Source organism: Carassius auratus, chromosome 50, assembly GCF_003368295.1.
Source record: "Carassius auratus strain Wakin chromosome 50, ASM336829v1, whole genome shotgun sequence".
Lineage (NCBI taxonomy): Eukaryota > Metazoa > Chordata > Actinopteri > Cypriniformes > Cyprinidae > Carassius > Carassius auratus.
In genome coordinates this window covers 19130311-19272859 of record NC_039292.1, presented here as the reverse complement: position 1 = coordinate 19272859, position 142549 = coordinate 19130311, and the positions used below count along the sequence as shown (strand labels likewise).

Sequence of the window (142549 nt, the reverse complement as noted above, 5' to 3'; positions counted from 1 at the left end):
TAATAATATAAAAGGTGTCAGCTCCCCTTGTGGTGACACTGAGAATGCAAACGCATATTTGCGCTTAAGCTGTTTTAAAGGGTTAGTTCACCCAAAAATGAAAATTAGGCTGCGTTTTACTCACCCCCGAAGCATTGTAGGATTATATGACTTTCTTCTTCCAGACAAATCCAGTCGGAGTTATATATATTTTTTTTTTTTTTGATCTTTCAAGCTCTATTATTTCAGTCAGCGGGTGTTGCATTCCTTCAGTCCAAAAGAAGTAAAATAAAAAGCGCCCTTCCATAAAAATAAAAAAAAGTGTCTCACACGGCTCCGGGGGGTGAACAAAGGCCTTCTGCCTTGGGGGTGAGTAAAATGCAACTAACCCTTAAACACATGAACACTATGGTTTCACATACTCGTGTAGACTGTTTTAGGCAGACTTAAGACAGTGCAGTTTGCAATGTCAGTGTAGTGTCACTGTCAACATACAAAATATAAAAAAACTGGTATTATACTGATTTTGTCTTTTAAACTGTTTATACATATCTGATGGGAGGTATCTTATATTTTACAGTTTCTAGCATGTGATTAATATGACTTCAGGCATGAACAAAAAGAAAAGTAATTCTGTGATTAAAAACCCTGAGCTTAACATGGGAATAGTAAATTTTTATTCATAATCTATGAGATTTAGCAATCCATTTGCATATCTAAGTGATTTGCATATGGTACAGAGACCCTCTAGTCATAAATAATTTAATATCACAACATTTCCTGAAGGAGTAGCTCATCAGGGCCATATTTAACTTTAATTACTCTTTTAAAACCACAGTTATGATTCAATAACTCGCTCGCAAAACGTAATGTACCTCAACAGATTACTGAGATGGAAATAATAGCGGTGGAAAAAAACAGACAGAGGAATGGGTGAGGGAGAAAGAGAGAAGGATGGATAGAACAGAAACCAATAAAGGAATGCCACATATGTGGATGAGGTTATGTTTTATAAATGTCAACAAAATTATATATATATATATATATATATATATATATATATATATATATATATATATATATATATATAAGAAGACTTCCTGGAATGAATCATAACTATTTGGAAAATGAAATACTTTAAGCTTCAAAAATTCTACCGTTATGAGCGTCACATAACAACAAAAAGACACCCCAAAAGCATCTGAGAGCAATAATCAGGTCCCATAAATGCAATGTGATTCATCTTATACTAATTAAAAACCTTGCACAGCAACATTAACATATTAATTGAGGTTCAAGCATAGGGCTGTTATGATGAGGAAATTCAAATGAGTCTTTTAGGAATAGAATAGAAATTGTGGTAACAGAGGGGTGAAGATAACACACACACACACATACACACACAAAACGCTGCTCTTGTACGAATGGCCTGATCTCCAACAGAAGCTCATATGTGTGTGATCTGACACATCACCCACTTCCATTATCAGACGGCATTTAGAAATGAAAAACCCATTTACTCCTATTTACATCCCGTCTGGCTGTGGGAGAAAGATCTCATGCCCCACAATGTTCCCCGGCATTGTCAAAGTGTCAGGATGGACGCAAGGTCACCTTTCACTGTGCTTGTTCGAAGAGGCAAGCAACAACGGCTTACTGGCTAGTCGTTTAAGAAGAGCCATTTTCTCATTTGGTAATGTGTTATCTCTAACATATATCCATACACTGATGTTTTGGTTAAGAGTACAGGACTTGACTCCACCTGACACCAACAGTTTCATGGAGTCGTAGGTATAAGCCATTTATCTGGAATTTCTTTCTACCAAGAGTGGCAGTGAGGTTAGGCTCAGATAAGCGTAAAATCACAGGATAAAGGAAGAATATCTGTTGTTACTACCATGGCTGCCATAATATTTTCTTTCAGCAGGATGTTAGTGTGAATGTCAAGTTGTTTTCCTTTATAAAGCCTTCTATATGCCGTATAATTTTTGGAATCCTTTCAATACAATACCATGACTGATTGTGCGATGTGATCTTAAAGAGACTGACGAGGCCAATTATGCAGCCATGTACAGTGATTTTAACAGACTGTATGATAACTTGTAGCTAATATCTAGCCATTCCAGGGATTCATTGTTGACAAAGTCAGCCGAACACCAGACGTTGACATTCTGTATTTGCGTTCTCAAGTAAAAAATTTTACTTTAATAATGAACAACTTGTTGTTATTAATGAGCTTGCAAACATAAAAAAAAAATCACCATCTTTGTTATATTTTGTATTGATATAATGTATTACTGAAAATGCACAATATGCAATCTTCCAGCCTTGAATGTTTATTACAAAGATTTGGGACAACTCTTCGCCAGAGGCTAAGATTGTTGACTTAGGCCATCAAAGACTCATCCCAGAAATGTGTCTCAGATGGCAAAATTATACAGTGTTCACCAGGCTTAAGGCATCTGTGGAAGGTTAAAGGTAATGAGATTGTTAGGATGGTATAGTTGCTTTGGAACTTAATGAATCTTTTCCATTCTAATAATGTAATTTCGAAGATTTCTGTATGATTTCAATATTGTGTCAGGCAAACAATGTATAATGTTGATACATTACATACATATCATTAACATATCATTAAAGAATAAAAGGTATTTTCAAGGGTAACATAGGTTATGCCATAAATGCTCTTAAAAATAGCTAAACTTAAATTGATCTCTGACCACTCAGTGAGCGTGTTGAAGTAGGTAACAAACAAACCATGCTTAAACCTGCAACCAGCTGTGTATGTCAACCCAAATCAAGAGGTTCAAAAATGTGCTAAGATCTGACACAGAAGGGCAGGCCAGGCTGACCTCATCAGCGGGTGACCATCCTCACACTACAGTTAAAACATTCACTGAGCCAGGACAAGCAGCGTTGACAGGATTGGGCTAATATGGTCATACTTCCTGGTTCTAGTAAGAACTCTTGCTGCTGCATTTTGGACTAGCTGTAGTTTGTTTAAGCGTGGAGAATAACCACCCAATAAAGCATTACAATAGTCTAACCTTGAGGTCATAAATGCATGGATTAACATTTTGCATTTGACATTGAGAGCATAGGCCGTAATTTAGATATATTTTTGAGATGGAAAAATGCAGTTTTACAAATGCTAGAAACGTGGCTTTCTAAGGAAAGATTGCTATCAAATAGCACACCTAGGTTCCTATCTGATGACGAAGAATTGACAGAGCAACTAGTCTTAGACAGTGTTCTAGGTTATTACAAGCAGAGTTTTTAGGTCCAATAATTAACACCTCTGTTTTTTCAGAATTTAGCAGTAAGAAATTACTTGTCATCCAGTTTTTTATATTGACTATGCATTCCGTTAGTTTTTCAAATTTGTGTGTTTCACCGGGCCGCGAAGAAATATAGAGCTGAGTATCATCAGTACAGCAGTGAAAGCTAACACCATGTTTCCTGATGATATCTCCCAAGGGTAACATATAAAGCGTGAAGAGTAGCGGCCCTAGTACTGAGCCTTGAGGTACTCCATACTGCACTTGTGATCGATATGATACATCTTCATTTACTGCTACGAACTGATGGCAGTCATATAAGTATGATTTAAACCATGCTAATGCACTTCCACTGATGCCAACAAAGTGTTCAAGTCTATGCAAAAGAATGTTGTGGTCAATTGTGTCAAAAGCAGCACTAAGATCCAATAAAACTAATAGAGAGATACACACACAATCAGATGATATGAGCAGATCAATTGTAACTCTAAGGAGAGCAATGTCAGTACTATTATATGGTCTAAATCCTGACTGGAAATCCTCACATATGCCATTTTTCTCTAAGAAGGAATATAATTGTGAGGATACCACCTTTTCTAGTATCTTGGACAGAAAAGGGAGATTCAAGATTGGTCTATAGTTAACTAGTTCTTTGGGGTCAAGTTGTGGTTTTTTGATTAGAGGCTTAATAACAGCCAGTTTTAAGGTTTTGGGGAGATATCTTAATGACAATGAGGAATTAATAATAGTCAGAAGAGGATCCATGACTTCTGGAAGCACCTCTTTTAGGAGCTTAGATGGTATAGGGTCTAACATACATGTTGTTGGTTTAGATGGTTTAACAAGTTTATACAATTCTTCCTCTCCTATAGTAGAGAATGAGTGGAACTGTTCCTCAGGGGGTGTATAGTGCACTGTCTGATGTGATACTGTAGCTGATGGCTGAATGGTTGCAATTTTATCTCTAATAGTATTGATTTTAGAAGTAAAGTAGTTCATAAAGTCATTACTGATGTGGTGTTGGGAAATGTCAACACTTGTTGGGGCTTTATTTTTCGTTAATTTAGCCACTGTATTGAATAAATACCTGGTGTTTTGTTTGTTTTCTTCTAAAAGAGAAGAAAAGTAATCGGAAATAGCAGTTTTTAATGCTTTTCTGTAGGATATGTTACTTTCCCGCCAAGCAATACGAAATACCTCTAGTTTTGTTTTCCTCCAGCTGCGCTCCATTTTTCGGGCTGCTCTCTTTAGGGTGCGAGTATGCTCATTATACCATGGTGTCAATCTGTTTTCCTTAACCTTCCTTAAGCATAACTGAACAACTTTATTTAAAGTGCTAAAAAAGAGAGAGAGTCCATAGTTTCTGTTACATCATCAAGGTTTTGGATATGCTAAGGAATTTGGATACATCAGGAAGATAACTTAAAAAGCAGTCTTTTGTGGTAGAAGTGATGGTTCTTCGATACTTGTAACAATAAGTAGAATTTACAAATTTGGCTATATGAAGTTTGCACAGAACTAAATAATGATCTGAGATATCATCACTTGGCTGAATAATTTCAACACTATCAACATCAATTCCATGTGACAGTATTAAATCTAGAGTATGATTTCAACAATGAGTAGGTCCTGAAACGTGTTGTCTAACACCAATAGAGTTCAGAATGTCTATAAATGCTGATCCCAATGCATCTTTTTCATTATCAACATGGATATTAAACTCACCAACTATTAAACTTTATCTGCAGCCAGAACTAACTCGGATGTAAAATCACCAAACTCTTTAATAAAGTCTGTATGGTGCCCTGGTGGCCTGTAAACAGTAGCCAGTACAAACATAACAGGGGATTTATCATTAACATTTGTTTCTCTGGATAATGTTAAATGTAGACCCCAAAATTCAGAGTCTTCCTAATCAATGCAACAATTCTCACAACTTTTACCATAAGGCTCAATACACTGCTATATACTATAATAGAAAAAGTAAAGCAATTACAATGGTTGGTTTTTCATGCAAATTAGTTTGAATGTTGTTCACCATTGCTGAAGTTGTAGGAGACGCTGTGTCCAGGCAGAGGTTTCTTTAGAGACAGTGGGGTCTCGACTGATGGCAGGCCCAGGAAAGAGTACTCCACAAACAGTCGGATTCACGGATTGAGTTTGTGGTAAACAGAACATGAACACGAGTAGAGCAGCTGATGATACTGAACTGCAGCACATGCCGGTTTGAGCCATTCTCATTTTCGAGTCAAGAATTGGTTGTCATCAGTAAACTGAACCGAAAACCGTTTCTTTCAGAGGCGTAAGATTCGAGAACCAAGGAGCTGATGATACTGTGCATGCATGATTCAGCGTGAAGCCGACTGACTCACAGCGCGTCTGAACCGAACAGATTCTTTTGGTGATTGATTCTGAACTGATTCTGTGCTAATGTTATGAGCGTGGGTAAACCGAGGGCTTGAATGAAGGGCAATCTGATGAAACGTAAGTTCATTTAATAACAAATACATCGCAATGGATTATGTACAGTAAGTGGATCTGATGACACCTAATTTACTTTATATCTTCAAGACTAAAATCCTTGTATGCACATTATTGCAGTTACTGTATTTGGGTGTGTTGTTGCAGAACTTAATTGTAAACTTTTCATGATTATGAGGTTTTTAACTGACTGAAATTATGATTAGTGACTTTATATATTTGAATGTTTGATCGACATCGCCAATGCCAGTCATTACGTCGAGCGTAAAAGAACCAGTGAACCGTTTTTTTCAACCGGTTTATTGAATCAAACCGTCCGAAAGAACCGGTTCTACGAAAAAGAATCGAACTTCCCATCACTAATCCACATTGATATCCAGTGAGTGATGCGTGTGTTTCGTCTGCAAGCATGAGATGATGCTACTGCTGCCTGCCGGTGTATCGCAGTAAAATGACATAAGGGGAGACATTCATTAATTTATCATCTCAATTTTATGCTGGTTTTATTGTTACACACGCGGACTCGACTGTACTCTGAATATTTTCAGAGTCCAAAATGTTCAAGTACGAGTTCATTCAAAATTGGACTCGAGTCCGGACACGAGTCCGAGTCCAAGTTCGAGTACCCCAACTCTAAGTAGAAGTCAGCAGGTTAGCAGCTCATTCCTCCAAACAGAGAGGGTGAAGGGGTAACACTTTAGAATAAGGTTCCATTAGTTAATGCTAGTTAACTACTTTCGTTAAAATGAACTAAGCAAGAACAATCCTTCAACAGCATTTATAAGTCTTAGTTAATGTTAATTTCAACATTTACTAATGCATTATTTAAATCAAAAGTTGTGCTTGTTAACATTAGTTAATGCACTGTGAATTACCATGAACTAACAATGAATAACTGTATTTTCATTAACTAACATTAACGAAGATGAATAAATACAGTAATAAATGTATTATTCATTGTTTGTTCATGTTACTCAATACATTAACTAACATTAACTAATGGAACCTTATTCTAAAGTGTTACCGGTGAAGGTTCTGGAAAGCGACTTCCTGCCTCATGAGAAGTAACAACAAGACGCTTGTAATTTTTACATTTTATGATTTATTTTGATCTCTTCTCTGATGATGACCACAACGATGATCCAAATAATCCCAGATGGACAAAATCAAGCCCTGTCCTATTTTTCTACTTTGAGAAGCCATTTCACTTGGATATATATATATATATATATATATATATATATATATATATATATATATATATATATGTAGTGAGTTCGTGTGGGCAAGGAAGAGGACAAGGGGTCGGCTGGACTGCTGACGTATCTTTATTTAATAACAAAACAACTCAAAAGTCTAGCACTAGACGGTGACTTTTATTCTGCCACGTTCACGCGCTATTTCCGTTTTCCTTTTTCCGGTTTCCGGTTTCCGGTTTCGGTTCTCGTCAGCAGTCCGACTCTCTCTGACTTGCTTCCGTCTCTCCTGCCGTTTTATACCCTCTCCACGCCAATTACTAGAACAAGAAACAGGTGATAATAATTTCTGCCCAAACCTCTCACTTACCGCTCGTCTCCCGATCCTCTCTCCCGCTGCAGACTTCGCTAAACCACGCCCCCCCTGCCACATACCCCCACCGCCCGACTCAGGCCGGGGAGCCGTCCGGCCTGCAGCCCCCCCCCCATTCCTGGAGAGGAAGTCGGCCACAGCCATCTGAAAACCCGGCCTGTGGACCACCTTGAATTTAAAAGGCTGAAGAGCTAGATACCAACGAGTGATCCGCGCGTTGGTATCCTTCATGCGGTGGAGCCACTGCAGCGGAGCGTGGTCCGAACAGAGGGTGAACTCCCGTCCCAGGAGATAGTAGCGGAGGGTGAGGACGGCCCACCTGATGGCCAGGCATTCTTTCTCAATGGTGCTGTACCTAGCCTCTCTCTTTGAGAGCTTGCGGCTAATGTACAGCACCGGCCGTTCCTCCCCCTCTATGTCCTGGGACAGAACCGCCCCCAGCCCCCTGTCCGACGCGTCTGTCTGCAACAGAAAAGGGAGAGAAAATCAGGAGAGTGTAATAACGGCCCGCCACATAGAGCAGCCTTGACCTGGGTAAAAGCCTGCTGACACGGCTCCGTCCACTGGACCGTATCTGGCACCTCCTTTTTAGTAAGGTCAGTCAAGGGGCTGGTAAGGTCCGAATAATAAGGAATAAAACGCCTATAATATCCCGCCAGCCCCAAGAACTGCCTCACCTCCTTTTTGGTCTTGGGACGTGGGCAGGTCGCAATAGCGGCTGTCTTATCAATTTGGGGACGCACCTGTCCATGCCCCAAGTGGAAGCCCAGATACCTTACCTCCACACGCCCAATCGCACACTTCTTTGGGTTGGCCGTGAGCCCCGCTCCCCTCAGCGACCTCAGAACAGCCCTCAGATGCTGCATATGCCGCTGCCAATCATTACTGAATATAATGATATCATCCAGGTAGGCAGCCGCATATGCAGCATGGGGCCACAGAATTCTATCCATGAGGCGCTGAAAGGTCGCAGGTGCCCCGAACAAGCCAAACGGAAGGGTAACAAATTGGTGTAAACCAAACGGCGTTGTGAAAGCTGTTTTTTTCTCGGGATAATGGAGACAAGGGGATCTGCCAATAACCCTTCGTTAAGTCCAATGTCGAATAAAAGCGAGCCGTGCCTAACCGATCAAGCAACTCGTCAACCCGCGGCATTGGATACGCGTCGAATTTCGACACAGCATTCACCTTACGATAATCCACACAGAACCGGACTGAGCCATCCGTTTTCGGAACTAAAACTATCGGGCTCGCCCAGTTACTGTTGGATTCTTCTATTACCCCCATGTCAAGCATAGCGCCTAATTCAGCCTGAACTACTTTTTTCTTGTGCTCAGGTAAGCGGTACGGCCGGCTGCGAACTACCACGCCCGGCTCAGTCTCGATATGGTGCTGAATTAGGTTAGTACGGCCCGGTAGGGGTGAAAAGACGTCGGCGAACTCTGCCTGTAACTTCGTTAAATCAGTGAGTTGGCACGGCGAGAGGTGATCTCCACCTGGAGCCAGGGCGAGGGATTGTGGTTTGACGTTCGCCTCTGGACCGAGATCATCCTCCCCCCCAATCACCGTTGCCAACATCACTGATTCCGCCTCATTCCATTTTTTGAGGAGATTGAGGTGGTAAACCTGACGAGCCCCGTTCCTATCAGACCGTATTACCTCATAATCGAGATCCCCGACTTGGCGTGCAACCTCAAACGGCCCCTGCCACTTAGCCAATAATTTTGAGCTCGACGTTGGGAGTAATACAAGTACTTTCTCTCCCGGTGCAAATTTGCGTAACCTAGTTCCCCTGTCATACAGCCGGCTCTGGCGGTCCTGGGCTTGTAACAAATTCTCCATTGATAGCCGCCCCAATGTGTGGAGTTTTGTTCTCAAGTCCAGTACGTATTGAATTTCGTTTTTGCCCTGAGATGGTCCCTCCTCCCAAGTTTCTCTCAGAATGTCAAGCACCCCCCGGGGCTGGCGTCCATAGAGAAGCTCGAAGGGGGAAAACCCTGTGGATGCTTGTGGGACCTCTCGCACGGCGAATAACAAGGGCTCTAGCCACCTATCCCAATTTTTGGCGTCTTCCTGAAAGAACTTCCGGATCATGGATTTAAGAGTGCGATTAAATCGTTCGACCAGGCCGTCAGTTTGTGGGTGATAGACGCTAGTTCGAATCGATTTAATGCCCAACAATCTGTATAGTTCGCGTAACGTACGTGACATAAACGCCGTGCCCTGATCAGTAAGGATTTCTTTCGGAACCCCCACCCGGGAGATAAGACGAAACAGGGCATCCGCAACACTTTTGGCGGAAATGTTGCGGAGGGCCACTGCTTCAGGATATCGTGTTGCATAATCAACTATGACTAGTGCAAAGCGATGTCCTCGTGCCGATCGCTCTAATGGCCCGATGAGGTCCATTCCAATTCTTTCGAAGGGGGCCTGCATTAATGGGAGAGGGCGCAAAGGCGCTTTTGGGGCGGCCGGTGGGTTCACCAACTGAGATTCCGGACAAGACGCGCACCACCTGCGCACGTTGTCATGAATGCCCGGCCAGAAGAATCGGGTCATGAGGCGATTTAGTGTCGCTGCCTGTCCCAAATGGCCCGCCATAGGATTAGAATGAGCCGCATGGAAAAGCATTTCCCTGCGGCTCTTTGGAATTAACAACTGGGTTGTATTTACTTTTGTCTGAGCGCCTTGGGTCACTCGATACAACCGGTCTTTTAAAATGGCAAAATATGGATAGGAGAGCGGGAGGGCAGGCTGGAGAGACTGGCCATCGATGGTGCGGACCTGTTGGAACTCATGTTTGAGTGCATGTTTGAACGCTTTGAGTGCCTAGAAAAGCGCTATATAAATGTAAGGAATTATTATTATGTTTTAGCGTCTCATCCTGAGACTGCTCCAGAGGAAAGTCATCGTGCTCCGAGAGAATTAGTCTCCCGATTCCACTCGGTTCCCCTGAGGCAGACCTCAGCGGTCCTGGCTCAGTTTCCCCCACTTGAACCCGCGCGGTCTCCTTCCGTGCCTTATTTCCCCAAGAGGCATCCGCACATAACGACCCCAATAAAACCGTAAACGCGGGCCAATTCGTCCCCAAAATTATTGGATGCCGGAGGCGGGGACTAACCGCCACCTCCACACTATGCTTTTGTCCCCGAAATTGAATCAAAATTGGGACGACCGGATATTCCACCACATCCCCGTGTACGCACCGCACCTTAACCACGCGGCTTGTATCCAATGCCCCCGGTTGAACCAGGCTTTGATGGAATGAGGTCTGGTTGCATCCTGAATCCACCAAGGCCGGATATGTACCCCCCTTGATACTCACGGGAATTTAGTACTCGCCAGCCTGACCGGGGGTAGCCTGTGGGTCGTCCGGGACCCGGATCATCATCTCCACCTCCATCACTGGACACCTGTCCACAAAATGGTCCGGGTCCCCGCAACGCCAACAGGCCAGCCCAGACCTACCCGCCGCCCCAATGGCAGGGAGTGGAGAGGGGAATTGGCGTGGAGAGAGCGGAGAGGCGGAAGCACTGTCCCCTCCGGCAGCCCCAAGCCCCGCCCCCCTGGGCGGGGCCCTTGAACTCGCGAAGCGGCCTTGGTCAGTCCCGCTCCACCCCCGGGGCGGGACACAAGGAGGGCCAGGTGGACGGGTTCTAGGGAGAGGGACAGGGCGAGAGAGAGAAGGGGGAGAGAGAGAAGGGGAGAGAGAGTTAGTAGGCGGGGGTGTGCCGACCCCTGGGCACGCCACCATGTGGTCCTCCGCCAGGTGGATGGCCGAGTCCAGCGATTGCACTAACTTTATTACTATGCTGCTAATTTTTAAGGGTTTTTAGTGTGTGGAGAGACTGTACCCATATATTAACATGGGCTTGTATTATTTGTTATTGTATCTATTGTATTTATTGATGAGTGAGTAGTTAGTTATTTATTATGAATGGTTTTAACCGGGCCTCAGTGTCTAATTTCGTTCCAGCTCATGTACATGTTTTGGAATGACAATAAAATCCTTTAAAATCCTTTACCTTTATTTCCGTTTTCCTTTTTCCGGTTTCCGGTTTCCGGTTTCAGTTCTCGTCAGCAGTCCGACTCTCTCTTACTTGCTTCCGTCTCTCCTGGCGTTTTATACCCTCTCCACGCCAATTACCAGAACAAGAAACAGGTGATAATAATTTCTGCCCAAACCACTCACTTACTGCTCGTCTCCCGATCCTCTCTCCCGCTGCAGACTTCGCTAAACCACGCCCCCCCTGCCACAATATATACGTCATTATAAAGAAGAAAACGACACTTTCAACTATAAGCTCACATTCTTTTTTGAGTACAATGAAGAATTCAAGATGGAGATGCCGAGTTCGGACGCCGTCCAGGACGGTCCACTTAAATTGTGTTTTTATTTACTTTTTTACTTACTTATGCTCTGTCTTTTAACACACATACAATCTGCACTAATCATTTACGACAAATGAACACTTTTGGACACTGGACACTTCTTCACTAACCTGTTTCAGGACACATTGTACTCCAACCCACTGTGGCCATCTGAGATTCTCCGGAATGCAGAGATGAAAAATCTCCACTTGAATGTCCACTACTGGCTTTTGGCAAATCCATGCTGCCATTTTTCTCATACCGGAATATAAACAAAGGCTCATTCAAGAACCCCCGGTGCAGAGAGTAGTGGCGCGCTGGTCCCCCCACTCATAAGCTATGCAACAGGCGGTTCTTGATGATGTAGACTGGGACATGTTCTGGGCAAGTTCATCTGATGTCAACTAGTTCACATTTGTAGAATTAAGCTTTGTAAACATGCTAGCCGAGCAAGCAACTGAAACAAAAACTATAAGGACCTTCTATAATCAGAAACCGTGGGAGAACAGAACAATCCATGCTAAGGTAAATAAATGCTGTGGCTGCATACAACACTGCATACAGCTGAATGACTCCAGACACATGTGGCAGGGACTAAGGACCATCTGTGCCTTTGGAAATAAATCATCTGCAGAGGTGAGAGTAGATCCATTGCTGGCTTACAAGTTAAACTCTTTCAAAGTAGCAGTCAAAGAAGCGATAATCATGTAATCACCCGTGTCAGAGGAGAGGTTCAGAGGACTCTAAAGTGAGTGAATGTCAGCAAAAGCAGCCGGACCAGATAGGATTTCTGGCCGTGTTCTGACGTCCTTTGCTGATCAAGTCATTGATTTGTTTACATCCATCTTTAATGAGTCCCTTGCTACCTCGGTGGTTCCCAACTCCTTTAACAACTCTGTCATCATCCCTGTACCTAAGAACAATAAACCTTCTTGTCTGAATGACTATCGCCCAGTTGCCCTCACATCAATAGTCATGAAAGTCAGGGACTGGTAAAGAACAACATTTGCTCTAATTTGGACCCTCTTCAGTTTGCCTATCGCCCCAATAGATCCACTGACCCAATAGATCCACTGATCCATCTCTCACGTCCCTATCTCTCGATGAGATAGAGAAACTTACATCATGGTGCCAGGACAATTGTCTCTCTCTGAATGTGTACAAAACTTGTCACGTACGGGAACACAGGAGACGGAAGATCCAAGTGCAGTGCTAGATTTATTGGGGTAATCCAAATCAGAGTCAAAAACAAGCCGGGGTCGTAACAGAACATCAATCCAAACCGAAACAAACAAACAAACAAACAAGATCAAGAACAGGAACTCAAAGACTAGGAAACGTGAGGAAACAAGGTGATGGAAAGTAAGGACTCCATACTGACAAATGAAAACAGACCGGATTATATAGGCAGGGTAATGACTATCAAGTGGAGACACCTGAGTGCAATTAACAGGAGTGCAATTACTGTGATGAAGGGACAAGGCTTGCGGGAATAGTAGTGCCACCACTTCCGTGCGGTCGAGACAGAATTCCACCAGGGCGGCACAGAAGACCACCACATCCGTGCGGTCGAGACAGAAGCCCACCAGGGTGGCGCAGAAGACCACAACAGCAGTGCGGTCAAGACAGAAGCCCATCAGGGCGGCGCAGAAGACCACCACAGCCATGCGGTCGAGACAGGAGCCCACTAGGGCAGTGCAGAAGACCACCACTATGCACGTTGGCGCTGGGCTAGCAGCCATCTTGCACCGTGGTGCTGGGCTGGTAACCACCTTGTGCTGTGGCGTTGGGCTGGTGGTCATATTGTGCAGTGGTGCCAGGGTGGCAGTCCTACTGTCTGTAGACCCCGGTCTAGAGTCCGGGATCTACAGGGAAACAGGTAAACAGAGACCAGACAGTTTGACAAAACTAAAGAGCTGATTGTGGACTTCAGGAAGAGACAGCAGCAGCCCTATACTCCTTTTAAGATCAATGGGACCCACGTGGAGATGGTGAGCTTTGGTGTAAACATCTCTGAGGACCTGACTTGGACTTCACATATTCAAACACAGGTTAATAAAGTCAGGCAAAAACTGTACCATCTGTGACAGCTGAGGAAATTCATCATTGAATTCAGTGATGTCATCTCTGTTTATTTTAAATAGTGTCTGTGCATTCATTTGCAATCAAGTCAAAGATATCGCTGTAGATGAAGTGACCCTAACTAAGCAAGCCAGAGGCGTCAGGGGCAAGGAACCGAAACTCCTCGGAATAAGAGAGAAACAGACTAATATTAGCGTAGATGCTATTCTTCTAATGATGTAGCAAGTACATTGGGTGTTATGGGAAGTGTTCCCAGTTCTGGTTTACCTAATTAATACAGCCTAAAAATCCTTTAAAGGATTTGGATATTAAAAGCAAATTAGTATGTTATGTGTAAGCAAGGTTAAAGAGATGGGTCTTTAATCTAGATTTAAACTGCAAGAGTGTGTCTGCATCCCGAACAATGTTAGGTAGGTTATTCCAGAGTTTAGGGCACCAAATAGGAAAACGATCTGCCGCCCGCAGCTGATTTTGATATTCTAGGTATTATCAAATTGCCTGAGTTTTGAGAACGTAGCAGACGTGGAGGATTATAATGTAACAGGAGCTCATTCAAATACTGAGGTGCTAAACCATTCAGGGCTTTATAAGTAATTAGAAATATAAAAAAATATATACAATGTTTGATAGGGAGCCAGTGCAGTGTTAACAGGACCGAGATAAAATGGTCATACTTCCTGGTTCTAGTAAGAACTCTTGCTGCTGCATTTTGGACTAGATGTAGTTTGTTTACTAAGCATGCAGAACAAACACCCAATAAAGCATTACAATAATCTAACCTTGAGGTCATAATTGCATGGATTAACTTTTCTGCATTTCACATTGGCCGTAATTTAGATATATTTTTGAGATGGAAAAATGCAGTTTTACAAATAATAGAGATGTGGCTTTCTAAGGAAAGATTGCTATCAAATAGCACACCTAAGTTCCTAACTGATGACGAAGAATTGACAGAGCAGCCATCAATTTTTAGACAGTGTTCTATGTTAATACATGCAGAGTTTTTAGGTCCTATAATTAACACCTCTGTTTTTTTCAGAATTTAGCAGTAAGAAATTACTTGTAATCCAGTTTTTATATCGACTATGCATTCCATTAGTTTTTCAAATTGGTGTGTTTCGCCGGGCCGCAAAGAAATATAGAGCTGAATATCATCAGCATAACAGTGAAAGCTAACACCATGTTTCCTGATGATATCTCCAAGGGGTAACATATAAAGCGTGAAGAGTAGTGGCCCTAGTACTGAGCCTTGAGGTACTCCATACTGCACTTGTGATAGATATGATAGCTTTTCATTCACTGCTATTAATTGATGGCGGTCATTTAAGTATGATTTAAACCATGCTAATGCACTTACATTAATGCCAACAAAGTGTTCAATTCTATGCAAAAGTATGTTGTGATCAATAGTGTCAAACAAAGCACTAAGATCCAATAACACTAATGGAGCGATACAACCATGATCAGATGAAAAGACCAGGTCACATGTAACTCTAAGGAGAACAGTCTAAGTACTATGATACATTCTAAATCCTGACTGGAAATCCTCACAGATACCATTTTTCTCTAAGAAGGAATATAATTGTGAGGATATTACCTTTTCTAGTATCTTGGACAGAAAAGGGAGATTCGAATTCGAAATTAACTAGTTCTTTGGGGTCAAGTTGTGGTTTTTTGATGAGAGTCTTAATAACAGCCAGTTTGAAGGTTTTGAATTAATAATAGTCAGAAGAGGATCTATGACTTCTGGAAGCACCTCTTTTAGGAGCTTGAGATGGAATAGGGTCTAACATACATGTTGTTGGTTTATATGAGTTAACAAGTTTATACAATTCTTTCTCTCCTATAGCAGAGAATGAATGGAACTGTTCCTCATGGGGTCTATTGTGCACTGTCTGATGCGATACTGTACCTGATGGCTGAATGGTTACAATTTTATCTCTAATAGTATCCATTTTAGAAGTAAAGTAAGTCATTACTGATGTGGTGTTGGGAAATGTCAGCACTTGTTGAGGCTTTATTTTTCATTAATTTAGCCACTGTATTGAATAAATACCTGGGGTTATGTTTGTTTTCTTCTAAAAGAAAAGAAAATTAATCGGATCTAGGAGTTTTTAATGCTTTTCTGTAGGATAGGTTACTTTCCCGCAAAGCAATACAAAATACCTCTAGTTTTGTTTTCCACCAGCTGCACTCCATTTTTTGGGCTGCTCTCTTTAGGGTGCGAGTATGCTCATTATACCATGGTGTCAGACTGGTTTCCTTAACCTTCATGAAGCGTAAAGGAGCAACTCTATTTAAAATGCTAGAAAAGAGAGAGTCCATAGTTTTTGTTACATCATCAAGTTGTTCTGAGGTTTTGGATATGCTAAGGAATTCAGATACACCAGGAAGATAACTTACAAAACAATCTTTTGTGGTAGTAGTGATGGTTCTACCATACTTTTAACAAAAAGTAGAATTTACAATTTTGGCTATAGGCCCATGAAGTTTGCACAAAACTAAATAATGATCTGAGATATCATCACTTGGCTGCATAATTTCAACACTATCAACATCAATTCCATGTGACAGTATTAAATCTAGAGTATGATTTTGACAATGAGTAGGTCCTGAAACATGTTGTCTAACCCCAATAGAGTTCTATAAATGCTGATCCCAATGCATCTTTTTCATTATCAACATGGATATTAAAATCACCAACTATTAAAACTTTATCTGCAGCCAAAACTAACTCAGATATAAAACCAGAAATATCTTTAATAAAGTCTGTATGGTGCCCTGGTGGCCTGTATACAGTAGCCAGTACAAATATCGCAGGGGATTTATCATTAACATTGGTTTCTCTGGATAATGTTATATGAAGCACCATTACTTCAAACGAGTTATACTTGAAGCCTGCCCTCTGAGAAATCCTGAAAACATTGTTATAAATTGAAGCACCACCTCCCCATTTGCCTTTTGGATGCGGCTCATGTTTATAACAGTAATCTTGGGGGGTGGACTCGTTTAAAGTAATGTAATCATCAGGTTTTAGGTTTTTGAACCTCAATTAAATTGTTACTCTTAACTTGGTTTGAACGGTTTTTTGTATTTTCTAGTTCGGGGAACAGACACAGTCTCTATAGTGTGATATCTAGGTGAAAGATTCTCTATGTGCTGAGAATTCCTGACCTGGGCCCCAGTTAGTCAAGTATAAACTCTAAGACTATGTGCCATATTTCTAGAGAGAAGAGTGGCGCCACCCCAGGAGGGATGAAGACCATCTCTTTTCAACAGGCCAGGTCTGCTCCAAAAGCTGGAGGGGACCAGAGCATATTACAGTGTCTGACATTTTGCTTGCAAGTTCACACACCTCTTTAATCTTATTTTTAGTGATATACGACTGGAGAAGTTGAACATCATTAGCGCCGGCATGAATAACAATCTTACTGTATTTACGTTTAGCATTAGCCAGCACTTTTAAATTTTCCAAGATGTCAGGCGCTCTGGCTCCTGGTAAACATTTGACTATGGTGGCTGGTGTCTCTATATTCACGTTCCGTACAATAGAATCACCAATAACTAGAGCACTTTCATCAGGTTTCTCAGTGCATCACTGAGTGGGGAGAACCTGTTTAATGTTTTGATCAGAACAGAAGAGCGGTGTTTTGACCCACGACTACGCTGCCTCACTGTCACCCAATTGCCCTGCAGCAGGGGCTCTGGTGCCAGAACCAAACAATGTACAGGAATCCCTGAGCTAGACGCACCCAAAGCCGTATCTAGAGCCCTAACATTCTTACTATCCTCAATTAAAGTTTGGATGCATGTCTCTAATTTTGAAATCTTCTCTGTCAGCCTAACTATTTCCCTGCATTTATCACATGTGAATCCATCATCAGCGACAGAGCTACGATCAGCTGCAGCAAGGCCAGCAGGCCAGCAGGAAGCCAAAACTTTCTATTCAGGGACCATAGAAAGTTTATTGACTCAGTGTATCTCAGTGTGGTGTGAGAACAGCTCCAGTCAAGACTGCAAAGCCCTGCAGAGAGTTGTGCGCTTAGCTGAGCGCATCTCAGGGTCTGTACTTCCCTCGCTGCAGGACATCTTCCTCAAACGCTGCAAAAGCAGAGCTGTTAAATCATCAATGACTCCAACCACCTTAGTAACTGTCTTTTCACTTTGTTGCCATCTGGGAAGCACTTCTGATGGCAAAAACTGAGAAACTAAGGAGGAGTTTCCCCCCCAGCCAATCAGGCTCCTAAGTTCAAAACCAACCTCTTAACATCTACATGTCAACACTTAATGATCACTTAATCAGTAAGATATTCATCATTCTCTACCTCATCTTGACATATTGACAGTGTCAACCTGTTTGCACATTTACCTCTTGTACATTCCTGTGTATCTTACTATTAAATTCTACATCATAAATTTTTTATATTTAATATTTTATTCTTATATTTTATAGTTTTTATAGCATTCTTTGATACTTATATTTATTTATATTTTCCTCTGTGTTGTATTCTTTAATAATTGCACTGTCAATGGAATGGATCTTACACACATTTCTCTGCTGGTTTCCCCCTGAGAAACTGTATTCTCTTATAGACCGGTTGTGTTCCCCCCAAAAAAAACTTGCATTCTCTCGCAATGTATTTGCGTTCTCTTGCAAAACGTTTATGTTCCCCTTAAAATTCTGGATTTGCTCACAAATAACTGAAATACGTTGTTTTCAATACTTTTGCAAGACAACACAAATATTTTGCGAGGGAACGCAAAGTTTCTCAGCCAAATGCAATGTTTTGGAAGAGAATGCAAAAGCATTGAAATATAAATATGCATTAGAATACTTCATATTGCTGTTCATCAAAATGATTGGCACTATTTTGAATTAACAGTTCAAATGAATGTTTTCAGAAATCAATACAAACTAGAATAGTGCAAAACCAGTATGATTCCCCCAACACATCAACACAGTCCCCTCAACAATAGAACATAAAAGTCTTTCATCTCCTGTGACATATCTTAAAATTCCCTTACATTAAGCTATTATCATATAAAACAATTATTTTGCAGACATGAAGCGTTTTACATCCGTTTGTGCCATGGAAGAGAATGAAAAGACTCGCATTACTTGTTGCATGCAATTAAAGCCTAACAAAAAGACACAGGAAACAGTTTAATATCTCATAGAGACTGTAATTACCCAGTGAGAATCCCATGGGGCCTCATTACTGAAACACTCTCATCACACAAACCGCTTGTAAAAACACTCTCCTCCGGCTGTAAAGCACACACACTCAAGCCATTCAGTAAAAGAGACACATCAATCAGTTCAGTGCAGGTAATTACTCTTGAGAAACAGCACTGCTGCATCTATATACAATTATGACACCAATTTACACTATAATACGGCCTAACGCTCTTACTGACAGCAATCAGAATAAAGCTGATTGATAATCACAAATAAAGAAACCATGAGAGGACTCAGAAATAGAAAAAAGAAGACAATTGAATCTGTCAAAGAAATGTCAGGTAAACATTCTGAAAAAAATCTGTTTTGCCATCGCAGGAATAAATTACAACTTTAAATAAATTGAAAAGTAATTAATTATTTTAAATTATAATAATATTTCACAGTATTAAAATATTTTCTGTATTTCAAATAAACAGACAGCCTTCATGAGTATAAGAGACTACTTTATAAAAAAACATAGTTTATAAAAAAAATAAAATACAAATATAAATAAGAAAACACAGGGAGTAATCCAAATAGTAATCCAAGTTACGAAATGGTGTGTGCTACATAAACAATACCGGTATATATATATAGTTTTAGGGATTTACACAGGAGACAATACAGAGCTAAACAAGACACAGGTGAGAACAATAGGTAGCAACCAGGACAAAGGAAACAGGAATTAACCAGTGAATATAAACATAGTCCATGAACCAGAAAATAAAAACCACAAACATTTTTACTCGTTTTCACAGATCCGAGTTTACAGATCATTTGATAGCACTGTACTCTGTAATTGATGCTTTCCAAAAGTCAAAGGAAAAAAAAAAAAGGTTTTAGTACATCACTTTGTTTAAACGTACCCACAGCTTATAGTTTAATTTTACAATCAAATGAAGGGATTAGGTTTATACATAGTCTGTGAAATCAAAGTGCTAGGAAATTAAAGCCCTGATTAATGTGGCCCTGATTACAGAGACAAAAGGGTAATATTTTATTTTGACCACAACTCCATTTGTCTCTAAAACAAGCAAATATGTTGCCTGTACACTTTTCATCTTCATATTATTTTGGTTCATCCACCACTGAGATAAATTACATCTAAAGGTACAGGAAAACATTACTCTCTCGTCTTCTTTATTGCTGTTCTTTAACAGACCTGTCAAAAAGCCTCTACAAACTCTGCGGACATGTTCAGTCTGAGGCCTAATTAACTTTGTGCAAGTATTCATGTAGTAGCGAGAAGGAAACTAAAGCTTCACTTTTCTGGTTTTGATCAGTATCATGCAGTGAGCAGTTAGTGCGAACAACAACTGGAGCATTGTCATAACGACTATCTCTGATGATCATGTAGTGCTACACTTCTGAAAACTCTTCACTCATTTTAAGATCCAAGAGTCAACTGAATTGCTCAAATGAGAACAGGGGGCAGATAAACTTGGGGGGGGAGGATGTTGAATGTAAAATAACAAGAGAATCTCATGTCAACAGCGCTGCATACATCTGTGACAAATCAAAGAGAATGAACAACGCTGTGATTCGCACACACCTTGACAGGCCGAGCGGAGAGCCAAAGCGAAGGCGTTTCTGACAGGCGACGACTCCGGGTGAGCCTCCGAGTTACTAAACTCAACTTTTTACAATCGAGACGCTAAATATGCAATGACATCGCAGTGTGAGTCTGGCACATTGAGAGCAGTTTTACCTCGAGCTCCGCTGAAATGTTGCCTGCGTTTTAGAAACTACCACTCGGGTTTCACATCACACCTGAAAGGTTGTCATATTAGCATGCCATGTCCTGTAGAGTAGAAGTCTACTGCTAAATACCCTACAGAGACACACAATCACTCCTACATACGTTATTTTACAGCATTTCTTACTTCCCTGAAGTCCACTTACAAAGTTAGCAGAGGTCTCTTACACCAGTGAGGTCGTAATTTAGTTTTCATGACCATTTTCCACCCTGTCTCTGACCCTTAAGCAAATTAAACAGTAGATTGTTTAAAAGGGTCATGAACTGCCTATTTTGTTATTTTGTTCTGTTCTCTGAAGTGTACTTATCAAGATTTGTACATGAAAAGCAACATAATTTAGCAGTAATAGGTTATTTTCTGTCCTGTTTTGAATAGACGTGGCAGACTGTAGACTCAGAAGTAAACCACCACTGCTATGATTGGCTAAAAGTTGTGTGTTTGACAGCCTTCGGAGATGGCCGCTGCTGTGATTCAGGTTAAAATCGAATAAATACTCAGTAATAACGAACAAAACAATAGTGATCACCTAATAAAAACACACTTGTGTGGTGCGACAACACTGTCTGATCCAATATATTCTTTTAGTTTCCAGAGTCCAGAGTCAAACTGTGCCTTGTTTGTAAATTAATCTGTGTTAAAATGAAGTGAACAAATGACTAAGTTCTTACTGAAGCGGTCTGGAACTTAACTATTAAAACTAAAGTTCATCCACTCTTTCCTAATGTTGTGATCAGAAGGAAGGTGATGCAACAGTTTGACACTGAACAGCGTCTTGTCGTCTTCATCAGTGATGATTACTGAAGACATATTGAAGACATACTAAAGACAGCTCATGGCTGTGAAGATTTCTGTTCTATTTTTGCAGTTCCCTTTAAACACAAAAAAACGTAAACTATGATCGCAGTTTTTACATCAATTTTCTCTCTCTTTGTGCGTGATTATTAATTGTGTCCAACAATTATATTGACATGAAATGAGTCATAATTTTAGTTCTTGAAAATGTATATCTGTATCAGAATCTCTATATTCTCAATTTTTTTACAAAATGGTAAGACGGCCCACCTTAAAAATATAACTTGTTATATACTAATACTGTATAATAGAGATCACTTCCGGTGCTTTCCGCGCTTGCGCAGACTAAGCCAGAACGCGCGCAAACGTCACACAAGAGGAAGCAAGCTTGCCCTCAGATCACTTGGACGTGGTTGTGTACAAGAGGTAAAAACGATATAAATACTGTTCGTTTTCTCACGCAAACTGCTCGTTTAGTGTCTTAGGTCATCAGTGTGTACTTACGATGGGGAATTGTTTAATTTGGACTCATCTGTGCATGCTCTTTGAGGTGGTGACCATAGACCTCCATTATATGAGTCACAGACTAGAATGGTTTGACCTAAAAATATAGAAAATGGAAACTACTGCGGAAACAAATACACCTACATCTTGGATGCCCTTGAGGTAATATAAAACATACCAAAATTTAATTTGAAAGTGAACTATCCCTTTACACAATCACTTAAAGGGATAGTTCAATCCAAAATGAATTTATATATATAATGTTATGAATTTATTTCTTTCTGTTGAACACAAAATATGACATTTTGAAGAGTGCTGGTAAACAGTTGCTGGTGGCCAATGACTTCCATAGTATTTTTTTTTTTTTTTAAATATATATATATATATATATATATATATATATATATATATATATATATATATATATATATAAATACTATGGAAGTCATTGGCCACCAGCACCAGAAGTCAATGGAGACCAGAAACTGTTTGGTTACCAACATTTGTCAAAAATATTTTTAAACTGAGGGTGAGTAAATGATGCCAGAATTTAAATTTTGAGTTAACTATCGATTTAAGTGATTGTATATTCAGAGAGATTGTATTCAGATATTAAGATTATATATTTAAGGTATTGTACACAATTTATTAAAATAAATAAATTCATGCATTTAGACGCTTTTATCCAAAGCGACTTACATTGCATTCAGGCTAACAATTTGTCAATCATGTATTCCCTTGGATTCAAACCCCCAACCATGCACTTGTTAACACAATGCTCTACCACTTGAGCTACAGGAACACTATATATATATATTCCCAAATAACAATCCATTAGATCTGAAATGCTAAGGCATTCAATGAAAGAGGTTAATAACATTTAGAAGGCAGTGAAAGATTTTAATTCTACAACTCGTAGCATGTATCACACAAAGAAACTGTCCTCAGTAAAGCAAAGACAGGCCTGTTATGTGTGCTTACTTGTATTTTACAATGGTTTGGAGTCAGTTTATGATCTACATGATTGTAATGGATACACATTATAATGACTTGTGACTATGGTTACTTTCATTTGTGAAAAGATAAAAAGTGTTATACACCACTATAAACGCCTTCATAATTTTTAAGAATGCATTTCTAAAGCATTCACAGAAAGTGTTAAGCATTAAGTCTTTAAGTACTTAAAGTACACAGGAGTGAATTCAATCACACAGTCTATCAAAAATGAGAGCTTGGGATAAAATCTTGCATCCCTTCTGAGCACTTGGCAACGTAAATTGTTTATCAGACACTAATGCAGGCGTTTAATCCAATTTGCATTCATATTAGTTACCGGGTATCTCCATCCGAGGGGAATTACTTCTTTAGTGGCCCTCCGAGAGTCCAAAATAACTTCATGCATAATATTGGTATCTTTACATTTCTCATTTGAGAAGCCAATTGCTTTCAAATACACTCTGCTCTCACAAGTGATTGGGGAAGTCATTTGGAAAGGCTTCAGTTGAACAAGCACACACACACACACACACAGGTTATGGAGCCCGTCATAGACTAGCAGTCACCAAATTAATCCGCCGACTGCATTGCGTCTTTGTGCCTGTTGGATCTGTCTGGGTCTGGATGTAAGTGTGTGAGTTTAAACTGTTCTCTGTGTTTACTGAGTAAGCCAGCTCTGTGACTCTGCAATAAGGACGTTTTGGTTTCAATCAATCAATCAAGCAATCAATCAATGTTTATTGGCACTCTTATTTTAGTTTGTACCTTGTGTCATAGAAGCTTGGGACAGGGAATAGAATTGTAAAAATGTAAATAATGTAGGGGAAAATGTACAAATTATCTAAATAAAGTAAATAAATAAATAAAAATTATGAAAAAATGGCATAGGGTTTACTATTTTCACTAGTATTTGCAAGTAAATAATAATAAAAAAAATGTCAAGTAACAGTATCATTGAGATGAGATGGTCATTATTATAAATTTCAATAAATTATAAATTTCAAATAGTTGTGTGTTTTTGTCTTTTGTTATTTCAGTAAGGTTTTTTTAATTTTATTTTATGGTTTGAATTTTAGTTTTGTGGTCTTTAATAACCACTTTGTAATAAACATTGAATTCAATGTTTTCAATGTTAAATTCAACTAAATTAGTAGTTTCTTTATAAAAAAAAAATGTATTCTTTTTTTCTCTCACAGTGCTAGACATCGCTAATGAATAGTCTGTGGCTCTCAAATTGCTTATACAGAACAAATTTTCTAACAAAGGCAGAATTTTCACGGTTCTAAACAATAGAACGGATATGACTTCACCCAGACAATAGTGTGACTGGGGTATAAAATACATAGTTTACAGACAAAATCCATACTTCGGAGACACTGAGAAATGTGGGGTTGCTAGAGGTACAGAAAAAATGAGCTGAAGACAATGAGACACTTTTGACAGTAAACTGTAGGTTGCATACAAAGAGGCAGGGGTCAAGTTGAAATTGTCCATCACCCAGACAAGCAGAACTCATTTGGATGCAAACAAGTGCCTACAATATTCAAATATTCGATATATATTCAGAGCGCCGGACTCAGGACCTTCCCCCTACAGAAAGGCATCTTGGCCGTGTTCAAAGTGCACATGCTGCATGTGTATGCGTGTTCATTTGTTTGATTTCAAATTTCTGTTTACTGTCGTTTCATTCACTAAAATAAAGAAACAACAGTGTTAAACCCAGGAAAACACATAGACCTTGAATGCAGGCTATTATATGACTCACAGTTTCTCAGTGACATTGCACCTATCATCAAAATATCAAGACATAGTGATTTTCTTTTCATTTTCATGAATTTTCCACCAGGGGTTCTAAAGGGAATGTTTTCTGATGCTAAATGTTCCGCTTGAATGAGTAACGACATCTATAGTCATTTCTTGAGATCATGCAAATAAAAACAGACACTATTTAACTGAACAGAGATGACATCACTGAATTAAATGATGAACTGCCTTTAACTATCATTTTGCATTATTGACACACTGTTTTCCAAATGAATGTTGTTCAGTTGCTTTGACGCAATGTATTTTGTTTAAAGCGCTATATAAATAAAGGAAAATCTGTTTGTCTTTGTCAGGTCACTTCTATTAGACAGGTTTGTAGTATTGTTAATTTGATTTATGATGATAAATGCACTTCCAAACTGGAATTAATTAGAATTAATTAGGAGCATTTTATTGCTTAAATGTTGCCCATATTTCATGTTGCCCATATTTCATATTTCATAAAATACAATACTTGTATTTTTCATTTATTATTCATCTCCACTTGGTCTCAGATGTTTCTCCTTAATTTCCTTAGGTGGAATAAAAATAGATATAGAAATTAGACAATTGTTGACAAGATTATGGAGTCATAAAATTAATAGGAATACCATAGCTCAAATAATTAGGTCCTGGAGTTTGGATTTTAAGGAAAATATTCCCTTACAAATATTAAAAGATATATATATATATATATATATATATATATATATATATATATATATATATATATATATATATATATATATATATATATATATATATATATATATATACTCACCTAGAGGATGATTAGGAACACCATACTAACACTGTGTTTGACCCCCTTTCGCGTTCAGAACTGCCTTAATTCTACGTGGCATTGATTCAACAAGGTGCTGAAAGCATTCTTTAGAGATGTTGGCCCATATTGATACGATCGCATCTTGCAGTTGATGGAGATTTGTGGGATGCACATCCAGGGAACGAAGCTCCCGTTCCACCACATCCCAAAGATGCTCTATTGGGTTGAGATCTGGTGACTGTGGGGCTATTTTAGTACAGTGAACTCATTGTCATGTTCAAGAAACCAGTCTGAGATGATCTGAGCTTTGTGACATGGTGCATTATCCTGCTGGAAGTAGCCATCAGAGGATGGGTACATGGTGGTCATAAAGGGATGGACATGGTCAGAAACAATGCTCAGGTGGGCCGTGGCATTTAAACGATGCCCAATTGGCACTAAGGGACCTAAAGTGTGCCAAGAAAACATCCCCCACACCATTACACCACCACCACCAGCCTGCACAGTGGTAACAAGGCAGGATGGAGCCATGTTCTCATTCTGTTTACACCAAATTCTGAGCTTGTACCAATTGTATACTCTTTTTCCTATTTGTAGTGGAGATGAGTGGTACCGGTGGGGTCTTTTGCTTTTGTACCCCATCCGCCTCAAGGCTGTGCGTGTTGTGGCTTCACAAATGCTCTGCTGTATACCTCTACAATTTTTGATTTCAGACTTAAGTATTTTGGCAATTTCTTTGAAGACCTTTCCATTTAATCTCCATGCTGTCTAATGAGAAACAATAGTGATTGAATTGATTTTGTCAATAATAGCATAATATTGTGTGAAAGTAAAATTAATAAAAGAATACAAATGTTAATAATAGGGGAAAAGAATCTGGTACAGTAGAGTATAAAGCAGCATTACGTGCACTTTAGGGCAGACACAATGCAGAAAAATGTTTTCTAGGTGGGCGGCTAGGTGCTAGGGGTCATTTTATCAATGATTAAGGTTGTAAACAGTCTTTGAACTGCTGGCGATCAGCCAAAGGAATCCCACCACCAACCCAAATCTACAGACCGTTCCTGATCCGAATCCATCCACACCGCCACAGAGTCACTAGAGCGTCACCCATAACCCACAGCACATCAGACACCTTCTATTTCCACCTGATGCCAGCCGTCATCTTCAGCCCAGGATCAACTGAAGTCCTGTGTCACTGGAAACTCTGTACGGATGAGCAAATGAAATAAACACAATTGGCCGGCAGAGAGTGTGGGTCAGGTCAGGCCAGAGTAAGTGCCTGTTTACCTGAATGAGAGGATATCACATCAACCTGCCAAAGCCTTTTTAAATGGGGTCCGGGGCTTAAACTGATTTATCTATTGGCTCCCCTCGAGGCTCTTCAGGGTGTGCAGCTCAGCAGATATCATTACTCCAGCACACACATATGCACATATAAAATACTGCTCCACAAACACGGTACATATCGTTTGTGCTTTAGGAGAAAAATATATAATAAACCCCCAAAAATGGCACATTGTAAAAGAGGTGTTACTGTTAAAATTTAGCAGTGGGATGTTATACATTACGGATTTGATGGGATTGGATTCTCAAAAGTAGGCTATATTTAGCAGAATTGAGTCAAGGGTTGAGAAATAAGGAAATTAGAGGGAATGTGTTATCATGTATTCTCCCTCATGTTTTTTTTTTTTTTTCTGTGGTGCATAAAAGAGGTTTGTGTGTGTGCCACACCGATTACATTTTGGAAACTTTTGGAAAAATCCGCACAAATGGTCTTTATTATTTGTAAAATTTTAAAAAAAGAAATAATGATGTGCCAAAAGAAATTACAATAGAATACAAAGTGATGGTTGTTTCTTTAAATATTTAAAGAACGGAAATAACTAGGCATAATTTTGATTTAATTTCAGAGCTGTTTAGGAATCCTGTCATGAATAATATTTTTGGTTTGCAGTCCTGTCTTATTAGCGAATAAATTACAAACACCACTTTGTTTCTGTTTGTTTTTTTTCTTATTCTAAAAAAAGTTTCACTGCGACATTCGGTGAACTTCCAGTTGTCTCAGTCAAATCATGAAACGACAACAGCTGTAAAACCAGCAGCCATCTAAGAAGAAAATTAATCATTTGCATACATAAAATGAAAGAAATGTAAACTGTTTCATTTGTGCAAAGTAAAACATCTGTGGTGAACAAAATGTGGAAGGGAAGCCGAACACTGCATGATCAGAGAAGAACAAAGACCACGCGAGAGAAAGACTCGAATGTACAGACACAGCAGAACAAAGAGAACGGAAGAAATACACTGAAGTTTCACACAAAGCAGTTTTATTTTATTTAACTTGTGAAGCCATTTGATAGCTTCTCTGTGTCAAGCGATCCTCAGGATCCCTCTGATCAGACCTCTTGTTCTCCAGGATCTGCTCAGTAGGATCCAGCCCCTGACCGTTACGTCGACTGGCTCTGGACTCATCTGTGAAGGCCTGGGCTGGTGCTGACAGCTGGCTCCAGTCCCTCATGAGTTAGAGAGTTTAACCCCTCACAAATGTGCTGCTCTGATCCTACAGACAGAGAAAAGAACATATTATATTTTTAATATTTGTACCTTTTTTTTGTGTGTGGTTTTGCCATTTCATTAGATAATTTCATTGAATAATGTTGCAGAAATGCAGCTATTATATGCTTATTAATCATAAAAAATGAAATATTTATTACTTTTTTGAATGTGTCGGGTTGGTCTTTTAAAACAATTAATGACATAAGGAACAATATGCTGCCCCATAACTTTCTGAAAGCAATACAATCCATTTTAGAAAATAATTTTTTTTGATATGCTATAATGCTATATTGAACATGAAGTTAGCTAGTTTAAAAACATTTACAAAATGGGTTTATAAATGGTGATTTTATCTTGTCCCACTTCAGTCTATCTCACAATTATAATCATGCAGGGTCATTATTATGTCAGAATCTGGTGAATTCTGTTAACTGTGGAAAAATTAATTAACTAAACTACAATAAACGTTATGTGTACCCCCCCATATTTGCAAACCAGCATTTGGTACCAAGCTGTCTAGGTTCTCCTGAGTGATAGCTTAATTTAGGTTAAATATTCAGCCCTGTTACCCATTCTGCCATTTACTGCTCAAGTCAAACTGAACCTTCATTAAACAAACATTAACTTCCTGTTATCGTCACCGTAACAGCATCATGTGCTGTTTTTTGTGCTAATCTAAAATGGGTTGACAAGCACAAATCCCCTTTAGCTCAGGAATAACATTTCACTCAACGCTGGCATGATTACTCTTCATCAGGCTGTAATGTGACGGTTTGAGACGTGCAGTGGCTGTTTTAGTCACCTGCTGATGTGTGTACACGGCCCAGTGGAGATGAGACCTCTCTGGAAGTGGCCATTAAGCACAGTTCATGTGTCAGACTTCAGTCCCTACTCAACCTCCACTACACTTCATTGGGAAAGAGAAATCCCAGCGGGCTTTGGGTCATTTATAGCAGCGTTCATGTTCATCAATCAATCACCTTTATTTATATAGTGCTTTAAACAAAATACATTGCGCCAAAGCACTGAACAACATTCATTTGGAAAACAGTGTCTCAATAATGCAAAATGATAGTTAAAGGCAGTTCATCATTGAATTCAGTGATGTCATCTCTGTTCAGTTGAAATAGTGTCTGTTTTAATTTGCAATCAAGTCAACGATATCGCTGTAGATGAAGTGACCCCAACTAAGCAAGCCAGAGGCGACAGCGGCAAGGAACCGAAACTCCATCGGTGACAGAATGGAGAAAAAAACCTTGGGAGAAACCAGGCTCAGTTGGGGGGCCAGTTCTCCTCTGACCAGACGAAACCAGTAATTCAATTCCAGGCTGCAGCAAAGTCAGATTGTGCAGAAGAATCATATGTTTCCTGTGGTCTTGTCCTGGTGGTCCTCTGAGACAAGGTATTTACAGGGGATCTGTATCTGGGGCTCTAGTTGTCCTGGTCTCCGTTGTCTTTCTGGGATGTAGAGGTCCTTTCTAGGTGCTGATCCACCATCTGGTCTGGATACGTACTGGATCCGGGCGACTGCAGTGACCCTCTGATCTGGACACAGACTGGATCTGGTGGCCACGGTGAGAGAAACAGACTAGTATTAGCGTAGATGCCATTCTTCTAATGATGTAGAAAGTACGGTGTTATGTGAAGTGTTCCGGTTCCAGTTTACCTAATTAATGCAGCCTAAAAATCCTTTAACGGATTTGGATATTAAAAGCATATTAGTATGTTATGTGTATGCCAGGTTAAAGAGATGGGTCTTTAATCTAGATTTAAACTGCAAGAGTGTGTCTGCCTCCCGAACAATGTTAGGTAGGTTATTCCAGAGTTTAGGCGCCAAATAAGAAAAGGATCTGCCGCCCGCAGTTGATTTTGATATTCTAGGTATTATCAAATTGCCTGAGTTTTGAGAACGTAGCGGACGTAGAGGAGTATAATGTAAAAGGAGCTCATTCAAATACTGAGGTGCTAAACCATTCAGGGCTTTATAAGTAATAAGCAATATTTTAAAATCTATATGATGTTTGATAGGGAGCCAGTGCAGTGTGGACAGGACCGGGCTAATATGGTCATACTTCCTGGTTCTAGTAAGAACTCTTGCTGCTGCATTTTGGACTAGCTGTAGTTTGTTTACCAAGCGTGCAGAACAACCACCCAATAAAGCATTACAGTAGTCTAACCTTGAAGTCATAAATGCATGGATTAACATTTCTGCATTTGACATTGAGAGCATAGGCCGTAATTTAGATATATTTTTGAGATGGAAAAATGCAGTTTTACAAATGCTAGAAACGTGGCTTTCTAAGGAAAGATTGCGATCAAGTAGCACACCTAGGTTCCTAACTGATGACGAAGAATTGACAGAGCAACCATCAAGTCTTAGACAGTGTTCTAGGTTATTACAAGTAGAGTTTTTAGGCCCTATGATTAACACCTCTGTTTTTTCTGAATTTAGCAGTAAGAAATTACTCGTCATCCAATTTTTTATATCGACTATGCATTCCATTAGTTTTTCAAATTGGTGTGTTTCACCGGGCTGCGAGGAAATATAGAGCTGCGTATCATCAGCATAACAGTGAAAGCTAACACCATGTTTCCTGATGATATCTCCCAAGGGTAACATATAAAGCGTGAAGAGTAGCGGCCCTAGAACTGAGCCTTGAGGTACTCCATACTGCACTTGTGATCGATATGATACATCTTCATTCACTGCTACGAACTGATGGCGGTCATATAAGTACGATTTAAACCATGCTAATGCACTTCCACTGATGCCAACAAAGTGTTCAAGTCTATGCAAAAGAATGTTGTGGTCAATTGTGTCAAACGCAGCACTAAGATCCAATAAAACTAATAGAGAGATACACACACAATCAGATGATAAGAGCAGATCATTTGTAACTCTAAGGAGAGCAGTTTCAGTACTATGATACGGTCTAAATCCTGACTGGAAATCCTCACATATACCATTTTTCTCTAAGAAGGAATATAATTGTGAGGATACTACCTTTTCTAGTATCTTGGACAGAAAAGGGAGATTCGAGATTGGTCTATAATTAACTAGTTCTCTGGGGTCAAGTTGTGGCTTTTTTATGAGAGGCTTAATAACAGCCAGTTTGAAGGTTTTGGGGATATGTCCTAATAACAATGAGGAATTAATAATAGTCAGAAGAGGACCTATGACTTCTGGAAGCACCTCTTTTAAGAGCTTAGATGGTATAGGGTCTAACATACATGTTGTAAGTTTAGATGATTTAACATCTATTCATTACATCGTTCATTAAGACCAGTGCTTCACTTCGTGGTGAGACTTGTAACGATTTTCTTTTTTGTACATTTTTATTCGCATATCCAAAACAAAAGCCTCATCCAAACTGTTTTACCTTTTTTTTTTCATATAATGCCAGAAACCAGAAATCAATGAGACTAGTGGCGAAGCTCCCTTTCAATGAGATGTCAAATTAAAATATCCCAGCTTTCCACATGTCGCAGCTGTTCATGCCTCCATTTCCACTGGCATGTCATGTCTTTCATTAGACAAGAATGTCTCAGTAAAATCTCCCCCTATTCAAGTCGGTTTAAACAGTCAGCTCCAATGGGTATTCATTACACACGGATTGGTAACTGGTGAGGAACTGTTTTCATATACATAATGGTCGGATGTGTAATCCAAGCCGTTTGCAATTAATTAAGAGACACTGTGTGCATGTGGCCACTTGTACTTTGGCCTTCTCTGGACAATGGCTGATTGTCTTGATCTGCAGAAAGTTTTACGCATTTGATGTTACTGAATACTTGTGCAATAAAGTCATTCCACTGTTAAACGTTACAGGAACATAATTAAGCTGACGATTCTGTGTTAGGACTGTGTAAATCTAGCTGGATTAAATGGAGCCTAGACATTCCTTTGAGTGACTTTATTTTGATTCTAAAAGATAAACAGAATGAAAGTTGATAGATGTGCATCTACAAACATAAAATAATATTCCAGTATCAAATAAAAACAACAAAAGAAACCCACAAAACAGAACACCCCCCCCCAAAAAAACCACCACAACAAAACAAAAACCCAAACCAAAATAACAACCCCCCCCCCACCACAAAAAAAGTTAAGTAAAAATAAAAATACAGAATAGGACAACAAAACCCCAAGCAAAACACCAAAAAATTTAAACTTAAAACAAGACAAAACAAAAGCCCCAAAACCCCAAGCAAAAAATAAAAAAAAAAAAAAAATAAAAAAAAAAACACAAAGAAACAAAACAAAGCTTATAAACCTAAAACAAAATACCCCCCCCCCCAAAAAAAAACAGAACAGCAAAAGAAAACCCTAAAACAAAACACAACAAAATAAAGCCCAAAACCTCCAAACAAAGCATAACAAAACCCCAAAATAAAGCCCATAAACCTTAAACAAAACATCCCTCACCATCAAAAACAAATCTCTAAAACAAAACAACAACAAAACAAAACCCAGAAACACCCCCCCCCTTCCCAAAATAAATAAAATAAAAAAATAAAACACAACAAAACAAAACCCCAAAGCAAAACATAACAAAACAATAACCAAAAACCCAAATAAAATAAATAAATAATGTTCTATCAAGTTTATTACAACACTGGACAATAAACATGGAGATCCGACCCGTTGTTATACCACTAAGACACGGCTCTGAACGAAATGTGCCTCAATGTTCACTCTGCAGCTGCTGCGACACTTTAGCTAATCCACTTCTAGCTTTGGTTGTGTCCATTTCCATCGACTGACATGTGATATCCACAACAGCGTCTGAATACTACGAGGCTCAATGCCACAGAATCCACCTGGGGTCAAAACACAGCGTGGGACAAGACTTCATTGAGCAAGGAGAGGCAAAAGGACACCATAGAGGAAATGACATGAATTCACAGACGAGCTACCTTACAGGATAAACGTGTAACTGCAGGGCAAAGAGAAACAAGGAGGCTGGGACTAATCTTTGCTAGTATTAAAGCTCAGTTAAACTGAGGAATTCCCTGAAGATCGGATAAAGGAATTCTGTATAAATAAACAAACAATTGGTAAACATTTTTGGCTAAAACAGGCACCAGTTACTCCAGGGACTTCAGCAAGCGCAGGTTTACTCACATCACAGCTGTTATCACTTCTTCTTTTCATAACTTAACTGTAATTATATCACTGTGTTAGGACAAACACTAAATTTATCCACATTACTGAGAGGAATGTAAGCGAGCAAACAGCATGCAACCAACTGGATCCGACTTCATGAGCAAAGCAACCACATAATGATGTCATATCACCATAAAACTGACTGTGATGCATCACATCTTGTGAAGTTTTGTGGAAAGAGAACATTTTTCATGCACCATTATCGTCAGTCAGTGTTCATTTAGCAAGTGGAGTTATTGACTCTGTCTAAATAAAAAGTATAATCTTCTGAGACAAACGATTATACAGTGTAAAAAGTGAAAATGTGCAGCTATTTCCACCTGATCTGTTACTTTTGTTGGTCTAACCCACGGGTAATATTTTGGACTTTTAACTAATACAAATAATGTTACTACTACATAAATGATATTTTAAGATTTCTTGAGCTCTATTACAGTCTAGAATATCGGTTTACTTCGAGGAAATCATGAAAATCATGGTATGGTTCTCTGCATTTTATATATAACACTTTTTGGGGTGAGAGGTTTCAAATGAATAATAAGCTATCACGTTTATTGGTTTATCCGCTGTTGAAAAGGATTGGGGATGCTTGGACGAAACAAACTTTTTTCAAGAGGGGCTTGTTGTGTTGTTCTACATGTTATTAGTGAAAATGTGCATAAAATTACATATTTGCCATCCTTTTTGAAAGCAAAACATGTAAATTATATAATAAACTTGTCATTTTTGTATCTATTGATCTTAACAGCTATCATTTCCTTGACTGTAAATGCAGGTGCATCTTGGTCCATGAAACCAGCATCCATCTAGATGAAAACACAAATCAATACTCATTACAACGCTCAAGGAAACGAATCAAGACTCAGCAAATAAAACTGCTGAAAAATAATTGTATATTAAACACATCTGGAGATTATAACATTTTAAATATCTTTTAAAATAGTATTTTGCAGGTCAGCAGGTGTCTCAACAAAAACAAATACATTTATAATGTCTTATACAGACTATAATCAGTTGTTCTCATGAATAATTTAATAAAAAATTAATGCATTAGAATATTTACCTATAGCCTAGATATATAAGAGTATGGTGCATCAAGTACAGCTTCAAGTATATCAAGTGCTATATCCAAAAATACATTATCTATGGTTACAATTACTGGGTTTAAGGTTTGATGTATAAATCAAGAACACCTGCTTTAGATACAGACTTCCGATGCACTTGCTGCATTAAGAAGGCACTTAAGTCTATTAACAGAGCCTTCACATCTCTGCATGTTTAAATAGTTCAAGGAATTCAAGCGATACTATAATGTTTCGTTAAAATATAGTTTTTGCTTGCATCTTCACTGTAATACCCTGGCCTACCTACACGCGCTCAGGTGCTCGCAGATAAAGCGCGCTTGAGGTGCACGGGCACCAGCTCGCTTCACCTGTTCCAGCAGGCGTGTGTCGCGTCGCTCGTGCGAGGATCACGTGCTCCTCCATCTGCAGTGAGGTCGTAACATGCTCGCCCGGCTAAACAGCTACTAAAACTAATTATCGTAAAATTATCTAAAATAGGCTACCAATAAATCATCAATTTCAAACTCATTGTAACAATTAAGTATAAATGATAATAAAAAAAAACGGAGCCTATATATTTACTCTTAGCCTAGGCATTAGCAGACGCTTTTATCCAAAGCGACAGTACATTCAGGATATTTTTTATTTTATTTGTTACACCAGTACGCGTGCTCCCTGGGAATTGAACCCACAACCCTTTTGAAAAAAAAACTGTTAAGAACTAAAAATACACCAGTAGCCTGGAACTCCAGAACGATTTGTACAAAGTTAATTTTATATAAAATGTAAAAAAAATAATAATAATAATAATAACAGCATGTGTCTCAACTGTCAAAAAGACTACAGACAAATTCTACCACTAATTTACTTTTAGATACCGGAACGAAAGCGTCATGTGTGAACGAGGACCTTGTGAATTTGAGTGGACGCTAAAAAGAGAGAGAGAGAGAGAGAGTGTGTGTGTGTGTGTGTGAGAGGGAGAGAGAGAGAGAGAAAGAGAGGGATGGAAAACTCAGCTTGAGCTCTTCTTTCACTCTCCTCGAGGAAGCGCGCGGAGCTCTGTATCGAAGACACCGGTCATACAAGCGACCTCGTTTAACTTCCTAATATCGGGACTTAATAAACTCTGAATCTTTGATTTCTCCTTCGATGGCTCCTATGATGCGTGTCTTGACTCCTGGGCTCGTGAGGAGACTGCAGCAGTAGTCTGGTCATGGCGTTTCCTCAAGGATACTTGTATCATTCGTCTCTGTCTCTGTTCTCGTGCCCTCCGTACGGCTCCAGCGCGATCACGGGACCGCACACGGATGATCTGGGACGCTCCTCCAGCGGATCTGCTTTCGCCCCGTACGCGTCACCAGCCTTCAGCTCACTCCGGTACAGTCCCGAACCCACAGCCCCCTTCACTTCCTACGGGGTGAGTTTTTAAAGCCCACGGTTCATCTATAGGACTACTTGAGATTTATTATGGTTATTATATTATGACATCATGATTGTCAGCATGCCAGTGGCCACAGCTGGAACTTTTTATTATTATCGCTAAGTATTTCATTTTGTTTTTTCTGTATTTCACAACAAAATCAAGTATGTCCTGGACGCCTAAGCGAATATTTTTTAAGAGCTATCATTTGCAAAAAATATATGAAACATTTGTCAAAATTAATTTTCATGTGTTACGCACTTTGATTAAGCTTAGCGCTGACATAAATAATCGAGAAACAATCGTTCAAAATATAGTTAACGAATAGTGTTCTGTAATCGCGGGATTTACATTCTATTCTTCAGAATATTCATTTTCATTCAATTTCACTTACGCTTATACTTATATTTGAGTGTGTATATAGTGAGCTTTTATATAAACTAAACACCAGATCAGTGTAGCTAAATCTAATATTTTAAGGGTGATTAAAGTTCATTATTATTGCAGTTAATAATATATATTTGGCATATATATATATATATATATATATATATATATATATATATATATATATATATATATATATATATATATATATATATATATTTTAAACAATAGGCAGTGGAAACGGCAAACGGATCCTCATGGAAAACAGATAGCCTAGTCACTGTGCTTTCCCCCTTAAATTGTAATCTTTATTAATTCATTGCCCAGGGCTCCCCATATGACCCTTCTGCAGGCATGACCGGCTCTGTGGGCTATCACCCGTACGCCGGTCCCCTGGGCCCGTACCCGTTCGGAGACCCCGCTTACCGGAAGAACTCCACACGAGACGCCACCGCCACCCTGAAGGCCTGGCTCGGCGAACACCGGAAAAACCCTTACCCCACCAAAGGAGAGAAGATCATGCTGGCCATCATCACCAAGATGAGCCTCACTCAGGTGTCCACCTGGTTCGCCAACGCGCGCAGAAGACTCAAAAAAGAGAATAAGATGACGTGGACGTCACGGAACCGGAGCGAGGATGAAGATGAGGAGGACAGCATTGATTTAGAGAAAACCGACGAGGACGACGAGCCGCTCAAAACAGCCGTGAAAGCACAGATGACCAAAGATTCAGGTGCTTATTTTGTCCCCTTATGTTATATTCAAGTGATTATATTGTTAATATGAATAACAAATTTTATACATGTCAGGATGCATAATTAGTGGTTTAACCATCAAGTAAAAAAATGCAATAATTTTATTACACCATGCATACAAGTAATTCTTTTCAACAATAATAATGCTTAAAAAATAAATTACAGATAAGTTTCCACAGGCCTTATCCTTTTCGTGAAAAAAAAAAAAAAAAAAAAAAAAATATATATATATATATATATATATATATATATATATATATATATATATATATATATATATATATATATATTAACGAATAATTAAATAATAACCTTGATAAACAGTCTTGAGGGTCCTCTGTATAATATAATTTACTGTTTAAACATTTTTCTTGTCACATGACAACAAAACCCCAGTAGCCTTACGTTGCTTTTGTTTTGGAGGACAAACGTTTAATAGAAAAATACATCGATAATATTTTAGAACAAAAGGGGGACAATAATTTGCAGCTCTTTGATTCGACTTTTTTTTTTCCTGACAGGTTTTACAAACACGTTCCCACAAACCGTTAACCTCTCACGTTAATTGAAGCTATTTATTGAATGTTTTGGATGGATTTGCTTAAGTCATTATTGCTTAGTATTTAGCAGTAGTGTCTAATCATCCTGTTATCATGTGATCGCAGTTGTGGAGGACTGCACGGAAGATCAGGACGACGCGACGGATGGTGTCACACTCGACTGTGAGCAAGAGAACCGGACAGTGTCTGTGTCTCCGGTGCCAACGACCTCCTCTCCCCAAAACGAGCTGAGCGAAGCCAGGAGGCCCCTCAGTGAAGACTGCCAGTCCACATCTGTCACTCACTCCGCAAACCCGACCCCCAAACCCAAACTCTGGTCCCTGGCCGAGATCGCTACGTCGGATAAGAGGAGTGACGAAGCGTCACAGACACCAGGGGCGTTACCGCCCGTCGGGTCACCAGCGCAGTGCCCCTTTCCCTCCAGACACTTCTACTACACATCTCCTCTCTGCGCGGGCTTCACGAACCACGGCGCGCTCGGACACCTGCAGGGTTCGATCCCGGCGCATCTGAGCGGAGTTAATCAGACGGTGTTTCACAGAGCGAGAGACAGCACACCGACTCTGCACGAGAGCGACAACCTTCTTTAGTGCTTTTATCCGTGATTTCTTTATTTAAACGCATTTTACGTCTGAACTTCACAGGGAGCAAAACACTTTTTATAGCTATATAAAAAAAGGAATTTATATGGAGTCATGCTTTTTTTTTTTTTTTTTTTTTTTATATATTTTTTTGTGAGATATCTGTGCAAGAGGCCAAAGTACTTATAAATAAATAAATTAAATTGTTATACCTATCAGCTGGTTAAATAATGATTGCAAATTTGTCAGTGCTTATTCTAGATTCAGTGGTTTTGTTTGTGTCTAAATTATGCATATGTTCTCTTTAAACTTAAAACTCATAAATGGCACATTTTATTAGGAAATGTTTAAATAATTACGTGAGAGTTGCTTTTATATGCTTGCAGAAGAGAAACTATATATTAAGCGTCAGGTCCAGTCTCGTGAAATTCTCTCCCTGGTCTGAAGACATCAGTCTGGAAAATGTAGTATCTGCGCCCGAGATATTCTTTATATATATTTTGACCCATTGTGGATTATTCCATCATCTGTTCTTTGCAGAATGGTGTGCAGTGCCTTCCTGATTTGCTCTCAACTGTGCTAAACCTACATGGACTCAAAGAAAACACTCAATACACTCGCCTCCTGGGAATAATACGGTGGATAAATTGTACATTTATATAGCACAAGTCAACATTTATTGCAGGGGGATTATGGGATAGTACTCTTAAGTGGAGGAGATATTACGTTTATGCTCCATAAAGCATCTTCTCATGAAATATGTGTTGCTTTTTTCCTGTGATGCGGAAACAGTGATGGGCTAAAAATGTTCAAAGAGCATTTTAAAAGGTATTAAACGTGCTAATTCAAAATGCGGTAAACGCTTTGCAAGAAAGACGGGATCCAGGAAAGACAGGAGTCTGACATCAACAAACATCAGAGAAGCACCTCGGGCCCGTGGCTTACAGCGCTAATGCAACGTTTGTGTACACAAAACCACAAAAAGAGGCTGCAAGGACTTGAAAAGCTCTCGAATCCCTCCAGTAAATTCAAAGTTCGGGTATATATTTATACTCGGCCCTACACTATTTCACAATTCACTGAATTCAAAGCTTTGTAACTGAAGGAGCCCTGGCAAAACTGTCCAAACTATCCAGTCATCCTGTGACCAATCTCACATTCAACACTCATTTTATATTTGTATTGCTTTGCAAGGGGGGTTTAAAGAACCGATATAAAGATCAGTTTTCATTCTATCTCTTTTCTAAATGTGTAAACACAAAATATCACTAGTGATTGCTGAAAAATGGGTTCTGACTGCAGAGCTGATACATTTGTTGCTAATATCTTTCTTTTAGTTTTGTTGTTGCCAGCTCTTAAATATGCTTTACTGCATAAATGTTTAACGCTTTATATAGAGCTGTTATTTTGCTATCTCTAACTCTAATAGCATTTCATATATATTTCAACAATTGGGCTTTTTATTATTATTGTTATTTTATGTCTTGTGTAAAATACACATTCCAGATATGGTACTATAAACCTCGGCAATTACGACTTTAGATAAAAAAAATTACATTTAAACTAAAATGATACATTCTTATGACGTTATGGCTCATGTAGAGACCAAAAACATGCACTGACGACATAACAATTACATTTTTGGTGGAAATGTCTTCTAGTATTCCTGTTATACTGTATGTTTCAATTGTGGCCAGTCTAGAGCGAGAGAAAATGTGTGAAAAGCTCATCCACTCTTCATTCCCCATCCTAATCAATATAGGTGGGCTGTTTAGAAGCATGCACGCTTTTGCTCTTAACTAAAGGCTAAGTAAAGCTTTTAAAAGCATTGATTTGGAGCAAATCGATGGGGTCTGAGGGAGTTTTCTGCATAGTGAGAAGGAGCTAACAGGCCGCTGATGAGACAGACAGCACTGAATGTCAAATCAGTTGTTTACAAAATGTTTTCAGTTGATAAAGAGTGTTAACTTTGCCTGGATGAAATGTATTATTATTATTTTTATTTTATATTTTTTGCAATGGAATTTTGTTTCTTTTTATTTAATCCCGAGCTTTTCCAATCACTGTGCCTCACTGACTTTTATAATGTACATTAGTGGTTCTCAACTGGTGGGTCGTGACCCAAAAATGGGGAGCAGGACTGTTCTGATCTCGAACAGCGGCGACAAAAATGCTTACATGATTTTAAATGCAACTGACTATAGAATTGTGCATGGTTGTGATATGAAATAGTCCACTGCTGTACTTTTCAATCAAAATTCATCTGTCATTTGGTAAAAGCTAGTCGAGCCATACACATGGAATTAAACACAGTTGACGTGAAAACGTCTTTATTGAAAAAAAAAAAAAAAAAAGTTATGATTGAATTTAAATTCAATTGTGGCCATAATAAAAATGGTCTGTGTTGAGATGTTAATTGTCAAGGGCATGAATCCCTTGAAATTCAAAAGACAAATATTGTTCAAATGTATATTTTAAAATCTCAAAATTTCAGAATTGTGTTGGCTTTGTGCAGTTTATAGAAATTGTAATACATTTCAATGGTTGTTTTTAAGGACATTTTTCTTCCATTTTGTATATAAACAATTTTGGTTCTACACTTTTAAAGATTAAGCTTTCAAAAGTAGGCATTAACATAAAATAACCATTTTTTTAATGTGAATACCCTTTTTTTGTCTACTATAAAGAACCTGGAAAGGTTCCATGGATGTTAAAGGTTATTCTAGGTGCCAATAACAAACCTTTATTTAAAAGAAATTATCACATGATGTCCAATGCAAAATCTAGACTCCTCGTAATTCTGATTTAGGGGTGGATTATTCATTAGTTATTATTCATTCTCCTCACAAGCACGCATACAGTGTATTATTGTATTACACACTGACAGATCTCCAGGCCTTTGGCAAATTGATTTCATTTAGGGTTCAAAACGGCCAAAGACGCTGATGGCTCACTTTACTTAATAATAGATGGGAGGTAGTCTCTATAAAATAATATTGACTTAAACACTGGTGCATGCTGAGCATGAGAGGAGGCGTTTGAAACAGACAGCTGTGCTACCGCCTCAGGGCTCCTCCTTAATTGAAAGGATCATTAGGAGCCTCGGCGTCCCTTAACAACTACAGTCCTCGCCGCGAAAATAATGCATCGCTCGCCACAAAGCCACACACGAAACACAAGCACACTGTCGTCACACGCCACATTCAATAAGAGCACCTGACGCATGGGTAATGGTGTGCTGACGGATGATTGGCTAATTAAGACATGCCACCTCACACTGTCTTTGGATGCCAAGGCTTGTTTGCTTTTTTACATGAAAGACTGTGAATAATTTAGCACACCTGGAGACAGAAAACAATGCGTCCTGTTTATTATAATGGGAGGAAATACTAATTCTGAAGATTTTTGTGTGACGTGAATTAAATTGAGTATTATAATGCCCTGTGTCCAACTGCATCAGGTAATAGTATATAGTCGATAATAGTATGGAAAGCATAGCATGGAAAATATAATAAGTATGAAAGGGAGCTCGGGGCTAGTTGTCACACTTACTCCAGTTAATACTTCTCAGGGAAAGGTAAAATCTGTATTGTTGCATACCTTTAAGTATTAAAAAAAAAATCCAAGGAAAATTAAGTTCATTTAATCGATGTTTAACCTTATAGTTGTGCATGTTATAACACTTTTTGTAACTAAGTTGTGACAATGGGAATCAGCAAGTAAAAGGTCTATTATAGGCTTTTTTACAAAATATTTAATTAAAAAAGCGAACAATGAAGGAAAATAAAAGGAGTAAAAAAAAATCTAATCATTGTTTTGGCCCACATAAACTGTAATAAACAAGGTAAAAAATGTAAACCATGCGAACTATACCTTTATAAAATTGTGACAAACTGCCTCAATCTGACGTTCATGAAAAATACTCACCCTATCATCTTTTACAGTTCAGCCTTTCTGCTGAAATCTCCCTTGCTTTAATATATCCAAGTGTTATGCGTTCAGTCACCCATATGTACTCTTCTGTCTGATTGCATTATTTCATGTAGGTGTAGGTATATTCTTTAAACAGCACTGAGCTGAAATCACATTAATATAAAGTGTACGAAAAGTGCATCCAAGATCCGATTAGCTCACGAGGAACACACCACCTTTGTAAACCCATGCATTCATCTCATCTGTTAGAGCATTTAGTTAAGCTGAAGGAAAGAGAATGTTATCCAGAAAGCCGAAACAAAGTTTTGAAAGGCAGCGCTCGCAGGTTTAATATCGCTATATCACAAGCACTCCCGCATTACATCTGTAAAGCAACGCATTTAACAAGAACAACTGACTGAGTGCTTCTGTATTCAAGGGTTGAGTTATCATATTAAAAATACATTTATTCTAAGTCAATTTTTGAGATTGTTTGGCAGTGCTGGAAACAATAACATCATGGAGGACTCCATATTCCTGCCAGCACCCTGGGGTAGCACTATATTTCTTTTTGATGTGATTAAAACACAATGATGAATATGGTTTGTTTTGTAGATGAATAATGGGTTGGAAACTGAGACTGCACTGGTGAATGGATTCCTTCATCTGAAATGGAAAGACACAAATATATGATTGTATTTTTATCTATTCTGAAAGAGCTTTAGGTGATTTACTGTAAATACTGTGGGTAGAAGTTTTACATTTATTTGAGGTAACAGGTATTACCAGCAGCGACTCGTCCATTTTAATATCAGCCCAGCTGTTTTTATTATAACATTTTTTTTTCTTTTTTGCTTAAAGGCAATACATAGATGGATTATTATTGAATGGAGGCAGCTTTCTCCAAACATCTCGATTCAAGAGTCACATAGGGAGACTACTTTCCAAACAAACCAGGCAGGGAACTGCAATGAATTAATAATCAAAAAAGGGTTCGGAAGCTGTCAGAGTGATGTTGCCAAGCTTGTGACAACTTTGCCAGATGAAAACATAGGAATTGCAGAAAGGCGCCCTGTCACCTCTACCCTTATGAACCTCGATAGAAAACAAGGATCGGGCAACCCAACCTGATCTCACGGCAATTCGTACATTTTTCACAAGGTGGCTTATTCGTACGACCACACTCGTACAAATTCTTACAATTGTTGCCAAATCGTACGTATTTTACGATTTGCACAATTCGTATGAATTTGTACGAATGACCTACACCTAACCCCGCCCCTAAACCTAACCGTCACTGGGGTCGTATAAAATCGTACGAGTGAGGTCGTACAAAATTCGTACGAATAAGCCACCTCGTAAAATACGTACGAATTGGTCGTGAGATAGCGTTGGGCAACCTCAAAGACTGCTTATGTCTTTAGGACCCAGTGTCATCAAGTTTGTTTTATATAGTGAATTTGTGAGTAAATATGTTTAGATTATATATATATGGGTGGGGTGTAGCAATTGGAGGTTCCAGCCAAAATCATTGACCAAACTACAGCATAAACAAGTCAGCAGTGTGGACACAAGTCTCCACATGGACATAAGCGATGCTATAGCATACCGATATGTACATTTTGTGCAACTGAAATATCGAGAGGTGGCTCAATGCCAAAGAACTTTATTATGCCTGGTTGATCACCTTTTAGCATGACATTTGAGCACCCCAAATTTAAGTTAAATTATCCAAATTTGTTACTTAAAATGTATTTTTGATATTGGCCCAAATGGATGCCTTCGATTTTGTTCACTGTTCATCTCTACTTTGTAACTGCTCCACATGTAATTCTAAACCATTATGCAGTCATTTTTCTTGTCTATTTGTGTGCAGGGTAATATTTCGGCCTGTTGGCTGTTGTTGTGGTAGGCGTCTGTGGTCATGTCTGCGAGTATCTCCTGCTGAGAGAAGCTGGAGGACCAACAGCTGTCATGATCTGTTCTTTGCCAGCCAGCCCTCCCATAATTCCATTTCGGAGTCATTTTTCTCCCCAATAATCCATCTCAACTGCCACTAATCTGTACCAACTGCATCCTAGTGTTCCGATGTGTCACCTCCAGCAATCCACATACTAAATGTGGATTCAACCTGCAGTGAACATTTTCAGTGTTGGTTGGCAACATCACATCACAAACATACCCCCTACGATGCCCCTCCATCCAACTCTCCAGGATCTGGCAGTGACACATGTTATCACAACACTGTTTCTCCAGTCTCTCATACACCAGAGATGTTCCCCTATAGTCACCTGAGCCGATGAGAAGATCCAGTATAAATCACATATGATATAGATGGAACATCAAATATACACACAACACGTCTTGAGATGAAAATTCTTAGGGAAACACAAATAAAGAGAAGACCAAACCTTCCTTTGTGTTCCCCAGAAGACACGGAGTCCTGCAGGTTTGGAAAGACATAAGGATGAGTAAATATGACAGGACATTATTTTATTTGTATTTATTTTTTGGTTGAATTATACAAGGTTTTCACTGTCATCTTGGCAGAGACAAAAAGGAAGGTATTAAAAGCAAGCCAAAGAAGTACTTGGCTCACTAGTAAGGACAATGAAATGTGTCGTAGGAGATGTATCCAAAAGGTGATAGCTGCATTGTTATCTAAAAGCATGAATAAATGCATACTTTGGCAGTTTATCATCTTCTTGAGCGGCGATTGATCGCAATGTATTATACATTTGGCTTCCACCTGATTCCATTTGCATTGCTCATGGACACCTGCCACGGGACGGATAGTTCACAGCCTGTCCCTTTTTTTTCAGTTTTTCACATCTGTCTGTTTTTAAACAATTTAAAATGACAGCAAGAGTGTGTGGGTGTTACCTAGTAACAGCTCCCTCGACTCCTGGTATTTACATCTAAAAAGTGAATCCTTGATGAGATGAGAAATATCAAAGACAACCAAAGAAGTGTGGAGTTTTTAATAATGTACCACCTGTTCTAAGCTGAAGCGTCAGTATGTCATGGGAGTTTTTAAAGCTTATAAATTCAGAATGAGGTGAGGCAGACATCTATCATCATGGAAATGTGGCTGCACTGTTTGAACTATCATGGTTTTAAGGCAAGGAGATTTTAAGTTTGTAAATATAACCAGAGAGATATTTCTTGAGTGTTTTACCTTCTAACCCTTGGCATTCTGAGCATCGAGCTGTGCCGTGTTGTTACTCTGTCAGTGGGGGTGGTGAATATACTACCCTCTTCTACTGAAGATCACACAGTAGGCACAAAGTGCCATGGGCGGCGACGAGGGGGTCCACTATTAGGTACATGGCATTTGTAGTTTTTGCTACTTGCTGGTGCTTGCCTCCCTGATGATAGCTGCACCTTTTGCTGAACAGTATACCGTTATCTAAAGAATGCCGTAAGCTATATAAGAGTTTGAAAGATAAAAGCACATACTACAAAGAAAGATGTATGTGGATTAACTTCCAAGTCTGAAAACAAATAGTATTTTTGTGTCTACAACACACATCCCCATACTGGTGATGTCCTAGATAAGCATTGATGACCAACGCTATGCCTCTCTGGCCTCAATTAGTTGTGTCTGATGGGTTGATCTGTCCAGCAGTTCGGATGCAAATAAACCAGAGCAGACAAGCCCAGACCCGGCACAGGTGTTACTTAGCATGGGGTCTGTCATCAACATCTACATCAAAAGGACACCTTTGACACTCCACATAACTTACAGATCCTTCTGCTGCCACCAGAAAGAAAGAACAAAAGAATAGGCTTGAAAGAGGAATCAATAGGCATATGGCAATTAATAAAACATTTTCCCACTGAATTCACTACAGAGGGGAATTTCTTTGTTCTGTTTTCATAAAAGAAAGAGACTAGACAGAGCATATCACTAAATGTTGTTAAAAATATCACTCTTCTCAGTCAAATTCTTGTAGGTGCCAAAAGGAGGGCTTACGTGGACTTTCTTGTGCATTGGGCATACATATTGTAACAGGAAGACTATATGTAAATAGAACATATATTAACTGATCAGTGAATGCAGGTGGCACCTGCTTTGGAGACCATAATGAGCACTGTAGTACACTAATGAATGGTGAAATGGTTTACATCAAATGTAATGTTTTAGACACTGCAGTAGAATTAAGAGTCATATGAAGAGACATTGAGTCACAAGAATCCAAGGCACAAATCATGATCGCAGTTATAGGAACGTCCAGACTCAAGTGTATGACCATTAATGTTGATATACCTCCGGCATTAGGGAGGTTTACAAACCTCACTATGTTCAAGTGCCCTAATCTCCACCTCCAAATGTGGTCCATATCATGGTCATAGCAGAAAAATAATAGTGGAAATCCAGTATTATGGATGGATTTGGGATATCTGAACCACTTAATAGAGTCTAGTAGATAGAATATTTGACAAATTCTGGAATCCAGGAAATACTTAAGTAAATAAGGGTTACTAGATATGGGCAAGCCGCTATGTCTCGAGGTTTATGAAATAGGTTTCCACATGCATATGGAGCCAGTTTCAAAAGAGATTCTACAAAGAGATGTAACTGATATAACACAATTAATTTCTCCAATGAAGTTAAAAGGACAAATGTAGCTGGGACTGAATTTGTGGTTCCACGCAGCCTCAGTTGTAGAGCTCTAGTAGACAGACAGATTTGTTGAACTGGTTGGAATGTGGGTGCTGTCCTGAGTCTACAATGTCGTAGCGAGTTGACTGTGGTGAATCAGCTTAGGATAAAGTTAATCATGCATATAATTGGGTTTTGACTCTTGTGTCTGCAGGGGCCTGACCTGTCGGTATCAGGATGAGCAGCCCATCACCTGAGTGATTAACACATGTAAATGAACACAGCCTGTAATTATAAGCCACGTTTACCTCCTCTCGAAATGATGAGTTTGGACTGTCTGCGGATAGATATAACTCATGGACACATATCGAACCAGAGTTTGAAGAAGAAGAGAGATTAATTTAGGGTTGCCAGAGCATACCCTCGGCAGGAGAGAGAGCCCACGCTAGTGGAACAAATAAAATGTACAAAACAATGTGGGAAACGGCTGGAAAATGTCAAGGCCAAGTATCTCTGAGGAAGAGAAATCAATATAGCATGTGCTTTTTGGACAAGGCCACTCCGTCGCGACTTTCATATTCGAACACAGGCCTCACAAACAGTTTAATTATGAATCACAAGCTTGAGCCATACAGGACCATGACAGGTTCAGGCACCCTACTGCATAATTTAAGACCCCAACGATAGATGGTGAGAGCCTCCAATCCATGAATTCAGGGCATCAGGTGTAGTAAGGGAAAATGTCCTCTTCTTTCCCAGGGAACAATTACTGGTGGTTTGGGTTTACTAGTTTATCTAGTTTTATCATTTCTTGAGTTTGATATTTTTTCCCTGCGATGTCTTCAAGGTGATGACAACCTCTCAATAAAGCTTTGAGGGTACTTAAAACATGCTGTGCTCAACTGACAGTCTGCATGGTGTCAAAATCCCTCTGAGATCAAGAAAAGGCATGACACAACAAAGCAGTTTATAAATTTGGACACTTTTGAATTAAATATGCACCAGACTATAAACTTGATTTAAGCATTCTGCAACACAAAAACCTATGCAAAACTTTTATCCCAAAAAGAAGGTGGTCATAATGTGGTTACAAACCAAGACAGAATTCTTGAATACATACAATAAGAGCCTTCATCTTGTAGTAATTGCCAACAGCATTGCAACAGCCTTTATGAGATGCTAATCCAGCCACCCTCTTGTCAGGAACAGAGCTTGAGGAGCGGCAAAAGCAGTTTGTTGTCCTGTTCCCGTCTGGCAAGCTTGACATTTTCCCCTTCTGCTTTTGTCCCAAGCACTCTCGGAGGGCCTGATTCCCCTGGCCCTCCTCGAGGCGTGTATTAAGTATGAGTCTTTCTAGGCACTCTCGGATAATCTCATCAGAGAGTGGGATGCTGGGGGTGTATGTAAATCCACATCTGTTATGTCCTCTGCAGGGAGAGAAAGCCGCTGGAAGCTCATTGAACCTGGTCTTCCAGCCCACTTCCATACAGCGAGTGGAGACCATGACCTCAGTTTAGATGCAAACAGAAGTGTGCATGCTGCACCTGTCTCTTAAGACAGTACACATTAGAGAACTCCTGATGGGTAACATATTGAAAATCTCTAGCAAAGATCACCTTGTCTTTTATATATAGTCTTTATTTGTCATTCAAAAAGGAGAATCCGGAAGAGCTGTGCTAGTTTCCCATTTTCACACCAATCTCACCACAGGCGGATTCTATGAAAAAATTAAGGAGTCTTCTGTTTATGCCCTTTTGACTTTGTCATTTTCTTTCGTCACTTTGGCTCAATGCCGATTCAATGTTTTCAGTCAGCTTAAACACAACAGAGAGGGGTCTGACTAGCCTCAACAATCTGGAACAAACCCGAAAAAAAAAAAAAACTAATTCAACGGAAGCTCAACGATTGCCTGACACTGTCGAATCAGTGTCAGATACTCCTTTGTGTTTTGTTTTCGCAATAATTTAAACAATAAATTCTCTATGAACTTTTTTCTTTCTTGTTGACTATCCTGTTGTGGGTTGAAAAAACGTTTTAATTTGAATAATTTTAATAAATAAAGTCTTACCGCACTTTTATATTTCGTATTCTTTAATTGCTCATACTGTTTCAGCCAATGGAGCTTATTTGTGCCTTCAGTTACAATATTAAGAAGATATAAGCACTAGTGCAACTAACGTTTTCCATTTCTGACTTTCACACAAGAAGCCTGTCTTTCACATTCACATCACTTTGATTTAAAGAATTCCACTCTTAGTAAATGGCTGTCATTAGTGTTCGGCAAACTTTCTTTCTCATTTCAGAAAGAAGTGGCAGAAAGACTACCTCTCCTTTGACTTCATTCTTTCCTCAAACATGAAATAATGATTTTCTGCCAGTCTAATTACAGAGGCAACATCTGATCTGTGCTGCATCCGAGGGGGATTAACTCCAGCACGGGCATTAGAGCTCATTACCAGCTTGAGTGCAGAAATATTACATCTTGTAATTGGATGGAGAGATTTATATACTGATCAGAAGGGGGTTCTCTAATAATATTGTGATTAGAGGCTTAGTTTGGACTGGGGGGTTATCAGTCAGAGCAGGAGATTTTAATGGGATGGGAAACGAGGATTTTATTAAACTCTGACCCATAGTGAAGATGCTCACCTCCAGTCCAAGGAAAAAATAGATAATCGACCAAGTTTACCCAAATTGAATTGAGTTTAATTGAACAAGCTAGCTCACGTCTATTCATGATGATGTAATTCCAATTAATTGGTCCAGTTCCTTTCTCAAAAATTCAAGTTAAAGTAAAACATTCACAGTTACCAGTTAAGCAATCTATGCCATTTTGCTAACTTCTACTATTTCACTAAATTCAACGAAATTTCCTCTATCCAAAACCCCTTCTCTAGTTCTCTGATTGGCTAAAAATGCTTGGTCTGCTCTCCTGACTCTTTACTTAGTGGTTTAAAGAGCCTGAAATAAGTGATTTCTCAGGACATCTTTTCAGCGATAATTTTTTAGTCAGATTTTCCAAAAAAAAGTGATCAACTAATCACTTTGACATGAACATTTCTCCTAATTTACATATGTTAGTCCAATCCTGGATAATCTTTCTTTCAATGAAACACAAAATAAGCACTTTAAAAGTAGGAATATTTTAAAAGTGTCTATTTTTAATTTGTGTTCATACAACTTTCACTCAGCAGTAGTGTTTCCTCATTTCTTTAATTTTCCATGCTCCAGCCTTGATTGACAATCTCAAAAATAAAAGACTCATCTGCAAGACGGTGAGACCATAGCCTTGTTGTCTTTCACACCGCTCTCTGAAGATGAGAATTATTAATACAAACATAAATACTGATATGAATCATTATGACCTTGTAGGCCTTTCATACACTTTTGTTATATGGAAAAGAGATGCCCAGACATCATGTTTCAAATTAGAAAGAAAATAATACTGGGTTGGAACAACATAAATAAATGATGACATTTCATTTATGGGTGCACAAGCCATTTTTTTTTTTTTTTTGTCTACACCCCCCACCCCCTCTTTTCTTTCGTTTAACAAATTGAGGCCTTTATAACGTCAATCATTTCTGAACTCTGATGTATGCTTGCTCTAAATTATGTTAACTTACTTCTAAAATTTTTAAAACATACAGAGAAAAAAGCAGCCTCTCAAAGTTATGCTCAAAAGAAGGTTAAACTGAGGTAATGGAAGCATTCAAAGTTGCGAGCTAGTACTTCAGATGGCGCGAAATCAAAGTTGCTATTGATTCTCGTCTCATCCGCGCTGCGCGGGAAAAGCGACAGAATAGCCGCGAAAATCACAGAGAAAACCTGACGTGATTTAGAGACGGCTCTCGCTAGTCCCCGTGAGAAGCACTGAAGAGACACATCAAACCTGCTTGAAGAGCAGCCGCCGAGCTGAGAGGGTGACAGCAGAGCCGCTATTGATTTCTGCCGGTGTAAAAGCACTCAGGGGAAACATTTCAACCCGCCAACGGGCTCAAACGTCTCCAAGCGTTGTGACAGATGCGTCTGACGTCATAAAAACATAATTTTTTCAGTAGAGCTGTCTGATCTAAAAATCACGACAGTAGAATTAAATAGAGTTAAGTAGAAAAGTGTACTGTTTATATTCTGTTTTAATATGAACACATTTCCACTCAATTAAAAATAGCCCTACTGATTGGGATTTGGAGAGTGGAGCAAGATGATTTAAAGATTAAACATACTTCAGTGAATATTTTTAAGGAAAGGTTTATTCTTTTTTTTTCTTTTTTTTTTTTTTTTTTTTACCTGACATTAAACAGTGTATTTTCATTTAAACAGTGCAAACAGAGTACAATAAATAAATAAATAAGTAAAAGCTCTTAACGCTTAAAAAATAAAAAGAGTTTTGGCCAATACATTTAATCAAGTGTCTTTTTAATCTAAAACACGTTCATCCTAGTAGCTTTATGCCCATCTGAAGATTCCAAAATGGTTCTGATTTAGTTCTCAGTTATAAATGTCAGATCACAGATGGATCTGTGGCGCCCACTAGTGCCAAGCAACACACATAGCGCTTAAAAACAAACAAACAAATAAATAAAACAAAACAACAAATTTAATTAATTGCCACGAATAATGATGTACATAGTAAAGTGGCATAGTATAGTAGTAGTAGTAGTAGCAAATAATAATAATAATAATAATAATAATAATAATAATAATAATAATAATAATAATAATAAATAATAATAATAATAATATCAGGACTCTCCTGTGAAAGAGATTTTAATCTCAGAGAGATTTTCCTGGTTAAATAAACGTCAAATAAATAAATAAATAAAGGTTGGTTTTCCACATTCTTCAAAATTCTTATTTTATGTTTAGCAGAAAAAATAAATAAAATAAGTGCATATATGGGAAAACTTTAGGGTAGTAAGTGAATGATGTAATGATGACATTTATTTGTTAATTTTGTGTGTACTTTGGACCAGTATCTTATTTTAATTTAACTTTTAGTTATATTTTTATAAATTATAGAATTATATATAAAAATATATTAATCATTATCTATATTTAAATTACATTTACATTTAGTCATTCAGCAGACGCTTTTATCCAAAGCAACTTACAAATGAGGACAATGGAAGCAATCAAACTAACAAAAGGACAATAATATGTAAGTTCTGTGAAAAGTCACAGCTAGGTAGCAGGTTTTTTTATAATAAAACAAAGATAGCATAGAAACAAAGAGAGAACGCTAGTGTTACTCTTTTAAAGAAAACAAGTAGTAAGACTTTACATAAAATAGAGTTTAAGTGTTAGAGTCTTTTATTATCTCTTTTTTAAGAATACAATTATAATAAGGAGTGCTAGAGTTAGGCAAGGCTTCTAGCTGTTTTTGAATGAGTTATGGTTAATGTGCCTAACTTGATGGTGAAATTGTGATAAAACGATGGGTTTGCTGGAATCACAAGCAGTTCTGTCTTGGCAAGGTTGAGTTGAAGGTGATCATCCAGCAAGAAATGCCTGTTAGACAAGCTGAGATGTGAGCAGCTATCGTCAGATCATCAGGATGGAATGAGAGGTAGAGTTGAGTGTCATCAGCATAGCAGTGGTATGAAAAGCCATGTTTCTGAATGACAGAACCTAATGATGCCATGTAGACAGAGAAGAGAAGTGGTCCAAGAACTGAGCCCTGAGGCACCCCAGTAGTTAGATGTTGCGACTTGGACACCTCAGCCCCTCCAATATACCTTGAAGGGCCCGTCTGAGAGATAAGACTCAGGCTCCTGAGATTCCCTTTGCCAATATAGTTGACAACTGGTTAACGTGTCAAAAGCAGCAGACAGATATATAATATAATTATGTATCTAAAACATTTCATGTTGTTGAAAAAGTATATTTTCTTATGCTCACCAATGCTGTATTTAAAATAAATAAATAGAAATTAAAAAAAAATATTAGTATAAGACTGTTTTGGAATGTTACTGCAGTTTAAAATACATGTTTTACTATTATCAAATAAATAATAGTAAAAAAAAAAAAAACAATTATATTTACTTTAAAATGTACTTTATTGTAAAGTAAATTGGTTTTGTATGACTTAAAAATAAAGGCTGAATTAAAATGGTGTACTTTGTTCTTCAGACTTTAATCATGCAAAATCAGAATATTGTATTTCAGAGTTGCCATCTGTAATATTTTTTACATGTTCTTTGTGCTTTCATTCATACTCAACAGAAAACACACTGGAAAATATGGTTAAAAGCTTCTAAAGCATTTTAGCATTTTTTTTTTATTTTGTACAGGGTCTTTTCATGTGTATTTTACAATCTTTATTACAAAAATATTTACACAAAATCAAAGTATTATCGATCCACTGTAATTTGAGGCACAAATGAATGAACTGTGTACATAAAGCAATCCAACACTTCCCTCTAGTTTCCAGCAAACAGCATGACCACCAACCAAATTATGCATTATTATCAGAATCATTCCTGTTGATTTCATTAATAAATGTTTTTTTTTTATTTTATTTTTCTAAGAAATACTGCTGAAAGGTGCATCTGTGCAACCAAAACAGACATATTCTACATGGACCTGCAGTCATTACAATCACAATAACCAGCTTCATTAAAGTAAATCACAAGGAGAGTCTTTGGGAAAGTTGATCAGGAAAACAGATATGAAAACAGTCATCCACATGAAAGGTAAAAAAAAAAAAAAAAAAAGTCCATGTATTACGCAAAAAATAATTTATAGAATAGATTCACAGTGTAAAACATCAGAGACAATTCTGAAGATGTACTTTTTTTATTTTGAGGTCGACAAACAGGCTATAAAGCCAAATAAATTCTTGATTTAATAATCTGGTTGTTTTGTTTTTTTTTTAACAGAAGGCAAATGCAAATTAAAAGTCACGTGCTATTACTTGAAAAGCTTGTTCACTTCAAACTCAACATGCAACATTCTGAATTGTTTGCAGCGTCCATAAATTATCCTGTGAAAATGTATGTCATGTGCCAGAAAAAAACAAGCATTTTTAGGCATTAATACATTAGTACGCTGAGAAATAAAGGTCAATTCAAATACAAACACAATAGAAACACAATAAAACCCTGACAACAAAAAGCTACAAAACTGACCTATTAACCATAATTGTGTTTAAATAACCCAAAAAAGGACTTTAGTAGGGGTAAATGCTTCATTTAATTTGAACCGAATTAAAACGTTTTATGAAAATTAAAATAGGACAACGTTAAAAATCTACGCTGACTAAGGACCATATGCTTCTCTTTGACTGCACATAACAGAGAGGAAAGGAAACATTTCCTCACTATATAACCACCAGTACAAGTTCAGAATGAAAGAAATGAAAAATAAAGCATGGCTGTTTTAGATGACGACACAGAAACAAGATCGTGTGACTAAGTTAACACCTTCTATGATGCACAGAGCAATTTGTTGTCACAACAATGAGAGGACAGACAATAGGATCTATGCCACTTTGCTTTTTAACGGTCTTCAGAGACTCTAATCCTGGGATGGCATTGTCAGCACATGAGTTTGTATGCTCAGACACACAAGATTGTCTCTTTTGGAGCACATGAGTCAACCAAACTCACTTAAAGGGACATTCAAATGCTAAACAGCAGCGAAATTGTAAAGATATATTTGCTGGCAAAAGATAGAAACTGAATTCGAGCATGTTGGTTGTTTCTAAAGCTCTAGATTCGAACTGTTAGTAATCAACATAATATTGTTAAAATTGCCAGATTCGTACAAAGACATTTAAAAAATGATGCATTCCAAAAGTGAAAAGAAATTCAAACTCAGGAACCCAAACGTTTTTCTTTTCATTTTGTTTTTAACGCATATTAGCAGCTGTCCAAACCATGCTCTTGTTTAGGTACTAACATTTAAAAAATGATTCTGTCTATAGAAGAAACATGAATTAAAGATGCATGTGTCTTTTTCTTTAATTTGATACTTGCCAAAAATTCACTGGTGCGGCAATGATGACATATACTATTTCAATGGACAATGAACTGAAATGTTTGATGGGTACATAGACGGTTGCATCTAGCACAAATGTGCACTGATCAGACAAACATTGTATGACAGCATGGCCGTACCACAGGCATCATCCATGTTTTTGCTCGATTCAAAATGGGGGAGGCTCGTTCCTCTGCATGCGTCTCTCGGCTGCAGCCGCCATTCTTCTCCGTCTCAAGGTCAGTGAATCTGAGTCTTCGTCCTCCATGGAGGGCATGGCATCGTCATTATCAGCAGCAGGAGCAGAAAACACATCTCCTTCATCAGTTTTTTTGTGTAGATAACGTCTAACAAAGAGAGAACAGAGTGTCATACTAAAAATTAACTGGACCTAAAACAAAGCCTTGGGGCACTTTTCACTATGTCCGAAAAATGACACACCAGAAGTCATATATTTCCAACAGAGAGCAGTTCCAGTGGACCATATGGAGATTTTTCAGACCCGATGTGTGCTTTGTTTGTGTTAAAATATTTGAACTTTTGCAACTACAACATATGTGACCACCCAACGCAATGTGACAATCTAATCAAGATTATGGTATTTTCTAGGGGTGCAATGTTTCAAATTACTCATGGTTTGGTTTGTATCACGGTTTCGGTACGGTTCAGCATGTGCTATGTATAGGGACAAAAGGACTATATTGTCAAATAAAACTAAAGCAAATAAGAACATATAATCTAACTACAAGCAACACCACAAACACAAACTTTTTCTGAAACAATAATTATTAAAAAATGTCTTCATTAGCCCTAGAAAATCTGCTATGATTTCTCTCAAACGTATTTGTGGACATATTCATACATAGATTCAGCCATGGTAAACAAACCGAAGTTAAAAGCTATAGCATAATCAATTTGAGAGTTCTGTGCAACTGCCAATAGGGGGCGACATGCAACAGTCATATGCAAATGACAGTGATGGAGAAAATATGCAGGGCTCGCTTCAACATGGGATTAATCAATGCATTTTGATGAACTTTTATCATAGTTTTTAGTTGTATGGAAACGAGTGGTTAACAGTCAATCCGTTCTTTTTCATCAGTAGTATTATTCATGATTTGTATTTTGTGAACGAGAGTTTCTCTTTTGAGATGTTATAAGATGTTAAAAGCTATGTTATAAGGCTTCCGGTGCTTTTTCACTTTCAAATTCGGAATAACGTTTCACAAGAAAAGATAATTGTCTGCTTTGCTTACATAAATCTACACACCTTTCACTTTTTAAGACAAACAAAAGATGGACTATTTGTTAGTCTTAATAAAAAGAAGGCACAACAATAAAAACAGTAATATAAAAAGACAAAACTTACAAAATGTTAATTAGCAAAAATGAAAAAGATGAGGCGTGGCATACACCACAGGCTGTATTATATACCGACTAATATATATTACGGAACATTTACCAAACTATAAGGAATAAAAAATTAAAAAGTGAGGTAAATGACAAAGATAAGCTTTAAAAAATACAAATACAAAATAAAATCAAAAAGTTAAACTAACTTGCTGTCAGTGTCAGTGCTTGCATGTTTTTTTTTTGCCACAAGAATACCAACATGTTCACCTTTTCTGGTTCAAGAAGAAGTCTTTTACTTTAGCTTGAAAACCATCCATCGTTTCCGTAATATTCGGTCAATTTGATGCGTCAGATATCAATACTTGAAGTATAAACTAGGCTCTACACTCCAAACGCTTTTGTTGTTTAAGGTTTCTTATGAAAACAGACACTGACTGGATGCGCCTTTAACAAAATTGCATTAATTTTAAATATAATTAAATGTAAATTTTACAGTCGCACCTTTAAAAAAAAAAAAAAATGGTTGAAAAATGCGTTTATTTGGTCGCAGTCTGGAGCCCTGAGATGACTTAACTGTTTGTAAATCAGTGTAAGCTTGTTAAGAAGTTAAAGGGAGATTCACCTGCGTGCTCTCTGGAGCAGCTCCTCCTTCCTCTGCATTAGCATCCTCTGTCTCTCATCTGCAGACTTGGAAAAGCGGCTCCCCCGCACCTCAAAGTCTTCCACCTCGGGGGCAGCGACCTCTGAACTGCTGCTGGCACCCGCTGAGTCTTCAGGAGAAGTGTTTATCTGTATGGGTGTGCGCTCCACAGTCTAGAGGAGAGAAACATGCTTTCAAATCAGCAGGGTTTTGTTGTTTTCAATGCAAACAACATATGATTCCTGCAGCTATCAAACACCGTCCGTGTAGAGGTGTTACTGTTAACCTCACCTGTGTTGGGAAAGGCACCTGGATCCTGCCCTCCAGGATGTTATCGGTGGTGACCTCAACGGAGCGAGTGAGCTGTAAATCCTGCAGGACCAGATGATAAGGGACCTGTGGGAACATCTCCTGGATCTGATGGGCCTGTGAAATAAACCCGAGGAAAGCCAGGTTTATATCGTGTGGAGAACAGATGAGGCTGTTTGTAACACGCAGGAGGACTCACCATGGCATTGAGCTGCGAGTTGTTGGCCTGTGCGATCCCAAGGATGCTGGTGGTGTGCATGACCTCCACAGAGAAGCTCGGCAGCCAACTGGCAATGCGTGACCCTGAGCGTGAACCAGTGGAGATTAACACCTCATACGATGCTTTAATTACCGTAAGCCAGTTTGTTTCACAGGTTATTGAAAACATGAATAATATATTTGGAAAACCCAAATAAATCAGTGTTATATTTTCATATTGATTTACTTTATTCTGTTATTGTATTACAGTTTTAAAAATTAGTTTTTCCTTATTTGAAAATTGATCTCGGACTGATCTCACTGCATCAATACGTGTGTGTGTGTGTGTGTCCACTTTGTATGGGTTAAAAGCAGACTAACTTTCAATGAATGGTCTGTATTTGGCATGAATGTGTAAAGAGACGCCTCACCATCGAAGTGGAAGAAGTGGTTGTGCTGGTTGAGGTGCGGCCGGGCCTCTGTTCCCGGTCCGGCGGTCATGTTATCATCCAGCGGCGCCCTCTGACCCTCGTCTCTCGCTCTCACGCCTTCATTGATGTTCAGAGACATACGGCACGTGGGACAGGAAGTGTCCTGCTCCAGCCAGGAGCGCAGACAGGAACTGGACATAAACGATATGGTCAGACTAACGTTTGAAGCCTAGAGTGCTGATGATAACGGGTTATAGCTCACTTGTGGAAAAGATGTCCACAGGGCAGCCTGCGTGCTGTAGTCATTGAATCCCAGCAGATGGCACAGTCATCGTTATTAGCCAGCAGCTCGTCAGGCGTCGCCACAGCAAACCTGCACAAGGAGAGGAGTTCATGTCAACACACACCGTCTGCTTATCATCAGCCACGTCTGATTCATAACACACTGGAATATATCATACACATGAAGCTGGTTCACAACTCCCAACGACTTCTGCATTGTGCAAATTAATTATTTTCATGACAATTAAGTCTCTAACATTTAATTTAATTGAGAATTTGGGGTGCGGGGAGCAAATAATTTAGCAATTCAGATAATCTATTGGTATGACGGGTAAAATTTTCTATAATTTCCAATTGTGCAAGGAAACACGTCCTGGAGAGTTAGCCTTATTAGCTATAACAATGTGACTGTAGTCGTATAGCAGCTTTATATCAACGGTAAGATCTCTTTTCAAAGGCGATATCTTGTGCACACATCGGGTTACTAGCCACAAACGTAACCCATTATGCCACAGGTTATGTCCTTCAGCATCTCTACTTCACAGTTGCATTCGGCTCCTCACCTGGCCTCCATATTGTCAATAACACGCAAGTAGTTTTTATGGCGGCGAATTCGTCTCTGCACCTCGTGGAAGAGATAGCGCAGCTGCATAAAGATCACAAGACTAGCCATGGACAACCAGATGTTCCCGAAGAGCTGCAAAGGGAGGGAGAAACAAGAATACACGATCATAAAGGTACTGTGAACTCTTCAAAATCCTAAGATGAAACACAGATGTGAGAAGAGAGATCATGTAGGCCACTGGCACTGAGGATGTCTGCGACTGACGGGTCAAATTAACTGTAAACAGCTTCTGACGGATCAGTGAACATTGTGTCAGTCTCGGGACTCCACACCAGAAGCGACTTGTGCGAATAAATCGTGCTATTCACGCAAAGTTGGACGATTGAGTTTATTTGCTTTATTCGCGCGTGAAATTCACTTCACAACAGATGTGAATTCGCGTCATGGGATGGGCTTCTGCCGGTTGAGTTCATGCAGCAATGTGATTTCAACCACCATTTATTCGGAAACTCAAATCTGTGGTTTATTTATAAAGACAGCGCCTATTTAAAAGTGTTTCGCGCTGATTTCGGAGGCGGTCAGCTCCACGCGATCAGTGGGAGCTCAGTGCTCATGTATCCGTTTGCTATGTCGTAATCACGACGCTACTAGAGCAAGCTCATGATTGGGTAACGCGGTGCGAAATTTCACCAAAGATAAGATTTTTCAACTTGCGCGTTTCATGCTTCAAAACGCCTGAAAAGCTCAATTCGGTCCGCGTCTATCGTGCAAATAGTGTCTTTCGCGCTGCCTCATTTGCGTGAAACGAGCCGCAGGATGTCTATTTGTGTCTTTGTATTAACTTAACATAAATCACTCGTGCTTAATGCATCATTAGCTTCTGGTGTGAACGCACCATTATAAGAGTCCAATGAGTCCCATCAGCCCAGATCCATCAATCACTTATTCCTGTAAGTAACTCTGTATGTCCAGACTTGAGTTTGTTTCTCACCAGCATGTGGATGTGATGCATCAGGTCCAGGCAGAGGAGGGTTAACTCCATGGTGAAGTCTGTGTAGTAGATATACGAGCTCTTGTTCTCCCAGGTCCCCTCATGGTTCAGGTCCCACAAGTGAATGGAGTACCTGTAAACAACAGATCGAAACCTTCAGGTTCACGCTTCTGCTCCCTCACCATGAACGAATCTGAGTGTATTCTGGGCCGAGCACACACCGTATGATGACGTGTCCTGCGCGCACCGTCACCAGCAAACACTGCAGGACAGGAGACAAGGTTTGGGATCATTCAGCAGGGGCTTGTGATGAGTCCTGCTCACAAAGGTTTGGGAAGTGTTCTTACCTCAGCTGCCATGAAAGCGACAGTGTGCATGCCGTGAAGATGCCCGGCTAGAGCGCAGAGCACTGCCAGACCCCCGCAGCACGCCAAAACAGACCCCAGCAGAGCCAACACTCGCACGTGACTGACCATCGGAGTGGTGGGAGAGAACGAGAGCTGCCAGAGAGAACAACAACACACAGAAACACATGAACGAGGAAGAAAAGGAGGAGGGAGGGGAGGACGTAAATAAGAGTGGAGGAAGGAGAGGAAGCAGGAAAGAAATCAAGACGGAAATTAAAGGAGAAAAATAGATAAAGGAAGAAGGGGGAGGAAGTCAATAAAAAAGGCAAGGAAACAGCGAGGACAGGGGGAAGGAAGTTAGGTAAAACCATGAAGAAATAAGGGCATTAAGATAGAAAACATGAATGAAAGAGGGAAAGAAGTCATCCAGTAACAACAGATTGAGTAAAAGATGGGGGGAAGGAAGTAAAGGAAACATGAATAAAGCAAGGGTGGAATAAATTAAAAGGTAAAGAAGGAAAGAAAGGAAGGAAGAAGAGAAAAGGATATAGGAAAGGAAGAAGTTCGGTCAAATTAAGGAAATTAATGAGACAGTAAATAAGGGGAAACCGTGAAGTAAGAAAGGAAGGGAAAGAAGGTCAATTATCAAATATTCTGAGCTAATAAAACAAATATACATTAATATATCAACCATACTCAGATTTGCCTAAATAAATTGTGCATTTATGATTTTTAAAATGATATTTCTTTTTTTTTTTGTACTGCATTGGCAGTTAAACAAATGGTAATGTTTGTCAAAACAGGAAATGATGTGAAGTAAAAGGCTTCCTGAATGAATTTGTCTAATAGTATTTCTATAAATAACAGCTTGCACTCTTCACGAACACTGGTGTTTATTGATGTGGTGAAGACGTTTGGCTCACGTATTCGAAGCGGTCTTTGCAGAGCTGCACCATCAGATGCAGGAAGATGAGCACGGAGAACCACAGACACCACAGCACCACCTCCTCCACCCGCTGCACGTTCAGCACGCCGAAGATGAAGATGAACTTGTAGAAGACGAAGTTCCAGAACTTATCCTTCACATGCTGTCAGACACAGAAGAGCACAGTGACAGGCAGGTATCATCACAGCTCAAACCATCCATGCAGATCTCACATCTACAGGAAACAAGTCTTTTCTGCTCATCAGGGCTGCACTGATTTGATCAAAGATGCATTAAAAAAATAGTCAAATTGTGAAATATCATTACCATTTTAAATAACTTGTTCAACTGTAATTCATTTCTACGATCCAAACATCATTCCTCCAGTCTTCAGCGTCACATGATCTTCAGAAATCAGTCTAATATGCTGATTTACTGCTCAAGAAACATTTCTGATTATTATCAATGTTGAAAACAGTTGGGGTCACTTGCCATTACATGTTTTAAACAGTAAGGTTCTTAGTCTGAACCTAAAGTAATGTTGACAAACTATATATCATTGTGTAGCTTAAAGACTGTAGTTCTGGTATTTGGTGACTGATTTTTAAGTATTTTACAGAGAAACTGTAATTTATTAATATGTAAGGAAAGTATTCATCAGAGTCAGAGAGTGCGTTTGAAATAGTGATGCATAGATGAAAAAATCAGTAAAAATCTTTATTCACTGTCATGGAGTTTTCAAAAGATAACATCCATTGTATTTTTGAGAAAAAAGAAAAGGTCTAAAAGGTGTTTTGAATACATAGAAAAAACTATAGATTATCCTTTTTTGATGCATTGCGAACTATAACACAAGTTCAGGGTTCTTGTATCATGTCTTTTGTTTTTTGAGGTTGAATTGAAATCAAATACTGCCATACTGACTGCCATTAAATCTGATTGTGATGTCCATGGAAAAACATGTTTCAGGTCACTCAAACCGTTTATGGAAATGAAGGCGCCCTTAAATGTTTACTAATGAGGTTTGATGGTCTTCTAGTGGAAAAGCTTGGTACTATGCCCAAACAAAATCATTTTTTTGAGATATCAACCTCAAATTTGGAACATAACTTATATAAAATATAAATATTAAAATGATTAGATTTTATATTTTCTTAAACTTCCATAACTTTTTTTGTTGTATAATCTTTATAACATTTTTAACATTTAACATTACTTTTACAATAATCTGACAAGTGTCTGCTTTAAAGAGCGACCAACCTTAAGTCTGTGGACCAAAGCATTCAACATTTTTAAGTTGGAAATGTCATTTGTCACATCTATGCTCAAAAAGTGGAACAGACAGTTATATATATCTATATACAGTATATTGTCTTTTCATATCACAGTTGGGTAATTTAAGGTCATTTGCAACAGTTGTGCTCTTCTCCTAGGGTTACCTGTTTCTCGCTGACTCTCAGCGGTCCAAACACGATGCACTGGATCACTTTAGCTATTAACATGAGGATGCAGCACACCGTGTTCACCATCACCTGCGGGAACAGGACAACTTCTATTAGAAAATGAGTCACGGATCCACCCTTGTGGGTTCAGAAAGGACACGACTGGAGCCTCACGTACCCAGATGGAGAGACTATCTGTGATGAGGTACATCAGCACGTGAGTGAGCACACTGTCCGGCCTGATGTCCTCCTCAGGGGCGCGCTGGGGGTCCTCGGACTCTGAGTCTCTGACTGAGCTGTAGGCACTCAGCATGCTCCCGGCCAGCAGAACTGTGCTCAGCACTGTGTATGTCTGTAAACTGGGCCAGGGGAACCTCTCCAGAAACAGCAGAGGCATCCTGGTGGGCTCTCAGGGTCGACCTTATAGAGATAATGGTCCAAACGAAAACAGTTTTGACGCAATCTGCTCTAACGTTACCAATCCCAGTCCAGAATAGAACAGGGTCCTTTTACAGATGACAACAAGTTCTCCACAAACACAATGCAAGCTCCTCTTGAATACAAATAAATATCAAGATCTGTTTCAGAAGAGCTGTGTTTATATAAACAGTCTGTTGTGACGTTATCTAACGCTACGTGTCCTTCTCTGTTTACGTGCACGAGACTCTAAACAAACCCCAAACGACGATATATCGTTATGTATTGTGTTTAAGACACATTACGGAGAATACAGTTCACGTCTTATAATCCGTAAAATAAATGTTTTATTTCCAGAACATATGGCTATTTTTACATTAGCATGACAGCTAACCTGCTTCAGCTACGCAATGATTAAAACACGACACACAGTATCAGAAACTCATCAGACGGTCTTTAACACCGTCCCATCATGCTCGACGATCAGTCAGTCATCTGCTTGGTTTAAATAAAACGGAAATAAATAAAACATCAGGTTTAGATCTGTTTCTCTGGCTGTTTCTGGTACTTTCTGTCCCTCGTACCTGTTTCCGCTGCCTCTGACGTCATCGGGCGAACTTCCGGTGCTTATGTGACAGTAGGCGGGGCTTCGCACGTAAACATAAACAAGTGTGAAACATTATAAATAGCACTTATGACTAAAAGCCATATTATTCTAACAAAACACAGCCACGGTAAGCACAGTCACATTTAAAAGAGATTGTTATTCTTATTGTTTTGTTGTTGATTAACAAAACTATATTGGTGCTATTTTAGTACCTGTTGTAGCCTGTGGTACTTGTTTGGGGCACTGCACACAAATTATGGATACTTTTTTAACCATAAGATCATTATAAGCGCACTATATGGCTTAAAACGAATTCATTTTTTCATATAATAATGATAATAAAAACTAGGAGTCCTTGAAGATTGTCACAAAATGCCTTTTATGTTCAGTAAAAATTCATAAATACAAAGACATTTCAAAAGACTATCAAGCAATGGTAAAAGTATGAGAAATGTATCTACTGAAATGCTAACAGTTACAGTGAACAGATCAAACATGGGATTGTGCTTTTATGCTCAATGATGCATATTTTAATAATTTATTCCAAGCTTCCTATGATTATCATAATTTCAAAAATAGATTTTACATTTACAATCAAAATGAGAAAACTAAAGACATTTTTTTTTCTTCCAAAAGAACAATAAAAAGGCCGGTCTGGTTAAGGCACACACATTGACTGGTCCATATTTTACATTCACATTTGATATGCTCAGTTTAGAGAAAAAAAAAAAAAAAATTCCTTGATTGAATGCATCCTCTATTAGGCTGAGAACTTTGTGTACATGGTGGCTTATAGAAAATAATTTCTACATGTGCAGTAAAGCGAGATGCTGCGAGCAAAACGGTTAGAATGAGATGTCCATCCAATTCTCTGACGATCAGTTCAGCAGTTGTACTGAAGTCCTGTTAAAAATGCATAGTTTGTATTGATCTTCTAACGGTGGGACACTTGGTCCATGAGGGGAGTTACTGCAGACTGTCGGCACTCTCTGAGTCTGGAGTCTCAAACAAGTCTCTTACAATGATTTCACTTACTGCAAAGGAGAACAAAAAAGCAAATAATTAGGTATGAAATGTCTAGGACTGAACCTCTCTCTCTCTTTCCCAATCTTCAACTAGTTTCTGAAATACAGCGTGTTTCTTTGACTTTCCAATAACCAAACAAATCTATTAATACACTTTAAACACACAAGAAGTTATTTACAACATGACATCCATTAAGCATATGAAATGGGAAACAGAGTATACAGTGTGGGCTATAAATATATCTCAGGCAAAAAGGAAGCTGTGCATTTGGACAAGAATCTGTTTGACACACACACACACACACACACACACACACACACACACACACACACACACACACACACACACACACACACACACACACACACAGCCTGGCAGTGAAGGGAGCACGATGCCGGACAACAGCGCTCACTCAACAGGGGTATTCCAGTCCACTGCACCTGTCCCATCGAACACAGACAAGTGCCGAGACATGGTCACAGTGGGCCAGGTAAAAGCGGGTGCCACAAACAATAACAACACATTCTGTCCTAGGGTTTGGCTAATTATGAACATAAATATTTATCATTGAAATGTGCTATATATAGCAGATCTCATGTGAAGAATGTAAAACTGTCACAATACAGCGGTGTAAAACTAGCGCTGGATTAGCCTTGGCAGTATATTTAGCTCTTTCAGTGTCTCCATGCGATGCCAGTATCCTCTTTCCCATCACACTGCGGGACAGTGGACTATAATTAGGTCCACACTAAACAGGTTCCAGACACTAGGGGTGGCAGCTGCTAGTTTTTGTTTTCTAAAGAGTAAACAAAAAGCCTGGCTAGCATATGCAACAAAGCTAGCACAAATTTTGTTATTGTAGCTTGGGAGGAGTTATTGTCCCAGTATGAGACACATCACGTGTGAAATTACATATAAACATAACACGGTCTGGAATAAACTGATACAATCACAGTAATACTTGCTGGTGATTTGAAAATGTTAATGGATTGCCTCATTTCTGGGTCACTAAAAGTGAACATCTTTGTCATACTTGATTACCAAGTTTAAAAGCAGAAATGTGAAGCGCGTGTGTTTGTCCTCTATTCAAAAATGTGTCGCTTCTGCAGTAAACTTGACTAAATCTTGTTTTTAGTATTGGGATTGTGGTTTCAGACTTACTATTAATTATTGTGTCCAGACCTTTGAAAACGTGATATTTTGTTGTTTATTTTGGGGAATCACTTGCCCTATGTACTAGTTTTGCTTGTCAAAATACATTTCTGCGTTAATCAACTCTGTCCACTTAACTTCATTGCTTTAAAATGGTTCTCCTTGGAGTCTTACCATCATCAAGAGTGATATCCTGTAGACCTATGGACCGAAAGCCTAGCTCTTTCTCTTCCTCTGGTTCCGGTTTAATGTTAAGGAGATCATCATCTTGTGACATACTGAAACTTGTGCTGGACTCCTGAAGAGATGCACCTGAAGATTGAGGGTCCATCAAACTCTGTCCGACAGACGGTGAGTTAGAAGGCACTTTGGGAAGAGTAGGCTGATGGGGAAGAGGAAGCCCCTGGGAAGATGAAGACGGTGGGAATTGCACCGGATCCACAGTGTGCAGACCAGATGTGTTGGACACTGAGACAGGGCCAAGGTTGTGGAGATTTTGGCTGTGCTCTGTAGGTATGCCTTGGTATCCTTTGCCTAGTTGAGACCTTGGTTGCTCTGCTAAGATTTGGGATGACCTGCAGCCTTGCAGTGAGCCACCAACCATTGGAAGACTAGGTTGTTCTTTGTAGGACAGATCCTGTTGAGGTTTTTGGTAGAAAGGGTTGTTGAAATCCACCAACGAGGAGAGAAACATAGGGTGAAGATCTGCTTCGGCATTAAGGCTTCTTTCTGCTGGATGAGAGCGGCTCAGATAGAAAGGATCCTGAGGTGAGTAACTGAGATCGATGGAAGATGGATCACCAACTATCCCTTCGGACAGCAGCCACTGCTCAAGAGGCTGGACCTCATCTGAAGCACTCGGGTCTCTGGTGGTGATCAGACCTGCTGGGGAGGAAGGATGCTGCCCTCCAAGGTCCGTCCTTATGCCAAACTCCTGCTTCACCTGCACTGCTGGGAAGGAGGATGTTCAGCACATTACAGATTAGCTTTATGAGCATTTCTTCATTTCAGAAAACAATTGAACATTGGTATACAATTTTGACCAATCGAGATCTCTGAGCACATGGTGCTTTATAAACATAAACGAATCCAATCTCCCTAACTACAAGCTACAAGATTGGTAAGCCCAGGGTCAATGTCCTGCAGAGTTTTGAGCTTAAACACACTTGTCTGGAAGGTCCTAGTGAGTCTAAAGACCTTGATTAGCTGGTTCAGGCGTATTTAATTAGGGTTGAGGTTAAACTCTGAGGGACAATGAAAAAAATGTGTTTTAACACATGTAAATTCCTGTCACAGGCACATGTTCTTGGTTAAATGAACCATGTGTGGTTTCAGTGGTCATCTTACATCTTTCTTTTACACCGTTAGTGCTGACTTAAGATGCATCTTAACGCCAGGTGGAAACAGGGTATCTTTCATCAATTTGAGTTGTGTCAGTAACCATTATCAGATCTTATTTTTTAAGAATAACATATATTCTGGATCTACATAAATGCTCTTCTAATTGCTTCTATGCAGACATTCCTAAAGACTATTCATTATTGAACAATCCCATCTTGTTGAACTAATAGATATTGTTGCATCACGTACATCCGCATTTTTTAACTGAAGTTGATGTATTACCCAGAATTCCTCTTGCTGTTGGCTGGCAGTTACCTGAAAGATAGGTGAAGAACTGTGAGGCACTTCTCTTCCTCTTGCCATTGCTCACATAGAACTGCACCTGGGTGGAGGAAGCCCTGGTTTTCTTGTAGTATGGAGGAATCTTTACCACTAAGCTTGTCTAAACAGGAATGGGAACACGAGAAAACTTCAGAGACACCTGTAATAATAGATCTCAATGGGAAGTGTAAAGCAGATATGTTACGCTGTTAGAAGAGTTTGAGGGATTTCAGTGTTTTATTACAAAATCAATAACATACTGTGTTTACATGTTGACTCTTTTCTTGTAAAGCCCTCACATTGACCTCCCATTGCGTTTTACCATCTGGAATGAAAAGAAAAAGGCAATACAAAGGCTCTTTTGTTATTACATAAACTATCGTCCTATCATACTGATCTAAAACCAGCTCCTAATTACAGCAGAGCAACTAGTTGTGAGAATAGTTATTGTAAAAGATGATTTCACGTACCAGAGCCCTTTTCTAGGAAGACAATGGTTGAGTCTGGATTGATGTTTTGGCCTGTTATAAGCATCTCTTCTCCTCCATTCACAGATCCACAGGCGGGACTAAAGCTCTCGATTTGGGGAAGTTCCTGAGCTAATCGTTGAGCTAGTCAACAGAAAATGAGGAAATGTTTATCAATATGGCTTGATAATGTTTTGAGGCTTTTAACGGTCAAAGTCTACTAAATCTTCATCATCATCAATGTCATTGTCCTATCTGTATGTCATGTAGAGAAAAATGTAAATTATGTCAAATTATGTCTATTTTTTTCTTTTGAGGAAATGGACAAATAATTTTACTGACAACATGTTCACAGGGCATATGCACTTTGCATCCAAAAAATGCTCCACCAAAATTGTTTACATAGAAAATGGGGAAGTCATGGCCTAGTGGTTAAAGAGTTTGACTCCTAACCCTAGGGTTGTAGGTTCGAGTCCCGGGCCGGCAATATCACGTCTGAAGTGCCCTTGAGCAAGGCATCGAACCCCCAACTGCTCCCGCAGCAGCTGCTCCAGGTGTGTGTGTGTGTGTGTGTGTGTGTGTGTGTGTGTGTGTGTGTGTGTGTGTGTGTGTGTGTGTGTGTGCACTTTGGATGGGTTAAATGCAGAGCATGAATTCTGAGTATGGGTCACCACACTTGGCTGTATGTCACGTCACTTTCAAATACATCATCACAGAAAAACTCACAGCACTCTATAGGTGTGGACGCCACCTGCAGTGACAGCACTTTTCCATTGTGTTGAGGGATATGGACACGGAACACAGCACGCACACGGGTGTTTTTACGCCCGATATCAGTCTCGCCTTTGCGCAGCTCGATGTCTGAATTCCGTAGCTTCAGGATCCCAGCACAGTCAATGCTTTCAAGGAAACGTGATAAAAGGCATCCATTAAATATTACAGTCAGTCAACCTCTGTTTATTTAACAAAAGTGCAGTTATCTATGGAAATGAAACCGAAGAGGAACATAAATGGTGCTGTTTGCTGACAGCGGCCCGGAGCAACTTTTAACTATTAGCTGTAAATCCCATTTAAGTCATTTCACTTTGTATATTCATGAGACCTGCATTTAGTCAGTACCATCCAAATATGATTTCTATTAAACACCGGTCCGGTCTGATGTACATGAAGATGATATGAAAATCATTTATGTGACACATCAAGTTGGGTTCTGATATAAGGATTATATCATTGAGTGTAAATCTAAACATTTTAAAGTACAATTTTAATCTCTGAAATTTCTAAAAAAGAAGGGTAGCTTTAAAACGGTTTTGAATTTCACATGTTTTCAATTTAGAGCTGCCATCTTCATGATATGAAGACTAAAGACTAAACTGTCAGCCATGTCAATACATAATTTATGCAAAAAAGCTCCGTCTACGATGCATGCCGGGCTGGGTGCATGTAAATCAGAGGTTTGTTTGTTGACAGGTACCTGGTGCACATATTGTTTTCAGGCAGGAGAGGGATTTCGAGAACTTTGGTGCTGGATATGACAGTCTCTTGACTCGGCGTCGCGACGGTTTTCCCAGTAATCCTGTGCACTTGGTAGAATGGGTGTGGCCTGATGTAACGCTCATCCGCTGTCCCGATGAACATCTGCAGGCTGACGGGTTTTTCATCATAACCTATCAGCTACAGAGGCAGGAAGAAATGATGTGAGTAATCAGACGACTGGTGATCCCAAACGAATCGTTCCTAGATGCATCCGTCTATCCATCACCATTTTAATGCTCTATCGCTCCTTAAGTACTCAAAGCGGCCCATTTCACACCAACACGCACAAATTAACTCTCCTTTTCTAGTTTTACATGTGATTATCTCTGACAAGCTCCTTTAATGGCAAAAATTGTCTGCCATTTGTGTCATAGGTAGCTAGGGTAAACAAACACCGACACAAGTGACATTAGCTTGCGCAATGCTAATGTTATCAAAACTTCTGTCCTTAAGACTGGCTGATATTTATCACATGAATCACATATATCTAATCTCTGCTTCTCGCATATGTAAATTCAAGTATTATTAATTCAGAATGATCTAAACCCATCCAATTTAATATTATAATATTAATACAAATAATTAAATACACCCGGACCGTAATCTGGTACTTGAGTCTTGTGCTAGAGCAGATGTCAGATGACCTTTAGGTATGGAGCCAAACCTTTCTTAATTTCTCAGGACAATGAAAACTGCTGTTCAAGTTCAGTGAGCAAAATGTGCACGATACAGATGGCACGCTGTGTGATGAACAAAAACATCATAGAAAAGTAGGTAATGATGGATGAAATGCTCCATCAATAATTAACCCCAATCAATAAATCATATGTAAGAAATTCCCTTCACAATTTATTAGTGGCACCAGACAGAATTGCATAAATGACTGTTTTCAAACAAGTTTTTCACTCCCATTTTCAGATGAACTTTCAACTGTGGGGGAAATCATAACAGGCTAATCTGAGAGCTGGTGCAAACTCTGACCTTAACTACAGGGTGTCTTCCGCAGTCTGATTTAATGGCCCCTCGACTGCCCTCCGTCTCATAATGGGCTCTGTGTTGAGGTTTAGGTTGGATCTCCATCTTTAACTCACACTGGCCACACTGACTGGGCAGAGGGCAGTCCAGAGGAGGTAAAGATGTGGACCTGAGTAGGAAAAAGAAACAGAGTGGATGTAGTTTTTGAGCACGGGCCAGTGAAACAGGACACCCTTTGTTATAGCCCCAACAGGTTCATAAATGATGGAACAACAAGGCCAAAAACTATTATGTAAACGACACTTGTTCAAAACCAAAAGGTGAACAACGGAGTCCTATATGTAGATGCAGTTTACCTGTATAAAGGGGTGCTGACTTGTTTGGGTTTAACCCAAGGGAACTGTGTTGGGACGGCTAAGAAATGTTCCACGATATCCTCTTTCTTTAAACTGGGGAGGGACATGGTTACGCCTGAGTTCAGCGATGGATTTGCAAGACCTGGGTCTTGAAGACTTGAGTCCTCTTGTCCAGTCAGCAGAGCCACTTGATCCTGGTTGTGGTTGGCCTGATACGTTCTTCTAGTTTTGGATGGGATGTCTAACTCTAATGGGAAGGTCTGGTAGGGTGCAAATGAGGCTCCTCCCATCCATGTCTCCTCAGTGACACTCCCCCGAGGAGAATGAGATGGTGTAATGTTGGGGGAAAGGTGAGGAGATGCAGAACCAGGAATGAATTCTGCACTGGAATGCCGTCTTTTTCCACATGGAGAGGTTGGGCGAGAAGAAGGTCGTGAGGAGGAGGAGTGTGGACGGGGATTGAGCCATGTTTCGTCAGTGACGCTGGTGCGAGGCGACTGATACGGCGACAGGCCACAATGATATTGTAGAGGTTGCTGATGATGTTGTTGGTAACGGTACCAAGGATCATCTCCATATGTAGCCAGAGGAGAACCAAAGGGAGACACAAGCGGAGACACTTGAGGAGACGCCTGGGGAGAAGTAAATGGGGACGGCAGAGGAGACGACAGCGGCGACACTAGAGGAGACGCCAGCCGAACTTGAGCGGCTGCCTCATTCAACTCTGCCTCCACGTCATCGTAGATGTGCGAGAAGGATTCGCAGGACGAGGCGTCAGACAACCAGCTGCGGGACGACAAACTACTGCAGGGGCTGGGACACAGTGAGGACGTGTCCCTGTAGGATGCATCCAGTGGCAGGAAGAGCTGGTCCCTTGATAGCGACCCAGCACCAGCTTCTCCACAAGCTCCTGCAGACTGGTCCAACTGGTGCACGCCCAGGTCCTGGTGGCAGTTGGCTGGGATAGAGGTGATTTGGATGCTAGGACAGTCAAATACCCAGCTGGGAGACTCCATGGGTTGGAGGGGACCAGGGTGAGGGGTGCAATAAGATGGGTTTGGACAGCTCTCCTGCTGTTCTGTGGGATGGTGAGGTCCAGGCGGAAAGAGAGGGTAGCAGCTGGCATCATCATCCGATCTGGAGTCTAGAGTAAGAGGGAAAAGGTTATTTTTAATACAAGACCACTTACTATGCCTATCCTGGCTCATGCCATGTGTCATTTTACTTTTTGACACTACAGACTTTTGCAGACTTTGGCAGTCTGGACATTATCTGGTGAAAGTCAGAGCCAGTGTGTGTTGTTGTTGTTTTTTTAAAAACAAGAAATCACACGACTCCGTTCACATAAAGTGATTTATTTCCCCTCATTTTTGTAATGAGGTGTGGCTTGATTCTGTGCATTGGGAATTGCTTGTATTTCTAAAAATGGCTTATTATATGAAGACATACACCATAGTGATCTGTAGAGGAGATAAGAACTCATTCACCTCCAGACTCTACTCTGTAAAGATTTCCTTTGAGCCACATGACAGGCCATGAGCTCATTGGTGTCCACCTTGGTTAACCTTATCCTGTAGTCAACTCTGACTATATGACTACACACAAGATGAAGTTATTTAAAAGATTACGATTTTTTCCATGATAATGTGCACTAATGAATTGTGTACATTTTATTTATGATATATTTTTTTTTATATATCAAATCTACAGTAGGCTGTTATGTCAGTGACTTCATGCAGCAAAAGAATCCTATAACCCTAACCCTAATAACCCTAAAAAATAATCCTTACAAAAACAACAAACTAAAAAAATGATGTTCCCAAGAGCATGAAGAAATCTTCACCAAAGTGAAGCCGCATATGTTTCTTCCTCTGCATACTGTTGGTACTCAAGCAAATACATTTCAAGAGATGCTCTTATGGCTCATTCAGACACAAGAGCAAACTGACAGCTGCCAGAAGTGCACCATTAACACACACACACACACACACACACACACACGAGCTAGGGATGCTGTCACACTGATAAGACTATCTGTCTAACATTATGTGATACACCTTCATTGCACTCAAGCTTCAACAGTCAAATGTCCAGCAATAAAACCTAGAAAGGCGATTAACTGTGAGTTTAACCATTATATCAGTCGTGTTTACCTACAGATGGGGGAAGTTTTATTACAGTGGACATTGTAACTTGCATTAAAAATTATAACCGCTTACAGTATGTAGGGAAGTATAGTAACATATGCTTACAGAGCCAATCATAACCACAACAACAACAACACTATTAAATAATATAGGCCTACAAAACCAATCACAGCAGTTGTAGTTTCACTGATGTATTCTGCGTACTATTCTCGAAAACTGACACGGAAACTAAGGAACTTTACAGAAAATGTTTGCATACGTTTTTATTATGATTATTATTATTATTATTATGTTTGGCATGATTATTAGACTTTGACCTTGCAACTACACGAACTCCTACATTTGATGTTGCGAGATAAGGAAGTGACTTTAGTATTTAGAAAAACAGTTTAATTTATTCATAACATATCCGAACATGGCCACTTCTGCAAAAACATTCTCGACGCAGAGACACGCGACTCCCCTTTAACCGCGCGCGCTTCATTGATTAGGATCGGAGCGCAAGTGACCCCTGAAAGTCCCACACCCACACAGACCTGAGAGTCCCAGGGGGGACGGATGAGTGCAGCTGCTCTCCCCGAACATCAGTCTGAAGTCCAGCTCCTCTCTGTAGTTAGTACTCATTGCTTTAGAGACCTCAGCTCTACTTCCTATTAATTTACAAAAACAAACAAGTCCATGCGTGCGCAAACGCTACAACACTCCCAACTTTCTACAAGCGTTACTTTGCTTGACAAAACGAGATGGTGTCAGCTCGAAAACCCGGAACACACGGTCCAAAACGTCCCTTTCCCTCTCAGAAGTTGGTTAGACCGAGCCTTTGATGTCGTTTCTTCTCGGACTTTGTCGACTTCCCGCTGCGTTTAATAATCCCATGCTGGGTTTGGTGTTGCTCTGAAGTCTCGCGCACATGTAGATGATGGAGAGAGTAAAGTTACATTTCACCCCGCGACTCCAGACGTGACGTCACGAACATCTGACAGACGGCAAACACGCGCAGAGGAAGCGCGCGCTCGCTCGCGACCTCATTTGCAAACACCAACAAAGCAACCAGCGCGCGAGAACAATTCAGGGGACGAGAGAGAGAGAGAGAGAGAGAGAGAGAGAGAGAGAGAGAGAGACGTCTATAACACTGTTGTTGTCAAAGTACATGCATTATTAAAATATTCCGGTTAATACACAATTGGTTTGTGTACGCTATACAGCATTTTTGGCCATCATTTGTGCATACTAATGCCCAGCATGTTGTCTAGTTATGCAACTTACAAGGTTTTGACATTTGCCAGTGATTTCCTTGCACTGTACATGGGTGGGGGGAAAAAAAGTAGAAAATGCTTAGTTAAACTGGTTTATTTCGCAATAATGCTGGAAACAAAAAGAAATACTTTAAATAAAGTTCTATGACATGTTATGGCACCTCTGGTACTTCCTTGTACTGTAAGTATTTGGATATACAATGCATATATAATATATATAATAACAATATATATTGAATAAACAATGTATCGTTCTGCTGAAGCATGGAAATGTGTCAAAATTATTTTAAAAGTGGATTCAAAATTAAAAAATCTCATTATTCCTCCATGCAAAAAAATAAAAGTTGCATAAAGCAAGTAACAAACCACTACTAGTGAGCAATAAGACAGATGGCACCTGATAAAGGAACACTGGATTTAACAAAAAGGCAACTACAAAGTGCAGTTATTTGTCATATAAGACTGCACTTTACACTGTAATGAAAGGAATGAAGAGTCTGTTACAGCGAGCTGACAGTGTGTTTTTGGCCAGTGTTAACGTGTGGTCTGACCACAGACACCATTCACAACTTTCGTCCTGCAGATCATTTCCTCTTCCTCTTCCTCTTCCTGTGGGACTTCACTCATGTGTCTCTTTCGTGCTGCTGACTCACTGTCTTCTAGCGCGGTGTATTTTTTGCCGTCCCTCTTGCGTTTATTTACCAGTCCACTGTGCTCCTCTCCGATCCGCCCCTCTGGAAGCCCGAGCGTGCGTAAACACACCACAGCCGCGGCCTGCTCTGCAAACTTCTTTGATTTCTCCCTGAGGACGGCGAGATGAAGGCAGACAGAAACACAGTACAGTCAATCTCTCTGCACTACTACAGTGTGGACGTAAGTTCATCAAAACCAAACTCACCACAGGGATGAGCGGTACTTTTTATTGTCAATGATAACTGTAGACTGAAAAGCTCGATCTTGAGTTCGCTGTTCCTGAGACGTAAACAAACATATTAATATTCCAAGGCCACAACACTTTTCCAGTTGATCAAGACTGGATATGGAAAAATAAATAAATAAATAAACTGACCGTCTCGTACACAGGTTGATCAAGCTTTTCCTTGCGGCTCCACTCCAGCAGGAACATCTTTGGGGAGATCTGAGGAGGGTAATCTCGCCTGGGGAACACAGACACATGCATAAATACAGCAGAAGTGATCAGGATAGAGTCCTTACTCTTGTAATGGGACACACAGGGTCACTTCACCTTTCGAAGCGGACAGGCATCGTGATGACATCATCCTCCAGTTTGGGTTGGTCTGACGGATCGCAGCTGGTCTGAAGAGCAGCTCGTCTGGCCTCCAGCTCAGCTTTGGTCTTGTTGTAGAAGTCAGTCATTCCAAACACCTCACTGCAAATCACACACATGCAAAGGAGAGAAACTTAACCAAAACATATTTAAATTAGTGCTGTCAAACGATTAATCATGATAAATCGCATCCAAAATAAAAGCTTTGGTTAACATATTTACATTTGCCGTGTATAGATAGATAGATAGATAGATAGATAGATAGATAATGTATACACACACACACATGCATGTGTTTGTATTTATACACCGGTGCTGGTCATATAATTAGAATATCATTAAAAAGTTGATTTATTTCACTAATTCCATTCAAAAAGTGAAACTTGTATATTATATTCATTCATTACTCACAGACTGATATATTTCAAATGTTTATTTCTTTAAATTTTGATGATTATAACGGACAACTAAGGAAAATCCCCTAGTAAAAGTCGCACTCCAGGGGCTAAATATTACGTTATTGGGTTCGCTTTAACCCACAGACATAAAAAAGCTCCCACAGTGGCAGTGTAAAAGTAGTCCAATTCCACGGGAAAACCGCAGACTTGACAACACTGATAACAGTCCTTAAGCCCGGCTCACATTGAGCGATTCTGGCCACGATTTGGTCGTCAGAGACTAATTTTGAAAATCCTAAAAAGATTCCTATAAAATTCCTGAAATCTGTCGTTTTTGATCATTATTTTAACATGTTAACTGATAGCCGATTAATGGCCATTGCGATCAAATTTTAGCTCCGACGAACTTCTGCCAGTGTCAAACGATTTGGCGCACAATCTTGCAGTGTGATTTCTCCGATTCATTTTTCAAGACAAGCCATGACCAGAATTAATGCTAGAGAGTTCTTCTAAGCTCATAAACTCCTGCGCTCTCGCCCACCGCTCACTGAATGATAAACACAGATTGCGCTGCCGTTTCATCTGCGTGTGTACCATAGACTGTAAAAAAATATGGACGTAGTGTCCGTGACGTCACCCATAGGCTCCTGAATAGCGGTTTTGAAGCCTAAAGTGTGCAGAGCGGGCCGTCGCCATCTTGGCAGTGCGTCACCGCGCGACTCTCCCGGATAATTGAAAATGGGCAAAAAGGCGGGAGCTGATTGCTGAAGCCACGCCCACCTAGCGCAACTGCATTGTCAGCAGCTGCAATCCACCTGTCACTCAAGTGGCCACGCCCTTAATTATGCAGAACTTTAAGGCTTAATATAATTTAAACGGATGAGTTATAAAAAAATTCACCCCCCTCACAGTTGTCATGAAGGGCAAAATGAGCAATATAGACCAAAATCTTTTTTTGAACCAGACTGTAAACATGTTTTTTTTCTGCTGTAAAGTTGGGCATTTTAACATGGAGTCTCTATGGGACTGACTCTCTTCTGCAGCCAGCCTCAAGTGGCCAGTCGATGAATTGCAGTTTTAGTCACTTCCTTATTGGTTTCACGAGAGAGAGCGGGAGGTTTGCCGCTTGGTGTGTACTAGTGCTGCTTGTATATTCTGCATAAATACACCAGTATTGCAACCGTTCGTATACTTTTAATGATAGCCAGCTTTACAGCCCTGCGTGCAATGCAGCTCACAGTCCCTGAACGTGTCTGGGTTGATTATGTAGATCTCCGGACACGTTTTCTTGCACGCAGCCCGCAACTGAGATCCCACAGTGAGACATTATCATCATGTTCGTACAGTCTGACAAGTACGATCCTAAAATAAAATTCCAGGTGTACAATGCGTGACATTACCATATTTCTTCGTTGGTCTGAGCTGCATGCAGCCGTTTTCCAAAAGGAGACTCGACTCGGTCTCTGAGCATCTGGCATAAGCAGTATTTGGTGTTGAAAGGGTTATTGTCATAACGAACAGCCTGTAGATAAATACAGGAGGAGGAAAAGTTATTTTATCATCCCTGTTCAAAATAGCTATTGTCCTTAACAAATATTATGATTGTTTCCGTAATATTTCGTAGCAACGGTTGTGTCCCTCACATATCTGATGTAGTCCTCCATCACCTCCTCCACAGACAGCGCCCCCTGCTGCCGGAAGATGGAGGGGTTCCACATGGCGGCCCGAGCCAGCATCACAGACGACGCTCCTGTCGCCTCGCGAAACTTCTCCATGTCCTCGAATGTCTTCACGATGTCTGAAGAGCCTCCGCTAAACACAAACCAACAGAGGAAAACACTAAGATATCACGAACCAACAAAACTGCTGCACAAATAAACGTGGGATGAATGTAAGATGAAGACTGACTTGGCGATGACGGGTATGGACACACTCTCAGCCACAGCCTGGATATAATCACAGTGGACCGGATGCCGCGGCCTCTCTTCTCTCATCCTGACCACACAATATAAAGACGCTCTTTAAAACAAGAGCCAATCCACAAGCACGTGTTTAAAGAAAACCTCTCACCTGCCGTGCACCGCTATTGCTGCCACTCCTGTGTTTTCAATTCTCTTCACTAAACTCACCGTGTCCTCAAGCTGAGAGAGCACATTAGGAGAAAACATCCCTTCATTACTAGGAACAGCTGATTCATATCAAGTATTTTTTCATCGTTCAAGATCTTAGACAAAGTTATGAAGTACTTGGAAGAGACACATAGAGCAATGTGACTTACTGTAGGAAGGATTCTGATTTTACATGTGACAGGTTTTGAAATCCCATTCACGAGAGTGCGTAGGATCTGCAAGAGACGAGTGTTTGAGATGTGAAGAGTGGAAAAGAAAACGATTTTATAACACTAATATAATACTAATGAAACTTACAGCTTCAATTTTGTCAGGGTCAGAGAGAAGAGCTGAACCCATTCCTCCCTGTGAGTGAAACGAAAGGAAAATGGATAAACAACACGAATGCAGAGGTTTATTTTTATTTTTTTAACATGTTATCATTATGCCAAGTTCAATTGAAAGCTTAGAATATTAAAGACACTCAAAAATATTTCTTCTTTACTTTATACCAGTGCTACTCTGGTATTCAGATTCAAAAAGACAGTCTATTTCTAGTTTTAAATAGGATTTTTATGATTTTTCGAACCCTACTGTAACCTGTACCTTGGTAGAGTATTCTTTGGGACAGCCCATATTCACATCAACAGCTGCCACATCGTTTTCTCTGTCCGGGATTAAACAGACAGGTTAAGCATCAGTTTAAACGTGTATTAACTTAGAGCTGCTGTTTGAGCAAAGCTACAGGTAGCAGTCATCCGTGAGCTATAGTACGTGTATCAAACTCACACAAGCTTAGCCACGACCAGCGCTCTCTCCGGATCAGCCGTTCCCTGAACAGAATCAGATCGGGCTCGAGCATTAATCATCACAGAAAACAAACTCACTTATTCTTTATAACTGAAGCTGATAACACGGCACATACTCAATCAGAGATGCCCAGATGTACTGAAATGTAGCACGTAACTCGCTCACATACTGACCATCTGAAAGACCACGCGGCTCTTCTCTTTACTGCAGGTGCGAAACATCACACGCTCATCTGGAGCAACGAAATCAACCGTCCCCAAAACATCTGAAGACACACACGAGAAGGTTTATTAATCAACTTTTGACAGTGTGTTATATATCAGCATGCTCAGATATAATGTATACTGACGTACCGTTCTCCACTCTCTCACACTGGGCCATTTTGATGTCAATCAGCTCCTGGAAAACAACATTTAGTATATTAGAGAGCAAGTGCATGGGGTCGAGCTGGACTGAGTGTGAGGTGCAGGGGTGTCCATGTTCATCTCACCTCACAGTACACGATGTCTGCTCCGTAGTCCAGCGCCAGCAGTCTCATGGGCAGAGTGCCCACCCGCACCATAGGAGCCAGAATCGTCTTCTGAGAGAAACTCAAGCCCTCCTCTCCGTTCATCATCATCATCCTCAGCCCACCTCGGCGGAGCACAGCAGGCCAGCAGCTCTTCACGAGGAACACAACACACTGAGAAACACTACACACCAGCCTCACGACCTTCTCAGAGCTGAAACTGTCAGTACTGTCTGCTGGAGTCTGTCGATAATTATTATCATACACAACAAGCAGACAACGACGCTCTTGTTTTCAGAAATATATTACCAATGACACTTACACAGCCTAGTACAACTATATTCAGTATCCGGAACATACACAACTATCGAGGAAAAGAACACTGAACGTGGGAGTGATATAATGTCAGTTTTGTGGACATTTATATGACAGAAGAACTGAACTTACGAGCATCAAACAGCACTTCGGTTTACATCCCAGCTGCGGCGAACACGCGTGTTCAGCACTCACTTCCGGTTCTGACATCATCGCAGCGCGACACGAATTTCCCAGAAAATTAGATTTATTTCGAATGGGAAACTGCTAATCACGGGCTGAATTTCACAATTGCTTTAAATTATTACCGTTTATTCTGTTATTCTCCACGTGTTAACAGTGGAGTAATATGGTAGTCGAGTTTGGGTTATGTAAGAATATGAAGGTAAAATAACGCCAAAACGGAGAGAAAGTGGTGTGTGCTAAATTAATCAATGACCAGACGAGGAGGTATTACTAAATCAACCACTAATTATTCAAAATGTGCACACTAGAACCGTGTTTTTTCCCGGCTATGTCCAAGTGGCTTAGTTGGTTAAAGTCTGACTAGAGGGGAAAAATAAAAATTATCTTTGGATTATTACAACTATACTCATGACCTAAGACTTTTGCACAGTAATGTGTGTGTGGGTGATATGTTATATTTATTCTATGTGAATAAAATATAAATTTATGCGATTCCATTCCTTTTATTTACTCACAATTTGTAGTGTCCCAACTTTTTTGGAATCGGGTTTGTATATATATATATATATACACGGACACAAATAACAACCTTAGCAGTAAAATTGTTTAAGACTACGAGAATTGGTTTTTGTCTTTATCCAAACTTACTTTTCAGCTTTTTAGCATAAACCTCAATAAATGTATTATTTATTCTATTATATATGATTTAATGGCTAAAAAAAGCTCTTCAAGGGGGTTAAAGAAAAAATAAAATGCCTGCAGGTTACAATCTAGTTAGACTAATAACCAATAAAGACCAAAACCAAAAAAGTGAAGGGTGAGCATTGTTAGAAGCACTTTAAATGTATTTACACCAGTGAGGCATGCAGTGCCTGTATAAAATGTTATGTGTTTGGAAAGACATCACAGATGAAGAAGTATCATACAAAAGAGAGGAGAGATTCTGTACATGTATCAACACAGGCCATTTGCATATAAACCCCAGTAGCAAATTATAAGGTTTAAAAACAGTTTCTGCAGTAGAAATAACATACCTAACCAAAAAGTGAGAAAAACCCAGTGCAGTACACAATCCATAATGGCTGAAACAGTACCAATCAAACCCACTGAATCATACAAATATAGTGCCCATTTAAACAAATGAGGCAGTTATTGTTTCATTTCCTTTTACTACAACTACAAGCCTGGAAAGTGTGGGTTTTTTAGTAAAGAGCTGCCAAATTGAAGTAATGCAAAATTCAGAGAGGTCCAGAAGCTTTGCTTGTGAAGGAAGATCTGTCCGTCCATTCTGCCGCTTCAATAGGATCGATTTGTGGGAACACGACAAAAAACACTCGTTGTCCCAGATATGTAGCCCACTCTGTAACAAAGATGACATGAAATTACCCATCCATATGTCATTACGAATGATAAGACTCATGCAATGTGTATCTAACTATTCTGAAGTTGCATGGTAGCTTTTAAGAGTAACACTTTAGAATAAGGTTCCATTAGTTAATGTTAGTTAACTACTTTAGTTGACAATAACTGAGCAAGAACAATCCTTCTACAGCATTTATTAATCTTAGTTCATGTTATTTTCAACATTTACTAATACATTATTCAAATTTTGTGTTTAGTTAATGCACTGTGAATTAGCATAAGCTAACAATGAATAACTGCATTTTTATTAACTAACATTAACAAAGGTTAATAAACACAGTAATACATGTACGGTTCATTATTTGTTCATGTTAAATAAAACATCAACGAACTTTAACTATAGGAAACTCATTCTAAAGCATTACCAAATTAAGTTATTTACAAAAAACTGCTTTCATCAGTGCACCTACTTGAATTACTAGTGTACTTAAAATCCTGAAGTGTGTATATGTATATGTAACTTTAATTGTATATACTATATCATAGTGCACGTTTTAATAATGTCAAATTAAGTTTAAATAATTGCTTTTTAAAAATTAATTTTATATCTAATGCCATTTAATACAAACTTAATGTGTTTGCCGCCATGCTATTTCTTTTTGTTGTTATTTCAAATAACGTGCAATTATGTGTCTGAAAACAGTTTATACTTCATTTCACAAAGCTTGGAGCATTATAAAGTAGTTCACATGACTCTATGTATGAGTCATGTGGACTACTTTATAATGCTTCTTTGCCACTTTTTTGTACTTTTGCAGCTGAATGGAAAAGAGCAGCATGGACATTCTACAAAATATCTTGTTTTGCGTTCTACAACAACAACAACAAAAGTCTCTTTACCAGTGAAGTCATATACACATTTTGGCTTGTTTTTCCAGTAAACTCCCAGGAAATAGACAGGCACTCCAGTCAGCATAATGACCAGCCCCACTCCACACACCAGCGGCTCCGAGTGCAAACTGAAGCCCAGCAGTAGAGCCCAGAAGAGCAGGTAACACACAGGCACTAGGAGACTCACCTGACAAGAGAAAAAAAAAAAACACTCACATTCACCCAGCTGCTGAATCTTAAACATGATGGGGCAGTGACTGTCCTGCTGACTCCTGCAGCAAACTACATGAACCCGCTGGATGCACCGCACTGTATAAAGGCTGTTTATATTATCTGTATGTAATTGAATACCTTGATGGGCCTGTATAAGTTTGGCTTCTTCCATCTGTAGTAGAGCAGGCCAGCAATAGTGACTCCATAAGAGAGGTAGTTGATGAAAGACACATAGTTTATCAGGTTGTGAGTTTCTCCAATGCACAAGATCACAATTGTGGCAGTGCACTGAAAGATAAGATTAAGAGGGAAAATAAAGAAAGAATAAGATTCATGTAAAAATAGAACAAGCTGCACTCTGATAAGTGACATGAGAAGCTGTTAGCGATAACAAAAACTGAAAATCACATACACACACGAGTAAAGCTGGAATCGGCGTGCACTGCTTAAAGTGGATCATAGCAAGAAGACTGGGTAAATGTCCTTCCCGCGCCCCGGAGAAACACAACCTTTTGTAGTCAAACAAATACACATGAAAACAGTAAATGCATAACAAAGAATCACTGTCATAACTGGCACTGCTGCATTCTCCAAATACACATGCGTAGGTCACCACCAGGGGGCCCCCTTGCCCTCAAAGATGATTTTATGACTAGGGCTTATAGAATTTTTGTTTTGTTTTTGATTTTGGCTTCCAACCATTATGAAAACATGATGCTGCATTGCGTTTCTTTCCTGTAAAGCAGTGGAAAAAATGCCAATGTAAACTTGAACTTTAATAATGTCTTTAAGATTAATTAATTTTACAGAAGTCACCTTCTTTGAGTATAACATCTTTGCACATAACAAGATACCGTATAATCATAAGGAGTCACTACACTAACTCATGAGGTAAGGTAACAGTAAAATGAAATAGAAATTCACTCACCTGGAAGAGGTGAAGAGGTAACCATTGATGCCCCCAAAAGTGGAGAGTGCCACAGAGATCGGCATGAGGGTGGAAAACACCCCTAGAAGCTTTTCACCAAAAGTCTAAGGCAAAAGAAACAAAGCTTTAGCATATTATTAACAGAATTAAAACATTCAGAGGAGGAAGCAGCAGACTACCACAATCTGACATACTTTACTGATCCGGTCCAGCATCACTCCACTATCACAATCCAGACATTTTGCTTATACATTTCCATCCATCATTTGGGTTATTATAGATAACTAAAAAAACTAAAATTGTTGATACTGGAATCAAAATAAATGTATTTTCTTTCAGGTATAGTTTAACACTTAAACATTTTTAATTTTAATTTAGTTTAATTTGATTTACAAAAAAAAAAAAAAAAAAAAAAAAAAATACAAATGACACAAACACACACACACACACACACAAAAAACTAATTTTGCACTAAAGGTAAAACATAAAATACAAATATAAAAACTAATTCAGTATATTCATACAAGCACATTTATCTCCATTTAATCAAATTCTGACAGTTGTCTGGAAATTGTAATAGTGTGATTATTGCACACAAATGGTTAGTGGATCTATCATTGAATGTTAGAATTATATTAATAATCTGGTGCTTAAAAAAAAAAAGTTACGATCCAACGAGTCAAAGGCCTGCACTTACAACAGCCACTGCGTTGGAGGACAGCAGTTCCTCAGGAGACATGGAGGAGAAATACGCGATGTTTGTGAGCGTGTAGACAAATGTTACCAGTGGAATGGAGATGTATATTGCTCGAGGCAGATTCCTGAAGAAAATAAACAAATAAATAAATAGACAGACAGACAGATAGATAGACAGATAGACGTACAGACAAACAGAGAGAGAGAGAGAGATAAACAGATAGACAGACCAAATGACGGATGGACTGACGGACGGACAGACATTCATGCCAATAAAGCAATATTGAATTGAATAGAGACAGACAGACAGACATACAGACATGCAGATAGAAAGATAGATAGACAGACAGAGAGAGTGATAGATAAACAGATAGACAGACAGACAGACCAAATGAATGACGGACGGACGGACGGACAGATAGATAGACAGATAGACATTATTTTATCAACGAACCACGATAAAATATGATTTTAAGGGAAAAATATATATATATTTATATATATTTTTTTTTTTATGGCATCAACACATCTCAAAAAAGTTGGGACAAGGCCATGTTTAGCACTCTGTGGCATCCCCTCTTCTTTTTATAACAGTCTGCAAGGAGACAAGTTGCTCAAGTTTAGGAATAGTAATGTTGTCCCATTCTTGTCTAATACAGGCTTCTAGTCTCTTCTAGTCTCTGTCTTAGGTCTTCTTTGTCTCATCTTCCTCTTTATGATCCAAATGTTTTCTATGGGTGAAAGATCTGGACTACAGGCTGGTCATTTCAGGACCTGGATCCTTCTTCTATGCAGCCATGATGTTATAATTGATGCAGTATGTGGTCTGGCATTGTCATGTTGGAAAATGCAAGGTCTTCCCTGTTGTTCTAGAACTTGGATATACCTTTCAGCATTGATGATGCCTTTCCAGATGTGTAAGCTGCCCATGCCACACGCACTCATGCAACCCCATACCATCAGAGATGCAGGCTTCTGAACTGAGCGCTGATAACAACTTGGGCTGTCCTTGTCATCTTTAGTCCGGATCATATGGCGTCCCAGTTTTCCAAAAAGAACTTAAAATTTTGCTTAGTCTGACCACAGAACAGTCTTCCACTTTGCCACAGTCCATTTTAAATGAGACTTGGCCCAACACCTGCATTTCTGGATCATGTTTAGATATGGCTTTTTTTTTTAATCTATAGATTTTTAGCCAGCAACGGTGAATGGCACGGTGGATTGTGTTCACTGACAATGTTTTCTGGAAGTATTCCTGAGCCCATGTTGTGATTTCCATTACAGTATCATTCCTGTATGTGATGCAGTGCCATCTAAGGGCTGAAGATCATGGGCATCCAGTATGGTTTTCTGGTCTTGACCCTCACACACAGAGATTGTTCCAGATTCTCTGAATCTTTGGATGACATTATGCACTGTAGATGATGATAACTTCAAACTCTTTGCAATTTTTCTCTGAGAAACTCCTTTCTGATATTGCTCCACTATTTTTCGCTGCAGCATTGAGGGAATTGGTGATCCTCTGCCCATCTTGACTTCTGAGAGACACTGCCACTCTGAGAGGCTCTTTTTATACCCAATCATGTTCCCAATTGACCTAATAAGTTACAAATTGGTCCTCCAGCTGTTCCTTATATGTACATTTAACTTTTCCGGCCTCTTATTGCTACCTGTCCCAACTTTTTTGAATGTTCATGTCTCTCGTGAAATCCAAAATGAGCCGATGTTTGGCATGACATTTCAAAATGTTTCTCTTTCAATATTTGATGTTATCTATATTCTATTGTAAATAAAATATAAGTTTATGAGAATTCAAATTATTCCATTCGGTTCTTACTAACAATTTGTACAGTGTCCCAACTTTTTGGGAATTGGGTTTGTAGACAGAAAGACAGACACACAGAAAGATAAACAGAAAGACAGACAGACAGAAAAATAGACAGACAGATGATAGACAGAGAGACAGATAGATAAGTAAATACACTTTTATATATCCAGACACAGATCATGTGTGAATAAAAGGTCCTGGTTAAAAGGGTAAAAACTGTGCAGCAGATAATAATCATAGGTTCGAGTCAAAAAAATGTATCTGTGCCTGAAATTTCAGGATTTGAATGTATACACTGCACATGTACATTTTTGAAATAGCTTATGTCATGTGATGCAATCTCAGAAAGCGCCAGTAAAACTGTTCCAGCAGATTTTGTCAGCCCAGCCAAGTTTTAAAAGTGGTATCAAACTCACCTCCTTGGATCCACCACTTCTTCTGTGACATAGTTGAGGAAGTTCCAGCCACTGAAAGCAAAGGAGGCGTGAAGAAATGCCAGAGCAATCTGTCCTATGCAAGGAGCTTTATTAAACATGAAGGCCATCTGTGGAGTCAGGCTCTCATAGTTACCTGAGGAGACAGAAACAGAACAGCTCTACTAAAATAACTGAAAAGCATGACTAATTACATGTATTAACAGACTGCTATATCAGTATAACATCATTTGTCTTGTCGGTTGCATTAACGTTTGGTCCTATAAATCTTTTTTTTTTTTTTTTCAAACTGAGTATGATCTCCATACTCTGGCTATTTCATATAATATACGCCATGAAAGCCTAAAAGAAATACATAAATAAAGATTTTCAGACTTCTCTTGAGTCCAATTTGCTCAGCTCCATTATGTTGAGTCACATCTATCCATAAAATGCAGAATTCACAAAAATTCCTTATTAAAGGCATCCTTCAACCAAAAACACATTTTTTTTAAACAATAACACTACTTTTTATTTCTGGGTGAACTCTTCCTTTAAGGCATTTACTATATTTACAAATAAGGGATTTAACTGATTATTGCTTGTTTATTTAATTAATCAATTAATCATACTGTATTAACATCTGGGTCTCTAGATTTCCATATCAACATATGTGAAGCTCTCACCTCCACAGATCTGCACTAAACCGACAGTAATGATGAGCCCCAGAGCCAGAAGCTTCCCCACGGTGAAGGCGTCCTGGATCCGTGTGGCCAAACGCACACTGTAGCAGTTCACCCATGTCAAAAACACTGCAAACATTCACACACACACACACACACACACACACACACACACACACACACACACACACACACACACAATATAAAAAAATTCAATGCCTTGAATTTGACTTCAAATTCAAAAGAATCAGAAAACAATGTATCATGATTTCTACAAAAAATATTGTTTACATTGATAATAATAAGGACTATTATTATTTACTGATCACCGATAATAATTGAGCATTAAATCAGTATATTATTGTGATTTCTGAAGGATCATGTGACTCTGAAGACTGGAGTAATGACGCTGAAAATTCTGCTTTGATCACAGGAATAAATTACATTTTAAAATATCTTCATATAGAAAACTGTTATTTTAAATTGTAATTTCACAATATTACCATGTTTACTGTATTTTGATCAAATAAATGCAGCCTTGGTGAACAGAAGATACTTTGTTAAAGAAAAATCTAAATGGTTTTTAGACCAATGGGCTACTTTTACGACACATTAATGATACCTACACACACTTTTATGCTGCTTATTTTTATTTTGGTGCTTTATGACACATGTCCTCATTAATTTTCATTATATTGAAAAGAGTGGCCAAGTATTCTTCAAAAATTCCCTATAATGTATGTATGTATTTATTTAACAGGTTTAAGAATGACATATGTTCTCCTATCTAATAGCAAGCATTCGTATGTTAGGGAAACCTGTTTGAAAACAGCCATTATATCTGCGGTTTCCATTGGTTGAGCAGAAAACACACTTCTGCTTCAAATTCTTTTTCAGTCTCGTGGTTTAATTCAGCTGAATCATCGGGTTCACTAAAGCCATTTCACTCTGCCCCCTTTCTACAGCCAGATGTTTTCAAGAAATAAAGCGTTTAGACACAGAGAAGTCAAGCACTCACATATGCAGATGGTGGACAGCATGCGTGTGGCTATGTTTGGAGGAATGCAGTATGGGAAAACAGGCTGAAGCACATAGTTGGAGAACGTGAGAGCGATGACTGCCAGTGTGGAGGGATACATGATCAATACTGCACTCCATAACAGCAGAAACCTGGAGAACAGCACAACACTTTCAGCATATGATGGACGTTTGATTTCCATTCAATGTTTAGTAGATCATGTATGGACTTGTCTTACCCCATGAGACCACCAAAAATCTCTGTGACGTAGGAATAGTCTCCCCCAGATTTAGGGATGGTGACCCCTAGTTCAGCATAGCAAAGAGAGCCAAGGGCAGCGACGCCTCCTCCTAGCACCCACACCACCAGCGCCAGGCCGACCGAACCCGAATGCTCCAGAACACCCTTAGGAGAGATGAAGATCCCTGAGCCAATAATGTTACCTGACAAGAGAGAGAAGCATGTGACAGTGCAAGCCTGGCCTCTTGTTCTGTTCAGTGTCCAAATATTTCACTTTCAAAGCTTTATATTTCACTAACCAGTAAACACGACAATGATGATGATGATGATGATGATAACGTTTCCATACCCATCTGAATGCCACTTTATAAACATAAGCACATCTTTAACATAACGCTCATAAAACTTAACGCTCTTTATAAACTTGTGAACACAATAAAAATGCACTGGTATGTATGTATTTCTTTATGCATTTAATTAAATTTTATTTAATTTGTTAAATTATTGCTAGCCACTGATGCTATAGCGCACACCTGAAATCTGATTTTTACATTTAAAATGTACAATATTTATCTTTTTAGATCACTGGATTCCTCTCACACTCAGTATAATAGTAATAGTAATCACTGGGTGGCAAGAATATATACATATACATTGTATATATATATATATATATATATATATATATATATATATATATATATATATATATATATATATATATATATATATTAGTGCTGTCAAAAATGTAATCATGATAAGTCTTTGTTTGCATAATGTATGTGTGTGTTCTGTGTATATATGTCATGTATATAAAAAATACACACACATACAGTATATTTTAAAAATATTTACATGTATTTACCTGTCTATAGTCATATTCATGTAATTTATATTATAAATAAATATATTAAATATATAAACATATCTTTTTTATATACATGCATGTGTGTGTATTTATATATACATAATAAATATACACAGAACACACACATATATTATGCAAACAAAAACTTTTATTTTTTATGCGATTAATTTATATTATATATGCATTCACTTGCTGCCCAGTGATTTCTAAGATGATGTAACAAAGCTGATATTTAGAGTACTAGAGTACTACAGAACAAGTACTAACCCAATACCAAACACAAACTCACAACAGCAAGCAAAACCCCTCGGCCAGTGAACGTCAGCCCTGTGGCTCTGCTGTAGTATCTGTGAGAGTTTCATAGGCACACAATGATCACCCCCCTCACTAACCCACTTCCTGGCAGCTCTTCTCTCAAGCACCCAAGTGTCGCACAACGAGATTACCTAACAGCAGACATAAATAATCTACTGCTCCCCATCACAGAGCCGGCTGCCATCAGGCGCGGCTTTCATTCGGCTCCTTTTAAGAGGACAGACACATCTGAGAGACCCACACCGAGGTGTTGGAGTAACGCGGTACAAGTAACGAGAGTTACGTAATCAGATAACTCAAGTAACTAATAGCATAACGCATTACTTTTTAATTTACAAGAACATATCCGAGTTACTTTTTTAATGAGTTACTTTCTCATTTATTGCCTGGCATCTCCCCTGTGCTCGTGTTGAGAGATATCGAGTGAGTTCAGAGGCTTTGTGTGCGTCGTGTGAACATGAAGATACTGTAGATCACGACTAAATGTGAACATGCCTTTATCATCTCACTTGCACAAAAACAGATTCAGTATTCCTCAAAATGAATACAAACAGTCAAATGCAAACATGTTAACTAACACAAATATACTTTAAGTATTTTATTCCATTTTATTAACCAGTATCCTTGCCGCTGACCTTCAATGATCCAGTTCAACCATACTAATAAGCAAAAATGACTTTAGATAAACACAACATTTTTTTGAAGAGAGAAAAATGAGGCCAAGGCAGATGAGAAAAAGTAGCATGAAAGTAATATTACTTTCCATAAAAAGTGACTTAGCAACTTTTTTTTAAAGAAAATAATGCAATATTGTAATTCATTACTTTTAAAAGTAACTTTTCCCAAGTTGTTTTATAAGACCTAAATGTTCAATTTGTATTTTGTTATCTAAGAATAGATTACAAGACAGACAATAAATAAATAAATAAATAAATAAATAAATAAATAAAATACATACATAAATACATAATACCAAAGTCATTTTAAGGTATTCTGTTGTATTTGGTAATATAATAAACAAATATATGATGTTATTTACTACATATACTAAAGCTATGCATAATATATATATATATGAACACCATATAAAAAATTAAAATCAATTAATAGTCTTTAATAAAGAAAGATAAAGCAATCACAAGATAATCTATGGTAAGAAATATTTAACAGCGATTAAAAGGACATAAATTCCATTATGTGTTTTATTGAGCTTAAAAATCACCAAAATATAAACGTCCAGAAAAAAAAAAGAATGAACAAACAAAATGGCGAATATATGTGATGCATTTGTCTTTATAAGTCTTGATATGTTTACATGTTAGAAGAATGGCCCACAATCAGAAAGAAAACAAGTGATAAACTTCACCAATGATGATCGCGCAGGCGCTCAGAAGTCCAATCTCCTTCTTGAGTGTCACGCGCTCAGGGATGCCCGAGTCTCGTTTAAGATCGCTGTCTTTCATGATGCTCCTCTGAGCCTCTGTCCTTTTCCTCTCTACTCCAACCACTTCAGCTCGGGCACGAACAGAGAGCTGGGCTTCTTCTCTTCAGAGGATTGAAACACGGTGAAAAGGCCGCGCAGGCGCCGCATCGCGCGCTCTCCGGCCAGAATGTTAACGAGCGCGCGGCACGACTGATCCACACACGCGGTGCACACAGGGCTGGCATTACACAAAAACAACAATTCATACATAATTATGACATTTGCAGATAAATAATAATAATAAATAACTTTTTTCTCTCTCTCAAAAGGGCATCAACAGAGAAAGTTAACATAGTTTATGGCACGTTTACTGCCGCAGTTTCAGTCAATAAAAGGACCTATAGTTGAGCAGCTGAAGGAACGGGTACAGGGTGACCCCGCATGCACACACGCTTGTGTTTGCAACGCACAGGTTTCCTCGTTCGTCCTGAAAGGATCCCCAGTGTGGAATTTAAGAAGTCAAGTCGTGAATCTGTGGCTGTAGCTGTTCACTGCATGCAGATAAAGCAGGCCCGTTTTCAGCTGATCTCCCGGAGGAAAGCCTGAGAGTGAGCTGCTTTGTAGTCCAGCAGGAAGGCTGAAGCTCTGCCAGCAGTGTGCGAAGCTTAAGAGAGGAAGTCGAGCAGAAAACCAATAGATCACAAGAGCTACAGAAGAAACATGCACTGACAGAGGGAGACAGAGACCAGATTATACACCCCAAGTGATCATCACAATAAATTACTGCTTTGCACACTCTTGGTATTCTCTTGGTGAGCTTCAAGAGGTAGTCACCTGAAATGGTCTCCAACAGTCTTGAAGGAGTTCCCCGAGAGATGCTTAGCACTGGTTGGCCCTTTTGCCTTCTGTCTGCGGTCCAGCTCACCCCTAAACCATCTGGATTGGGTTCAGGTCCGGTGACTGTGGAGGCCAGGTCATCTGGCACAGCACCCCATCACTCTCCTTCTTGCTCAAATAGCCCTTGATGCCTTCAGTGTGACTCTACAATTTACATAGTCATGAAAATAAAGAAAACTCTTTGAATGAGAAGGTGTGTCCAAACTTTTGGTCTGTACTGTATATGTGAAAAGTGAAAGTGACGTGACATTCAGCCAAGTATGGTGACCCATACTCAGAATTTGTGCTCTGCATTTAACCCATCCAAAGTGCACACACACAGCAGTGAACACACACACACTGTGAGCACACACCCGGAGCAGTGGGCAGCCATTTATGCTGCGGTGCCCGGGGAGCAGTTGGGGGTTCGATGCCTTGCTCAAGGTCACCTAAGTCGTGGTATTGAAGGTGGAGAGAGAACTGTTCATGCACTACCCCCACCCACAATTCCATCAATTTCACAAAATAGATATTTCATTTATATTTTGTGTAAATTCATGTTTAAATTTAAAATTTTGACTCAAAGCACACTTAGTAATTAACCTCTGCTGCATTTTGAATCAAAAGTCACATTTAAAAACAAATACTACTGTGATTAATATATTGATGCTATATACAAAATAACGTGACTGCAAGTGCAAACTAAACCAACAGGATACTAGAACTGCCTTCCTGAAACTGCAGCCATCGCTATGTCGTCCAGCACGGTAGGTGGCGCTGTCACGAAAAACTAGGGTCCTAGAACTGCGGCCCAGATCTGCGGTCCTGAATCTGCAGCCTCCGGTTGTGCAGGAACATACTATTGCGACGCCTGTTTTAACTAGCAAATATCGCGATGTTTCTGTAGCACCCCGCCTGCCGCTGATTGGCTGCTGTGAGTCCATTTAAACCCATCGAATCCTTACTGGATGGTTTAGGTGAGAGTTTGGTGGATGTATTGGGATTAATCTCAGCTGAAGTTTTTATATAGCAGACTCTGTAGAGCCTATTGAGGTAAGTGCAGAGTGTGTTAATACTGGTGTCCAATGCAATCGGAGTTGAATTGTACATATGAATGTCTATCTTAAATTAATTAATAAATTAATTCATTTCCGAATAAAGTGCACGCTGTAAAAGTCCAGATCAGTTCGGTAAACCAGAGTCGCAGTGAGATCTGAGCATTTATATCCAGTGTTCAGTGAACTGTGTGAGGATCTAAGCCCGGACATGTTTCAGTCCGGTGACAGACACCAATGCTGCACACTTGCCTTTAACAACAGCTGGGACATTATTTTCTGACAGACCATGATCCCATGATCTGTAGAGTAATACATCTCTGTAACTGGCATGTATAGTTTTAATGTTTCCTTGCTCTTTTGTTTTGGCAACACGTTGACATTTTTTCAACTTCTGTTATAGTCTTTCTGTATCTTCCTTTCTGTGTATTTGTTTGTCTGTTGTCTTTTTTTTTTTTTTTTTTTTTTTTAATTATGCATTTATATGAACTGGTTGTTACAAGGTTTGATATTGGCTTGATTTGTAATGTGTTTTAAAGAGGACTCTTTTCTGTTTATCATGGATGTATTTATTTGACCATAAATATAGAAAAACAGTAATATTCTAATGTACTATTATCATTTACAATAATGGTTTTCGATTTAAATGTATTGTAAAATGTAATTTATTCCTGTGATGCGCAGCTGAATTTTTATCATCATTCCTCCAGTCTTCAGAGTCACATGCCCTTCAGAAATCATTCTTATGATGATTTATTATCAGTGCTGGAAACCGTTTTGATGTTTAACTCTTTCAGGATTGAGTTCAAAAGAACGTTTATTTAAAATATCAATATTTTCTAACCGTGACATATTTACCATCACTTTTTATTAATGAATACATCCTTGCTAAATAAAAGCATTATTATTTTACTTTTATTTATTTTTGGGAAAAATACTGACCCCAAACTTTTGAACGGTGGTGTCTATTGCTATAAAAACTTTCTATTTTGAATAAATGTTGTTCTTTTATCTTTTTATTTATCAAAGAATCCTGAAAAAAAAGAGTCACAGGTTCCAAATAAATTAGCAGAAATTGTTTTCTCTAATATCAATATTAAATCAGAATATTATTATGATTTCTGAAAGATCATGTGACACTGAAGACTGGAGTATTGATGCCTAAAATACAGCTGCACATCACAAAAATAAATTGCATTATAAAGTATGTTAAAATTGAAAACCATTATTTAAATGGTAATGATATTTATCATTATGATTTTTTTTTTTTAATGCCACCATAATGAGCAGAAAAAACATTACAAGTCCTGCTGATCCCAGACTTTTGAACGGCAGTGTTTTTGTTTATTTTAAAACCTGAGAGTAAAGGATATTTTGAAATGATCAGAAAGCTGCACACATTTAATGCTGCACACGTTGCCAATTACTAGGCGTTTTCATGAGCAACTGAACAAAAGGGCAATGTTTGTGTGTGATGTTTTACACCTGTCCTGGTCGTCTGTGTGCAGGTCGCTGCCGAGGATGGGGCTTTGGCTCGTGATGCTGTGGGTGTTCAGTATGCCGTACGCTGAGGTGGATGCTTTCTTTGACTGGCTGAAGTCTGCCCCAGCTCCAGATCCTGCTCCTGCTCCTCCAGAGGAAACTATTGCCCCCATTGTGCTCCACGGAGAGACTCCTGCCTTTGAAATGAGTGTCGTTGATGAGAAGTTTTTGGCAGAAGCAAAGCAGATGGAACTCAGTCCACTGGATCGCTGCCATTTCCGGGTAAGCACTGCGCCATGTATATGACAAGTTACTTTTAAGAATTTCACAATCAACAATCAGTTAATTACAGGCAATAGAACAACCATGTCAAGCCAGTTTTCTTCATATAGCACTATATACAATACATATTGCTTCCAGGTTTCAAAGCATTTGTCGTGCACAGTGAGGGAAAACAAGATTCCCTGTGCAATTAATTTTTTTCTTTGCTGTCCACATTGAATGACAAGACAGGTGCAAACTATGTTAAAAAAAGACACCGATGTAAAAACAGACATATACATACAGCAAACATAAGTTATATAGCTATTTTGCAGAAGTAGAAATATAGATTATGTATACAAATATAGACTATGTACATCTGTTGTGCGAGTGTGCAATATTGACTTATGTACAAAACAATAGTACACTAGCTTATAGCAAATTGTGTGCAACTACATAACAATATTAGCAGCTATAACATAAACAATGTGCAAATCAAGCTGTAAACAATGTGCAAATAAAGATCAAATTACTTGATCGGAAATGGCAGCAGTAACATTTACAAATGTGTAAATTGAGCTGTAGCAGTTCAGTTCACCTATTCTGAGAGATGAGACTAGCCTGTGTCCACTGGCTACCCATTTAAAAGTCTTAATGGCTGAGGGGAAGAAGGATTTCCTTACTCTGGAAGTCCTGCATTTCACATTCCTGTACCTCCGTCCTGAGGGAAGGAGTGTGGATGGTCTGTGTTAGGGGTGGGTCAGGTCTTCAAGGATTGATGCATCTCTTCTGTGGACTGTGCGATGGTCCCTCACTGTAGTGCTGCCATATCACGCAGTGATGCAGCTGACACTCAACACAGCTGTAAAAGTTGTTGAAGATCTTGGGTGACATGCCGAATTTCCTCAGCCTCCTCCAATCCTAACTGACTGCAGCCAGTGGCAGAGTGTGGGGTGTAATCCAAGTACAATCAGTTTGTCTGTGAGTTTATGGTGGATGACTGTTGAAAGCGGAGGTATAATCAATAAAGAGCATCCGGATATAAGTGTCCTCATCTTCCAGGTGAGAGAAGGAAATCTGGAGGGCAGCAGCAATGGCATCTGAGGTGGACCTGTTGGTCTGGTCTGTTTACTGCAGGGGGTCCAAAGTGTCTGGCATACTGCTCTGAAAAGCCCCTAAACCTGTCTTAACGACTGCAGGCCAGGAGCACTGATGATGATGATGATGATGATGGGAGTTGATGCTCCTGGCTTTTAGCTGCTGTAATGGCTCTTCTCAGTCCAAACATTGCAGCTTTGTACTCCTGTCTTTTGCATTTACATCAGGCACATAACCGAGCACTCCGCATGTGACCGGTGAATCCTCCAAAGTGGCTGCAGATTTGAACACATCCCAGTCTGTCAGGGCAAAACAGTTTGTAGGGTCCAGATCTTAACCTGTTTGGTGACTGGGTTGGTTGGTTTGAGTCTTTGTCTGTAGGCTGGGTATGAGAACAAAGGGATGTGGTCTGAGTGTCCAGAGTGGGGTGCAGCCCGGGATGCACTGCGTATGTTGCTGTAAACCGTGTTCAGTGTGTTATCGTCGCTGGTAGGAATGTCCACATGTTGGTGACATTTGGGAAGTACAGTCCATTAATTGCACTGATTAAAGTCGTGGTGACTGATGCTGAAGCTGCGTTTGATTTGGGTTGCATTGTACACACTTAATACTTTTTCTTTTGGTGTGTTGAATAGCGCATAGTGCATTATATGGAGGATAGTGAACAATTTAAGATATCGGCTATTTTATAAAAAGGGTTGAGCTCTTTTTGATATGTCCTGCTATGACTCATTCTGTTTAAATGTTTAAAATGAAGGTGCATTTAAGCGGTTATTCTGCCTTTATAGACACATGTATGTTCATTTTTTTTTAAACAGGTTGTTGCTCAGCTCAAAGCTGCTTGCAGCGGCCTGTCAGAGGAGCAGCTGGCCAAACTGGGCGTGGCTTTGTTCAACTGCCAATCAGAGGTGGAGGGTCGAAGGACTTACCCTTGCACTGAAGAAATGGTATGGACAATGGGCACAACTTTGCTGTTTTATAGGTCTTAAATCTGCTGAACCATTTGCAAGTGAAATACTTGGCATTGTCAGTCAACACAATCATTTCTAGTTATGTAGTGCTTTACATGTTAAATTCATTGAGTCCGATAAAACGTAATATATCTCCCCGCAGTCTATAAAAGAGTGCACCGCGGACATGGACTCAGACACATGGAACGCGTATCACATTGTCAGTAACCGAGCGCGCTCTGTGTGTTACGCCACGCGCCAGCAGCACTTCCGCAAGAGAGCCGAGCTTACCGTCAACGCCCTGATCTCCACCGCAACGAATCAACTAGATACTATGAAAGACCTAAAGGTGTGTTATGAAGATCTGAATTTCATGTTTCTTTTGCTCCTGGTCTTTCTGTGCACTTTCATGTCATGTTTATTCCAAAGAAAGGTCGCCTGGGGGCTTCGTTCTCATTCTGAAATCTCACATTATGGGTAATATGGGTTGTGAATGCACATTCATGTTGACTTCACGGTTGTATGGCTCTTTGTGTTTGGTGATCTGCAGGAGGGTCAGAAAGAGCTGAAGGAGATGACTGCTGCGTCACTGGACAAGCTGCTTGAGGGTCACAGCGCCTTACAGCTCCAGCAAGGGGCTCTGAAGGAAGGGCAGGGGCAGCTGGATGCCTCCATCAGTCAAAACCTGCAGAGACTGGCGCAGGAGAAAGCCCTCATCAGCACTGGACAGCAACTGGTGGCTCAGTTAATTCAGGGCATCACACAGAGAATGGGTCAGTCACAGATTAATGCATTCGCCTCAAAGCTGACCTGTGAATTCTCACTTTATCAGTGGTTTTAATATCTGCATAGTAACTTGGATAAAGGATTAGCTCCCTTCCAGAATAAAAGTGACCTGAAAATTTACTTGCCCCAATGGTTTTTGAGCCCATTGGTCCCCATTGAAGTCCATTATATGGAGAAAATTGTTGGAATGTTTTCCTCTAAAACTTTAATTTGTTTGTGACTGAAGAAAGTAAGACCTGAACATCTTGGATGACAATTGGGCTGAGCTAAACCTTTAACATATGAGGAGTTAAGTGACTGCTAGCATTAGTCATATTTGATGGCCAGTTGTTATAATGTTTTGTATCTTGGTTTTGTTTTCGTTACACGTCTGAAGAGAATGTAAGTGGGCAGCTGAAGGATCAGAGTGCAGAAGTGCAGGAAGGACATCAGGCCATTCTTGAGGATCTGGCTGTGGTCCGAGGAAGTGCTCAGGACATCTATGAGAAAATGGGTGATTACTTCTGAAACCATACATTACCAGTCAAACATGGAAGGATTACAGCTATATATATTCTGCGGGGCCATAAAAAGTCATACATTTAACAATAAGAATTTAAGGCCATAAAAAGCCATAAAAACGTCTGTTTTTTTTCCATACAAGGTCATAAAAAAACAATTAGCCACGTCTTAAATGGATATGCTAGTCCATTAATTTGTTCTTCCATCAAAATGCGCTTGCAGCAGCAACGGCATTCATTTGTTTCGCCTGTTGTAGTTCTGTATGATTAATCTGGGTGGTATCACGCTGGTATCACAGCGCTCCAGAACTACAAGATCCATGCGGCAGCATACAGACTTGTCAGAAGGACTTTCACAGAAACCCGCGTGAACTCCAAACATACTGGATCATACTGAGTCAATGCTTGGCTTAATTGAAATCATCCTGGCTATCACAATGAGAAAATGTACCTTTAACGATCTATGGCTCGAAGACGGTGCGTTTAGTAGCTGGCTCAAGCCCGTCGCTAACACTCTGTATCAAGCATCCAAACACAAGACGCGGAAAAGCTGAACTGAGTAGCTGGTTACTCACGCGCTGTGTTCGGTGCGGCGAGAGAGCCGCGTATCACGTACAGTCCCTCCTAAAAATACCCGCCTTGGAAAGTATGCTCAAAAACTTTTTTTTCAGTTATTTCTTAAGTGAGAGTAAACAGTTGAGGAAAAAGATGCGTTCATAGTCTCTTAAAGTGACCGCGCCTAATTTAGTTATTAGCTGCTGTAATGTTAATCCAAGAAAATGAAAGAAAAATCACTCACTGTTCTTGACTGAATTACTTTGTAGTTTTAACAAGAATTTATGCTCAGTTAAACCAAAAATTATCCGGACTCCAGATAGAATTTTTGCTATATACATATTTTACTAGTAGGTACAGGACACTAATACATTTATGTAAGTGAGTACAAGCAAACTGTGACCTATTATACCCAAAGAATCTTCATACAGTGAACTACTAGTGAAATAGATAGATATAAATGTTTTATCTATCTATACATAAAATTGGGAACAAAAATTATTCAGCACCTTATAAAGCACCATGCATTGCTTATGTGTTTTTTTTTTTTTTTTCTGAATTGCTAATGCAAACTTTTCACACCACAGTCTGAACAAAATGAAACATTGCTTTGTAATTGGTCAACAAAGTATTGATAGTTGTGTAAATATTGTCATAATAACAGTTGTCTGTAGATTTGGTTGATTGTAATCCATTACGTACATTTCTATCAATTTTCAAGACGAATTTGTTCTGACGGAGTTTAACTCCAAATTCTCTTCATGTTGTATAACCATTTTAGAAGCAATAGCAAATAAAACTGTAATAATGTGAGAAATGTTGAAGGTGTCTGAATACATTTTGGTTTGATTGTAAATTTAATTTTTACATTGAAGACTATCCAGTGCTATTTTACATTTAATTATTTGGTTTCTGTACCTGGACACCTACAAACTTAAACATTGTGTAAATGGCAAAACTAAATAAAAATGACATACAAATTAAACTATTTCAAACAGGGCCCACTGGTACAACCTTTACATTGATTCGTTCGTTCGTTCGCGAACCGGATATCCAGACTGCTTTGTTTTGAACTCTCTCACAACAGACACGGAAGAGAAGACAATGCTGAATAAAGTCATAGTTTTTGCTATTTTTGGACCAAAATGTATTTTCGATGCTTCAACAAATTCTAACGGACCCTCTGATGTCACATGGACTACTTTGATGAGGTTTTTCTTTCCTTTCTGGACATGGACAGTAGACCGTACACACCGCTTCAATGGAGGCACTGAGAGTTCTCGGACTAAACATTTCTTTAAGAACATTCAAGTAATTCTCCAGAAATAACTCATGCATCCACCGAACGATGTCTTTTTTGCAAATATCCAAAACACATTAGCACTATTTCAGCAGCTAATCTGAAATGGTCCTGTCTTTGATCCAGAGCTCAATCTGAACGGCTTCCTGCAGCAGCAGAACACAACGGCTCGGTTCTACTCGGAGCTCATGACGAAGCTGGAGCGCATGAATGGCACTCTGGGATACATGCTGACGTATCTGGACCGTATGCAGCGTCGCCTGGAGGACAGACTGCTGATGATCCAAGGCTATCTTGGCTGGGCAGGTGCTTTGATTGTCTGCAAATGAATAAACAAGGAGAAAAATATTAGAGTATGTTTTGGATAAATGTGTAGTTGTCCTCCTAGGCCTGAGTCTGCATGCTCTGTGGACGTGTGTGATGCATGCTGGGTACTTCCTGTTGTCTGCGGTGCTGCTGTCGTTCCTGCAGTGTGCCACGTTCTCCCGCGTCTCTCTGCTCCTCCTGGTGCCGATCAATGCGATCGCAGAGATCAACCAGCAGTCTGCGCTCGACTTGCTCTCGCTCACTATGCTGATGTTCACACTTTCTTTAGGTAGTGCATCTGTACTGCAAACAAATGATGCATCTCTGCACTTTTAAACATTTAAATAGTTGATGACGGTCCTCTTAACTCTTGTGTTTGTGAGCCAGGTCGCTGGTTTGTCCTGCAGATGCTTTGGGTGTTGTCTGAAATAAAGGGCCAGACCTGCAGTCCCGTTCCTCTCCCTATAGGCCCTCCTAAAGAGAAGACCCCAGCAAAACCGAGCCGATCAACTGAGCACTGGCAGGTGTCCTCGTCCACTCCTGTCCTGTGAGTTTAAGATTGTGGAGGAGAGTGAGGAAACAACCGTTAACTAGCAACATTTCTTCAAACTCTCCTCTTGTTGCAGGAATGATCCAGACTGTGATTTGGAGGTTGAGAGTTTCATGATGGGTGAATTTCTCTGGTGTCTCTTGTTCCATGCATTTTAAACCTCTCCATCTGATACCTGCAGTTAATGGTGTTTGCTCATATTTAGGGCTAGATGGTATTTCTAAGACTTTAAGACCTATAGACTTATTTTTTTTATATACCATTCAATCTCAATTTAATGAATCACATTTTTTTTCTTTTTTTTTTTTATTAAATACATAAGAGTGTACATGTGTTGTAGATGGTTGTGTAATTGCACTGTTAAAACCATAAAGAAAACCTGATCGGCTCTTCAGCAGTCTATCCTAAGCAATGGTTTTGCATAAATGCACTGTATTTATTGAACTGCTCTAAAACCACTAACACAAAAACACAACAGCACTACACTTAAAGCTGCGGTAGGTAACTTTTGACGCTCTTGCGGTTAATAAACAGAACTGCTTGTGGAAGAAGATCGTAGCCGGAACTACTTCTCTCTGTTTATGTCTATGAAGAATCACAAAGGTACTGGGTTACACCGCCGCGGTACCCCCGAAGCAATCTAAAATGGTCCGAATATAAACACTTTTATTATAGATGTACCCTAGTGATTCAGGACAAGCTAAAAACACGGTTTGGAAAAGTTACGGACTGCAGCTCTGATTGGTTGTTTCTCTTACCGCTCCCAGTAAGAAACAACCAATCAGAGCTGCGGTCCGTAATTTTTATTTTTTTATTTTTTTTATTTTTTTTTTTTTATTTTTTTTTTGGTTTTCAAAGTATACAAAATGTATATAATAAGCGAGTACACCATGAATCCATTTTCCAAACCGTGTTTTTAGCTTGTCCTGAATCACTAGGGTGCACCTATAATAAAAGTGTTTATATTCGGACCATTTTAGATTGCTTCGGGGATACCGCGGCGGAGTAACCCAGTACCTTTGTGATTCTTCATAGACATAAACAGAGAGAAGTAGTTCCGGCTACAATGTTCTTCCGCAAGACGCAAGCAGTTCTGTTTATTAACCGCTAGAGAGTCAAAAGTTACCTACCGCAGCTTTAAGTAAGAAGTTAACTGATCACATAAGGCAGTATCTCAATTCTAGTTTTTCCTTTCCCAGATTTAAGACTTATAACTAAATTGTAATTCTTTCATATACTCGCTTCATGTTATTCCAAACATCTGACTGACTTTCTTCTGTGGAACCAAAGAGTTGTGGTTCTTATCAACCCCCTTATGTATTTACAAAAACTACTCTACAATGGAAGTTAAAAAAAATGCAAAGAATTATGGGATGACCCAAAAATTAAGTCATGATGTGTATCACACATTAGATTTAGATTTGTTACCTCGCCTCAAACCTTGCATTGTTTGCAGTGCCCTGAAGACTTGGGGTGCACTCTGTTGATCTAGAGTAGAGAGCAACTAACCAGAAAACACCCAAGAATCCAAACACACTAAATTCCTCTCGGAGCACATTTATATAATATTACCGCTCTCTCCATCTCTCTCCCTTCCTCACTTTCTTTATGTTTAGGTGATCCAGACCTACTGTCCATGTCCCCATCTCAGTCTCATGGTCCACAGTTCAGGCATCTAATCACAGGCACACCCAACCATTCAACCCCCAGACTCAAGAGTCGCCACAGCATTGGAGCAGTGAGTTGTTGCTGGATTCAATTTATGCATAGATCTGATTCTCTGTTTTGTTACTTTTGGCAAATGTAATCAAATAGGAAATGTAATTAGTCTTAAGAAAAATAAATAAATAAAAAACCTGATTTAAACATATATATTTTTTCTTTACTGCAATTATTACACACGAGTAGCAGTCATCTGTAATAAAGCAATGCAGCCCTGAGACAAACTTCTTCAGTACATAAATGCAATTCATTGAGAATTGTTCACTATACTACAGTTTTACCAATTCTTGGATCACTGTTAACTGCGTGTATTGATTTAAATTGGCAGAATCGATATTGATATGTAAATCGATCCACACCCCTAACTAACAGTGATATTAATAATTCATTGAATAAATAAACTGTATTGCAAACTGCACGATTCTTTGAGCCTGTTCTTGAAGTCATTGTGTGATTGGCAGGCCGTGCTGGACTATGTTCCTCAGAAGAACCTAGTAGGTGTGCTGGAGACCCTGAACCACTCCAGAAGCTCAAGCCCCAACCATTCACTTGCCAGCAACAGGTATCCTTTAAAACAGTCTTATTAAAGTCAAAATCAATTCATAGTTGACCCTTCATGCCAGTGGTTCCCAATCCTGGTCCTGCAGAAGCCCCAACCCTTCACATGTTAGATGTCTCCCTAATCAAACACACCTGATTCAAGACCTCATGCATGTCAGATGAGAGAGACCTCAAACAAGTGCAGTGTTAAACCCTTTTTATTTTTTGTGAAGTTCTTTCTCAGGTCGCCTGCTGTGCAGCGGTATCACTCGGCTGGGTCAGCCATGCAAAAAGAGGGCTGTGGTGGGTCAGGACTACTGTAGATTACACGAAGGTGGTCACACCTCCTACAGTCGACTCAGAAATGAAGTCCATTAGAAGACCAGAAGTGCTGAATCCATTTCTGTTTGCAGAATGTTCACTGAATGCTAGTGCACCTTTCTCTTAACTTCTTTGTGTGTGTGTGTGGTAGTTTTGTCTTATGGTAATAGTGGGTTTTATTTCATGTTTGTTGTAGTTCCATTTATAGATGTCTTCTGCATTATTTATGATAAATTATGTAAAGTAAAAGCATGCATCTTCATCTTAAATTCCCAAGCACTTGTAGATGTCACTGTGCTGTCTGTGAATGTAATATGTCTTACAAGCATTTATTAAAGCTTTGCTTTTTTTTTTTTTAAGCAAATGTTCTGGTAAATGAAGTGTGTTTTTTAAAGCGCATTAGTCGATCAAGTTATTGGTTGAGAGGGACAGTGAGATATCTATTAGTTTTCCCATTAAAGTGTTAAAGATTGAGAAGTATGCATGGCCTGCATGTTATTGCCCTGTTTCCATGATATTAACATGAAAGAGTCCTGGTTGTTCTAATCCTCTTCCATTTAAGAATTATGGAAGCCACTCTGCTCTAGGGAACCTTCAATCGTTCCTTATAGTGCTTTCATTTACATTTTAATTGAGTAGGGAAGAATGTTAGAATCAAAAAAGCAATAAGCATTTTTTTTTTTTTTATCAAAAATTTAATAAAATGTACGCCTGCAATCACTACAGCAGCCTGGGTGCATGTTTATTTATATGTAAATATATATATATATGAGAGAGAGAGAGAGACAGTCATGGGAAAAAATATCTGCACCCTTGGTAAATATGATCAAACAAGCCTGTGTATCTGCATTGTTCATACTTTTGAACTTTTATTTTATTTGTTTTACATCACAAAAAATAACATTTCATTGGATATTAAGATTTTAAAGGGGGGGGGGGGGGGGGGCGGGGTATTACAAATGTTTTTCTCTAATACACGTTGACCATTAACGGCACCGTTTTTTTTAATCCTTTTTGAAACCTCCATTTGCCAGTTTAATATGTCTAAAATTAATGTTCTTCTATTATGTCTGATGAGGTTAGAGAACTCTATTCAATACCATCGATTTGCGATTTCGTTACGAGCAGACAATAAATTTTGAGAGTGAGAATGGGCTTGAATTTCGCTCTGTTAGATACATTGAATTGGCTCTGAAAAGAGCCTTTGGTGTTGACTGTGTGAGTCAGTCGTGTGTTTAGGCGCGCTCTCCACGGATGCGGCGGGCCAGCTGGATGTCTTTGGGCATGATAGTGACTCTCTTGGCGTGGATGGCGCACAGGTTGGTGTCCTCGAACAGACCGACCAGATAAGCCTCGCTGGACTCCTGCAGGGCCATGACGGCGGAGCTCTGGAAGCGCAGGTCCGTCTTGAAGTCCTGAGCGATCTCTCGCACCAGACGCTGGAAGGGCAGCTTGCGGATCAGCAGCTCGGTGGACTTCTGGTAGCGACGGATCTCTCGCAGAGCCACGGTGCCGGGCCTGTAACGGTGAGGCTTCTTGACGCCGCCGGTGGCCGGAGCGCTCTTACGGGCGGCTTTGGTGGCGAGCTGCTTCCTCGGGGCTTTACCTCCGGTGGACTTACGAGCAGTTTGTTTGGTTCTTGCCATTGTACCTAGATTTCCGTCTCGCTTTCTGAAACAGAATGCCTTTGTTTTGATTCTGAGCTGCAGCAACTATTTAAACTATCCTGCCGCATTGGGCGGGGCTTCAACAGAGGCATTTGATTGGCTATTGTGGTTACGTCACATCGCGAGGCAGCCAATGCCAATGACGTTTTCTGTTTTCGAACGAGTGGAGGCAGCCTTTCCCGCTCAAATGTTGTCCGTTCAGTGTCCCAATATTACAACCTGAAAATGCGGTTTTTGTTTGTCTAACCGTTTGTTTATCGGAAGACTACTCTATTAGAATCAGAGCTAGTGTAAGATCATAGGTATTTTTATATTTACAATAGACGTGAAATTGGGCTAGAGGGTGTTACGATCCATTAACGTTTAAGATGTTTCCACGTTCTTATAGTATCGATCGTTATATTTCGCTCTGCTCGCGCAGCTCATGAAACGCATCAAAACCTTAAAAAAGAAAAGAAATAATATAATACAATATAAATACAAATCGCTCTTCTCGAGAAAGTGGGTGGCTCTGAAAAGAGCCTTTCTGAGTGGTGTATTGATCTGTTTATTTGGTCTTGGCGGGCTTCTCGGTCTTCTTGGGCAGCAGCACGGCCTGGATGTTGGGCAGCACGCCGCCCTGAGCGATGGTCACTCCGCCCAGGAGTTTGTTGAGCTCCTCGTCGTTACGCACCGCCAGCTGCAGGTGACGGGGGATGATACGGGTCTTCTTGTTGTCCCGAGCGGCGTTTCCAGCCAGCTCCAGGATCTCAGCAGTCAGGTACTCGAGTACAGCGGCCAGATACACCGGAGCACCGGCACCGACGCGCTCTGCGTAGTTCCCTTTGCGGAGGAGTCTGTGAACACGACCGACGGGGAACTGAAGTCCTGCCCTGGAGGAACGGGTCTTAGCCTTGGCTCTGGCCTTACCGCCGGTTTTGCCTCTTCCGCTCATTGTTGGTTTTTTGTAACTGTAACGAGTGCCTAAAGCAGAAAATAATGATGTTTTGGCCTGACAACCAGCTTTATGATACCGTGCCCGTCTTCTATTGGTCCGAGGCTGCTACAGTTGCAAACCAATCACTGCACGTCCATCGAAATTCCAAACCCCGCCCCTCTTCTCTTTGCACAGGTCCTCGGCGGTCCTCTGTCCTCCTCATTCGCAGTAATGCCAACTTACTTAGCAATTTTGTAGCTAAATTTAACAACTTTTCAGACTACCCTAGAAACTTTTTCCCCCACAGCACATAACAAAAAATGCATTTATTTGGCAGCTTTTAGCATTTTTTGATAAGTGACTCAGACAATAAAAAGGCACACATATTTTCCAACCAAATTACGCACAAAAAAGGAAAACAAAGATGCCTAGCAGAACACACATCACGTGAACTGCTATTTGTAATTGTTCATCTTAATAGTTTCATAATTGTTAATTTATGATATACTTTACTAGTAACTTGTACCTGCGATTGTTGATCAATGAGTAATCCATAAGAAAAATAGAAAAGATACTGGAAATTTTGCAGAACATTATCAATTATCACCCTGTAACCAGAAAGAACAATGCGTAATTTAAAATAAAAATAAAAAAATCAATATGGAAAATTCTTTCATATGAACCTTGTGCCCTATTTTTACAGACTTTTCTGAGAGTGTAGCACACTAACTACTACATTGCTTAAAGCATCATTGTTGGAAAAGTGTAGTATTACTAGTTTACTTGCTATTAAAAAAAAACTTAAATTGTTATCATTCAAAAAATGTGTAAGTGTTCAATAATTAAATTAATTTATAAATACAGTAATTTATATTTCAATACTATATTATGCATATTATTTTACAAAAAAAATCAAAATTAACACATATAAAATCGTTTTTTTGCTGAGATTTGATGTTGTGACATAGTAGTGTGTCGTGATTACGCGATGAAATCACAACTTTATTTAGTAACTCTTAGCAACAAATGAACTTTCCTTTAGTAACTTTCTCTGAAAATTAGTTGTCAACACTGATTTGGCATCGAGAGCCCAAACAAACATGTTTCTAAAAAGTTGTACCTTCAGAAATTCAGTATAGACAAGCGATGGGCGATATCTCTTATTTTATATCTGATACCGATATCTTCAAGTGGCGATACCGATACCTCTAAACTAACTGATCTTTTAAATTATTAAAAAAATATAACCAGTAATTATACTCACTTAATATTAGAATTTAAAGCCATGTTTATGTTTTTTAACAATGTCAGAAATAAAATATACTATAATTGTATTTTAGTCCTTTAATGAAAGAAAGTGGTGACATTTGCCAAGTATGGTAGCCCATACTCAGAATCGGTGCTCTGCATTCAACCCATCCAGGTGCACACATACAGCAGTGAGAAATGAACACACCGTGAACACACACCCGGAGCAGTGGGCAGCTATAGATCCAGCGCCCAGGGAGCAACTGGGAGTTCAGTGAAGGGCACTTCAGCCGAGGGTATTATGGAAGAGAGCACTGTTCATTCACTCCCTTATACACCTACAACTCGAACCTTCTGGTAACTAGTCCAAGTCTCTAACCATTAGGCCACAGCTGACTCTATTGCCCCTTACTGAGGCAATAGCCTTAAAGGTGAAACTATATCCCTAAAAGGGAGCATATTATTACAAGTATGCATGCTTTAAGGGTAGATAAGTTAAGGTGCACCTTTGAGGTTACCCATGGTGTTACATTAATACTAAAATGTATTATTATTATTATTGTCATGGTAAATTGTGGTTACTGCAGTTTTAATATAAATGCTGTGGTAAACTGTGATAACTGTAATAAAACCATGTTTGCTTGTTTTTTTTCTGACATATTTATTAACAGCAATTACAGAACATAATCCATTTGAACTTTTAACAACCAGTTTAAATAAATGTACTTGCACAAACTTGCCAATTTAAAATAAATATTACATGTACACAAAAGTATGTTGTCAGTAAGATTTTTTTTCTCTTTTTTTATAAGTCTCAAGAACAGTAAGGCAAACGGTAAAAGCATCAATATTGTGAAATTAACAATTAAAAATAAATTTAATATATTTTAAAAAATTTATTTAAAATACATATGTGATGCGCAGCTGAATGTTAAGCATCATTACTCCGGTCTTCAGTGTCACATTATCCTTCAGAAATAATTTGCCGCTCACGAAACATTTATTATTATTATTATTGCTGCTTTATATTTGTGTGTAAATCGTGATGCATATTTATTTTAGACAATTAATTTTATATATAATAACAATGATATGTAATAATATGGCAATGGTTTTTAAAGTCCGCGTGAACCGGAAGTTTGCAACCGCTTTTACTTCCGTATTTTGATGTACTTCCGAGAAAAACGGAATATTGCATGAGGAAAGCAGAGGGCGTGGTTTGTTCCTGTACCGCGAACTGATTGGATGTAGTTAAGTAGGCGTTTCATTCAGAACCCACTGTCAACGCTCACGCGGCACTGACCGTTGGAGGGCGTGCTTGGGTCACATTGACGTCATCACAAAGGGTCCGTCGTTAAAGATCACAAAGGAAAACAATTTATTTTTTTGTGAATCGACTTGCAGTGATTAATTATTCACACAAAAATAGCATTGTGCGCTAACATAATGGTCAATTTTGATCTAAGGTGTACTTCAAGATCTACTTATGGTTTCTGATGCTTTTGGGAAACGCACCCCTATCAGATTCAGAACAAACCGATCCATGTGTCAGCAGCGAACGCTCTGTGATTGATTCGGTCCTTCAGGATTTGCTTAGGTCTCGATGAGCAGGAAAAATGGTTCTATCCAGAGTTATTAGGTTTATTGACCGAACCCACCACAAACAAAAAAGACAAAGCTCTTTAACTGAAAGAATGGGTGGCTCTTAAAAGAGCCGTTGGGGTTGTCGGAGTCAGATCACACTTCACTTGGAGCTGGTGTACTTGGTGACGGCCTTGGTGCCCTCAGACACGGCGTGTTTGGCCAGCTCTCCGGGCAGCAGCAGACGCACGGCGGTCTGAATCTCTCTCGAGGTGATGGTGGAGCGCTTGTTGTAGTGAGCGAGACGAGACGACTCACCGGCGATGCGCTCGAAGATGTCGTTGACGAAAGAGTTCATGATCCCCATCGCCTTCGAAGAGATCCCGGTGTCAGGGTGGACCTGCTTCAGCACTTTGTACACGTAGATAGCATAGCTCTCCTTCCTGGACTTTCTGCGCTTCTTTCCTCCTTTAGCCGCGGTCTTCGTGACGGCTTTCTTGGAGCCCTTCTTGGGAGCAGACTTCGCTGGTTCAGGCATGATGCGAGAGTAGATAAAAACACAATATCTTTTCCTCTGACAGCGTACTGGGTATTTATCGAAAGCTCATGCTAATTTAAGAGGCTGGGTTGACATTGTATGATTGGCTGTTTTTGCACAACGAATGAAGAAACCATGTTTCATTGGTTAGAAATGGGCAGCTGTTCAGACACATCCGCCAATCACAGGCTTATAAATCTGAATGTTTCCCGTACCCTCCCCCACACACGCATCTCTTATTTTCCCGCTCAATATGTTTTTGTGATGATGAATCTTATCGTTTTATTGACATACTTTTGTGCACATAATTCAATCAATTATTGGAGAGAACACGATTTACCGTTAGTTAATGAATTTAGGCTCGAAATTAAGAAAAAAAAGTATATTTTAGTGTGCCAAAACTTTTTTTTATGAAAAATTTAATCGAAGAACTCGTTGAGCTTTTATTTTTCTTACAAAATTCAGAGACTATTATGAACACAGCTTTTTCTGAAAATATGGGTGGCTCTTAAAAGAGCCGTTGGGAGTTTGTGAGTGTACAGATGAGTTTATCCTCCGAAGCCGTACAGAGTGCGTCCCTGTCGCTTCAGCGCGTACACGACATCCATGGCGGTGACGGTCTTTCTCTTGGCGTGCTCGGTGTAGGTCACAGCATCGCGGATCACGTTCTCCAGGAAAACCTTCAGCACACCGCGGGTCTCCTCGTAGATCAGACCGGAGATACGCTTGACCCCGCCGCGGCGAGCGAGACGACGGATGGCGGGTTTAGTGATGCCCTGGATGTTATCACGAAGAACCTTCCTGTGACGCTTAGCGCCTCCTTTCCCGAGTCCCTTACCGCCTTTACCTCTTCCAGACATGTTTACGACTTTCCAATTCTACACGCTGTACAGCTGAGCAGGAAAGTACAAAAATAACGTTACAATCGCTTACAGGACCTACTTGAAACACACGAATGCGGAGCTATGCAGCAACACACTGTTTATGGGTGTCAGTCACGTGATATTTTTGGTGCGGCTGCCATCTTTAGGACCTTGTGTAGCCTCGCTTCTGTCAGTGATTGGAAACCAAAATAACACCACCAACGACAGAAAACAATGCTCTTTAATCCTGATTTTTTTTTTTTTGTTAAGCAAACTGCTCACTCCACAAAAGTCTAGATAAAACTTACAAATTTAACGTTTGCTGATAAGCCATTTAGATCTACCTCATGCACAAGCTCTCTCCGTACACTCGGGACACTTAGACGAATCACATTGTATAAAGTCACAGCACTCTTTCACATTTCTTAAATTAAACTGATAATTCCTTAAATCTCTTGGGTTGATGAAAATCAAGAATATATATATATATATATGTGTGTGTGTGTGTATGATGATTTTTTTTCTGTGAATTCCAGAGCACAGATGTTACACGGTGTTACTTCAAGTTATGGTGTGGCTCTATAACAAAGGAACCATCATCACTTGAAATGTTTCATTATGATGAAACAGGCGTGCATCATAATTAGGCATGAAGTTGGTCAATTGTTCCAAGTTTGTATGCACATCCAGCTGCTTCATCTACAGTAATGCTGAGCTGTATATGAGGTTTGACTTAATACACTCATGTTGTTGCACCTTGGAGAATGTGAGTTCATGAGAGATGTCTTTGTCTCCCTGTAACCATCTTGCCAATTTCTCACTGCGGTATTCAGGATTAGGAAAACCTTGATTTCCCAATGTCTTCATGTACAAGTTGCACGTGGATCTTAGCTGGACAACCTCTTTGCATTCAATCACATTCCTAAGAATGTAATCCTTTACCACACAATATGACTTGTTATGTGCTGATATCTTCTGGGTCTGCAGGCTGTCAGTGTTGTCTGCTGCCTTTTCTACTCTCTCCCTTCCACGCTCATGGGTTTGGTTCTCTGTGTTGAAGTTGTTTCTGCATGATTGATGATACTTAGCTTCCATTACAAATATGTTCTTGCCCTGCACCTTGCAATAAAGAGCCTCTTTCTTTAATTCCTGTGCCCTATGTTCAATAACTTTCCAGCCTGGATCCTTGTGTATCCAACTCTGAAACTTTGTAAGCTCTTCAGTCTTTCCCTTGAACTTGGAGTTTGCTTTGTCAAAGAAAACACTGATTGGGAAACAAGAAGTAACACCTTCTTGGAGCTCTTACAGATTAAACTGACAGTGATTTGACATGGCGCAAAGAGTTCCTTTTAAATGATAATGATTCACCAGATGTACAAGCCTTTGACAGTTGTAAACAATCTACACTCACCTAAAAGATTATTAGGAACACCTGTTCAATTTCTCATTAATGCAATTATTTAATCAACCAATCACATGGCAGTTGCTTCAATGCATTTAGGGGTGTGGTCCTGATCAAGACAATCTCCTTTGCCAACCGCCGTTAAAAACGAAGAAGAAGAAGAAGAAGACAATCTCCTGAACTCCAAACTGAATTTCAGAACGGGAAAGAAAGGTGATTTAAGCAATTTTGAGCGTGGCATGGTTGTTGGTGTCAGACGGGCCGGTCTAAGTATTTCACAATCTGCTCAGTTACTTGGATTTTCACAGGCAACCATTTCTAAGGTTTACAGAGAATGGTGTGAAAAGGGAAAAACATCCAGTATGTGACAGTCCTGTGGACGAAAATGCCTTGTTGATGCTAGAGGTACGAGAAGAATGAACCAACTGATTCAAGCTGATAGAAGAGCAACTTTGACTGAAATAACCACTCGTTACAACCGAGGTATGCAGCAAAGATTTTGTGAAGACACAACACGCACAACCTTGAGGCGGATGGGCTACAACAGCAGAAGACCCCACCGGTACCACTCATCTCCACTACAAATAGGAAAAAGAGGCTACAGTTTGCACAACCTCACCAAAATTGGACAGTTGAAGACTGGAAAAATGTTGCCTGGTCTGATGATTTCTGTTGAGACATTCAGATGGTAGAGTCAGAATTTGGCGTAAACAGAATGAGAACATGGATCCATCATGCCTTGTTACCACTGTGCAGGCTGGTGGTGGTGTAATGGTGTGGGGGATGTTTTCTTGGCACACTTTAGGTCCCTTAGTGCCAATTGGGCATCGTTTAAATGCCACAGCCCACCTGAGCATTGTTTCTGACCATGTCCATCCCTTTATGACCACCATGTACCCATCCTCTGATGGCTACTTCCAGCAGGATAATGCACCATGTCACAAAGCTCGAATCATTTCAGATTGGTTTCTTGAACATGATAATGAGTTCATTTTACTAAAATGGCCCTCACAGTCGCCAGATCTCAACCCAATAGAGCATCTTTGGGATATGGTGGAACGGGAGCTTCGTGCCCTGGATGTGCATCCCACAAATCTCCATCAACTGCAAGATGCGATCCTATCAATATGGGCCAACATTTCTAAAGAATGCTTTAAGCACCTTGTTGAATCAATGCTATGTATAATTAAGGTAGTTCTGAACGCGAAAGGGCGTCAAAAAAAAGTGTTAGTATGGTGTTCATAATAGTCCTTTAGGTGATCGTATTTTCCCTGTAAAACTTTTATAGCAGCATTGGTGATAGCCAATTGAATCCAAAGACAAGTTCTCAAATTTCAATGGAACCTGTTCACAAATATCCCTCATGTGGTATGGTGAACTGACGTCTTTACAGAGTCTCATATCTCATATACTGTGTAGATATGATCGCTTCTTGCTTGCCCTCCCCACCTGCATGTGTTGAGTGTTGTAAAATTACCATACTCAGAAAGAGTTGAGACATGTAAAATACGTGTTAGGGAACTAATCCTCTTTGGAAGAACTTCAGCTGTGTTACAATATTTAATTTCCCCCTTGTTAAGTATGTTTGAACGAAAAAAAAAAAAACTTTAGCTAGTACCAACTAAGCTACCAACACTGCTAGTCAAGATTTCTGAAAGCCTGTGATTATAGTAAAAACTGTTGAAAAATCACTTTAAGTTATGACTACAAAGGTATATCTTAATTATAGTTTCAAATACTTACTGACATTTTTCCAAAAGAGAGAGCAGTGGGAGATGGCGATCTGCAGGTACGAACCGACGACCACCAACTGCAAAGCCCCAAAAACTTGCAGTTTATGCTCAGTCAACTTTTTGGACCTTTTTGGATTTTTTTCTGTAGCCGGGGGGTGCGCGTGGACCATACAAATGAAAGGTATACAGTGCATCAAACAATGAATGACAAATGTTAGACGTTAAAATACTGGAGGCGAAAGCAATGTTAATTAACATTAACGATGTTCTGTTTAATTATCTGAAAGAAACAGGAAATTAGTTACAAACGTAATTCTATAACGTTATTTTAATATATATATATATATATTTCATTTATTTCACAAATGGAGCTTTAATTTTAGTTTCAGTGAAGTCCGTTACGGTCTCTGCAGTATCTTCATGATCAAAAACGAAAGTATGTGCTACACTTTCAATCATTAGAACTGCGGAAGGAAAATACAAAATAAAAAGAAGAGTTTGTCTTAACATTCACTTACAGTAAGTTTACTTTCCATCTTCGTCTACAGAAGTGTATTATTTCAACACATATGAGATCGCTTTACATATTTATGTCATCAATAATTTGAGTATTTTAAGGAGCACAGCAACAGACACAAAAGAAATTTCACTGTTAGATACATTGAGGTGGCTCTTAAAAGAGCCTTTGGTGTTGACTGTGAGTCAGTCGTGTGTTTAGGCGCGCTCTCCACGGATGCGGCGGGCCAGCTGGATGTCTTTGGGCATGATGGTGACTCTCTTGGCGTGGATGGCGCACAGGTTGGTGTCCTCGAACAGACCGACCAGATAAGCCTCGCTGGCCTCCTGCAGGGCCATGACGGCGGAGCTCTGGAAGCGCAGGTCCGTCTTGAAGTCCTGAGCGATCTCTCGCACCAGACGCTGGAAGGGCAGCTTGCGGATCAGCAGCTCGGTGGACTTCTGGTAGCGACGGATCTCTCGCAGAGCCACGGTGCCGGGCCTGTAACGGTGAGGCTTCTTGACGCCGCCGGTGGCCGGAGCGCTCTTACGGGCAGCTTTGGTGGCGAGCTGCTTCCTCGGGGCTTTACCTCCGGTGGACTTACGAGCAGTTTGTTTGGTTCTTGCCATTGTATCTCAATTTCCGTCTCGCTTTCTGACACAGAATGACTTTGTTCTGGGCTGCAGCAACTATTTAAACTGTCCTGCCGCATTGGGCGGAGCTTCAGTAGAGACATTTGATTGGCTATTGCGGTGACGTCACAGCGCGAGGCAGCAAATGACAGTGCGTTTCCTGTTTTCGAACGCGTGGAGCGCGAAAGTCTTTCCCGCTCAAATGTTTATTTTTTTAATCATTTTTGTTTATCTGGAGGCTGCTCTGTAAGTATTCGAGCTAATATATAGGTACTTTTAGGATTTACAATAGATGTGAAAGTGTAGGGTGTTACTTTCCATTAACTCTGTTGTCTTATTGTAGTGTAATACCTTTTCCACGTTTTTACGGTTACGCTCATTATAATTAGCATCTGCTCGCACCGCTCACAGATGCATCAAAAGCTTACATATACACACACACGCAGATAAATTCAGGGTAGAGTTGTGACGTTCGCGAACGAACCGATTCTTTTGAACGGCTCATAAACATGAACGATGGGAGCCGAGTCGCGACTGGAGAGGAGCCGTTCTTTCTATCGTTCTTTTTTCCTATGCGTGTTTCAGAGCGCGTGTTTCACACAGATGCACACAAATGAGCTCCTCCGCGAGACAGAACAGTTATAGGGGGAGGGGCGCACCCAGCGCAGGCCAACCCTTTATAGCGTGATGATATTAGTTATTAGTTGTGCATGCATTTACATTGCATTTTGTGTTCATTTAAAACTTATTTTAAAATCATTAAAAATGTTCTTTTGTGATACTGTACTTGTATAGAAAATTTTCACTAAAAGCTGTTTTCCACAGACATTCATTGCAGCCCACTTTGTTATTGTTCATTGACTTGAAGGGGCTGATGTCCCATTTGCAAAGTTTACAGTAGTAATAGTATGTAGTATGTAGACATTTCCATTTTATTTATTCTAATTTTATCTACTTTAAAAAAAAAATAGTTTTCTATCAAAATGTTCTTGTGTGATAACAATGTTCTTGTGTGGAAGTGTTTGTAGTAAAAGCTGTTTTGCACAGAAATTCATTGCAGCCGGCTTCGTTTTTTATGTTTATTTGTGAGTAGGTATTGTATGAATAACATAAGTCAACGTAGTTTTACACACACACACACACACACACACACACACTTTGTACTAAAGGTAAATCAAAATAATGATGTCACTGTCTAAGCAGAGGGATTTGTGCAACCCTATGGAATATAGTCCACACATGAGAAATGAGGTAACAATCAATATTTCAGAATAATTCAAACTCAGATATTGGTGTGTGATATCTGAGCTTTAATTATTTGACTACAAATCTCACCTCATAATACCTCCCAGTGATTATTTCCAGGATAAACTGAGATGCTCCCAAGCTGGCTTCTTAAAACTGACTAAATATTTAAAAAGAGCCAAAAGAGCCATTCTTTTGAACGGCTCTTTGAAAGGAACGGATCGCGAAGATCCGGATCCCCTCAAAGAGCCATAAATCCCATCACTAATTCAGGGTTTTTTTGTTTGTTTGTTTTTTTAAATACAAATACAAAATCGCTCTTCTCGAGAAAGTAGGTGGCTCTTAAAAGAGCCTTTGGGAGTTATTTATTCCTCTGTTTATTTGGTCTTGGCGGGCTTCTCGGTCTTCTTGGGCAGCAGCACGGCCTGGATGTTGGGCAGCACGCCGCCCTGCGCGATGGTCACTCCGCCCAGGAGTTTGTTGAGCTCCTCGTCGTTACGCACCGCCAGCTGCAGGTGACGGGGGATGATACGGGTCTTCTTGTTGTCCCGAGCGGCGTTTCCAGCCAGCTCCAGGATCTCAGCAGTCAGGTACTCGAGTACAGCGGCCAGATACACCGGAGCACCGGCACCGACGCGCTCGGCGTAGTTCCCTTTGCGGAGGAGTCTGTGAACACGACCGACGGGGAACTGAAGTCCTGCCCTGGAGGAACGGGTCTTAGCCTTGGCTCTGGCCTTACCGCCGGTTTTGCCTCTTCCACTCATTTTTGGAGCTCACGCAGTAGCTACTACAAACGGGAAATGTATATAATAGACGTTAGAATCAGAGTTTAATAGAGAGTGCTCGTCGTCTATTGGCCAGAATCTGTCACAGATGAAAACCAATCACTGCAAAGCCCTCCAAAACTCCAAACCCCGACTGCAAGACAGGGGCGTAACCTGAAAGAGGCGTAACTTGACAAAAGAGGCGTAACTTGAAGTTTGTCCAAATCACACAGAACCACGCGAGATGTCAAAACGAGATTTTGTCGGGCTGCGTTCCAAACCGCATACCCTTTAATTAGGCACTTAATTTCAACAAGTACTAACTTAACGAGCGTTAAAAGAGTACACTCTTCAGCCTGAATGCGATTTGGATATCATCGTCCGCTATGTTAATCATGTGACTTACAAAGTTAAAACAAGCGCAAAAACGTAAAATATATGAGTGACCGGTTTAATTAATTTATTTGTAAGTATCTTGATAATCAAGAAAATTGCCCATGTTGTTGTCTTGTTGAAGAAACGGCTGACTTTTTATTGTTATTTTAATATAGCCAATACTGTTAATTAAAGTTTTTATATGTTTAACTCCACCAATGTGATCAAGTTTTATCCTTCAGTCATTTTTTTTTATTATTAAGAAAACCCAAAATCGTTATCTCTTGAATATTTTTTTCAATTACTTTGTGCAAAATCCTCATAATTCCTCACAGCATCACTAACTCAAAAGTAGTTTCCCTCAGCGACTGCAGCAATGTCTGCACAAGGGGTACATCAATCAGCTGCTCGAAGATCTCACCTTTGGAGAAGACTGTTGATTTGATACTCTAATAATGTAAGTATTACTACTCGAAAATTAACATTACCCCATAATGAATTGAATCTTTTGCCCACCCCAACACTTACATGCAATAACGATAAATGCCAACCAATAATTATATACATTTTTTTTTTCTTAAAATGACATTTTAGTAAAAGAAGCTAAATATATTTTTGTCGTGACATAGCTATACATGAATATACACTAGTTGAACAAATGCAGTCAATGTGAATACATCAATTTTCAGTCAAGCAATTAATACATTAATGGATAAAATATTTTTATTTTATTTACTGACAATAAACATGTCTAAATGACATGAAATAAAGAATGTATAAAAGTTAGCATCACAATAAATGCATACATGTGCAAGTCAACAACACATGAAACAAAGCTTCATTCAAACTCTCCATGAGCACCACTACATGGAAAACATTTACACAGAGTTTACAATGCATTGATTTATAACTTTTGTAGTGGGCTAAACCACCCGTGTGTCCTTGAGCAAGGCTCTTTAGGTTGATCAGGGGATTTTAGGCCTCTGATAAAAGCTCCATCGTATTTTTGCCAAAATCACATCCTCAGTGTCTTGTGGTCTTTCTCTAGATGTTCTCGCTGCTCTGGGGTCACTGAGGATGAAGAGACCACAGCAGCATCTGGTCCTGATGAGACCGTAAGAGCAGGAGTGATTGAGCGTCTCATCCGTGTCTCTGGACCTTTTCCAGGATGATGCAGTGGACTTCTCCATCCTCAGTGCACACACCAGTCTGCAGGCATTTTAATGTCCTGCATACACTTTATTCTTTTGTTTCAGGTTTTCCCTTTTTTTCACCTTTCCTTGCAGGTCCTGCTCCACCACAGAAGATCTGTAGCAAATGCACAGAAATCAAGAATAAGAAAAGAGTTGTAATAGTTGTTTAAATTTACACTACAAAAAAACAAACAAAAAAAAACAAACTACAACTTAACATTTAAAATGTTTCATTTATTTATGTAGTGTACTTACACCAATCCTTTGATGGCAGCATTTCTTCATCAGTCACTCTTCAGCAGATAAACACCGTGTCTCATCTGTCCCTGTAACATCCAGACAACAGTCAGTCTTCTCTGTAATATATCTGTAATATACTGCATTTACATGTTGAGCTAGTGGCTGATGTAACTCACTTTTTATCCAACACAAATGTTCCTAAATTATCAATATTGCAAATGGACAAATAAAATAGATAATATGTGTTTAGTTACTGTATGTAGATTTGTTTGTGTACATGACTTACACTCATTTATAGCAGTGTTGACAAAAGTGAATTCTACACAATATCATGTCTGTTAGATGAGCTCATCTGCAATACTTATCAAACATTATCCAGTCAGATGATAGACATTTAGTAATAATCTTCAAGATGTATATGGTTTATGTAAATCCACTTATGAGACGTGTACTTAATGGAGCTCCCTTGTAAGTTATGCATTATAAAACTTGTTTACAGCAAAATCACAAATATGCTGTATTATGTAGGTCACAGACAGGGTTTAGATTAAGCCAGGATCAGGCCATAGTTCAATTAGTATTGACTAGACTTGTCTGTGAAACGGGGATAGCATCTTTTCGCCTTTTAGTTTTAATAGACTATTAACCACAAAACGATACCACTTTATGAAAATGACTTATATACTTAAATTTAAAGAATTATTTCGGGGGGAAAAATATATATAATCTCACAGTAAGTTGTCATTCGTCTTCTTTCCAGTTTAATGACGGTTGGCATCCAGCTTATTGGTGCATTATACCGCCTTCTTATGTTCAGGAGAGTGGATCACATAATAGGTTTTCCTACTAAAACATCACTCACATTGTCCCCTAACATTAATATCCACTCACACATTATGCATCAAATCCTGCCTAAAACGCCTGCTTTCCTTAAGAACGTAATCAATATTCTACTCTTGTGCCCTGTTTAAAGCGGCCATATTGCCAACAACTTATCGTTTTGACATCTCTCGTGGTTCTGTGTGATTTGGACAACTTCCAAGTTACGCCCCTGTCTTTCAGTCAGCAGACGTACACGCTTGCAAACCCTCTCCTCTTTCTGCCAGAATGAATGAATCAACAGAAAATGTACATGCATTATATATAAAATATGGTTTTAATGCAGAAGAAGGTAAGAAAACAGGTATAAAATTGCAAATTGAAATATGTCCACAAGATTTTTTCAAATCAAGTTTGTTTATTGGCATGCGTTCTAATATTGTGTTAATACTTAACGTTAGATTATACAAGTACCTTAAGTGCTCAAAAGAATAAACCTTAAATAAATAAATAAAATATTATAACTTTGCTCTTTAAGTGTAGCAAGTGGGTGGCTCTTAAAAGAGCCGTTTTGTTTTGTGAAGAATCACTGACACTTACTTCTTTTTGGGAGCCGCCTTTTTAGGCTTGGCTGCCTTAGGCTTCGCCGTTTTGGGTTTGACTGCCTTGGCCTTCTTGGGGCTCTTGGCGGGCTTCTTAGCAGCTGCAGGCTTTTTGGCTTTTTTGGGGCTCTTGGTTGGTTTCTTTGCAGCTGCAGGCTTCTTGGCCTTCTTGGGGCTCTTTGTTGCCTTCTTTGCAGCGGTGGCGGCCGGTTTCTTCACCTTTTTGGGGGATTTCTTGGCGGTGGGTTTCTTGGCAGCAGGCTTCTTTGCTTTCGCGGGGGCTTTCTTTGCAGGTTTCTTCTTGGTTTCGGTTTGCTTCTTGTTGAGTTTGAAGGAGCCAGAGGCGCCGGTACCTTTGGTCTGGACCAGGGTTCCATTGGTCACCAAACTCTTGATGGCGAGCTTGACGCGGGAGTTGTTCTTCTCCACATCGTAGCCACCCGCAGAAAGAGCCTTCTTCAGGGCGGCGAGGGACACGCCACTCCTCTCTTTGGACGCGGACACAGTCTTGACGATCAGGTCCCTGACGCTCGGGCCCGTTTTCTTGGGTTTAGACGCCGATCTCTTCTTGGGAGCTTTAGCCGGCGGGGCAGCGGCAGCTGGAGCGGTTTCAGCCATGTCTCTGAGTTTTGCACGTCGATAGGCGGAATACAATGAAACGCTACTGAGCGGGGTAGCGGAATTTAACTGCCACATGAGAACCGTGTAGACTCAATAACCAGCTCCACAGATTTTCGCGCGCAAACCTGATGATCCGTTTAAAACACACACACACATATATATATATATATATATATATATATATATATATATATATATAACACACACATACACTTATTTTTTACATTAATATATTTATAACTCAATTTATTCATTATTAATTTAATTTCTGCGCTGGCAATTATCTATTTAAGCATCGTTGCATTATATCAGTGTCACATGATTCTTCAGAAATTATAATATTAGGATAAAAATACTGCAAACATTTTTTTTCAACGGTCTGTTCCACGTTGTCCTGTACATGTATCTGATTAATAGAAAACACATGCACAGAAGTAAACAGTATGATAAAAGTTATTTACGTTCTATTCGAACAGTTAAAAAAAAAAAAGTTTCAAAACATAATATGGAACACAATTCTGTTGATGGCTTTATTATTATTAGTGTAAGAAGACTATTATAATAAATCCAATCCTAAATAGTATTTCAAAGATTTTGATTTCAGGTCAGGAGTGTGTGGTGTATTTATGCAAGACTTTTTATCCAATAAACTTTAGTTTATATGCAACACTTGTTTTAACGACATATTTCATGCTGAAAGCTCTTTAACTGAAAACATGCAAAATTTCAGATCACAGACCCACTTTATATTAAGTGTCCTTTACTAATATGCACTTACGTCTAAATTAATAAAGTGACACAATGACCGGTCCATAGTGATTCCTAATGCTTTGTTTGTTTATTGCTTTGCTTAGTGTGACTGTTAAAGGGTTAAGGTGAGTTTAAAAAGTCTTGTTCGGATGTCTACCAAACTTGTTTTGTGAGCTGAATTTGTTTCTCTACATCAATAGTTTCTTAACTCTTTTGTTGCTGTTGTCTGCCAAACCCCTTAGATGTAAAATATTTGCTCAAGATACCCCGAGATTTTAAGTTACTATTTAAATAATTAATGACATGTTCACATTTAATAACCACATGACATCTGAAGTATATATATATATATTTTTTTGTTTGTTTGTTTTAAGCAAGTTTTATTTTCACTTTGTGGCCGTTGCACAATAATTAGCTTCACTCTGAAACGTTTTTTTTTTTTTCATACTTTAACTTTGTGCAGTTATAAACCATTGCAGATACTATTCTTTTGATTTTTCTAATCTTCAGATGCCGGATTACGTTAAAGACCAAAAGTGGTTTAAGCGTTAACTAATAGTATAGTAACAGTTAAAGCATATCTGTTACTTTGTTTCCTCAAAAGTCGAGAAAGAAAATAAGTGTAGTTCTGGGTTTATTGACTTAACCCACCACAAATAACTACATAAAGCTCTTTAACTGAAAACATGGGTGGCTCTTAAAAGAGCCGTTGGGGTTGTCGGAGTCAGATCACGCTTCACTTGGAGCTGGTGTACTTGGTGACGGCCTTGGTGCCCTCAGACACGGCGTGTTTGGCCAGCTCTCCGGGCAGCAGCAGACGCACGGCGGTCTGGATCTCTCTCGAGGTGATGGTGGAGCGCTTGTTGTAGTGAGCGAGACGAGACGACTCACCGGCGATGCGCTCGAAGATGTCGTTGACGAAAGAGTTCATGATCCCCATCGCCTTGGAAGAGATGCCGGTGTCAGGGTGCACCTGCTTCAGCACTTTGTACACGTAGATAGCGTAGCTCTCCTTCCTGGACTTTCTGCGCTTCTTTCCTCCTTTAGCCGCGGTCTTAGTGACGGCTTTTTTGGAGCCCTTCTTGGGAGCAGACTTCGCTGGTTCAGGCATGATGCGAGTGTTGAAAGAACACAATAGCTTTCTGTCTGCTAGCGTACTGGGTATTTATCGAAAGCTCATGCTAATTTAGGAGGCTGGGTTGACCTTGCCTGATTGGCTGTTTTTGCACAACGAATGGAGAAAACAAATTTCATTAGTTAGAAATAGGGAGCTGGACAAACATATCCGCCAATCACAGGCTTCTAAATTTGAATGCTTCCCGTACCCTCCCCCACACATGCTCTCAGATTTTCCCGCTCAATATGTTTTTTGTGCTGACGAACAAGAAAAAAAACGCAATTTTATTTACATACTATTATACACAATTTAATACGTTATTGGAGAGAACACGAGGTAACGTTAATTAATCAATTTAAACTCGAGATTAAAACATCTCATAAGTCTTTGTTAGTGTGCCAAAACGTTTACCTTACGAACGTTTTAATAATATAAAACTTATAGAGTAGGCTATGCCATAAGTTGACTACAAAATAACTCAGAACATTATGAAAAGAGCTCTTTCTGAAGATGTGGGTGGCTCTTAGAAGAGCCGTTGGGTATTTTTGAGTGTACAGATGAGTTTATCCTCCGAAGCCGTACAGAGTGCGTCCCTGTCGCTTCAGCGCGTACACGACGTCCATGGCGGTGACGGTCTTTCTCTTGGCGTGCTCGGTGTAGGTCACAGCATCGCGGATCACGTTCTCCAGGAATACCTTCAGCACACCGCGGGTCTCCTCGTAGATCAGACCGGAGATACGCTTGACCCCGCCGCGGCGAGCGAGACGACGGATAGCGGGTTTGGTGATGCCCTGGATGTTATCACGAAGAACCTTCCTGTGACGCTTAGCGCCTCCTTTCCCGAGTCCCTTACCGCCTTTACCTCTTCCAGACATTATAGCAACTACTCGAGCTTCAGGCAATGTTGTATAACTAAATGTTAACTGTTAAAGTCAGTTGAGTTTTATCGTGGCCTACAGGACCTAACTGAAACACACGAAGGCGGATCTATGGTACGTCACATGATACGCGTCATTCATTCACACGGTGATCAACTGTAATCTGATATTATGAGGCTTCTGCTGCTGCGGTATGTTTGCGTTTTGTTTGTACATACAGTTTACAAGTCTGACAGTTTATCAAGCTCTACCCAATTTTATTTAACTTTAAAATATACAGTCAAACTTTCCAAAGAAAGATTAGTATGCAATGTGAAACATATTGTTGCTATTATGTAATTATTATTATTAGATTCTTTTGGCAGGAATTATCCGTCCATTTTCAGTTGTTCTGTCCTTTCGCGGGGAAACTGGTGCTTATTGTAGTGTAATGGGCCACAGGCGAAGAAAACCCTGAACAGATGCAGGAAATATCAACATGTAATATATCTTTCCTGCAATCTTCAGCCAGAAGAGTTCTGAAGTTACTGTGCGGCCTGCAACAAAGAGACCCTCATAACTTGAAATGCTTCATTGTGATGCAGCAGACGTTCATCAGAGGAGCACCAGGACAAGACCACAGGAAACAGATGATTCTTCTGCACAATCTGACTTTGCTGCAGCCTGGAATTGAACTACTGGTTTCGTCTGGTCAGAGGAGAACTGGCCCCCCAACTGAGCCTGGTTTCTCCCAAGGTTTTTTTCTCCATTCTGTCATCGATGGAGTTTCGGTTACTTGCCGCTGTCGCCTCTGGCTTGCTTAGTTGGGGTCACTTCATCTACAGCGATATCGTTGACTTGATTGCAAATAAATACACAGACACTATTTAACTGAACATAGATGACATCACTGAATTCAATAATGAACTGCCTTTAACTATCATTTTGCATTATTGAAACACTGTTTTCCTAAAGAATGTTGTTCTGTTGCTTTGACGCAATGTATTTTGTTTAAAGCGCTATATAAATAAAGGTGACTTAAATAAAGGTAATCTTACATGTCTCAGTCTTTTAGATTAGTCACATTAGGGATGTTCATTTTAACCGGTTGAACATTAAGAATTTTGACCGATTAATACAATCAGTTAAAAACATTAAAAAAGGTTTGATTCATGGTTAAAATATGCTATGCATATAAAATATTGTGTATACAAACATTATAATAAACTGTAAACATAGCTAGGCTATTTAAGTTCCCTCACTCCACAGTAAATCATTTCAATTAACAGTATTTAGAACAGAACAAGAATTAACTGTAGGCCTTTCAGAAGTTATAGAAACGACAAGCCAAAACAAATTCATTTAGGCTTAAACGAAACTGAAAACATGTTGGGTCTTTCATTCGACACAAATGAAAATGTTTACGTATTCACAATGTATTTGAATGACAAATTATTATTATTATGTTCTTCACTCACATTCCAATATCCAATATGTTTTGCATAACATCACTGCAGAACAGTGTTAACACTACACAGCACTGATTTTACTACAGATATAAACTGAGCAGTGTGTTTTTTGACTGACAGTATTTTTTTATGATAATGAAGGCTGCATTGTCAAAGTAGCAATACTTAATTGTGTGCGTGCATGCGGCGCCATCGCAATCACTTGAGTTTTTCCTTCTAACAGTGGAACAATCTTCTCTTTTTAAGCAGGCCAACATCCATCTACATGTGCATTTCTAATATGTTCCCTTTGTGGTGGTCATCTGCCCAGCATGCTATTGATATTACTGTATCAAACTGAATTTGACAGAGTTAAAGAGACAAGTTGTTATGAATAAAATTTTGAAAGCTTTTGCATGAGCAATTTATTTGATGTAATGACTTGTATGAAGAACAGCTATGTGTTGTCTAAAAGTAACCAATGCAAAATTTCAGATCACAGACCCACTTTATATTAAGTGTCCTTTACTAATATGCACTTACGTCTAAATTAATAAAGTGACACAATGACCGGTCCATAGTGATTCCTAATGCTTTGTTTGTTTATTGCTTTGCTTAGTGTGACTGTTAAAGGGTTAAGGTGAGTTTAAAAGTCTTGTTCAGATGTCTATCAAAGTTATTTTTGTAAGCTGGATTTGTTTCTCTACATCAGTACATTCTTAACTCTTTTGTTGCTGTTGTCTGCCAAACCCCTTAGATGTAAAATATTTGCTCAAGGTACCCCCCTGAGATTTTAAGTTACCATTTCAATAATTAATGACATGTTCACATTTAATAGCCACATGCCATCTGAAGTATATATATATATATATTTTTAAGTAAGTTTTATTTTCACTTTGTGGCTGTTGCACAATAATTAGCTTCACTCTGAAACGGTTTTTTTTTTTCATTCTTTAACTTTCTGCAGTTATAAACCATTGCAGATACTATTCTTTTGATTTTTCTTATCTTCAGATGCCGGATTACGTTAAAGACCAAAAGTGGTTTAAGCGTTAACTAAAATTATAGTAACAGTTAAAGCATATCTGATCCTTTGTTTCCTCAAGAGTTGAGAAAGAAAATAAGTGTAGTTCTGGGTTTATTGACTTAACCCACGACAAATAACTACATAAAGCTCTTTAACTGAAAGAATGGGTGGCTCTTAAAAGAGCCGTTGGGGTTGTCGGGAGTCAGATCACGCTTCACTTGGAGCTGGTGTACTTGGTGACGGCCTTGGTGCCCTCAGACACGGCGTGTTTGGCCAGCTCTCCGGGCAGCAGCAGACGCACGGCGGTCTGGATCTCTCTCGAGGTGATGGTGGAGCGCTTGTTGTAGTGAGCGAGACGAGACGACTCACCGGCGATGCGCTCGAAGATGTCGTTGACGAAAGAGTTCATGATCCCCATCGCCTTGGAAGAGATCCCGGTGTCAGGATGGACCTGCTTCAGCACTTTGTACACGTAGATAGCGTAGCTCTCCTTCCTGGACTTTCTGCGCTTCTTTCCTCCTTTAGCCGCGGTCTTAGTGACGGCTTTTTTGGAGCCCTTCTTGGGAGCAGACTTCGCTGGTTCAGGCATGATGCGAGTGTTGAAAGAACACAATAGCTTTCTGTCTGCTAGCGTACTGGGTATTTATGGAAAGCTCATGCTAATTTAGGAGGCTGGGTTGACATTGCCTGATTGGCTGTTTTTGCACAACGACTGGAGAAAACAAATTTCATTGGTTAGAAATGGACTGGTCTACAGACACATTCCCCAATCACAGGCTTCTAAATCTGAATGCTTCCCGTACCCTCCCCCACACATGCGCCTGGTTTTCCCGCTCAATATGTTTTTGTGCTGACGATCAAGAAACAAAACACCCATAGTTTTATTTACATACTATTGTGCACATAATTTAATACGTTTTTGAGAGAACACGATGTAAAGTTAAATCAATTTCAACTCGAGATTAAGACAAAGTCTTTGTTAGTGTGCTAGAACAGCTACCTTACGAATATTTCAATTTAAAAAAAACTACTACGCTGTAGTTTGATAACAAAGCACTTCAGAGAACATGAAAACAACTCTTTCTGAAAATATGGGTGGCTCTTAAAAGAGCCGTTGGGAGTTTGTGAGTGTACAGATGAGTTTATCCTCCGAAGCCGTACAGAGTGCGTCCCTGTCGCTTCAGCGCGTACACGACATCCATGGCGGTGACGGTCTTTCTCTTGGCGTGCTCGGTGTAGGTCACAGCATCGCGGATCACGTTCTCCAGGAACACCTTCAGCACACCGCGGGTCTCCTCGTAGATCAGACCGGAGATACGCTTGACCCCGCCGCGGCGAGCGAGACGACGGATGGCGGGTTTGGTGATGCCCTGGATGTTATCACGAAGAACCTTCCTGTGACGCTTAGCGCCCCCTTTTCCGAGTCCCTTACCGCCTTTGCCTCTTCCAGACATTGTAGCAACTGTAAGGAGTTCAGTTAAAGTTGTATAACTAAATATCAGATGCAAAATCAGTTGAGTTTTATCGTGGCCTACAGGACCTAACTGAAACACACGAAGGCGGATCTATGGTACGTCATATGATACGCGTCATTCATTCACACGGTGATCAAATGTAATCTGATATTATGAGGCTTCTGCTGCTGCGGTATGTTTGCGTTTTGTTTGTACATACAGTTTACAAGTCTGACCGTTTATCAACCTCTACACAATTTTATTTAACTTTAAAATATACAGTTAAACTTTCCAAAGAAAGATTAGTATGCAATGCGAAACATATTATTGCTATTGAATTATTCTCGCGGGGAACCTTGAGCTTATTGTAGTGTCTTGGGCCACAGGCGAAGAAAACCCTGAACAGATGCAGGAAATATCAACATGTAATATATCTTTCCTGCAATCTTCAGCCAGAAGAGTTCTGAAGTTACTGTGCGGCCTGCAACAAAGAGACCCTCATAACTTGAAATGCTTCATTGTGATGCAGCAGACGTTCATCATATTTAAGTAAAAGGGGCTAATATAAACTGAAAATTAAAATTAAACATGATTTATCAACAGTGTCATATTTAAAAGTTTTTCGTGAGTCGACCACAAGGTGGCACTGAAATGGCTGAACATCTTTTTTTTTTTTTTACATGTGTGTACTGTGTAGTAACCTACCTATATAAAGCACAATCATAGCACGTATGCACATAGGTATGCTACTTAATAAATGCATAATTGTAGTATTTATTATTATTATTATTATATAATATAATCAAAATGGAGTACTACATACTGTTAAATACATAGCATATACTGCCCATAACAGGAGCCCATACGATTTTATCGTTTTAGATCAAGAATACTAACAGATTTTTTTTATTTATTCCTCGTTTTGTTGTTTTTCAGTCAATTTTGTGTAAATATGTGTAAACTTGAGATCAAAGGATCATATTTTAGTGGAAATTAAGGCTGGTAGTGCATTGCTGTATTTCATTATAATGTTTGTCCATCAAAAAATTGTGTAACATTGTATGTATAAACTATGTATTTTATATTTTACTCAATCTAACTTTTAAGACTGTTCTACATGAACGGTGATTTTGGCCTTTTATCAAAGACTTATCAATGTCCCACTTAAGGAAGCTGAAATGAAACACTGAGCTATTCTGCTGGCGTTAAAGTCTGAATATCCGACAGGCCTTTAGAGGAATCACCTCAAATACTATAATAACAGTTTTATGTTATATGTTAAGTCTTAAATCTCCTTCTGGTTGTGATCTGACTCTCGGGGTGACAGTGTTCCTGTTCCAGAAGTAATGGATCGCTCCTTCACACATATAAAAGCTTGGTCTTGTGCCCGAACAGCCCTGATGTGTGTCCGGCTCCGCTGCCGCTGAGAGCTGAGACGATTGATGGCTGGAGCCGGAAGCAGATCTCACAGCCGCTTGATTTAATCAAAGACATGGAGGGAAATGCAGTCATTAGCATTATTAAAGCACAGAGCGGCTTCACAGGCAGCCATGCATCACGAGATATTACAGCACTTACACTAAACGCACAGAAAAGAGAGAAACGAGCTTGAAATGACGGAAAGTTTCCCAGAAATACTTCATCTTGAGGCTCACAGTGCTCTATCTATCTATCTATCTATCTATCTATCTATCTATCTATCTATCTATCTATCTATCTATCTATCCATCCATCCATCCATCCATCCATCCATCCATCCATCCATCCATCCATCCATCCATCCATCCATCCATCCATCCATCCATCCATCCATCTATCTATCTATCTATCCATCTATCTATCTATCTATCTATCTATCTATCTTGCATAACAAGTATAGTTATTGTTGTTAATCGTCAATATGTAATTATTATTATTATTATTATTATTATTATTATTATTATTATTATTATTATTATTATTATTATTATTATTATTATTTTGGCTAACATCAAGAATATTGATCTAATAATAGGGTTTTATTTATTTATTTATTTATTTATTATTTTATTTATTTTGTGTGTGTGTGTGATAATTGTTGCTAAATATAAATAAATAAATAAATAATAATAATAATAATAATAATAATAGGTAAAAATTGATAGCCTGAATGCACTGTAAGTCGCTTTGGATAAAAGCGTCTGCTAAATGCATAAATGTAATTAAATTTTATTTAAATGGTCCAAATACAGATGTATTTTGGTCAGCTATGAGGATCGCTTTCTACACATCGTTAAAGAGGGGACAGACCTTATATTTTAGGCTGTATTTCACATAACGTGTGTTAGTTCAGTAAACAGACACTGGGGGGCAGTATTACATCATCATAGCAACACACAGACACAGTTCAGCCTGTCAACCGATGACTATTAACCATTAACAAGATCCCCAAATATGCTTTTTAATAGACACATTTTAATGCATTTTAAATACCAAAGCATATATGTAAAGCAATGCATTTATAATAATATCATGTCATGATTATAACACCCTTATTTTGGGAAAAGGAAGTGCAGCAGCTTACGTTTGAGGAACACAGCAGCAAAGAAGAGCAGTTGCGGGACACTTAATGAAGGGAGAGGAGCAGGGCATGAGCGTGTGTTCACCAGATCTCAGTGTAGACACCTCGTCCCGTCTCAAGGCATGTGTCCCGTCACAAACAGAACGATTCCCGTCAAGTTGATCAGGTTTAGCTCAGTTATAACGGCCAAACTGTGATGTTGTAGTCTAAGAAAACATCTCACTATTAGTTAGGTTTCATTCTGCGTGGTTACTGAGGACCTTTGCAGGGGAATTTAAGTGATCCCTTCCTGAAATAATGTCTAAGTCACAGTGTGTTACGCTTGACGTTATACTAATTTCAACAGTCAAATGTCAAATTCATCTCAGGCTTTAGAAAATCCATCTTAGACTTCCTAATCAGTTCAGGATGAATTTGGATATGTTCAGTTATGGGCTCTAAGAATATAAACTGTGCAACTTAATATTACATTTTGTTCATTTTTGTATGAAAAGGAATGTTTCAGACATTTTAACATTTGTGCCATAATGCTGATTACAAGAGAACATTAGTTTAGCTTTCATCTCTTTATTATTGTTATCATTATTATTTAAGAATGTGAAAAATACACTAAAGTATGAAGTTATCCAGTCTCTCAGTTTCATGAAGCTGGTAATTTTGACATGACACAGGCAAATAAATGCAAAGGGCCATTTTCAAGAATACATACATACGTTACATTGGTAACTCATAACTAGGAATTTAGAAATTCATCCACCTAGAAAAGTAGTACTGGAGGACAGTTCAGCAAACTTGACAGAGCAAATAATAAAAAATGTTGCTATATTAAATCCTCCTTAATTCCCAATCCTTTTGCAACTGTCAAGATAATTTCTGCGGTAACTGACAGAAACATTCAAGGGACGACTTACTAAAAATAAAAATCTGTCATTAGTAACTCATTTACTCAACCTCGTGTTGTTCCAAAATATGAGTTGTGAAGTATGACTTGCTTCCTTCTGTGAAACATAAAAGAAGATATTTAGAAGAATATTTTGGTTACCATTGACTTCCATTGTGTGGTCCAAAACTAATTATTCTGTGTGTTCAACTAAAGAAATTCACACAGTTTTAACATGAGGGTCATTACATGATGACAGAAGTTTAATTTTGGCTGAACTGTCCCTTTAAATCTCAGTTGAATGTGTCTCAGAACGTGTCTTTATGCTGAATGTTGAGTTTTAACTCTTTAGCTGTCAGTCTCACTCTTGAACTTGCATGAGAATGGGGGGAATATCTTCTTGGATGTCATCTCGGCCGTTTATCAAGACAAAAGGCAAGCTTTGGAGCAGAGATGTGTGGAATTAACACCCTGTGAAAGTGCTTCATCAGGGTTAAGGCATTTGCAACAGATCACATGATTAGCCTTGTAACCTAAAGCCTGCTCGGCGTAAACATTTGACCACAGAAGCCATCAACAAAACCGCTCTGTGTGTGTGTGTGTGAGTGTGTGTGTGTGTGTGTGTGTGTGTGTGTGTGTGCGTGTGTGTGTGTGTGTGTGTGTGTGTGAGTGTGTGTGTGTGTGTGGCCAGTGATAGGCTTCCTCTCCGTGCGGCTGTGAGCATGTCGTTTGACAGTCATTGCCGGGGGGCGAGGCTCGCTCTGACAGCAGCAGAGACGCTCATTTGAGGGGGAGCCGTCAGAAATGTCACCCGCCCCGGATCCGTCTTCACTGCGGCCCCTCACCACCGCCTGACGGACTGACGAAAGTTTTGGCGGACGGAGAGAAAACTTTCCCTGACAAGGTGACAGTTCTTGATGCATCCAGCTGTCCAGTCTGAGGGCGTCTCTGGAGAGAGGGGGGAGAGGGTCCCTAATCACTAATTTAGTGCCAGCCATGGCATTCTGCCGGGGGGCACATACACAGGGATACGAGGCTGTGTACACACTCACAAGGGCGGACAGGACAGCATGAACCTCTGCTCGGCTCTGCAGACCGCTAGTGTCAGGGTCGCTCCAAAACAAGCGCCGACTCCCTGGACTTGTTCCACATGTAAACATGGGGGCTATGTGGCATTTTCATGGCTGGAAAGGGGCATAAAAAAAGGGGCTAAAAAGCATAGCCCAAAAAGAAATAAAAATTAAAAATATCAGCCAGATGTTGCTCAAATGCATTCAATTTGACTTAATTCTGTGAAACACAAAAGGAGATGTTTCACAGAATGTTCAAGCTGCTCTTTCCATACAAAGCATATTTGCCAGAGACTAACAAGTTTTTAAAAGAGACCAAAGTGGCACCATCAGAATAAGTTTGTGGTCAGTAATATTTTGTTTTATTAATATTATTATTATTATTATTAGTGGTTTAAGAAAAGTTGTGTATATATGCATAGCCTGAATACGCTGTAAGTTGCTTAAAAGCGTCTGCTAAATGCATAAATGTAAATAAGTGTGTGTGTGTGTGTGTGTGTGCATATATTACAACTTGTTTTGTAATATTACAAACTATGTCTATTTCAAATAAATGCTGTTCTTTATACCCATTGAAAGAATATCCCAATTAATAAATAAATGCATACATTCATACATATGGTTTCCACAAAAATATGAAGCAGTGCAAATGTTTTCAACATTGATAATAATCAGAAATGTTTCCTGAGAAACAAATCATCATATTATTCTTATTTCTGAAGATCATGTGACACTGAAGACCGGAGGAATGATGCTGAAAATACAGCTGTGCATCAGAGAAATAAATTGCACTTCAAAATATTGTTACAATAGAAAACAGTTATTTAAAATTTTGATAATATTTCACAATATACTGTTTTACTGTATTTTTAATCACATAAACACAGCCTTAGTGAGCAGAAGAGACTTATTTAAATAATCATAATTATTCCAAACTTCTGAATGGTAATTTATGCACCAATCATGATGTATGGATTACTTTTATTCTGTGTTTATGGCATTGGAAGTCCTTTTTTAAGATTTTTTTAAATGAAAAACAGCTGCTCAGACATACTTCAAATGTCCCCTGCTGTTCCACCGAAGTAAGAAAGTCATAATAGTTTGAAATGACATGTGGGCGAGTGAATGATTCTTTAACAGCAAGATGTATGCATCGATGTGCACAGCTGCACGTGAATGAGAGGAATCGAGATTCTCCTTGACTTGGAGGTTAAAGTCACACACAGAGGTCCAGAAAGTCAAATCATCCCAGAAGTCAACGGGCCACAGACACACAGACGTCACACAGAAGACAGCGGCAGGGACCTGCATTGTTTTGTTAGTTAATTGGTCCTGACCCTTTTTTTTCCGGGCTCTTCGTCTCTTTAGCTGTGTAGATCAGCGCTCGCCTTATCTAATTTCATTAATGTGATCTCCTGTCCATTGGCTGACAGCTTAATGGTCATTATTTGTGGTTTCCTTCAAATAAAGCTCAGACTGTAAATTGCAGACTGTGGCAATTGGGATCTAAGTGCCACCCTGCGTTACTATATAATATCTATTCCTTTAATTAACTGAAAGCCACACTGACATTTATTGGATTGCAAGTTACTTGTTAATGGCAATAAATTGCATAGAGTAAAAAATAGCATTGTTTATATTGCATTAATAATTTGCGGACCTTTAGGTAATGATTATTCATTATTGTCTCTACATGACGTTGTTGTGTCATGTTTGTTCATGGTTTACTTCACAATAGTGCAGAGAGACAGCAGACATGTCACAGTATGTGCTGGGAACTCAAATCAGCTGTCAGTCATTGTAAAGTCATTAGTGTAATGGTATGACTAATTCATATCTCCTATAAGGCTGATGAAAACATATGATTGCAAATAAATCTATGAGTTATTTGGGAAAGGTTTCTCCGGTGTGCGATGTTAAGTAAGGCTGGCTGGCAGCTCAGACAGGTTAGCTACACCTGAATAAAATACTGCTGCTGGCTGATTTCATTACTGTAATCACGCTGTGTTGTTATGATGAATTCAAAATGTGACTAAAATTAGAGTATGTTGGTACATCAGGGTCATTACAGTTAACTAAAACTATAAAATAAAAGAAATGCATAATTCAATCAAAACTTAATAAAAAAATATAGTAGTATCTCAATGACAATATATAAATTAAATAAAACTATTATAATTTATATGAAATATATAATGATATGACACTAAATTGTTCGGTTTGTTGCACAGAGCTATAATCAGACTTATGTTTCTGTCTAGGGTCAGTATATATATATATATATATATATATATATATATATATATATATATATATATATTCTGTGTTAATGTGTGTGTTACGATTATGAACTTTCTGTTTCCTTATTTGGTCTTCCTGTTCTAGTTTTGGTTAATTGATTTTTCCCCTCCTGTCTCCAGTTCCCTCATTACCTATTGTGTGTTCATATACCCGTTCTGTTCAGTTCCTCCTTGTCCGTGATTAAATGTGTAAATGTGTCAATGAATGTGAATGTGAACCTGTATGTTAATGCTGAATGTAATCTAGTATATTGTCTGTATTCTCTTTCGTCGTCAGTAAACCCCTCATTTGTTCCAGATCCTCCTCGAGCACTTTGTTTTACGTTTAGCACTATAAACCCAATTGTAACAGAATCACGGACCGAAACAGTTTAGTTTATTTAGCGGCGTTTTTCTTTCTTTTATTTTTTGTTTATTTTTTTCCTCTCCCGGAATGGCCATCCCAGCAGTCCGTCTCCTGTGCCTGGAGCAAATGGACCGTTCACTGGAGGACCACACCAGGAACTTTTTAGATCTGGCGTGCCTTACTCACTTCCCCGTGTAAGGCACGCCTACCAGCGAACGGTCCCCGAGAGGATTTCGCCGCTTTTGTGGAATGGGTGCTGGAGAAAAATGGATCTTCATTTACCATCAGCACCGCAGAAGAGCAGAAGAGGATATCTCCACCCCCACTCCCGACCCAGAGGCCAGCCACCATCAAGCCACACAGGGCCAGAGCCCACCGCAGCTGCAGCCGAGCCATTCACCGACAGGCAGAAGGATCTCGAGAGTGCGACTGACCAGGTGTGTGAGCCGGCAACACCGTGCGTCGTGGGAGTCTTAGTGGAGATCGAGGGCATGGAGGAAAGCCCTGCCCACACTCATGCAACTGAGGGTGAGCTGTATGCGATCTCGGGAAAGAATATGGAGTAACGTATGGACCTTATGGACTGGTCTATGGAGGTAATCCCTAATTTTCCTGTTTCTCCGCTGGTTCAGTCCAGCCCTGATCCCCTGTATACCCTCTCAGTCTCCCACTCCTACCTCCTCCAGTCTGTTCCTCTGCTCCATTTCCGCTGGTTCTGCCCAGCTATGAATTTTCTGTTTCTCCACTGGTTCCGCCCGGCCCTGAATTTCCTGTGTCTCCGCTGGTTCTGTCCAGCTCTGAATTTCCTGTGTCTCCGCTGGTTCTGTCCAGCTCTGAATTTCCTGTGTCTTCGCTGGTTCCGCCCAGCACTGAATCTTCTGTGTCTCTGCTGGTTCCACCCAGCTCTGGAGTTTCTGTGTCTCCGCTGGTTCCGCCCAGCACTGAATTTCCTGTTTCTCTGCTGGTTCCACCCAGCTCTGAATCTTCTTTGTCTCCACTGGTTCCGCCCAGCTCTGGAGTTTCTGTGTCTCCGCTGGTTCCACCCAGCTCTGAATCTTCTTTGTATCCGCTGGTTCCGCCCAGCACTGAATTTCCTGTGTCTCCGCTGGTTCCACCCAGCTCTGAATCTTCTTTGTCTCCGCTGGTTCCGCCCAGCACTGAATTTCCTTTGTCTCTGCTGGTTCCACCCAGCTCTGGAGTTTCGGTGTCTCCGCTGGTTCCGCCCAGCACTGAATTTCCTGTGTCTCCGCTGGTTCCGCCCAGCTCTGAATCTTCTTTGTCTCCACTGGTTCCGCCCAGCTCTGGAGTTTCTGTGTCTCCGCTGGTTCCACCCAGCTCTGAATCTTCTTTGTATCCGCTGGTTCCGCCCAGCACTGAATTTCCTGTGTCTCCGCTGGTTCCACCCAGCTCTGAATCTTCTTTGTCTCCGCTGGTTCCGCCCAGCACTGAATTTCCTTTGTCTCTGCTGGTTCCACCCAGCTCTGGAGTTTCTGTGTCTCCGCTGGTTCCGCCCAGCACTGAATTTCCTGTGTCTCCGCTGGTTCCACCCAGCTCTGAATCTTCTTTGTCTCCGCTGGTTCCGCCCAGCACTGAATTTCCTGTGTCTCCGCTGGTTCCACCCAGCTCTGAATCTTCTTTGTCTCCGCTGGTTCCGCCCAGCACTGAATTTCCTTTGTCTCTGCTGGTTCCACCCAGCTCTGGAGTTTCTGTGTCTCCGCTGGTTCCGCCCAGCTCTGAATTTCCTGTGTCTCCGCTGGTTCCGCCCAGCTCTGAATCTTCTGTGTCTCCACTGGTTCCGCCCAGCTCTGGAGTTTCTGTGTCTCCATTGGTTCCGCCCAGCTCTGGAGTTTCTGTGTCTCCGTTGGTTCTGCCCAGCACTGAATTTCCTGTGTCTTCGCTGGTTCCGCCCAGCTGTGAATTTCCTGTGTCTCCGCTGGTTCCGTCCAGCTCTGAATCTTCTGTGTCTCCGCTGGTTCCGCCCAGCTCTGAATCGTCTGTGTCTCCACTGGTTCTGCCCAGCTCTTGAGTTTCTGTGTCTCCGCTGGTTCCGCCCAGCTCTGGAGTTTCTGTGTCTCCGCTGGTTCCGTCCAGCCCTGATCCTCCTGTGTTTCCTCCAATCGTTCCTCTCTCTTCTCCTCCTAGACCAGCCAGTTCCTCGCCATCCCTGATGGTGCCAGTCAGTCCCGCAACTCACCCTCAGTCTGCTGGTTCCGCCCAGCCCTGAATTTCCTGTGTCTCCGCTGGTTCCGCCCAGCACTGAATTTCCTGTGTCTCTGCTGGTTCCGCCCAGCTCTGAATTTCCTGTGTCTCCGCTGGTTCCGCCCAGCTCTGAATCTTCTGTGTCTCCGCTGGTTCCGCCCAGCACTGAATTTCCTGTGTCTCCGCTGGTTCCGCCCAGCTCTGAATTTCCTGTGTCTCCGCTGGTTCCGCCCAGCTCTGAATCTTCTGTGTCTCCACTGGTTCCGCCCAGCTCTGGAGTTTCTGTGTCTCCATTGGTTCCGCCCAGCTCTGGAGTTTCTGTGTCTCCGTTGGTTCCTCTGGTTTCACCCACTCACTCCATTCCTCCGGCTCTGTCGGGCTCCTCCTTCCCTCTGGTTCAACCTCCATCCTCGGTCGCTCCGGCTCCACAGCGGTCTTCCAGGACCCCGCCTCCGCCTTGGTCGCCTGAGCCTTCTGCTCCACCTAGGCCCCCGGATCCTTGATGTCACCCTGGCTCTGCGACTGTGCTGCTCCATCTTGGGCTCCTCACCCACCGGTGCAGTCTCCGCAGTCTCTGCCTGCATTTGTGAAGCCACAACACACACAACCTTGAGGTGGATGGGCTACATCAGCAGTAGACCCCACTGGGTACCACTCATCTCCACTACAAATAGAAAAAAGAGGCTACAATTTGCACGAGCTCACCAAAATGGGACAGTTGAAGACTGGAAAAATGTTGCCTGGTCTGATGAGTCTCTGATGATTTCTGTTGAGACATTCAGATGGTAGAGTCAGAATTTGGCGTAAACAGAATGAGAACATGGATCCATCATGCCTTGTTACCACTGTGCAGGCTGGTGGTGGTGGTGTAATGGTGTGGGGGATGTTTTATTGGACACTGTAGGCCCCTTAGTGCCAATTGGGCATCGTTTAAATGCCACGGCCTACCTGAGCATTGTTTCTGACCATGTCCATCCCTTTATGACCACCATGTACCCATCCTCTGATGGCTACTTCCAGCAGGATAATGCACCATGTCACAAAGCTCGAATCATTTCAAATTGGTTTCTTGAACATGACAATGAGTCCATTTTACTAAAATGGCCCCCAAAGTCACCAGATCTCAACCCAATAGAGCATCTTTGGGATGTGGTGGAACGAGAGCTTCGTGCCCTGGATGTGCATCCCACAAATCTCCATCAACTGCAAGATCCTATCCTATCAATATGGGCCAACATCTCTAAAGAATGCTTTCAGCACCTTGTTGAATCAATGCCACGTCGAATTAAGGCAGTTCTGAAGGCAAAAGGGGGTCAAACACAGTGTTAGTATCATGTTCCTAATAATCCTTTAGGTCAGTGTAAATGCTATATAATTGATAATTATTAGCACATTTTAAATACATATTTAAATGTAATTAAATATGATAAAATATTTTAAAGTTTTAAGAGTACACTATAAATCAGTTGATCTCTATATAGAGGTTTGAAATCTTGAGATATGCGATGGCTTACACTAATAACTATCTAATATTATTCCAAGCAGCTAGTCCCATTTGTAGTGTCCATTGTCAGCCCAGCAACACAGTTCAATAAATCCACTTCAAAAACGTTGTTGAAATCAAAGATCAAAATCTCCGGTTTTATTCCTTGGTTTCAAATGTACAAAAATACAAAATACAAAATGTACCTTTTTAACATTAATTCTTATTCACATTACTATGAATTGTACTTTGGCCTCTACACTCTACTTGGGGCATCATGTTTACATTTAGTATCATTCATATGCTTTTATAAACTTGGTTAAAAGGTGAATAAGATTTTTCAACTTAGAGAATTCAAAGTCTTAATCATTTTGCTCCGTGTTTTTGTCATGTTCATATAGTTTTTATTGGGTTTAATGTTTATTTTATTTCAAATAATGAAAATATATATATATATATATAAACAAGGACCAAAGCTATTTTTATTGCTAACTATATGATTAGAACACAAAATAAATTTTATCTCATTAGCATGCTCTCTCCCTCTGTTTGTGTGTGTGTCTCTCTCTCTCTCTCTCTCCCTCTGTTTGTGTGTGTGTCTCTCTCTCTCTCTCTCGCTCCCTCTGTTTGTGTGTGTGTCTCTCTCTCTCTCTCTCTCCCTCTGTTTGTGTATGTGTCTCTCTCTCTCTCTCTCTCCCTCTGTTTGTGTGTGTGTCTCTCTCTCTCTCTCTCTCTCCCTCTGTTTGTGTGTGTGTCTCTCTCTCTCTCTATCTATCTATCTCCCTATGTTTGTGTGTGTCTCTCTCTCTCTCTCTCTCTCTCTCTCTTTGTGTGTGGGTGTCTCTCTCTCTCTGTCTCTCTCTTTCTCTGTTTGAATGTGTGTGTGTGTGTGTGTGTGTGTTTGTCTCTCTCTCTCTCTCTCTCTCTCTCTCTCTCTCTCTCTCTCTCTCTCTCTCTCTCATACAATCCTCACGTGATGCCTCTTGAAGTCTCAGTCACTCAGTTGCCACCAGCTTGCCAGTTGTGTGAACATATTCCCTGTCAGAGCGGTAGAGTCGGCTCTCGCTGTCTCTTTGCCTGCCACGGCGGTGATCAGACCTCCGGCCCTCCGTGATCTGACAGGCCTGCCACTCCGATGACTTCCTCATCCAGAAAGCTGCTACGCTTGTGAAAGATTCGCTCTCACCGCTCCAAAGTCAAAAGAGAAGAGTCAGGCGCTCGGACGCGTTCCCCCCGACCCGTCCACCCCCTGCTGTCCCGTCCGATCACAACACGAAAGTGGCAGCACACAAACTTTGAGGATGAGAACATCAGGCAGGTGGAGCAGCACATCGGCTACGAAGCATGATGGGTAACGAGTGACAGCACCAGCCGGGGTCGTGACCTGTGCGTCCACCCTGCAGGGAAAGCCGTGTTGAGATGAGTCAAACCCGGCCAGTCGTGGCCCATCAAGCGCAGCAGACGGACGCTTCTCGCTCCGTCTTCCTCTGTTGTGTAGGAGATTATGAGAACAGGAGACAAGCGCAGGGCTTTAAAGTGAGCAGTCAGTGTCCGCTCTAGCTCTCATCACTGACTCTGAGTCACATCGGGGGAAAACAGCCCTCGCAAACTGCACAAGTGAGCAGCAATGTCAAAACACTAGCCGTTTTGAAAGACGTGAAAGAGAAAAACAGTACACAGAGCAGCATGCAGGTCATTATTAGTGATGTTTGCTCATGCTTAGAATTTAAACAATCTCCTATAACCCAGTGTATTATGATCTTATATGTGCTACAAACATAATGTAAGGTTAGGTAACCTAAAAAATCTATGTTGTAATACCTACATCAACTGGCTTTCATTTAATTCAGAAACATTATTTAATACTCGGTACTTAAAAGTGTAAGTACACTGTAACAAGGACACCTTAAATTAAAGTGTAACCGTTTATGACCACTTATACAATTTTGACTGGAGCATATGCTTAGTAATGTGCATTGATATAAATGAACAACACTTAAATAGCGCTGCTTTATTAAAGGTCCTATCTCTGAGGAAGTTCATATTTCAAATGACTGAACAACCAGTGGTGTCAAAAGTATTGGCATTCATTACTCAAGTAGAAGTATAGATACTACGGTTTAAAAAGACTTTTGTAGAAGTTGAAGTATCAACTCAAGCTTTTTACTCAAGTAAAAGTGTAAAAGTACTGGTTTAAAAAACTACTTAAAGTATAAAAGTAAAAGTAATGTAAGGAAAAAAATGCCATTAAGAACAAAAGCTTGGGCCGTGCCACAAGGGCCTATTGTGCACTACCCCACCTCCTCAAAAAAACATTTTTCTAAAGGCCATAATGACTATAATGTTATATTAAAATGTTCATGTTGAAAAATTTGGGTTGCACTAGGCTACCTGTTTCAGCCAAATATATGCCCATTGAAAATGAACTCATTTTAGTACAATGCAAATACATTAAAGAGCTAGAGATATGATGACTAGTTGCCAATAATTATTGTTATGGTGCAAAAAGTCATGTCATGTCATCAATAACCTTGAATGGAATGTAAATGTACATCCAAGCTTAGCTGCAGGAAACTGTGAGGGCAATGGACAAGAAGATTGGTGCAGGCTAAGAAACAATTACTCTTGTGTGGTTGACTATTTACAATAAACATTATAGTGCTGTCAAAATGAATGATTAATCTAAGTGATTATTCAAAAACTAAAAATGAAAAATAACTCATAATCCTGATACCTTCTTGATTGATAGCTTCTTGTATTCGGTACATACATCTGCTATGTCCAGTGTTCGGAGGGTAACAAGTTACAAAGTTGATATAGAGCTTCACAGTCCCACCCACAGCCCGAGAGAGCTCTGGTGCCGGAAGTAAATTTCCCATTCATTTCTCCCATTCACTTTCGGAAAAATCCGTATCTAAAGAGTTTTAGAGCATGTGTGAGGATAACCAGCCACGGCTGCATATAACATATCATTTCAAGTGAAAAAATTAAGACAAAATCCAAAAAAAGTCAAAGGTACAAGACTGTGTACATATTTTCATTTCGAGCGCAGGAACTACTCATCCCATAAACCACCGCGCCCCATTGAATTCGACTGAAGCCACAACTGTGAACGGGGCAACGAGCCTTTTGAGCGACATCCAAATCTGATGACGCCCGCTCGCGCGAACTTCTCCAGTGAATTTTATTTTATATAGTGAATGTGCAGTAATAGCAGTTCTTTCAGTATTAATCATGTAAATAAATAGTGTTTTATATATGTATTGTGTATTGATTTTTATTTTATCATCGTGTATTTTATATTGTGTGCGTGTGTGAAAGTGGTTAACGATAACGTAAGCAATGGTGCAGTGCTTTGTATCTGACTGCAATCACTGCTCAGTTGTCAACACATGTCGTTGCCATTACACAAATGTTCAGTAAATGCACAAAAAGGTATGTCTAGGCTAAATATTGTTTTGACAGTGGCATTATAAAATGCTTGATATGACTCATTTCATATGGAGGCTACAGTAGCCTAGCTAAAGTGGACGATAATGCTAACTAAAGTTACCAACCTCCCTGCAAAACTCTCAATGGCAGCCAAGGAGATCATGATTGCACTGATAAGTCTACCGTGCAAAAACGCAATACAGGTTTTTATTTTATTTTATTTTTTTATTAATGATCTTCAGTCTTCACGGACCTTCGAGGGGTTTAACCAGACGGTTATACGAGCTCCACCAATCAGATGCATCACTGTGGGATTGTGGGATTGTTCAGGATTGTGGGTAATGAAGTAAGTAACCAAGACATCGCGAATAAAAGGCATTTAGATCAAAACAAGGTTAGTGCCCCATGATAATTTTACGTTTATATGAGCATATACTGTTGCTTAGTACAGCCGTAGCTGGTTTTAAGTCTACCATGTATGGTTACGTTTTAATGGCTTATACCCCAAATGTCAATGCAGAAATTGCATTGAATTTTTAGTTCCGGCACCAGCTGTGGGTGGGACTGTGATGCTCTATAGCCTAGATATCACAACATTGTCATTTGCGTCATTAATCGCAAACGATAATTTATTAAAACGTCTCACTACCCAACTACCTACAGTAGCTTAATTTGTGGAGGACGAAGAGAAAGCACCCATTTGGCAAATGAGCCAGTAGTGAGAAATAAATAATAACTTTTAAGTAGGGTCCAGTGCCTTTTCGATACTTTTAAAATGGTACTGGCGCCTCAACGTGCCTGAACCGATACGTAAAAAAAAAAAAAAAGAACTACAAAAAAAACTATGGATAACATTAAAGAACATTACAAATATTTAAAATAAATCCATAGCTTTCACCTTGGATGCTCTCATTTCCTAAATTGTGCTTCCCTTAATCTAAGGCTAATAAATGTATTTCACAATCTGGGTCATTATTTAATACAAAAGTACACATAATGTTTCTACTGTATCTCTGTCACTCACTCTGATATTTAGTTAAGATGAGTGCTGTCTGTCACTGTCTTAAATCAGTTCTGTGAATGACTGTATGCTCATTCTTTATAAAGTAGCAACAATCTCGTTTTTAAAATACAGTACTGTGCAAAAGTCTTATGGAAAAGAAAGAATAGTGTTTTCACCCCAAAAAAGGGTTTTAAGCCAGTTATTTATATCTTTTGCTGCAATGTGTCAGTAGGACAGTAGTTTGCCATTAATTGTAATAATAATCTAGTGCGATTTTGAATGCACAAGCAGTTTGACGATGGCAAAATGAATGTTTGGAAATGTAAACTGATATTTTATACTGACACTCTACAGCAAAATATATAAATAACTGGCCGAACACCATTCTTTTAAGTGAAAATACTGCCTAAGACTTTTGCACAGCAGTGTATGTACGTATGATTAAATGAAGTATATTTAAATAAGTGTAAGGAAACAGCTGTTTCGTGATTAGCGGTGACAAGCGAAAACTTTACACTAGATGAGAAACCGACTGATCGTGACCTTTTGTAAACTGTATTTATGACAAAGAACTTAACAGATACAGATATTCTAACAATATATCGGTAAACACACACCTTGTGTCCTCTATCTCTGTTTGAGCTCGTGCTGCTCCACCGCGGTCCGCGGATTGAAGAGCGCGCTGAAAGACGGGAGGAGACTGGACTTACGCCGGTTTCATTTGAAATTTAAGCGGACTGACTCTGAGGCGATCTGATACTACTGGTTCCAACCTACTTTTAAGAAATATATTTTTTGATAAACAAACCCAGAACTGTCTATGCAGTGTGATGTGATTTGTGTCATGTGCAGGTGTGATGGATCGCGTATGGACCAATAGGGTGTCGGAATGGTATATGTGTATACTTCTCATCCAACCACAATCAAATTCACTCCATCCTGATGGCGCGATTTATCTGGATAGGTTTTTTTTCTTTCTCTCTCTCTGAACGATAACAATCCGGAATGAAATAGCAGTAACGAAGCTATTTTTTAAAATGTAAGGAGTAGAAAGTACAGATACTTGCGTGAAAATGTAAGGAGTAGAAGTAAAAAGTCGGCTGAAAAATAATTACTCAAGTAAAGTATAGATACCCCAAATTTCTACTTAAGTACAGTAACGAAGTATTTGTACTTCGTTACTTGACACCTCTGTGAACAACA

The 142549-nt window shown here is 39.7% G+C and overlaps 14 protein-coding genes and 1 long non-coding RNA gene across 26 annotated transcripts; 3 read left to right on the top strand and 12 right to left on the bottom strand.

The window, feature by feature from the left end:
• Window positions 1-35375: 35375 nt before the first annotated feature.
• Window positions 35376-40435, top strand: LOC113067268 (iroquois-class homeodomain protein IRX-5-like). Its single transcript, XM_026239618.1, has 3 exons — window positions 35376-35824; window positions 36542-36947; window positions 37635-40435. Exons 1-3 carry the CDS (start codon window positions 35621-35623, stop codon window positions 38117-38119), a joined length of 1095 nt encoding a protein of 364 aa, XP_026095403.1. The 5' UTR covers window positions 35376-35620; the 3' UTR covers window positions 38120-40435.
• A 12724-nt stretch (window positions 40436-53159) lies between these two features.
• On the bottom strand, window positions 53160-63120 carry LOC113067267 (E3 ubiquitin-protein ligase AMFR-like). 4 transcript variants are annotated; one of them, XM_026239614.1, is made up of 14 exons: window positions 63093-63111; window positions 62270-62511; window positions 62089-62181; window positions 60648-60812; window positions 59725-59877; window positions 59599-59639; window positions 59378-59510; window positions 58385-58518; window positions 57802-57912; window positions 57540-57730; window positions 57110-57213; window positions 56893-57027; window positions 56584-56774; window positions 53160-54955 (listed from the first exon to the last, which is right to left on the bottom strand). In XM_026239614.1, the coding sequence occupies exons 2-14, from the start codon at window positions 62486-62488 to the stop codon at window positions 54778-54780; spliced, it is 1848 nt and encodes a 615-aa protein (XP_026095399.1). In that variant the 5' UTR covers window positions 62489-62511; window positions 63093-63111; the 3' UTR covers window positions 53160-54777. The 4 variants fall into 4 exon arrangements, with proteins under 4 accessions (XP_026095399.1, XP_026095398.1, XP_026095401.1 ...); XM_026239613.1 differs by having other exon boundaries at window positions 62270-63120; XM_026239616.1 differs by having other exon boundaries at window positions 56584-56765; window positions 62270-63120.
• Window positions 63121-63159: 39 nt separating this feature from the next.
• On the top strand, window positions 63160-81728 carry LOC113067266 (uncharacterized). Its single transcript, XR_003279296.1, has 3 exons — window positions 63160-63242; window positions 64520-64631; window positions 81606-81728. It is a non-coding gene; the product is annotated as an uncharacterized LOC113067266 (long non-coding RNA).
• On the bottom strand, window positions 63370-73490 carry LOC113067263 (nuclear factor of activated T-cells, cytoplasmic 3-like). Of its 6 annotated transcripts, none has more exons than XM_026239607.1 (10): window positions 72973-73490; window positions 70290-71433; window positions 69940-70102; window positions 68897-69096; window positions 68149-68321; window positions 67426-67566; window positions 67225-67280; window positions 66917-67076; window positions 65468-66244; window positions 63370-64149 (listed from the first exon to the last, which is right to left on the bottom strand). In XM_026239607.1, exons 1-10 carry the CDS (start codon window positions 73058-73060, stop codon window positions 64082-64084), a joined length of 2970 nt encoding a protein of 989 aa, XP_026095392.1. In that variant the 5' UTR covers window positions 73061-73490; the 3' UTR covers window positions 63370-64081. The 6 variants fall into 6 exon arrangements, with proteins under 6 accessions (XP_026095392.1, XP_026095391.1, XP_026095390.1 ...); XM_026239606.1 differs by having other exon boundaries at window positions 63371-64149; window positions 65468-66241; window positions 67216-67280; XM_026239605.1 differs by having other exon boundaries at window positions 63372-64149; window positions 67216-67280.
• Window positions 73771-79362, bottom strand: dus2 (dihydrouridine synthase 2). Its single transcript, XM_026239611.1, has 16 exons — window positions 79252-79362; window positions 78787-78957; window positions 78650-78695; window positions 78470-78561; window positions 78276-78319; window positions 78093-78153; window positions 77805-77852; window positions 77657-77722; window positions 77449-77519; window positions 77287-77373; window positions 77022-77190; window positions 76779-76900; window positions 74939-75082; window positions 74762-74849; window positions 74591-74664; window positions 73771-74494 (listed from the first exon to the last, which is right to left on the bottom strand). The coding sequence occupies exons 1-16, from the start codon at window positions 79330-79332 to the stop codon at window positions 74227-74229; spliced, it is 1632 nt and encodes a 543-aa protein (XP_026095396.1). The 5' UTR covers window positions 79333-79362; the 3' UTR covers window positions 73771-74226.
• LOC113067265 (asc-type amino acid transporter 1-like) lies at window positions 80042-91010 on the bottom strand. The gene is made up of 11 exons (XM_026239612.1): window positions 90127-91010; window positions 87576-87780; window positions 87338-87489; window positions 86323-86448; window positions 85640-85793; window positions 83397-83520; window positions 82700-82803; window positions 82184-82280; window positions 81910-82059; window positions 81568-81745; window positions 80042-80665 (listed from the first exon to the last, which is right to left on the bottom strand). Exons 1-11 carry the CDS (start codon window positions 90221-90223, stop codon window positions 80544-80546), a joined length of 1509 nt encoding a protein of 502 aa, XP_026095397.1. The 5' UTR covers window positions 90224-91010; the 3' UTR covers window positions 80042-80543.
• A 961-nt stretch (window positions 91011-91971) lies between these two features.
• On the top strand, window positions 91972-130144 carry LOC113067252 (protein brambleberry-like). Of its 3 annotated transcripts, XR_003279294.1 has the most exons (14): window positions 91972-92112; window positions 93623-93878; window positions 95774-95902; window positions 96069-96254; window positions 96456-96678; window positions 97068-97184; window positions 99173-99352; window positions 99435-99641; window positions 99740-99899; window positions 99979-100022; window positions 101519-101640; window positions 102086-102186; window positions 102398-102632; window positions 130120-130144. XR_003279294.1 is itself a non-coding variant. In XM_026239593.1 (13 exons), the coding sequence occupies exons 2-13, from the start codon at window positions 93636-93638 to the stop codon at window positions 102540-102542; spliced, it is 1857 nt and encodes a 618-aa protein (XP_026095378.1). In that variant the 5' UTR covers window positions 91972-92112; window positions 93623-93635; the 3' UTR covers window positions 102543-102965. The 3 variants fall into 3 exon arrangements, 2 of the variants coding, with proteins under 2 accessions (XP_026095378.1, XP_026095379.1); XM_026239593.1 differs by lacking the exon at window positions 130120-130144 and having other exon boundaries at window positions 102398-102965; XM_026239594.1 differs by lacking the exons at window positions 99435-99641; window positions 130120-130144 and having other exon boundaries at window positions 102398-102965.
• On the bottom strand, window positions 103437-104289 carry LOC113067255 (histone H3-like). Its single transcript, XM_026239597.1, has one exon. It carries the CDS (start codon window positions 104129-104131, stop codon window positions 103721-103723), a length of 411 nt encoding a protein of 136 aa, XP_026095382.1. The 5' UTR covers window positions 104132-104289; the 3' UTR covers window positions 103437-103720.
• Window positions 104470-105131, bottom strand: LOC113067258 (histone H2A). Its single transcript, XM_026239599.1, has one exon. The coding sequence runs from the start codon at window positions 105084-105086 to the stop codon at window positions 104700-104702; it is 387 nt and encodes a 128-aa protein (XP_026095384.1). The 5' UTR covers window positions 105087-105131; the 3' UTR covers window positions 104470-104699.
• LOC113067261 (histone H2B) lies at window positions 107502-108474 on the bottom strand. Its single transcript, XM_026239603.1, has one exon. The coding sequence runs from the start codon at window positions 108433-108435 to the stop codon at window positions 108061-108063; it is 375 nt and encodes a 124-aa protein (XP_026095388.1). The 5' UTR covers window positions 108436-108474; the 3' UTR covers window positions 107502-108060.
• On the bottom strand, window positions 115004-115696 carry LOC113067256 (histone H2A). The gene has a single exon (XM_026239598.1). The coding sequence runs from the start codon at window positions 115568-115570 to the stop codon at window positions 115184-115186; it is 387 nt and encodes a 128-aa protein (XP_026095383.1). The 5' UTR covers window positions 115571-115696; the 3' UTR covers window positions 115004-115183.
• Window positions 116647-119550, bottom strand: LOC113067253 (histone H1-like). 2 transcript variants are annotated; one of them, XM_026239595.1, is made up of 4 exons: window positions 118798-119550; window positions 118111-118477; window positions 117394-117464; window positions 116647-117253 (listed from the first exon to the last, which is right to left on the bottom strand). In XM_026239595.1, exons 1-2 carry the CDS (start codon window positions 119493-119495, stop codon window positions 118441-118443), a joined length of 735 nt encoding a protein of 244 aa, XP_026095380.1. In that variant the 5' UTR covers window positions 119496-119550; the 3' UTR covers window positions 116647-117253; window positions 117394-117464; window positions 118111-118440. The 2 variants fall into 2 exon arrangements, with proteins under 2 accessions (XP_026095380.1, XP_026095381.1); XM_026239596.1 differs by lacking the exon at window positions 118111-118477 and having other exon boundaries at window positions 118798-119546.
• LOC113067259 (histone H2B) lies at window positions 120232-121834 on the bottom strand. The gene has a single exon (XM_026239600.1). It carries the CDS (start codon window positions 121279-121281, stop codon window positions 120907-120909), a length of 375 nt encoding a protein of 124 aa, XP_026095385.1. The 5' UTR covers window positions 121282-121834; the 3' UTR covers window positions 120232-120906.
• Window positions 124591-125239, bottom strand: LOC113067260 (histone H2B). The gene has a single exon (XM_026239601.1). It carries the CDS (start codon window positions 125206-125208, stop codon window positions 124834-124836), a length of 375 nt encoding a protein of 124 aa, XP_026095386.1. The 5' UTR covers window positions 125209-125239; the 3' UTR covers window positions 124591-124833.
• LOC113067262 (histone H4) lies at window positions 125726-126096 on the bottom strand. Its single transcript, XM_026239604.1, has one exon. The coding sequence runs from the start codon at window positions 126071-126073 to the stop codon at window positions 125762-125764; it is 312 nt and encodes a 103-aa protein (XP_026095389.1). The 5' UTR covers window positions 126074-126096; the 3' UTR covers window positions 125726-125761.
• Window positions 130145-142549: the final 12405 nt, after the last annotated feature.

Bases quoted from the DNA above. Each gene is read 5' to 3' on its own strand.
- LOC113067268 (XM_026239618.1), top strand. From the start codon at position 35,621: ATGGCGTTTCCTCAAGGATACTTGTATCATTCGTCTCTGTCTCTGTTC. The intron at 35,825-36,541 runs GTGAGTTTTTAA...TTCATTGCCCAG, and splicing joins CCCCCTTCACTTCCTACGGG to GGCTCCCCATATGACCCTTC. The intron at 36,948-37,634 runs GTGCTTATTTTG...ATGTGATCGCAG, and splicing joins ACAGATGACCAAAGATTCAG to TTGTGGAGGACTGCACGGAA.
- LOC113067267 (XM_026239613.1), bottom strand. From the start codon at position 62,488: ATGCCTCTGCTGTTTCTGGAGAGGTTCCCCTGGCCCAGTTTACAGACA. The intron at 59,511-59,598 runs GTGTGTGCTCGG...TGTTGTTTACAG, and splicing joins GCAGGACACGTCATCATACG to GTACTCCATTCACTTGTGGG. The intron at 57,028-57,109 runs GTGAGTCCTCCT...TTTATTTCACAG, and splicing joins ACTCGCAGCTCAATGCCATG to GCCCATCAGATCCAGGAGAT.
- LOC113067263 (XM_026239605.1), bottom strand. From the start codon at position 73,060: ATGAGTACTAACTACAGAGAGGAGCTGGACTTCAGACTGATGTTCGGG. The intron at 71,434-72,972 runs GTCTGTGTGGGT...CTCTTACTCTAG, and splicing joins GTCCCCCCTGGGACTCTCAG to ACTCCAGATCGGATGATGAT. The intron at 67,281-67,425 runs GTACGTGAAATC...TTTTCATTCCAG, and splicing joins CTTCCTAGAAAAGGGCTCTG to ATGGTAAAACGCAATGGGAG.
- dus2 (XM_026239611.1), bottom strand. From the start codon at position 79,332: ATGATGTCAGAACCGGAAGTGAGTGCTGAACACGCGTGTTCGCCGCAG. The intron at 78,562-78,649 runs GTACGTCAGTAT...GTGTGTCTTCAG, and splicing joins GTGTGAGAGAGTGGAGAACG to ATGTTTTGGGGACGGTTGAT. The intron at 77,520-77,656 runs GTAAGTCACATT...GTGCTCTCTCAG, and splicing joins AAATCAGAATCCTTCCTACA to CTTGAGGACACGGTGAGTTT.
- LOC113067265 (XM_026239612.1), bottom strand. From the start codon at position 90,223: ATGAAAGACAGCGATCTTAAACGAGACTCGGGCATCCCTGAGCGCGTG. The intron at 87,490-87,575 runs GTAAGACAAGTC...GCTGTTCTCCAG, and splicing joins ATTTTTGGTGGTCTCATGGG to GTTTCTGCTGTTATGGAGTG. The intron at 86,449-87,337 runs GTGAGTGCTTGA...GAATGTTTGCAG, and splicing joins GCTGTCCACCATCTGCATAT to TGTTTTTGACATGGGTGAAC.
- LOC113067252 (XM_026239593.1), top strand. From the start codon at position 93,636: ATGGGGCTTTGGCTCGTGATGCTGTGGGTGTTCAGTATGCCGTACGCT. The intron at 99,900-99,978 runs GTGAGTTTAAGA...CTCTTGTTGCAG, and splicing joins TCCTCGTCCACTCCTGTCCT to GAATGATCCAGACTGTGATT. The intron at 101,641-102,085 runs GTGAGTTGTTGC...TGTGATTGGCAG, and splicing joins GTCGCCACAGCATTGGAGCA to GCCGTGCTGGACTATGTTCC.
- LOC113067255 (XM_026239597.1), bottom strand. From the start codon at position 104,131: ATGGCAAGAACCAAACAAACTGCTCGTAAGTCCACCGGAGGTAAAGCC.
- LOC113067258 (XM_026239599.1), bottom strand. From the start codon at position 105,086: ATGAGCGGAAGAGGCAAAACCGGCGGTAAGGCCAGAGCCAAGGCTAAG.
- LOC113067261 (XM_026239603.1), bottom strand. From the start codon at position 108,435: ATGCCTGAACCAGCGAAGTCTGCTCCCAAGAAGGGCTCCAAGAAAGCC.
- LOC113067256 (XM_026239598.1), bottom strand. From the start codon at position 115,570: ATGAGTGGAAGAGGCAAAACCGGCGGTAAGGCCAGAGCCAAGGCTAAG.
- LOC113067253 (XM_026239595.1), bottom strand. From the start codon at position 119,495: ATGTGGCAGTTAAATTCCGCTACCCCGCTCAGTAGCGTTTCATTGTAT. The intron at 118,478-118,797 runs GTAAGTGTCAGT...TCATTCTGGCAG, and splicing joins AAGGCGGCTCCCAAAAAGAA to AAAGAGGAGAGGGTTTGCAA.
- LOC113067259 (XM_026239600.1), bottom strand. From the start codon at position 121,281: ATGCCTGAACCAGCGAAGTCTGCTCCCAAGAAGGGCTCCAAAAAAGCC.
- LOC113067260 (XM_026239601.1), bottom strand. From the start codon at position 125,208: ATGCCTGAACCAGCGAAGTCTGCTCCCAAGAAGGGCTCCAAAAAAGCC.
- LOC113067262 (XM_026239604.1), bottom strand. From the start codon at position 126,073: ATGTCTGGAAGAGGCAAAGGCGGTAAGGGACTCGGAAAAGGGGGCGCT.